We start from the raw sequence: 144,179 nt of genomic DNA, 5'->3' as shown, positions 1-144,179 counted from the left end.
GATGTACTCTAATGTGGTGGAGTCATTCAACGCTGGATCAAAGAGGCGCACCATCTACCGATGACAACCATGGTTGACTCAATAAGGTGAGCTTCCGTGTGTAATACTTTTTACTTCCCGTGTATTATACTTCATTTTTGTGTAAAATCATGCCATTTATGTGTATTACTTTTTATTACCAGTGTAATATCGTCTTTTTCTATGTATTATTCTCTGTTTGTATGTAAAAGCATGCAAGGTTTGTGTATTATACATATTTTTTGTGTAATATTGGGACATTTTCTGTGTAATCCTTTCTACACACATGGATTGTACTAAGTGAAAGTGTATATTCAGAGGTTCAAACTTATGAATATGATGGTTGATAGATGCGCACAATCAAGCAGGTGGGATACGCATCTTTGTTCGGAGATTCACAAAAATGTTGAACTGATTATTGAAGATAGTAGGATCTTGAGGATGGGCCGTTCAACTTTTGACACTTACAAAATAGTTGACAATCACAACAATGTTGTTAATCTATGAAACCGGAAGTGCTCTTGTAGAAAATAGGAAGTCCATTGCCTCCAGTGCAAGTATGCATGTGCGGCCATCATGCAAATAGATACGAATGTGCACAATTACGTGGTCGATTACTTCACAGTGGAATGGTACCACCGTGCATATGCTGAACCTATATACCTAATCCCTGACACTGACAAACCAAGTGACGAGCACTGAGAACTGCGAATCCGGCCCCCGATCACCAAAAAATGACCCGACCATCCAAGAAGGAAGAGAATCAAGTCACAAGGATTCGAAGTCTGCGAGTTACATTGTAGTCGGTGCCACAAAACTGGCCATAACCGTCGATTGTGTAATGCAGTCATAGCAGAATAAACTATTGAACTAATGTTTTTGTGTAATATGTGCATTCATAGGTTTTTGGGATGTTTAATATGATATATATATATATTTTTTGTTTAAATATGATATTCTAAAGAATGGTGCTACCGTCATAGGGTTTTTGTATGTAATGCTTATTTCTAAGGAATGCAACGAATGAAGGTAGAAAATAAGTATTGTCTCTGAGCGGTTTATTTTTTATTATGCATACTTACGGGTGTAATATATTAGGTTTATGTGTGTTATTAGTCATTTCTATGTATTATATTGGTGTCTTTGTGTATTATACGCTTTTGTTTTTGGTTTTCGTGTGACTTTACATTCGCGTGACTTTTCAAAATCCTAGAAACATTTGAAAAGTTTAACAGGACGAAAGTAAATCCAAAGAATTTAAAGTTTGACAGGACACAAGTATCATTGGGGTATGACAACATTAGACCGAACCTCCTTGGTGCGTTACATGACGTCGACTTCAACGACCGGCTTCCCTGCGTCTTCTTCGGCTTCCTTCGGTTGTTCAATCTCGGTGGTTCTAGTGTCCTCTATCCCTGCAGGTTTGCATCCACCTGGGCATGTGCTTCCACAGCATCAATCCATTTTTCGGTCTCTTAGACAATGTCACCGTTATTCCCCCCTCTCCCCCGTGAGTGCGGGTCGTCACCCTCTTGGTCATTCACTATCCGTTACAATGACTTTCTTTTGAATGTCATCCAGCAGTATCCGCGTGATGTATTGAAGCCGTAGGAATGGGACTTCCGCTAGCAGAACATCGAGTGCTTCATTGGCCAGGATTTGCTCCATAAAACACATAAGGAAGACAAATCAGTCTACACTGCAAGGTGCTTATTGCCGGCGGGAACGGACATGCATCATTGGTTGGTGCTTGAACAGGTTCGCTTCTGTGTTAACCTCAATGATGGACTCGAAGGGATCCTGCTACAACACGAGAAAAACATACGTTGTTAGCATAAATTTACCAATATTGTATATTAATCAGCCGAATTGTTATCTGCGAGGAATTGCTGTATGAATTTAACTTACCATTTTGATAGCGTCAGCATTGTATGTCGGCGATTGAAGGGAAGAGTAATGCATATGTGTATGCCTTGCAATGTCGAGGACAACCATATGGTAATGCCCATGAAGGACGATGGGCATAGGAATTAACTCCGTATTTTTGTGGCCGAAGATGACATCCTCCATTATGCACAGTGCCTGATGAGCGGCGTATTCTGACTTTCACATTGCAAGGGCCAATGACAAAGTGATAACGGCACGCCTCCTATGCACATTCGGATTTGTCAGCAACTCCTCAGGCAGCATTAGGACCAGGACGGTGACCACATCATCGGACACCTGTTCCATCTCTTCAAGCAGGACGAAGAGATTGTAATGGTTTGTGAACCCATACTCATCCCTCCATATGAAAGAACTGCAACATAAAGAAAAACACTAAGTTCAAACTTGATCTACATATATTACATAGGAAATAAAAACTATTACACATAAGTTACAAATATTACATATAAAACTATATAGTTTACACATGACGAAAATTTTATTACACAGAAATATATATCTTACACAGAAACAACATATCTAAATTATGTATGTAAAAAAAGAGGAAGTTACCTATCAACGCGTGTTTAGGTAGAGATCAAACTGGGATTTATATCTCAGTGTATGGCCGTGTTTCTGACTTATGCTCATACATTACTATGATCGCAAGTTATTCTTTGTCATCCTTTCTAACACTCTTTCCACCTGAAAGTGTCTCAAGGAGATTGTCAATGGTCTGTATGGCCGCGGGAATATGTCATCCGACTCCTCGGACGACTGTGCCAATAGGTGGCACGCTTGTGTGCGTGGTCATCGATAACCAGCCTCTCCTTGTGGCCGTTTTTTTACTGCACTGAGAGTATGTCGTCCGACTCCTTGGACGACTGTGCCCGAGGCGAGGCACACTTCTTGGGGGGCGCCCTCAGTGACCAGCTTCTCCTGAGGAGCGTTTTCCTTGGCGGGGGCTTCACTCGTGGTGCCCTTTTCGGTAGGGCCCTTTTTATTGGGACCTTTTTAGCGGGACTATCCTGAGGGCGCCGAGCGGGATTGCCCTTCAATCGCTTGTTCACCTTCTAATGCGGCTGCCGGCTCCTGCCCCTATACTTTTACTGGACCTTCTGTTGGCGCCGCATAATCTGGGTACTTGGCCTCAGTCGCCGCTGCAGGGGTTAACTCGTAGTGGACTTGTTGGCGTTGTGCTGGCCAACAGTTTTCCGCGTCGCCCTTTTAAAAGGCATACCCAATTGAGGACAAGTACAGGAAGGAGTTGGACGGACAACGTTTTTATGTTGGTTGACGTCTACATCTTCAACTGGTGCCGTTCACTCGTCGGGTTCATCCCGCCGAGCATCTTTAGCATCTTGCTTATCCTTATGGGCGCGTAGCACATCAAACTCGGCGAGTAGCCGGCGAAGTAAACCACACACACCATCATCACAGCTCGGAGCATCAGCGGCGAGAATTTTTTGGGAGATTAACTTCGCGGGAATGGTCCCCACCCCATTTTCTAATGGCTCGCAGGCATTTCTTCTTTGGATTTTCTTCTTCTTCTTCTTCCGCTATTAGGCCTGTTTTTTCTTTGTTGCTCTCCTTGGAGGGGAATGCCGTCGGGCCCTCTTTTTTGAGTTGCTCAATTGGGACGACTTCACATAAGTTTCCTTGGCATTTTCTGTTCCACGGCCAACAAGTGCAATTTCCGCATCATTGGCTGGGACAAGAGCAGAGGACTGTAAAGGAAGCACGAGATAAGATATTAGCCTAACATTATAGTACATTAAACATTGATATTACACAACGATATGATATTATATATGAAGCGAGTATATTATACAGGAATAGAGTATATTACACAAAACGGGAAATATCTTAAATAGAAAGTTAATATATTACACAGTAAACAAGAATATTACACAGTAATAACAACAACAAATTAGACAGACAGCTTGAACATTACACAGGATTAAAAGAAAAACTCACATCTTTTCCTTCCAGGTATTTTAAAAGCGGATCAATTGATGACGCCTTGATGAATGTAATCTCCCCGTAATACGGTATAAGGCGTGTCCGACCAACACATTGCTTCTTCACGCTTCCGGTCACTTCGTAGAACTAGATAAGGGGATTAAGCACCCTTTCAGGTATCCAGCACTGTGGTACTTCCCTTGACAGCCCAGTTGCACCCGTGCGACCATTTTAGGAAGATCATCCATCAGCCACATGTAGATGGCATGCACCCAGGTGTAGTTGCCGATAGTGTCCAGGTTGTCCGTATACCTGCCCACAAAGGTGGACACATTGAGGGAGTTGTTCGGGAACTAGACGGTGGTCATGAAGAACATGATGAGGAGCTTCACGAAAGTCTTCTCTGTTTCGGACTTCCCTCGAACAAGTCTGAACAGGTTATCCTTGATGGTATCACAATCCGGGTTGTGCATTTTGTTCAGGTAGGTATGCTCAAATTTAGATGAGACCCTTCCCCCCTCGTGCCTGAAGGAGACAATCTCTCCCACATAGGGGGCACCTATAATGATGGCGACGTCCTCAGGCCTGAACGGCTGCATGCTGTCACCAATCTTAAACCTTTCGGTTTGGCCATCATATATACAAAGCAACGTGTCCACCACCCCTCTTTCTTGGACCACGGCTACCAAGTCCATCATGTGCGCAAAAGGGGTTCGGCGAAGGATCCGCCAATGCGTATTGTTCATCACTTTTTTCAATCTCTCTATTGTCTCCACGACAGGGGCCAGATAACACCTAGCATTGACCAGAGTGGTAGTCATTCCTGTATTTAATTGAAATTACACAAAATGATCATATTTTACACAGCAAAAGAATATTTTACACGGGAGGAAATGTATATTACACAGAAAAATCCAAAAACACAAAATAATATACATGAAAGCATGAAACCCACACCGCCAAAAGTCAGATTCTATACATGAAATCCAAAACAAATACACACGAAAAGCACACGAAAGTCGGCTGACTTCTCCTTACCTTTTCGCTTGTGTTTTTGTTTGCACGAAGGCTCACGAGTTTGTGGGAAGCGGAGAGTGTGAAGAGAAGAACAAGCTCGTCGGCGAACGAACAAGGAGAAGACAGTCGTATACGCAAGAAGAAGAAAAGTTTCCACTGCGGCCACGCATATAAGTATAACACCAAGAATCGACTTGTCAGTTGAGTGTATTTTCACCATTTTTCAGCCTTTTGATTTTGGAACTTGAACAATTGACAAAGATGACATTTCCATGCCCAGTTAATAGCCCATTAACGCCCATTAGTGCCATCAGGATTTGATGGGAATTAATTTGAAAAAGAGGGACCTCTAAGGAATAAGCAAACTTCAAGGGATGTTTACGGTTTCTGCAAAATTTGGAGGGACTTATAGGTAATTACCTGTTAAGATTACTACTATCATATTCATGCATGAGATTTTATAGTAAGAATATATGGGTTAATATTTTTATTAGTAAAGGACTTAAACATCCTCAAAATTTCAAAGCCTCTAGTATTTTCCTACAAAACTCAATGATTTAATTTGAATTCAATGTTATTACATCTATAAGTTGTATAAATGGCATCATGTAATTTTAAATCCATATTTTTCATTCAATTGTGAATGATGATAGGAGCAATGTTGTGATTTGTGCCTTAATTATCATTGGATTGTGATTTGTGATTTTTTTTTTTATTGTGATTATATTTCTTTCCCTTGTAAACAAGTTAATGTATGGTTGTTTGGTTTAGCCGAGTTAACATTTGTTTTATCTAATTTGTTTCGGTTATTTTTTTATTTTAATTATAGTTTTAAAGTTTGGTATTAAAGAGATTATCATATCATATTTAATCTTGATGTAAGTAAGTCTCTGAGTTTTGGAGATATTCTAACTTGTAATTTGTTATTGAAATGTTTTTAGATAAATTTGTTTTTCTGTTTTCTACTTGTAATGCATGGAGAACATGGTGGCTCTATTTGATTAATTCGTTTTAATTTTTAAATAAAGTTTTTTCAAAAAAAGAAAAATAATAATTCTATTGATGTGTTTATAGTCTTATAAAATAGTTATTTGATCTAGTTTCCAAGTCGATCAAATTATATAAATGTAATTCTGAAATATATAAGTTAATATTATGAACTTCCAAAGAAAATTATATTTCTTATTTTTTTTATTGTTATCTATTTAGACTTGTGTTTTAACTTTTAAATGCGTTAATTTGACAAGAAAGTATAATGATATTTAGAGTCTTTATGGGTATATTTTACCTTCTATTTGGTCCGTTGGAACCTTTCAAAAAAAAAAAAATAGTCTATTTTGATTTACCATTTCACCAAAAAAGAATAATTAAAAATAAAAATAAAATGATTAAAATTTTTATAGCTTACCATTGTGATGTGTTGTCTACCTTTGATTAGAGAAGTAGGTTCTCCCTTGATTCCAAAGTTCTCTCTGTTTTGTCTGAGTGGTGATGTGGAAGGTAGTATGAATAATTGTGCATTATTGGCTTTTAGTTGTGATAGTTGAGTGGTAGTTTATACTTAAAAATAAAGAAGCATTTTTTTTTTTTAATTATTTGTGTTCATTAGTACAAAATTTGAAGTTTTAGCTCCATAATAGAGTTTTCTTCTACCAGTGACTTACTCAAAACTTTAGGATTTGTGTTCATCATCATTGTTGTTGTTATTATTATTGTTGTTTCTTTGTGTGTCACATGACTATGTTCCCTATTAATAGGCTAGCTTTATGAGAAAAATTAATTTTCATATGTTGTTATTTCAATTTGAATTGTGTCTTGATGACATGATTAATTTTATTATTTATTTTTTTGTGTTGTTATTTTAAATGATTATTTCGAATATTGTTATTTTTAATTAATTATTTTTTAATTAAAAATTGATTAGTATTTGTATTATATTTTAATCAAAGTGGTACTAGCTAATTAATGCTACCTTCATGTATTTTGCCAACTATCTTTAGATAATTGAAATAAGGACTATTTTCCATTATTAGGAGGGAAATGACTAATGTTATGTTGATTTTTACTCTATTTGTATAACAGACTTGTAGATGGGCTTAAATACATTTATCTTGAATTTTTGGTTAGAGTTGAGACATTTGTTGAATATGCTTGTCATCAACCAACATTTATGGATTGTGATAAAATAAGGTGTCCTTGTTGTAAATGTCAAAACCGAAGATATCTTTTAACTGATGAAGTCAAGTTGCATCTTACTAGGAATGGATTTGTCAAGGATTACTATCAATGGGTTTGCCATGGGGAACCTTTGGATATATCAAATCCTATGCAAGCACAGTGCAATTCATCTTTTACAGGAGAAGTGGAAGGATCAAACCTATATCACAACATGGTCATGGGTGCCATTGGTTCTAATTTTGACCCAAATTATGGTGAAAATGAGGAGGAAACACCAGATCCAAAAACTCAAAGATTATATGCTATACTTTATGGAGTTGATGAGCCATTGTGAGAAGGTTGTTCTAAGCACTCACAGTTGTCAACTATGACAAGATTATTAAATATCAAATTTGAGTTCCATATGTCAGAGAAGTGTTATAATGCAGTATTGCAATTAATGAATGAAGGCATTACCAACTGATAATAAATTGGTTGGTAGTTTTTATGAAACAAAGAAGTTTGCTATAGAGTTAGGTCTTCCATGTGAGAAAATCCATTGTTGTATTAATAGATACATTCTATACTGGGATAATGATATTGATAGAAGAAATTGCAAGTTTTGTGATCATCCTTGATATAAAAATAGACAAAGAGCATCTCCAAGAGGGAAAATTGATATACCATATCAAAACATGTACTATTTTCCTCTTACACCCAAACTACAAAGATTGTATGCTTCAGAAGTTACAGCTAAGCATATGAGATAGCACGATCAACATAATAAAAAAGATGGTGTTATGTGCCATCCATCTAATGTAGAGGCATGGAAACGTTTTGATCAAACAAATCCATCTTTTGCATTAGAGGCTCGAAATATAAGACAATGATAATGTATAGATGGATTTCAACCATTTGGGCAATCAGGTAAGCAATATTCATGCTGTCCTTTTATTGTAACACCATATAATTTGCCACCATGGATGTGTATGAAAGATGCTTACATGTTTTTGACTATTATTGTACCCGGCCCAAGAAATCCGAAACAAAAGTTAGATGTCTACTTGCAACCTTTGATAGCAGAATTGGATCTTTGGGATGTTGGTGTTCTCACATATGATGTTTCTAAAAAGCGTAATTTTCTTATGAGAGCTGCACTTATGTGGACCTTTAGTGGTTTTTCAGCTTATGCAATGTTGTCTGGGTGGAGTACAATGGGCAAAAAAGCTTGGTCATATTGTATGGATAAATCAAAAGCATTTAGCCTTTTGAATGGTGGAAAAGTTTCATGGTTTGATTGTCATCATCAATTTCTACCAGAACATCATACCTTCAGAAGAGATAAAAATGATTTCATGAAGAATAGAATTGAAGAGTCTCCACCTCCTCTGATATTTACTGGAAAACAAGTTTTAAAGCAAATAGACGATTTAAAATTGAAGAAAGTAACAGATCTTGGTGCTGAACAATGGAATGCTCTTATTTGCAAGTCATGTGGTTGGAACAAACGCAATATATTTTGGGATTTGCCATATTGGAGTATAGATCTCGTCCATCATAATCTTGATGTCATGTACATCGAGAAAAATGTTTTTGAAAATGTGTTTGATACAGTGATGGATATTGAAGGAAAAACAAAAGATAATGCAAAATCAATAGAGGATATAAAAATTTATTGCAAGTGTAAGGAGTTGGAGAAAAATGATTCAATGGGCAAATATCCCAAATCTTGTTATAGTTTGAGCACACAAGAAAAAAAGATTGTGTGTGATTGGGTGACAAAACTCAAGTTTCCAAATGGGTATGTCTCAAATATGGCAAGGTCTGTGGACATCCGCAAATATAAGCTTTTTGAGATGAAAAGTCATGATTGCCATGTGTTTATGCAACGGTTAACTCCAATTGCTTTTCGTGAAATATTGCTAGTGTCTATGTGGAAAGCATTAACAGAGTTGAGCTTGTTCTTTAAAGACCTTACACGCACTGTGATTAAAGAAGAAGATATGATTAGACTCCAAGAAAATATTCCTGTGATTTTGTGCAAGCTAGAATGAATATTTCCTCGTAGCCTTTTTTATTCTATGGAGAATCTTCCCATTCATTTCCCTTATGAAGCAAGTGTTGGGGGAACATGTTCAATATCATTGGATGTATCCTTTTGAAAGGTATGTGAAAGTTTATAATTTATAATTTTTATTTATGAAAATGTTAATTTATAAACTATTAATGATATTTAATTATAAGTTAGGTTCTTGCTGCAATTGAAGTTAAAAGTAACCAATAAAGCAAGAATTGAAGGTTTAATTTGCAATGCATACTTGGTTCAAGAAGTATCTACCTTTTGTTCTCATTATTTTGAGTCTCACATTAACACAAAATTAAGAAAAGTACCTCGTAATGTTGACGGAGGTGAGATGGAAACATGTGAAGGAAATATTTCTATATTTACTTATCCCAGTCGATCCTATAAGCGAAAAAAATCAAGATGGTTGACTGATGAGTATAATGATGCAGTAACTTATGACTTGTTAAATTGTGATGAGGTTCAAAATTATGTTAAGTAAGCTTCTTGGTAGTAATTCAATAAACATATAATTCTATTACACTAATTATTATTAATTAATATTTTTAATTTGAAGGATAGTTGTGGAAGAATTAAAGGTAAATGTGCCAAATATGATTAATGAGCAAGTTGATATTAAGCTTGAGACTGAATTTTCCAATTGGTTTCAATGTTATGTAAGTATTATTACTTATAATTCTTTTATCATTGTTTATGTTTTCGGGATATTGGTTTTATATTTTTTTAATAGGTACATGATCCAAACAATAATGTCACTAGTCAAATCATCAAGGATGTTGCTTTGTGGCCTTTAAAGAATGTGATCAATTATCCCATGTATTTTGTCAATGGGTTTAAATTCCATACAAGCGATTATAGTGTGGGAAAATCAACCATCAATAGTGGAGTGTGCATCAAAGGTTCTAATTACAGTGAGATATCAAGTGATTATTATGGTATTTTAAAAGAAATTATTGAATTAGAATATCCAACACTTCTAATTAAAAAAGTTGTCCTCGTCAAGTGTGAATCTTAGGGATGTAAGTGGGGCGGGGAATCCCCATTCCCGCGGGGCCCCGCCCCGATGAGGCGGGGATTCCTCGAAACTCCCCCCCGCGAGGCGGGGAGCGGGGAAAAATTCCTCCCCGCCTAGCGGGGCGGGGTGGGGGTGGGGAATGGTCCCCCCGCCCCGCTCCCCGGGGAGATTCCCCGAAAAAATATATTATATATTTTTATTATATTTATTAAAGATTATTTCAACATTAATATAATATTATATATATATATATAATCAATAAATATTTATTTGTTAATATTTTTAGTTATTAATAAGTTTTAGTATATATAACTTTCATATTTAATAGAAACTTAATTTAAAATAACTAAGTTTAAATATAATTGTAACAATAAATTTGAAATTAATGTTATTACTTGAATTTATTTCTATTAAGTTAATGTTATTTGTGAAAAAATTACTTGTTTATTTATGTATTTCTTTATTTTTGAAGATTCATGTTTATGGTCAACAATTCAAGCTATTTGTTCTACATTTGATGAAGTGGAGGATGAGAATGATGAGGTAAATATGATTTTTTATAAAATTTTATCTTTAATCTTGATATTATTTATAATCTTATTATATATTTACAATTTTGTTTATTATTGAAGGAGGAGTTATCATGTCAAGATGCTAGTGGTAGTGGAATTGGATTCTTAATATAAATGATTTGGAGAAAGAGGAAACAAATTGATGGAAGCATGAAATTATTGTGCTAGTTTTGCATTATGAATTTTATTTAATGGATTTGTAATTTTAATTTAATTTTAAAATTTATGTTATTTGTATTACTTAATTTGTACCTTAATGTTGTTGTTTCATCAAACATTATATTATGACTTGTTAGGAGAAATATTTTGTGTGAATTTTTATTTTATATATGATGCGTATGTTATAAAAAAAGCCTTTGGTTGAGAATTTTTATTTTATTTCATCATATATTATATTTTTTATTTTCAATTGTATATAGTATCTTTAGCATATGTGTAACATAAATGCATTAGAAATATTATAGTTATTTACAGAAAATTTTTATATCAATGTTTTGGGCCAGGCGGGGATTTCCCGTGGGGCGGGGATCCCCGTGGGGGAGTGAGCAGTGGAGATTTTTCCCCGCGGGGAATTTTAAACCGGGGAATCCCCGCCCCCGTAGAGAGCGGGGACGGGGACGGGGATCCCATTCCCCGCCCCGCCCCACTTCCATTCCTAAGTGTGATTGGTTTGATCCAACTCCAAATGTTGGGAAGAAAGTTCATAAGGACTACAATCTTGTTGATATTAACCATAAAAGAAGGTTTAACAGATATAAACCTTTCATTTTGGCGGAACAAGCATTTCAAGTATATTACGCACCTTATCCAAGTATGAAGCGTGACAAGGTTGACTGGTGGGCTGTGTGTAGAATTAAATCGAGAACAGTTATTGATATCCCTATAACTGATTTTCCATTCCAATAGAAGTATATTCGATTGATACGATTGATGATGCAATAATACCTTTAAATGATTCAAATGGTGCTTTTGTTGATGTAGATGATGGACATGATGATGTTGACTTAGAAGATGCAGTTGAACTTGATTGGCAAGAAACAAAAATGGAAGATGATGAAGATGATAACATGTCTATTGATAGTGAATAGTGTTATTTTAGTTCTAATGCACTGAATATAATTTGCTTTTAACCTTACATAGCATTTTCCAAGTCATGTTTTATTTTATCTACTGAATATAATTTGCTTTAAACCTTATGTAGTATTCTCTATGTCATGTTTTATTTTAATGTACCGAGTATAATTTGCTTTTAACTTTATGTAGCATTTTTAAAGTTTTTCTTTATGATATTATTATGCATTTGCAATGCTTTATTTGAATTTATTTATTATTGTTAGATTTATAATTTATATATGTCAATTTAGTCATTTTTGTAGACATGCCTAGAGGTAAAGGAAGGATAGGGTCATATAGAGGAGAAAGGTACTTTTGTGGGATGCACACTAATCCTACAAATGAAGAAAACTTAACAAATCCTCTAAATTCCATTCAGCTTAATGATATAGCAACTGAGACCCCTAATCCAGTAAATGCATCATGTGATATTGCAAACAATGACCCAAATCATACAATTTCAACTCCTACTATATCCCAAGCTAGTAATGATCCAGTTGATGCAACAACTAATGGAGGTAGACTTCGCATCGTGGTTGTGAATGGATTGTAAGTATTTTTTTTTAAAAGAATATGACTATATGTTATAGTATATGAATGCATTTACATGTTTATGATTATAACAGGTTAGAACCCTCTAGCAAATGTTCACATGTGATAACAAAGCTGTTCAAGCAAAAGGTGGATACTAATGGGTACATATGGAATACAATTTCACAAGCTACAAAAGATTTTTATTTTGAGGAGTTTAGCATATTTTTATTTTGAATTCAAGTTATTTATTTCATTACATTTTCATTATCGAATATCAACAAGTTTATTGTTTTTTAGAAGCATTGTGTGTGGGATTCTTTAGTGGAGGCGCAAGTGAAGGTGGCATGGGTTGTGAAAGCTTCACAACGATACAGTGATTTTTTGCGAGATATAAGAAATTCTGAAAAGAAACCAGAATACATGTCTGACGATGTTTGGAGACATTGGAAAGCCTCTTGGGATAAACCTGAATTTAAGATAAAATGAAAAAAAAAATTCAAATAATTGGAGGAGCATTGCATGGCCGTCATCTCATAATGGAGGGTTAGTATCCAATGTTGAACATTGCAAAAGACTTGTAAGTATAAATAGAATTTAATTGTATGATGAATGAATTTGTGTTGGTTGTAATATAAATAAAATTAACATGCATGTTATATGAGTTTGTGCTTGTTGTACTATAAAGTAAAGTGCTTTATTTTTATTTATGTCTAAACTTACATATGCTTTTATTGTTAAATAAATGATTATATATAGTCAAAATGTATATGTTGTTAATGTTATAAGCATCTTCATTAGGATGGATGTGTTCACACCATGAGTGGTTTTTTTTAAAAAAAATTTATACCACTAAAAAGCATGATGGACAAACCATGTTTACATATGTTTTTTTATTAATGTCTAAAATTTCATATGCTTTTATTGTTAACTAAATAATCATAGCTAAAGTGTATATTTTGTGTATATTATAGGCATCTTCATTAGGTTGTATGCCTGCACCACATGAGTTGTTTCTTTTTACTCATACTAAGAAGTATGATGGACAAACTTTTATTGATGAAAAGTCTAAATCACTCAATGTAAGTTTTTAAAGTCTTTTAAATCATCATGATTTTTTCATTTTACTTTTCATAGTTTATTTGTAATTATTTATTTATATATTTTATATTATGCATATTGGATAAAGTATTGAGCTTGAGAGCACCTCAAGCAATTTCTGGATCTAGAAATGACAATGCTCAACCAATAGATGAGGTCGCACTTTATTATGAGGCAGTTGGTGGTAAGAAAAAGAGAAGGGTGTATGGTCTTGGATCTCAAGCATCTTATTATTGTGGTGGTAATACAAATGCAAGCAAATCAAGTGCTAGCTCTTTTGAGTCACAAAATCAAGAGGAGCTTCAAAATGAGTTGGCAACTATGAAAAAGAAGATAGAGGCTCAAGATAATTTGATAGTTGATTTGAAAAGAACAATAGAGATGTTGTGTAATCACATTGGTATGCCTCCTCTACATGGAACACAAAATGCAAGTAACAATCAACCAGAGGAGTGTGAAGGCACAAGAGATGGAGATGGAGATGGTAGTGAAGATCTTGGACTTTTATAAATATTTGTACTTTAATTGCTATTTTATGTTTCTTGTCTAACTTTGGTTATTTTTTTGTATTGTTAATTGTTGTTGATGTCTTACATTCTTATGTAGTGGTATTGTTGATATCCTAAATACTTATGCATTGCTATATTTTATTTATAATATAATTTATAAAAATATTAGAGATTGCTATTTTTAAATAATATTTGAATTTGGGATTTAATGGATGTAGAATCAATTAATTGCTTATCGAATACCCAAGAACTTTTAAATTTTAACATTAGAATTACCTAGGCATCACATAGGGAATTTATATAATTCATAAAAGCGTTACCCAGGGATTACTCAGGAATTTTATATTATTAATAGAATATTTACCCAGGGTTTACAGAGAGATTTTATATTATTAAAGATATATTTACCTAATACTTACCCAGGGATGTTTCGTGGGGACATTTACCTAGAGGTTCCCTAGGGATTAATCCATGGGTAATTCTTGGTGTTTTATCAAATCCCATGAGTTAATTAGCTAGGGATATCAATTATATACCCAGAGATTGATCCGTGGGGTTTACAGAGTTATTTTATATTATTAAAGATATATTTACCTAATATTTACCCAGGGATGTTTCGTGGGGACATTTACCTAGAGGTTCCCTAGGGATTAATCCATAGGTAATTCTTGGTGTTTTATCAAATCCCATGAGTTAATTAGCTAGGGATATCAATTATATACCCAGAGATTGATCCGTGGGTAATTTACCTAGGGGTAAGAAATTTCATGTGTAATGTTTTACCCACGAGCAATTTAGCTAGGGCCTCAAATCCCTGGGTATTCCCTGGGTAAACAAATTTACCTAGGGATTTTTATAATGTTACCAACAGAATTGTCCGTGGGTAAATTATTACTTTCTTGTAGTGGATGTAGTATTCCACGTGTCCAAAGAGTCAAAGTCCTCCCATTTTGATTCTACATACTTAAGGTGCTTTACTGTACTACGTCAATCGCCTTATTACCTTCATGATTACCATTGTTATTCTACTACTGTTTATTCACATGAACCTAATACTTTCCAAGATACAGTGTCCAACTCTTGGGTAGCAAGCAATAGTTGAGAATAAAAGGCTTAAGAAAAGACACGTACTTAGGACTGGTTAATTTGCCTTTTGGTAAGTTAGTTATTAGCTACAAATAAGTTTACAAAATTAAAACCAAACAACCTTCGTTTTATTGAATGTTATAAAGCTCTGTTAATTGCCTGAAACCTGGGAGTATGACATTGATCATGAAGAAACTTTAGCTCCCAATGCTCGTATTACCTTTATTCATAACTTACCAGTAGTAGCCGTTGTTAGATTAAGTGACTCTTTCAAACGGATACCTTTCTCAAAGGAGATCTTACTAAAGGGATATACATTCAACCTCTATCTAGCTATGATCATCCTCTTAACAAGGTATGCCATCTTTACCAAGCCTTACGTGATCTTAACCAAAGCTAAGTTCAGTACTATTGCAACTCAATTTAGCTTTAGCTTTGGTTCTTGTAATCATATTCTCTTTATTCATCACTCTTTATATGGATCTATCTTTTCATTGCTTTATGTTGATGTCATGATTATAAATGGAAATAATCTTCAAGCCATCACTGAACTTAAGAACTATCTTAGCCAAAAACTCGAGATAAAAAATCTTGGTCGTCTCACTTATTACATTGGGCAAGAGGTTACCTCTAATGGTTCTAGCTATTTTCTCTCCCAAGTAAAAATATGCTGCAAATTTTCTATCTCAAACAAGGCTCACAAATGCCTGAGCTACTTCAATTCCTCTTGAGGCAAATCAGAAATTCAAGCCATTAGATAGTAAATCTTTGGATAATCCCACTCCTTATTGTTAGTTAGTTGGGAGTCTTACCTACCTCAAAATAACTTGTCCTAACATAGTTCATGTGGTACATGTAGTTAGTAATTAATTTATGGTTGCTCCTTAGAATGCTCACTATGCAATTGTACTTTACATGTTTTGCTATATGAAGGGAGCCCTATCTCATGGTCTCCATTACTCCTCTCATTCACCTATAGAACTAAGGGAATACTTTGATGCTGACTGGGTTGGTAATCCGATAGAGTGAAGATTCACCACAAGTAACCTTTTTTTTTCTGTATTCACTAATCTCATGTAGAAGCAAGAAATAAACTGTTGTTGCCAGATCCAACACTAAGGCTAAGTATTAAGCTCATGGTGACAACATCTTGTAGCTTGTGTGGTTGCAATGGCTACTTCAAGATCTTTGTGTTCCTTTTTTCGTATGCAATAACTCTCTTTTGCTACAATACTATGTTATTCAAATTGAACATAATGATATTTTCCATACACAAACCAAATATATAGAGATTTATTGTCACTTTATCCATTAGCACTTTCCTTGTAGGATCTTACATCTTAAGTTAACTTGTTTAACTGTTTAATTAGATTGCAAATATCTTCCGTAAGTCACATCCACCTAATCTCTTCCATGAGCTTACCTCCAAACTAAACATGTTTCCCATCTTGAGGTTTAAGGTTAAAATAAAATTATTCTTTTTATATTCTTTTTGTATACCTATAGGCATGGGCCTGGTAAGCATGGAGGGCCTTGTCTTTTAGCTGGAACCTCTCTTTCTTAAAAGCTCAAGCTTTTCAATAGTTTTAATTGAAATTTAAGATTGTATTCCTTAATGAGATTTAGCTTGTCTTCAGCTATTTTGATCTAGCTTGTTCTTAGCTCATATATATGTTACATAAGATGATAATAAAAATTAACTGGAACATGGCAAAAAGATCTTAATCTCCAAGCATTCAAGAAAATCAAGATGGAACTAGCATATAACTGACATCTTTTTATGACATGCTTGCAAATATTAAACTAAAAGAAGAGTAATAAAAGTAGTTGTTGAAATAGGCCAACTGAAAATACAAATGCATTTGTTAGCAACTTAGTCACAATCGGTTAATAACTTTGAGATACTTAACTAGTCAGCCAACCAGATCATATGCACTCAATAGGATTTTCTCACAAATATCAAAAAAGCATCATCACATCAACAAGATTAAGAACTTAATAGATGAACTCCATGTCTCGCATTGAGTTAGTGTAGTTCATAACTAGTTTCCAAAAATATTTATCATAGGATTTTAGAACAGTTCAAGACAATTAGGGTGACCACATATATATACATTTTCAAAAATGCCTAAAGTTAAAAAAAGAAGTTGGGACAGACTTGGAATGAATTCTATAACAATTATAAGTAAAAGGTCAAAATATCAAAATGATCCCTCTATTTTACGTTTTTCGCCCTTTTAGTCCCTCTAATATAAAATTCGCCTTTTTGGTCCCCGTATTTTCACATTTTTATTTTTATTTTGTCCCTCTAATTAACGGATATGCCCTTTTGGTCCTTCCAATTGATGAATTAGAAGGACTAAAAAGGATGAAAATGTGTAAATACGAAGACCAAAAGGGCGGATTTTACAACTAAAAGACGAAAAATGTGCAAATACAAGGACCAAAAAGGGCGGATTTTATATTAAAGGGACTAAAAGGGCGGAAAACAAAAAATAGAGGGACCATTTTGATATTTATACCTAAGTAAAACAAAATTATTACAAATAAATTCAACTTCTGGTTAATTAGTATAGACCATTAAAAATCCATAAGAAATGGGTCCATAATAATGCCATATAAAAATTGTATAAATGGGGCAGAGAAAGCCTAAAAGGAGTCACATTCTTGTTCAAATTCAACGAAGATTGAACCATGGGGATGGAAATTAAAGATTAGGGATTAAAAGGTTTGGGGCAGGATCAAATCTAATTTTTACTACCAACTACCTACTAAATAGCATAATTATGTATAGCTTCCTTGATTTTTTTGTTATTAATGGTGAAGGATATATATATATTTGAAGTGCAACAAGCACATATACTTAGATGCCGAATATAATTGAACCAAAAGCCATTTGGCATGGTGAAGAATTATTATTTTAATTATAATATTTAAAACAAATGAGTTTATCTTGAAAATGATTGATAAATATATATTTGTGATGAATAAAAAAGCTATGAATTTTGGGTCCTTTCACGTGGACGGTAACATTATATGTATATAACTTGACTTAGTTTTTAATTAAAATAATATATGTAAATGATCAATTTTTACAAAAAAAAATATAATCCTTATATAATATTATCAGTCATTACATTTAATCGTAAAAAAAACCCATAAAATGCAAGTAATATAGAGCTCGTGACAGTTTTCCACAACAACTATTTATATTACAAAAATGTATACTACTTCAATAAATTTATTTAAATTATTAAAATTAAATACTATACAAAAATCACTTCAAGACTTTCCCAATATTCACAATGACAATGATACATATACAACAAACCATTCCTGGTTAAATTATACAAGTATATTATTCCACTAAATTCGAATATCCCTCTTCTTCCTAAGAAAACAAATAAAATAAAATAAAATAAAAATACTAACAAATGAGCTTTTCTTCCTTTTAAAATTTGTCTTCTTGGTGATGTTCTAGCACCCACCTCACACTTATCTCCTTCCACAAAAACCCTCTCAACAAAAAGCACCTTTCCTTCCCCCACATACCCCACATCCACACCTTCTGTTAAACCTAGTCCCACGTACTCTTTCCCTCCACCACACTCTCTCTCCTCCTCCTCATCTTTTCATTCAATTATTTATTTATTTTCATAATAAATAACAAATAATAATAACAATAACAATAACAATTTTCCCTCCATCATCATCATCATCATCATCATCATCCCATGCAGTAGCTAGTACTCTTCCTTCCTCCAATTCCTTAATTTCTCCAACCTCTCCTCCAATGTCCAGCATCATAACTCCACGCTGCCACCTTCTCAAACCTCACCATGCTCTCTCCACCACCACCACCATTCCCAAGGTCTCCACTTCCGACCAATCCCTCCACTCCACTTGGTCTCACCGTTTCTGGCTCACCACCGGCTGCGCCACCTTCCTCACTCCCATCGCCAAATCCCTCACCATCTCCCTAACCTCTTCTTCTTCATTTGATCTTCTCCCACCTCTTTGCGCCTCCTTCCTTGCCTTCTCCATCGCCGACCTCGCCACCGGCTTCTACCACTGGTCCATCGACAACTACGGCTCCTCTTCCACCCCTCTCCTCGGCTCCCAAATCCAAGCTTTCCAAGGCCACCACAAACACCCCTCCACCATCACTCACCGCCACTTCGCCAACAACCTCCACGCCCTCGGCCGTGCCATCACCTTCACTGTCCTTCCTCTCCACCTTGCCGCCAGTGACAACCCCACTGCTCTTGCTTTCATTGGTGTTTGCTCCGGCTGCATCATGTTCAGCCAGCAGTTCCACGCCTGGGCTCATGAGAAGAAGAGCCGGCTTCCTCCGGTTGTGCTTGCCTTGCAGGATGCCGGCGTGTTGGTGTCTCGCTCAAAGCATGCCAAGCATCACCGCTCGCCGTACAGTAATAACTATTGCATTGTGAGTGGGATGTGGAATGAGGTGTTGGATGGGATGAAAGTGTTTGAGGTGCTGGAGATGGTGTTGTTCTTCAAGCTCGGTGTGAGGCCCAGGTCCTGGGTTGACCCAAGTATTGAATGGATGGAGGTAGAAGACGATGATAACATGGTGGTGATGGTGGACTGATTCATTTGTTTTTCTTTTCTTTTCTTTTATTTATTTTTTTTTTCTTTTGTTGTTGGTTTTTGGTGATGTTTTTAAAGTGGTGATTAGTGCTCTGTTCATGTAATTCTTGAAAAATTCCTCTTTGAGAGATAGGTAAAGTAATTGTGATATATATATATATATATATAAAAGTAGGCAATTTTTGTATGTTTTGAGATAATATTGTATGTAATGAAAATTATTGGTATAACTTGACTTTGAAAATTCGCATGGAAATAGATATTTATTGTGCAGATAAATAAATGTAATTAATTTTTTTAATTCTTAATATCATATTTAATATGAATGAGAACTTAAATATAAAAAAAATATTTAAATTTGTTTGTTGAAATGACCATATTTTACATCTGTTTCAATATTATGTATAGATGTGTAGATGTTTATTTTTATTTGTCCATATTAATTTTTAGGTGGGTGTTTTTAATATTATATTTTTTAAATTAATTATTTAATTTATTTAAGTTTGTAAGAAAAAAAAGTTGGTTAGGATGCATATATTGATATATATATATACACACACACACATACATATAAACATTGAATTCCACATTCCTTACTAAAATTTCTTATATATATATATATATATATACACACACATATATGGAAATTGAAAATTTTACATTCTAAATATTTAAAGTTTTATACAAAAGTGTATATGGTTCATCTTTATATAATGTTTTTAGAAATTTTAAGCTATAATTATTTATAAAAGTAATTATACATTATGAACATTATATACAACTATTTCTGCAATAGAGTAGTTGGGATTTCATTTCTCTCCCAATTAAAAGTTGAGGGTTCAATTTTATCATTCATATTTCAATTGTATATATATATATATATATATATACAACTACTTAAGTCTTTTTATGCCTATTATTTTTAATCTATTTTTTTGTTTTTACATATCATACTCAAAAAATAGCCAAATTATTTATCATAATTTCTTCCTGAATTTATTTTTAATTGCAATAAGTCTTTTTATTATAAGTCATATAATTCAACATTCTTCCTGAAATTTCATAGGAAATTGAAAATTTTACATCCTAAAAATTTAGAATTTTATACAGAACCATATAAGTTTTGAATATCTTGAGCTATTATTTTTTTATGAAATGATTTTTATATTTTGAATATATAGATACACCAACCTGACATACATATAAGTATAAACATTTCTGCGGCAAAAATTCTTTTTTATCTATTTAAAAATTGCAATATTTTTATTTTTATTTTTTATTTTTTTAGTATTTACAATGCTAACAATAACAAAATTACCATACTGATTTATTTTACTTACAACGGTCATTTTTAATTTAATTTAATTTAATTTAATATTTTTGAACAACTTTTGTTGACCTAATATGCTAAAATATTTTTTATACATATAATCTCTTTTTTAATGAATATAATTTATTTTAATAAATAAATGATGGATTTATATCAAAATAAAAAATATTTAATTTTTTAAATAAATTAGATAAATCATTGATTTAAAAAATATTTAATTCATCTTAATAAAACAGTTTTTGAGTTTTATTAAATATAAAAAATATTTTCATATTCTATATCTAATATATACTAATATGTATTAAAAAAAGATTTTATATAAACAAAATGGTAAAAAGAGTTAAAATATTATAACTCAACCAAAAAAAATTAAAAATAATTCCCAAAATAATAACTAAAAGAAAACTAGAACTAGAAAACAATTAATATTTGGAAAATGACAGGATCATTAATATTGTTATTTCTAAAATTTTTACATAATTATTATCTATAAGCAAACCTAATTCGCCACGTGTACCGACGGAAAACAGTTACATTTATTATTAACTTAATAGCTTTACTTCTCTTACACGTGACTGTGAGATCTCACTAGTATATTCCGTGATTGTTTTTGGTATCCCCTCGAAAAATGATAAAATTGTTTATACATTTCAATAAAAATAAGAGGAAATTATTTAATAGTCCATTAGAAGTTTGTTCTTTCTCTATAAATCCCTGCAAGCTTCCTATTTCCTTCAAGGTTCCTCTTTTATTGGATTTTCTTTTTTTTAGTCCAGATTTCCCGTTTCCCGAATGGTGTTAAATGGTGGCGGGGGGTGGTTAGTTGCCAGTGGAAATTACCAGAGTGCCCCCATGAGTGGAGAAACTTCTCCAGCCGCGTGAAATGATGAGAATGCCCTCCATCTTCTCGGTAATCGTCCACAGTTGGACGGTTGGATTTGTGAACTATTGGGATCCGTGAAACCCTTTCTCCAAGTACAACTATTCATCTTCTACATATCGTGGTGAAGCCGGTGGAGAACCTTTTTCCTGCAATCATTTTACTCGTGAGCATCATCTTTCATCTTCTCTGAATCCTTTGATCTCTCGTTCAAGACCACCTGTTGAAGAAGTTCTCTAAGGAAAATCTCAGCCGAGAGGTGAGAACACATACCTAGATCGTTCAAGCAGGATGACGATAATGCTATGTGTGGTGTTTGAATATTTATCTCCTTTGTTTACAGTTTGGATTTTATCTCCTTTATAGCATTGGTTCCTTTCTGTGTATAATACGGCATTTCATGATGTGTATTTGCTTAAGTTTCTCATTTACTTTGTCTATTATACTTTATATTATCTTCGCTTATTATGTAAAATAAGGTGTTCGTGTTTAAGATATTGATGTATTGTGTGTGTTTTCTTTTCACAACAGAAGATGTTGACGACACTTGTAAATACACGGTGTTATATTGCTCTTGTTGTGAAATGATCGCCGCATTGAAGAAAGAAATGAACAGGCGGCGTTGGGAGATACTCTGAGAAACGCCTTTTTGCTATTTGATGGATCTCCCACCTGTCATGCAGGAGAGAGGGGTGCTTGACGTGCTGCTGCAGGTGTATGATGATTGCGGCCAGCGTTTTAAGATAAAGAGAGCATGCTGCCATTTAGGGCAAAAGATGTGACACTCATTCTCGGGCTACACTGCGAAGGAGATATTGTATCGTTCAAGCACGAGAGGGTCCAATGTGAGTTTGAGCAGACATTTTTCAATAAAATGCATAACCATCACTGTGACGCAATTAAACACAACCTATTCAAGCTTGTGTGAAGGAAAGACGGTGAGGAGCTGACATTTGTGAAGCTTCTTAAGGACTCACTAGACTGTTATGCTTGGGCCCATGGTATTCATAGATGGCTGATGGGTGATCTCCCAATGACTGCCGCATGAGTACAACTGCGGTGCAAAGGAAACTACACTGCCACATGTTATTTAAAAAGGTGCGTCGTTGCCCTCATCATATGGTTTTACGAGATAATAGGCAGTGTGAAGAAACAACGTCTGCGAAGGACACCCCGAATAATGTGGTATGGGTAAAATAGTTACATCAAGGCGGCTTCAATCAATTGGTCCTTTGTTGAAGTCGCTTATATTTAAAAAAAAAAAAGTTTGTCATATACCTATGTACCATATTGATAAAATATGTGATATGAGTTTTTTCCTATGTATGATAATGGTGTTCTGTGTATAATATTATTTTTCTGTGTAAACCATTTTCATATGTATAACAATCTTTTTCTGTGTATAAAACTATTGGTGTGTATACAATAATGGTTTTGTGTGTATAATAGGGTCTTCGTGTGTATTTTTATGCTTTCCTCTGTATAATAAATCTTTCACGTGTATAATAAGACTTACCTGTGTAATATATGACCAGTTTTGCAGTTCTTTGAACTTGTTCCAACTAATGATGAGAAGAATAGATTGATTGGCGTTGCCAGGCGGGAGACCCACAAGCAATTGTTGAGAGGTCGTTCGAAGTGGGTGACAGAAAGAAAAGGGCTGGATAACGTTCCTCACCAAGCAGGCCTACTTAAAAAAATCAGGCTCCCCATGGAGACTTTTGGAAAACCAAGCCCAGAGCCGGCAAGAAAGCGATTATGGGAGGATTCCCCCAAGTCAACCCACCAAAATTCTCTCGCCTTCATTCACAGGGAGATAACGATGATGTGTGCAACTTATTACAGTGTGTGTTAGAGGAATTTCATGAATTGCGTGCTCATTTAGATTAGCGCAACGCTATGGATGAAAGGCGGCAGATGACCGTCTCAAGGTTACTGCCACCGGATTGTAACATCTAGCGGGAAGCAACGAATCGCTCTTCTCCTCCTTCGTCAAGTATAAGGGTAAAGTGAGTAGTGTGGTCTTGGAGAGGCTAGTCTGACCAAAGTTGGAAAATGTACACTTTAGAAATGCCCGCTGAGTTTCCTGATACCGACGGCACCTGAGATGAAATACCCTCTACTGTAACCCCGCAAAATGAAAATCCTATTCATGAGGCCTCGGCTCCTGCCTCTGTTGTAGTGACTTCCACCGCTGAAGGTGGTAAAGTTGAGACACCCCCAAGACACGTAATGTGTTGTACGACTAAGGCAAACATAACTGAAGTTGGCCTTACCAAACTATCTCTGGAAAAGCTTCCACCTAAGAAAGCCCTAGTGATGGCCCCAATAAGGAAGGCCCCACTGAAGAGAGCTCCGCCAAAGAAAGCTACACCCAAGAAAGCCACACCCAAGGGAGCACGAACTACGAGGACCTGTGGTCCAAAAAATGCCCCCATAAGAGAATGTTTGCAGTTGACTCCAGTTTAACTGATGTATTAGATACTAAAATGAAGGCCTTATAAGAAGTCAGCGTATTTGTAGAATCCCTCACCAAAGTGAAGAATGAAACACAGAAAACAACTCGTTTGCAATAGTGTCATACGAGCGTCCAACAAGAGCGAAGGTGTACCATGAGCTACAAGTGAAGAGCCCACCAGGTTTCCTACCACTAAAGAAGAACTTTGCAGGTTTCAAGAGGATGAACCAATTGGAACAAGTAGCCATTTCGCATTACTTGAACACCCGAGTTGACAGGTTAGTTATTCTCTTGTGAATCTTCTATACAAGAAATAACAATTATTAGCGTCTTGATATGTATCTTTCCCATTCATTTTTACCACTTGTGTTTAATGTCTGCTAGTCGTATAATATATGATAACTGTGTAATATACCTACTTTATGTGTATTGTACACCTTTTATGTGTAAACTATGCTATATCTGTGTAAGATATATTATACCGGTGTAAGATTAGAATACCTGTGTATACTATTTAACATATTACCGTTAACTACTACACAAGTATGAATAGTATTACACATTAACATTGGTATCTACACATATACGTCTAGTACTACACAGGAACAAATGGTTTTACACACTAACGTAAGAGTTTACACACAAACGTTTACTAATACACAGAAAAACACTCAACTGTAGATTTAATCTAATCTTATAGAATTGACCATGCTCATTATTAGTAGATGTCATGCCTCTTTGATCCAAGCATTGAAAGACTCTGTTATATTCGAGTACATCTCGCACCACCGAATACCCTTCAACAAATAATTAGATCAATGATCAACGTTGGACTTGTATAACAGCCAAGTGTGTGCATCGCCCGAAATAAACACAAGTTCACTGACTACATCGTCGAACTCTTTAGATGTGTATGGGTATGCAATTTTGACAATTATTGTTCAACATTGTTCTTTCAATGCTTTCTTAAGTCTGTCATTGGTTTTTATGAAGTTTGCCTCCAAATGGAGCTGACAATAACCATGCAGAGATGAGAGGAAGACTCTCGCAACTGGGTTCACAAGACCCTTGGACCAATCCGAGATGAATATAATAACTTCCTCGTAGTCGTCTTGACCGTACAATGCCTCCCCAAGAGTAGCAAGAAACTAAGTCCAATTCTCATCTGTTTTATTGTCAACAATAGTGAATGCTACATGGAAAATACCTTCATTGCCTTATTTGACGGTTGCACCTTACAGAATCCCACCGTACTTGCCAAGCACATGAGTTCTATCAACAAAAAATAATGGCCTGCACCTCCGCTTGAACCCCAACAAACAAGCCCAAAATGAGAAGAAAGCGCGTTTAAATCGCTTACTGTCATTCTCAATGATGACAACACTGTCAGGATTCATCTCAACTACTTTATCCGTATACTAGAGAAGCAAATCGTAGCTACTTCGTTACTATGAATGCCGGCTCTGGCAACCTCTTTCCCCATACAAGCACGCTTATATGGTAGGTGAACACCATGGTCTTGTAATACGTCTTTTTGTATGTCGACAGCGCTATACAATGGCTGTTCTTTGAGTTTCTGCATTACATAGTGAGACACACATTTTTTGCTTGCTTTAGGGTGCTCTGTTGTACCAATGTCTCCATCGCAAAATGTGTGTTGCTTGCATTGTCTTCACCCGGAAGGTGTCTACGCTTGCCTCCTTGGATGCATGCACACACCACTGGCAATCAGGAATAGCGCACTTGACGGTCACCAAAAGTTTATCGTTTTTTATAAATGTAAAGTCAAAATTTTGTCTAATGGGGTTACTGCAAAGGCAATCTTTAAACTGATTTGCATTGTTAAAGCATTGGCCTACTTTAAAGTCCATCTATCAAATGTTTGTGAAGATTGAGTAATACTGAGTGCCTCCGTGGAAGGATGTTGGGACAGAAAAGTCTCGACATTGACGTTCATGCTTGCTGAGAAGAAGTCCGTGCGTGACAATGCATCATACAGATAATATCACTAACAATGTTTACTACACATATTGATAATTATCAGGTTTTCATTGATTATAAACACCTGCATGGAATTTGAAATAACTCCAAAGGGTATCGGCTGTTACTACGGTCTTACTATAAAAGATGAGACGATGAAGAACCTAAGAAAGTTTTTTCCCACAACCTTTAGAAGATGGAGAATAAAAAATGAGACGATGATGAACCTGAGAAAATTCTTTCCACGGCCTCTAGAAGATAGAGAATAATAAGGAGGGCAATGAAGAATCAAAAGAGGACAAAAAATGGGGAAGCTTCAACAACAAGATGGAGAAGAAGTAGGAAAAAAAATGAAAAGGTTATGACATTTGAAGCTTCATTGGGATTTGGCCTTACTTTTCTTCAAAAGTAGATGTGACATGAAGAGAAAAATCTCTCTAACTCTTTGCTTTTTTGAGACAAGGGCATTCTTAACCGTTCACCATAACTTAACTGCCGGTTTTGACGGTAAAGATTGAAAGGAAATGAGTTGAATAAAAGAGGGATTAAATGAAATATTGGAAAGTCAAAGAGACTGAACGGGAAAAATGAAACTATCCAGAGACTAAAAAGTAATTTTATTAAAATAGAAAGTAAAAAATATTTTTTTTTTCTTCTCTCTATTTTTTCTAATAATATATAATAACTAATTATAAAAAATATAAATAAACATAATTTTTATGAGACTGTGTTGATAATTATCAAGTTTTACAAGGGGTTACATAAAAATATATCATACGTTAACACTCTCCCAAATCCTCTGCTTCTCTCTCTATTAACCATCTTCGTCTTCTTCCCACGTTGAATCCATGGCCACCAAGCTCCTCCTCCTTCCTCCGCTCCTTCTTCTCATCCTCCCAACCCTAATCCTCCTCAATGGCCCTTGGAAGGCTCCGTTTCGTCCCAGCGATCTTCTTCCCCTGCTCCCCAGACCGGTCTCTTGGACCATCCTCAGCTCCCTCCATAGCGCCGTCGATCTCCTTCCCACCTTCATTGGCGCCGCCACCTCCTCTCCCAACTCATCTCTCAACTGGAAAGGCGCTTGCTTTTATAACAACACCGCTTGGATGGTTTTCCACAACAAGAGCTCTTCCCCATTTGGCGGCGGCACTCTCCACATCAAGGTTATAATTTGATTTCAATCACAGAGTATTTGAAAATCTTGGGTTTTTAATTTTTTGCACAAATCACTCATGATGATCGATGGGGTTTGGGAATTTATGTGCTTATGGAATTTTGTTCGAATTATAATTCAAAATACCTTCTTTTTAATTTTCTAGTTTCAAAGATCTTGATTTTGGGCTTTATATGCACATTTGAATATGAGGAATGGTTCGCTTTCATTCACTATATCTGCAGAGGAACTTTATTTGCAAAGGTGCTACTTTTGTTTTTTGTTTTCCCACTGTGCTACCAACCATATCAGTTGAGCTTTTTGTTTGTTTGTTAATTAATCCATTTTCATTTTTGGATGATCTCTTTTTGTCTGAGTTATCCAAATAGAAGTTGTTTTCATCAATCTATTTTGCATAAATCTACTATTATTCGCATCTAAGTATAATTCACGAAAACTTTTTTTTTTTTCTTCTTATTTAATTTGTGCAGGCCAGCAAGGCTCATAGTTGGACTTGTATTGATTTGTACATTTTTGCGACTCCTTACCGTGTAACATGGGATTACTACTTTTTGGCTCGTGAACATACTTTGGATTTTAAAGAATGGGAAACTGAAGCAGAGCTAGAATATGTGAGTTCTACTTGCAGTTAGTTACAGAGATATAATTTTGTAATTAAACAATGATTTGAAATGGTTATTCTCAATTTAAAATTAGGTGAAACAAAATGGAGTTTCCATCTTTCTTATGAAGTCGGGAATGATTGGTACACTTCAAGCTTTGTGGGATGTTTTTCCATTATTCTCAAATAGTAGATGGGGTGAGAATTCAAATCTTGCTTTTCTCAAGAAGCATATGGGTGCAACGTTTGAGCAACGCCCGCAGCCATGGGTGTCAAATATCAATGTTGATGATATTCACTCTGGAGATTTCTTGGCTATATCCAAAATTCGTGGCCATTGGGGTGGTTTTGAGACTATCGAGAAGTGGGCAACTGGATCTTTTGCTGGTCATACTGCCGTTTGTTTGAAGGATTCTGAAGGAAAGCTTTGGGTTGGAGAGTCTGGACATGATAATGACAAGGTGAGGTGAAACCATTCCTTATTGGGTTATAACATCATGGGTGTACATAAGTTCAATATATTGATAGATTATGTTTATACCCATTAATTGAAATACATTCCTAAATGAGCTCCTGCTATCATCCGAATACATTCAATTCCATTGCTGCCAATATGTATATTAAGCCCCAATACTTCTTGGACTCATGTCGTCCTCCCTTTGTGGGGAATAGAGGAAGTGCCTCACCAACCTCTGGTTCATTTTATCTTCTTCTCAGACTTTTCTATGTTATAAAACTGTAATTTGTCATCAACATAGCTCGTTTCTTGATAATTTCATTTTGACTGCATAATCTCAGGTTATCCAGATTTCCAAATACCCTTAAAGCAAAATTTATGTTGGTAATTAAAGTTATGATGCTCATCACAAGGACAACTAGAACAAAGTAAATAAATAAGTGTCACATCTTATATTTTTAATCATTGTGCATTACCCAATTGTCACATCTTATATTTTTAATCATTGTGCATTACCCAATTAGTTTCTGATTGACAACTTTGATGTTATAGGGAGAAACTGTTATAGTTGTGTTACCATGGGAAGAATGGTGGGCCTTCGAGCTGGCACAAGATGATGCAGATCCTCATATTGCATTGCTTCCTTTGCACCCTGATATTCGGGCCAAACTTAATGTGACTGCAGCATGGGAGTATGTTAGAAGCATGTCAGGGAAACCTTATGGTTACCATAATATGATATTTAGTTGGATAGACACTATTCACGGGAACTACCCACCTCCTTTAGATGCTCATGTGGTATGAGTTTTTTTGTTTTGTTTTTTAGTTTTGTTTTTTAGTTTTGGTTTGCGTGTTTGTTTGGCATTTTTTTTAAGCAAATATGTGAATGTGCTGTTTCTCTTTAGTCTTTTCTCACTTTAATGCCTGTAAGTATTCTGACCATTTAGGGCCTGGATCTATATTGATCTATATATTTGATTTATGTCAAAATAATGCTATACCTTCAATACCTGCATGCCTGTTGAGCAAAGCTTTAAACTCGTTCAAGTTCTGTTGCCATGATAGATAGAGAATTATATGAATATGGTTGTGTGATTACTGTTAACCAATGGAAAATTAGATGGATGTAGGAATCATGCTAATAAAGGATATCTTATATCATCTAGATATAGGTGATACGTTGAACCTTTGGTTAGTTGCTAGGAACATCGACACCCTTTTATTAACAGAACTCATGATCTCCCACATTGTTATCTCCTTTCCTTTTCCATTTTTTGATGAGTTTAGTATATTTTCTACTAAGCAATTTCTTTCTTTTCATATATTCATTAGTTGGCTCGTCTAGGGCTACTTCTTGCAAACAATAACTCTTTATATTTTATTCAGATGCCAATAGCAAATGATTCAAATACATTTAGAAATTATCTTTAAATTTCCTTTTGAGAAACTTTTATTGCCCAGCAAAACTGGTACTTGCAGAAAGTTAGTCAGGCGCTTTCGGGTGGCACACTTGAAAAATCTTTCTTAATAATCCTTAATGAAAGTTAATTATCATCTTGCATATGGACTTAAAAAACTACCGAAGAACTGAAACTTGTTCACACTTACAGCCCTTAGAGGCAGCCCAGACTCTTCATAAATTTTCCAAATAAGCTTTCTTATATTTAAGAAATATAAGAGAAGCTCTGGTTGCATGCAAGGACGAAGTTGGTGCGCCCTCCAGTCTTGATTTATAAATATAATGGACCATGGTTAGGGGTTCAAGTTTGTTGAATTCACCGGCTATTGAGATGTAAGATGATCACATTGGCTATTGTTTGCTGAATTCTTAAATCAATGGACATATCTCATCATGTGTGTAATACACAACTTTAATAAATGAATTAAAAGGTAGTCCTTATAGTGGCCTGATGTACATATAATCCATATGCTGGTATGCTTGTGCATAGGGAGAGTTAGCTTTTTGTCGACTCAAATAGAACGATCAATATACACTACTTGTGTCAAAACATCTCATGTCACAGTAAACATGATGCAAGTTAAGGGATGGTTTTTAAATATGTGAGTTGTTCGATTCCTTGAAGTTGGATGTGCAATTCAGTCATACTGAGAGGGCCCTGATTGTTAGTCAGGTTTTATTTATTTTTAAATTTCTGTTCTTATAATTACTGATATTCTTATGGCCAGTAGACACCAAGAGTGAGATTTATATTAGTGCTTATTGTCAGGGGCCCATAATCCTGGATAACCCTGTAATTTTTCTTGGGTACACTACACCATAAGTTTCTTTAGCAACTGGGTTACTAGTGTCTATTGCCACTCCTTATATTTACCTAACCAGCACTTCAGGTAATTGAAGGAGGCGGTCCATGCTTTTAAAGTGGTTGTTCCCAGAATGGTTGGAGTGTGAATTTTATCAAAATCTATGAGCTACATTTGTGATACAATCTGCAGTGTTGGAGTCTGAATTCATTAAGCCTACACTCTTCTTTAGGCTCTCATCTTACTGGTGCAAATTTGATATTTACAGTTGCCCATTTTGTTGAGATCTCACAAGGTTTTGATGCTATGCAGGCTGCTTCAATCATGACTGTGTGGAGTAAGTTGCAGCCAAATTATACTGATTTGTGGAACGAAGCCTTGAACAAACGACTTGGTACCAAGGTCTGCTTGTAGGTTTTGGCAAATTTTTATTCTCAAGTTTCGATGCGTAAAAAATAACCTTTTCAAAAGTAGGCTATTTTCTTTGTATCATTTATTCTTGTAATAATAATTTTGAGCTCCAACTTTCTTTGGACATGCTTGAAGTTTAATGCAATAATGTAACGGATGATGAAAACCTCTAAATACTAAACAAGCGTAGGATAAAAAAAATACTATTAGGTGCTTTACTTCAAAATTATGCATCATCTTGAATCACAAATTATATTTGTTCTAGTTATCATGAAGACTTGAAGAACTTTTGTCTATGAAAGAACCTGTACATATTCTGTGTCACAAATATCTGGTTTTGCCTTAAGAAAACCTTCATTAGTAACAGATCCATGTAATTAATTTGTTTGATTTTTCTATAATAAGTTCACTGGAATGGACAACCTTAATAATTCAATGGCTATTTGCCTTCACTTTTTTACTTCAATTTTTCTCTTGTACATGGACATGTAATCAGTCATTTGCTTGGGATAATTTTAATCAAGTGAAAGAAATCCCTTGGGAGGCTCCTAAGGTGGACTAAATATTTTGAAGCTGATTCCTGTAAATTTTGACATCAAGTAGGACCATGGTTTGTCTTTTATTCCTCAATATGTCTTTTGATGACTCTTTTCCTTTGTATTATTTTCAGGGTCTTGATCTGCCTGAAATAATAGTTGAGGCTGAAAGGCGAGGTTCATCTTTTGATGAATTGCTGACAGTTCCTGAACAAGATGATTGGCTTTATGCTGATGGGAGATCAACCTCTTGTGTTGCCTACATTGTTGAAATGTATAAACAAGCTGGCTTATTCCATCCCATTACAGACTCCATTCAAGCTACAGAGTTCACTGTAAGCTTCTTTGAACTTGAACAAATCATTTCTTAAAAGACATTTTGGCAAAAATTTAGGTAGTGTGTTTGCTCTTCAACTACTGCAAATCCAGCATATCCAAATTTGTATGCATTCTTTATTGGTTATTGTAAATTAGGAAGTTTTGATAGAAAACTTAAAAGTCCTCATCCTGATTAGACTGTTTGCTATTTCTTTGTGTTCAGTGTCTTGTAAATATGGACAATGGAGAATAATTGTAGTTTATAAGTAACTTTAAAAGCACATAACAGAGGTAACTCTTGTAATATTTATCATTTCCATCTTGAGTAGACTGGTTTGATCTACTTAAATTTATTGAACAGCTGGTTTTCCTGTGTGGAACACAACATAAGCTACATAGATTGATTTATACATGTTAAAAGATATTAGCGCTAAATATTTCTTGTGTTCTGACTGAGAGTGTATTGTTAAAAAGCAGGAATGTTTCACACTCCAAGAGAAGATTAGCTTTTATGCCACAAAATAAAGAAAGGAAAACTTAGCACATGAATCCATCATTTATTTTTATGGAGCATTTCAATTTATAGGAAGATTTTACTTTTTAATTTTTCATCTATGAACCATGTAAATTTCTGATCTGAAAATCCTCCACGAATTCAAGACGATGCGATCATTTAAATTATTTTCGTGTATTGACAATATTGAACTTTCAGAATTCATTAAAATTCACCTGAAAGGCTAGGAACTAATCCAGTTGTTATTTGTTGTGTTATGTTAGTTTAGGTTTAGTATCTGTAGTATTTACCATCTGCTTTTCATGAAATTCCAGATAAAGGATGCTTATATCCTAAAGTTTTTCGAAGATAATTCAAGTCGATTACCTGAATGGTGCAACGAACACGACGATGTTAAGCTTCCTTTCTGTCAAATCACAGGAAAGTATAGGATGGAACTACCTGATTACAATACTATTGAGCCATATCCACACATGAATGAGAGATGTCCATCTCTGCCTCCGAAATATATCCGACCAGATGGTTGTTAAAAACCGTTTATTGTGTTCTTGAATACCAACTTGCTTCTTGTATTCATTCTTCAGATGATAGCATTGTTGTGCATGCCATCCAAGTTCCATGTGTTTATAAGAAATTGTCCAAAAATAGTATAATAATAAGAAGACTAGTGATGATTAGGAAAACATTGTGACAGTGGGATTTAGGCTTTGTACACAAAACTATACCATCTGTTGCATATGCAAAGTGGTTATTGTAGAACAAGATTTCCCTTTACCCCCTCTTTTTTTTTTAATGATTTTTTCTTTGGAAATTTGATGCTTGGTGATGAATTGTCTGGCCATTGAATCTGCTGAAGAACCTAAACGTATGACCAATTGTAAAACCATTGTAATTTAAATATTTCAGTTTTTCGGTGCTTGAGTTATCTAGAAAAAAGATTTTAAAGCAAACTGATTGATACTAACGACCAAGTAGTCTATTAGTAGTCGGATTTCATTACAACCATTCACAAATGATAAAAGTTCAAATCACAAATAAAAACACAAAAAGTATAAGTAGTAATTGTGTGTGAATAATTCCAGCATTCATGTGTATGCGCACTCCAACTCAACTTGCTCCACTTGTGCTCGCTCCTACATTTCTTTGTAGTCTAGGAGGAAAAAAAAACACAAAAAAAACTGGTTGACAGATTACCTTGGACACTACACATAAAACAAACATTTACAGAATTCTTTTAACATTATTATTTTTCATAAATCAATCCAACCGGACCTACTTCATGTCCAGATTAATAACCAATGAAAGTATCAGCATCTTAACATCCAATGTCTTTAAAGAACAGGGCTGCAGATACATAAAGAGACTAGACTACACAAAAATAGTAAAAAGAGTTCAATTACAGAGTATATTTCAAGAACAACATCAACAAGAGATGAATCACAGCAAACCTTAGTCGCTTGTGAATAGCTTCATAACATGCACAACATGCACATCAACAACCTTTCAAGAACCAAGAGCTAGTATTTCCTCAAAATAATAAAAAAAAAGAACAAAAAAGAAAAGAAGAGAAATGTAGTCACATGGGTTTCTAACCACCTATTCAACCTCTAAAGCTGAATCCTAGTCAATCCTGAAAGCTACTCTAATACAATATATATTGCATTCCCCATAGCATGCCTGTGAAGCCGCAAATATATGATCACCAAGAATGACCAACAAATTTTACATGGATTTCAACAGATGAATATCATTGACGCTTATCGATCTTCAGTCATCAGCGAATGGGATGATATTGCGCTGAGACTCTCTTTGGAGGCAGTTTGCGCAGTATGTATAGGACAAGTGCCGAAGGAAGGATCTCTGTCAGCTGTTTTTCAAGCATAGATATGAAATATTAAGAATATAGTAACAAGAATAATAGCTGATGGTTTATATAGAGTAGTGCAAATTACCATATAGTATCCAAGGTCCAAAATTGGGTGGTCTAAAACCTCAAGCGACGCAGCTTTATCAAATGCAGATAAACCCACCTGCAGTTATTTGTTGAAAATTGGACAGGTAAAAATATTGGAACAGATAATATAGCTGGAGAAGCAAATATTTCATTAACTGTTTTAGAACTATCAATTGTAAGGAGATCTTCAATGTTCTTCAGGCAAAACTCTAAACTACTGTGAAGAACAAAAAAAAAAGATGTTCATACATTTCACGCACCAAAGCCATTAATTCCCACACTGTAAATGTGTTTTGAAAATCTTGAAGCAGCCAAATCATGTCAAAAGGAACTCGAATCATCCACTTAGAATTTGTTGCTAGTTTTACAAATTTACCAATAGAAAATAAGATAATTGTTCTGAGACGGAAACAGAAGAACAAAAACTAGAGACTTTGGAATTGCCAGCCATTTCCAGAAGGTAGTGGATCTCGCTCCATCCAAACAAAGAAAGTTACAAGCCATAAATGCGGGGAAAAAAAAAGTTAGCTTGTTTGTAGATAAGACACTTTTAAACCATTTTGAAAATAATATGCATGATTAGCGTGAATTATGAGACTACTAATTATTTTAAAACATGATTGAAAAATACCTGACAGAAGCAAGCATAAATTTATCTCAAGATTAAATAATGAAATCATTAACGCTTACCACAAAACATCTTATAAGGAAGCAGGTGAAACATATTGCCGTAACTGATCCAACCTGTAATATAATCAGGAATTGACAGAATAGACAATGTCATTAAAATGATAGTTGGTGCTCATCAACTTGCAAGCTACATCTGGCATTATATTGAAAATAAAATGACTTTCGATGGACAAAAACGATCACAAGTATTAAAGAATCATAACAAGTAATATGATTGATAATGTATGATTGATAATGTAGGCTCTTAAAAAACTAATTGTAGCTGTGATGCTGATGAGTTCCATTTGTTTCCGAACAAGCCCTTGCCCGAAAATAATTTTAAGTTCCAGTTCAAATTTAATTGGTCGAAACTGCTTTGAAAATTTCAATCCATCTTTCTAATTGAAGTAATTGAATAACACTAAAACAAGGCCTAAAATAGAAAATTATAAATTGGAAAGTGATTCAAATTTGGACTGACATTCCAATAGAAATTTCTATGGTTTGATGTACCACTGAAGTCAAATGATTATATGACTATTCAACTTGAAGCTACCTGATTTTTAGCTTCCCGAGTTGGCTAGGCCTAAATTGGTTGTAAGCCAATGTGAACTACATCAGACACAGCTGGAATTCAAATTTGACCTAACATCCACCTTAAAACAAAAGTCAATTCATTAGAAAATATGAACCGCCAAAGTTTGGATCATCCTAACAATAGCGATGCCAGATATGATTATGTTCCATCCAGATCCCATCTTGGCATAATTATAATTTCAACTGAATTGAAGCAAAAATGATGTATATAACTGAAACCAAACCCAGAATCAATGAAAGGTCCTGCTCATAACCAACTCAAGCCTTGCCTCTTCAAATTAAGGCTAAACTCTGGATGATGTTCTCTTTACAGATCTGATTACATCATACATAGTTTGTATTTGATCTATCCAGAACCTTACCAAACCATAAATTTGTTGATTTTAAGAGTGTGCCAGCACCAAACGTAGGCCTTGCCCTTTTTCTAACTCTACCTAGATGCGTAGCATAAAATTGAGACATAACTTCAAGGCTCAGTGTATGTCCAATGGCACATCCCCTTTCCACTTAGAAACCTGAAAATTCACTCACGGTGTATCCTCAGGAGTACTTGAAATTCTTTTTGAAGTCTTGAGTGAATGGAAGAGTTCTCCAGCTATTCTTGCCAAACCTTATTCAAAAAGTAATTGTGCCACTAATTCTTACTGCAATCTGAATCTCTTATCTCAATCATGAGGCCTCATAAAGAAGGTTTGGGCTTCAGTACTTCAGGAGACAATAGAGTTGAGTTTTCCCAATGGTTTTACATAATATTTTCTATGAAAAGAGTCATATATGTTGCGTACTTAACTATGCACATGGATAAGATTGCACATGTCCATACCGTTATTATCATATTTACATAAAGCATAAGATATAATACAAATGGCATCTGCATATGGAATAAGTGCATATAACAAAAAAGCGAAATGAAAAAGGATGAAAATATAACAAAATATAAATGATTAAATTTTGACATCTGCTGGAATTTGTCAATGCTTGTCTTGCTGCCTAGGTTATTATTATCACTCCCACAAGAGTACTCTTTGGATATAACTTCAAAAACATTTATGGATTTTCAAATGACTAAAACTAGGTTGTCCATAAGCTTAGATTATTGAACAAAGATTTTATATACAAACAATCTCCTAAGCAAGCATATTTCCAGAAGTTCTAGAAAGCAAAAGATGGAGCTAATTTCAGTAAAATTTGTCATTGTTAATGAAACACAAATATCACAATTCAACAAAAAAGTTACTGATCAGTAAAAACATATGCACCTCATTAAGTTTCTTCCTTCTCCCTTTTGATTCTATAGGGAAGCGCCTCAGCATGAAAAATAGCCTGTGAATTAATTAGGGCCATCAAGAACTTCTTAAGCAAGATCAAGATGCAATGACACAAAGTAGAAATGCTAGAAAATACCTTCCTCCATATACCAAGAAACCGAGGGCAGCTAGAAAAGATACCACTGAAAAATGAAAAGGAAATGAGAAAGAGGCCTTGTAAGTCAGAACGAAACATGTCTATGAATTCAATAAAATGAATAATCATCATAGAGTTACCTGCAATAAAGACCTTTCCAATTGACTCAGAAACCTCATCATCATTTATCCATAAATAAACCCATATACAGACCTGATTCAAAAATGATGATAGTTATCTGAAGAAGCAAGTGGGTTATAGGAGTAAAAATGTAACCACTTCTAACTTTAACAACTCAACCATGCATAGTTTTCATTGTAAGTATATACTTCTCTATGAATAACTTTAACTATTATACAGCTCAAAAGGTACTTCTGACTTTAACAATTCAACCATGCAAATATACTTTTAATGAAGGCTTTATGAGAATGTTCGTACTATCTTCCAACTTCCAACTGTAAGATCACTTTCTATGTTGCATAAAGTTGCTTTTATGCAGCATTCTTCAATGATTAGCTGACTTAAAAGACAAACAAAAACACATGTCTAAGAAGTTGTATCATTCCCAATATATTTTAATTCAGTAATCTTAATGAAGACAACTTACTGTGTTAAATGCTAATATTTGCTTTGCTTACATCTTTATGAGTTATAACAAAACAATAATTGTGCATGTTACACTGTCATATAAAAAATTTATTCCCCACTTCATTAAAATAAAACATGACATTCAATTTGAAGCAATGTAGGTCATGAATTCGCTGGGTAGGTTTGTTTGCGTTATGCAGCAGGTCAAGCATTCGATATAAGTAGAAAATCTTGAACGTTTCGATTTACACTGCATTCTTTGTTTGGTTCATGTAAATCAAATCTGCATTGCCTACCTGATGCTAAGTTAGAAGATACTGACCCTATACAGTGGAGAGATTGAGATTCTTACACAGATACAAGTATTAATATTAATTATTTAATATATTTTATAATTTTAAAAATAATTTATTTAATTTAATTTAATCTTTAAATTAATTAAATGATTTAAATAAAGTATTTATTACATTTAATAATAATGAGAAACTTAAATAAACTAAGCCAAATAATAATAATAAGAAACTTAAATAATTTCAAAGCACTAACTCTAAATAATTAATTTTACTCTCCTATCTACTTTTTGACATTAACGTATTAATTAATTAATTAATTTAATGATAATTTTATTAAAATTAAAAATATATAAAATTCTTTTAATTTTTATATAAAAATATTTTAATTAAAATCAAATATAAATTGGTATATTTTAAATAACAAATTTAATAAAACATAAATAAGTATTAAGTTTAATTATGTTAACAATTGATTACCCCCAGTAAGTTTTCATTATCTCTTTAACGCAGAATTTGGAGGAGAAGAATGAGCTGATTTTTAACTCAAATATGAGGCCAGCATTTCAACTTACGCCAGGCCCATCAGTAAGTCAAATGCCGCAAAGTACACACAAACCATCAGAAAATCTCTTTACACGTAAAACCGGATTTCGACAAAGAAACCAAATGCACCTTTTACATGTAAAACCGCCACATTACGCTATCAGCAAGAAACTCAAAATGTTTTCAAAGGAACAAATTTATGGCTTGAACCATATTGAAGCCAAAATTTCTTAAACTAAGCAGTTCATATATGAAGACCATGACAAAAAGTTAAGGTAGACAAGGAGGATCAGTAAGCACCTGAATAACATAAATCACACAATTGACGGAGATGTATATGACCCTTAGCTTGTCTGTTGGAAGACTCCTCGCCTACCATTAAGAAAAGTTTAGTATGCTATATTATAAGCCTTTCAACTTTAATATAATAAAGAAAACCCGGAATGAATGTTCGAACTTGCCTGATGATATATCTCTGCCCAGAATAGGACCAGCAGTGTATATGTAGAGAAGAACAATAGTCCGGGAAAGTCCAATAGCAACAAGGTAAGCACCTGATTCGTACAGCAATTTCCAGTCAACAGCTCTGGTAAACCAATACTTAATTTGGGACAAGCTATTAAGGATATTAAATACTATTAATCAAAAATAGAAATTCCCCTGAAGGCTTCATTTATAAAAGCCAGGACTTCAATTAAATATGGAAGATATTCAGCATATACCAGTGTTTATGAAAGTTAATCCTTATCATCTAGAGGGTGTGTTAATCATATTTTTTCAATCGCATACGATCATCCATCTCCATTATTGACTGCTAATTGGCTCCTTCATTTTATTTACGATCTCCCTCTAATGCAAGTTGCTGGCAAGAATGCAACACTACAGAGTCAACAACAAGCTAGGACCATTTCTCCATATTGCTCCTTGCTTCCATGGCGCCTGCTGGATTTAGAATACAGCTGAAAGCCAACTTATTTTGTTGGGTAGAAAATGGTTGACAATGATAAATAGGTTTAATGATAAGAGTATCAAAATTTAAAGTAAAGAGCAGCATAAAATATCCTTATTTTCATTTAGATTAAACCCTTGTTCCTCCTCTGTTGGAGCTTAATCTTGAAGCATCTTGGGATTTGTTATTGGTCTCAGAATGAATAGTTAGAGACAAACACTTAACTGCTATTCTCGTATATGCAAAAATTCTTCGATTCTTCAACTATAATAGTAATTGATTTGTACTGTGCCAGGCATAGCCTCACCAAATGCTCTTCAACATTGAATACTTATCATAGAAAGCTAAGTTAAACCTAGGTTTGCAAGAGTCAAATGAATTTGGCACTAAATTCAAATATGTCAGGCCTAGCTCAAGTTAATACTGAGTTCAAATCAAGCGAAATGAGCTTGATTTAATAATGAATCAGAGACCACACTATCAGGTTCCATTAGGTTGAAAGATAGCATCGCATAATAAATCTCTTCTCTAGACCTTAACCAAATATGCAAAATCAGAAACCCAGTGTCTATGTAATTGTAGATAAAAACACAACAATCAATAAGGACATGGCTGATATCATATTCTATATGCTCTAGATACTTGAATTGAACTTCAACGAAATAAGTCCTGCTCAGGTTTGGTTCGGTTTGATTTCAAATTATGGATTTGACACATAGCTCTAATTCAAATTATTCGAATTTTAAACAAACCAGACTTGGAACAAAATACAATGTCAAAATTAAACAGTCTAGGAACTGCAATGCATGCTAATGCTCTACTTAAACCATTTAGTTGAAGGTTTGTGACACCTAAGCGTACATAAGCAAGAAATTACAGGCAATCAGGCTTTGAACCCCAATGCACCCTTCGATTAAGGCCATACATTTATAAAAAGTAGCTCCATGTTTATGGGACAGGAAAAAAATATATTAAGCATCATATTATAGACCACTTCGATTTGATTGGTTCTTTACATCTATATATCATAATCTAGAACAAGAATACAACCAGAATTACTAATCTCATTGGGTGAGTCTGGTCAAGGAATGCACTGAGCTATCGCTGGTTATCCCAGTCTCCAACAAAACAATCCAAGTCGGGTTAAGGCCATCCGACTGACTTTCTTAAACAAGATTTAATTGTTTAAATAAATATATCAGTAATTAATTTTTATTAAAAACGGTATAAAAAAACTTGTAATAACTTAGAAAAATAACTGTTTAGCATTAAAATATTTATTTTGATTATTATTGATGAAGTTCAAGTTGGTCAACTCCACATAAAAACTTTCCCTCAAGAACCTTTCAAATAACAAAACCCTAACCCCGTTATCAAAAGCCCCAACGAAAGACACCCAATTATATTTGCTCCCAATTGTTTAATCATGTAATCGTATACAATGTCCACCTATCATGTCCAGCTGAAAAAAATAACTAAAATAAATAAGCCTCAAGATCATTTTTCTTTCACTCAAGTCTCCCCTTTTCTCAAAGAGTATATTCTAGAATCTTAACAATAATTGGTTTAATAGAGCTTAGATTCATGCATTCCTTTAAAGGATAATTTCTGCAGTGGATTTTTGCCCTTTAGTAACCAAATCCCACATCAGCTGGCATGGAAAAATAATATGCAGACTTGTAATGCCGGTTCTACTTGATACATAAGCCTTGTATCCATATAGATTAATTTGTAGCAGGTGATCCATCAAAATATAAATTGCCAAAATAAAAGTATCGGTAGCACAAACATCCAAAACAATATCCATCTAAAACCAACTTACTTTTGACCTAAAAAGGAACACATGAGCATGAAATCCAAAAACAACAGCACGAGCTGCAAAAAAAAGATAGACAATCAGCAAGCATTGAACAAAGACAACAATAGAAGCAAGCAAGAATATGAAATCACCTCCATTAACAATGAAGTTCATAAGATGGAAAACCTTTTGGGTTGTCCAACCATATTCTGGAACTCGGAGTTGAATCCGGAAAAGTTGAATCTGCACTACATTAGGAAAGAGGAATTAAAAGAACAACAATATGTAAAGGAGAGGTCATAAACAAGCATTTATGGATGGATAATTAGCATTATCAAGAACAAACATGTGTTCAAATAAGAAATTTCTTACATGTTCCAGCTAAACAAATGTTTATAGTAGCAAAAAAGAGGTTTACCACAAGTTAAAATAGGGTGAGGTAAAACACATTAATCACTTCCAATAAATAATCTTCAAAACAAACTATACCAACTGTACATCTTGGATTTCACTCAGCAATTCTGGCCAGAAATGAGTTTCACTGTGAACATTAGTAAAGATATAATCTGTCCTAGCAGCCATAACTGGCATTTATGTGATGTATAACAGTATAACAGGAAGAAAATGACCAAGAGATTCTAGAAGAATGGACTGCTGAAGAAATATGCCAATTTTTTTTTGTTGATCTGCTACAGAAAATGATGTGACTTCCACCCAGCAATAATGTGAACCATAGACTACTTATCATCAATAGGAGAAAGCTCCAAGAATAAATTGATTTAGGCAAGAAGAAAGTAACAGTTTTTCAGCATGTAACCAAAGTAAACAAACTGGTGATGAAGACGAAATCTAGGAAGACTAAAGTAGATAAAACTAGATAGAAAACCTTTCAAGGTAGACCAATTCAATTTTGAATGAAATAAAAAAGGATGGTTTTCATAGTGTTTGACATAAAAAAAAAAGTAATAGAAGCAAATAAAGAACCAAATATGAAGTCTTCTTCCCATCTTTAAAATCCTATGCATCATTATCTTGATATAATAGATGATCTCCCCATAATATTTTCTTCTCATCCACTTTCTCCATGCCATTCATCCTCATTCTGCTACACCCTTTTAGTGATTTTGCATGGTTCACCACTTTATTTGAAGAGTCTATATAATTGGTGATAAGGAAATGGCTTTTGAAAGAAGACTTCATATGAATTCACAACTATGTTGTGTTCCTGTGATGGAAGACCAAGGATTCATAAACATTTCAGGAAAAAAGAATTGACTCCAATTCCTTCCAATCAGATGTGTGGGACTCAGTGAGGCAAGAATTTGCCCAAGTCCATAGCATGAGATCTCTTAAGTAGCTTCGTGGTTTTTCAACACAATTTTACCAACACCAAATTAAAGTATATACTATCTACCAGATCAACATAATCAAGATCGACAACAATAACTGGGTATGTCAAGATGTTTCATGCCCTGTATTTCCCAGTAAAACCATTATATATTAAATGTTCATGTAATTTCATTTACCTTTCAGAAGAGTGGTGACATTAGGGAGCATGAAGCAAAATCAAAACTGCATTCAAGATAAACTAGCTGGTCACAATTCTAGACATGCATACCTCTATCTCATCTAGACTTTTGTAAGGCATGGTAGAAGGTACAGAGGATAGACAATTTGCAACATCAAACAGTGTATTCAATACGATATGCTTAAGCCATTATTAACAATACAGAAACTGTTATGCAAAAACTGATGTAATTGATCCAACTAAAATCAGGTTTTCTTTATACGGTATTCTCATAGATACATTCAAATCATGATGCACTATAGAACAGTGAAGACAATGGTGGTATATAGAAGCTAGTATTCTCACCACATAAGACCATTTAGACACAGATTTCTCTATCCATAGAAAGGAAGAAATAATAATGAGCTGGTTGACTCATCTAGCTCTCAGTAAGGAAAGACACAGGCAATTTATGACAAAGATCCAACGAGAAACTTTTCAATTACGAGAAACTTTTCAATTACCAGAACCATCTGCTTTATCATTGCCAAGCAACTTGGTGTCCAGATATTGCCAAAATCCTTCATTTGTTTGTAGAAGAATTCAATCAAATCTACAACTTTCTTAGGCAATTGCTCATTACTAATACCAAATTTCCAATTACTAGAATGGTCTGCTTTATCATTGCCAAGAAACTTGGCTTCCAGATATTGGTAAAATCATCCATTTGCTTGTAAAAATTCAATCAGACCCGCAACTTTCTCAGGCATTTGCTCATTACTAAAACCAAATCCTTCCTATATAAATCCCAAGGCACCAAGTTTTTTTTTTAAATATTACCACATCATCAAACCAATTATAAATCATACCATCTCTCCACCTCATCTTTCCAAATGGGGATATCTGACAAAAATGTTCTTAGGAATATAACAAGAATCACAACACCGGGAAAAAGGCGAAGCCTAACCACAAAAAGTAAAAAAGCTATATACAACAATTACAAGTAAAATCCACAAAACTCTAAAAGCGGCATTCTTTCCACCAAATTCCAATACTGTACAAGCAAAAATAAAAACTTTACAGGATCCCACAAACCAGAACTAAAAAATAAAAATAAAATTTTCATAAAAAAGAGATAAAACACATAACCAGATCAAACATACAGCTAAGACAAAAAATCAAACAGCGAAAACACAAACAGAATGAAAAACAGGCAAAAGGGAGAGAGAGAGAGAGAGAGAGAGAGAGATAACCAGAGCAACGGCGGAGACGAGAGCATAAGCAGCACAGAGGAAGTAGAAGACGCCATCCTGCCATTGGCTGGACTCATTAATCTCATCCCACCAGCTCGTCGACGCCGCCGCCGCCGCCAGAGCCAACCCGGAGGCCATCTCCAGAGTCACCACCGATCTCATCCTTTATTCTCCACCTACCAGAGCGATCGAAGAGCACCAAAGTTGAATCTTTGCTATCAGGCTCCGATTCCCCAAACCCCAACCCTCCAGTCTTCTCTACGACAAACAAGAAAGAGAAAAGAGAAAAGAGAAAAGAGAAAAGAAGGATCGAAGACCAAGCTAAGGGAATCTGGGTGGAATCCACCGTTGAAATTTGCTTCGAGATTTGTGGTTCAGCCAGATGAGATGCTTTTCATGCCCGGTTGTTGGTTGGGATATCTTATTAATTACATATAAAATAATAATATAGAAATAAAAGAATAAATATTCCTATGCGACGTTGAACGCATAATTTAGGATTTTTTTTTAAAAAAAAAAGAAATTATTTATTAATGTGATGGTAGTATATTTTAGTAATTAATTAATAAATCTGATTTGAAAGGGATGTTCATGACCATTAAGATGATGTTTGCAAATTATTTTTAAAAAAAATAAATGTGGATAATTACTATCAATAATGTATACATGAGAAAATTGCTTGGATGTCCTATTACCTTTAATCATCGTATTTTCCGTTTAACTTTTGTTAAAATAATTTTAATTGACCGCTTGAAAAGGGGTACGTAAGTAAATAAAGATAAAGGAATATTGATTACATAAACAAAGGCCAAGCAAGAAAGAAAAACCCTAATTATCAGTATTATCAATGATTACACACTTCTGTAGGGACATGCAAGAAAAAAAAATAAAAATATAAATAACCCTAATTATTAATTGCTAACAAGAAAATTATTGAAATATCAAATATCTGCAATGCTTCACAAGAGAACCAAATAAACCATTACATATTATTATCTGGTCAAACATTCCATGAAGATGGTTGGCGGAATGAATTACAAGAAGTTGCACGATCAGAAATAGAGGTGGACACAAGCCATCCGGTAACCCGGTCCGGCCCGTACCTGGTACAAAATCGGCCCGTCAGGTCATTAACCCGGCGGGCTGGGTCAAAGAACTGTAATCGGCCCGTCATAGAGACGGGCCGGTTACAGGTTAGGCTTGCCCCAACCCGTGGCCCGGCTTAGAACCGGGTTGAAACCAGGTTCCCAACCCGCCGAGTAACCCGGCGGGTTGGGAGCCGTTGAAGCCCAAAGGCTATTACAACCGTTGAGCTTTTTTTTATTATTTTTTTTAAAATTCAAATTTAAAATTTTGAAAAAATCAGTTTTTTTTAAAAATTTTTGATAAAATTCTATATATACCCCTCATCCCCACATTATTTAGTTTTTACCAATTATCAATCTTTCTCAACTCTCTTACTCTCATGCTCTCTTAATCTCATTTTTTTTTCTCAACTCTCCTACATTCATTCTCTCTTAATCTCACTCTCTCAAGGCATATTATTTGGATTCTTGGAGTTTAATTATTTCAAGTGAACATTATCAAGGCTTAATATTACAAGTTGGAGTCTTGAAGACTTGAACTCATCTCCCCTGGTTGTGGAACCAGGGAATACCCTGGTTCCAACCTATTAAAACCTGACACATGTCCCCAATCACAATAGAAAAAATATAATAATATCACATGGGACATGTGTCAGAATATGATAAGCTGGAACTAGTGTATTCTTTGGTTCCAAAACAAGGTGAGAACTCTGGAGACTTGGAGTGGTGCAAATTTGGGTTACCTCTTAATTTTTTACATTTTGGAAGTCCCCAATTAAGAAGTTTGGTCATGATTTATTTATTTTTATGTTTAGTTATAGTTTTGCAGGCTTGTCTTATTTTAATCATGCAAGTGTTAGTTGTACTCTTGATATATTTATTTTAATTATTAGTTTAGACTTGTGATTTTTTTTTAAAAAAAATGCATGAAATTATTATTTGTAGTTTTGGTAGACTTTTTTTTTTATAAATATTTGGACGAAATTATTATTGTAGACATGAATAAAAGTATTAGTTGAAATTCTTGTTATTTAAGTTAATTATTAGTTTAGACTTGTGGTTTTTCAAAAAACTGCATGAAATTATTATTTGTAGTTTTTATAGAGTTGTTTTTTTTTTAATAATTGTATGAATTTATTTTTGTAGACTTGAACAAAATTATTAGTTGTATTCTTGATATTTATTTTTATTATTAGTTTAGACATGTGGTTTTTAAAAAAAAATGCATGAAATTATTATTTCTAGTTTTTGTAGGCTTGGTTATTTTTAATATTTGCATGAAATTATTTCTGTAGAGTTGAATGAAATTATTTTTTTGTATTTATGATATTTATTTTTATTATTAGTTTAGAGTTGTGGTTTTTTTTGAAAAATGCATGAAATTATTTATTGTGGACTTGAATGAAATTATTTTTAACTTGTGGGTTTTTAAAAAGTAGATGAAATTATTTTTGTAGACTTGAACAAAATTATTAGTTGTATTCTTGATATTTATTTTTATTATTATTTTAGACATGTGGTTTTTTTTAAAAAATGCAGGAAATTATTATTTCTAGTTTTTGTAGACTTGGTTTTTTTTAATATTTGCATGAAATTATTTTTGTAGAGTTGAATGAAATTATTTTTTTATATTTATGATATTTATTTTTATTATTAGTTTAGAGTTGTGGTTTTTTTGAAAAATGCATGAAATTATTTATTGTGGACTTGAATGAAACTATTTTTAATTTGTGGGTTTTTAAAAAGTACATCAAATTATTTTTTGTAGACTTGAACAAAATTATTAGTTGTATTCTTGATATTTATTTTTATTATTAGTTTAGACATGTGGTTTTTTAAAAAAAATGCATGAAATTATTATTTCTAGTTTTTGCAGACTTGGTTTTTTCTTTAATATTTGCATGAAATTATTTTTGTAGAGTTGAATGAAATTATTTTTTTTGTATTTACGATATTTATTTTTATTATTAGTTTAGAGTTTTGGTTTTTTTGAAAAATGCATGAAATTATTTTTTTTTTGTGGACTTGAATGAAATTGTTTTTAGCTTGTGGGTTTTTAAAAAGTACATGAAATTATTATTTGTAGTTTTCATAGAGTTGTTTTTTTTAATATGTTAAGTCTGATGACGTAGATTGGCATTATATGACAAGCCAAGTAGTGACATGGCATGAGGATGATGACGTGGCTAGAAATGACTCATCAAAGGAAAAGGTGACTAGGATGATGATGTGGCAAAGGATAATGTCATGAGATGTTATGAAGATCAAGGTTGAAGATTTTATTTAGTAGATATTCTTCTCAATACGATCATGTGATGATAAACTATTTTTGGAAAGTGCATCAAGGCTAAAGGATCTCTTCAAGAAATGTAAGTTTTCATTTAGGAATAATTATCTATCCTTGGTAAGATACGGGATGATAATTCATATATTTGATAGAACTTTTTTTTAGAAAGATCTATTTGAAGAGAGAGGAATATTCTATTATTGGCAAGATTTCAAGATCATGAAGATTGTATGAAGCTATTAGAAGATTCAAGTTAAACTTGGTGTGAAGCTATTTAAAGACACAAACTAAATAATGTAAAAACATGCCAAGGAGAATATCAAGACCATATTTAGCAACTCAATTTCAAGGAAGATCCAGGAGCTATCTATGGGCAAAACTATTCATGGAGACTGATCATGTGTGGAGATTGATTGAAGATTGCAAGAGATATGATTAGAGATTTGGAGATCCAAGCATAGATGATTGAAGATCATGCTTGAAAATATTGAAAACTAAACTTGGGTGAAGATGAGATCAAGTTTAGTAACAATATTTCATGTGCTAAGATCAATTGGGAAGACCAAACTTGGGCCAAGTTTGGAAAAAAGATCGGGAGATCTTCGGTGGCAATCTTTGGTGAGATGGTCGTGTGTGCCTTGGTGGGCACGTCCCTCGGGAGAGGGAGATCTGCTGAAGTGATGTGAGGAAGGAAGCAGCTGCAGGCAGGAGGAGCTTGGGTCGAGTCAACTGCTACGAGACGGACTGAAGGAACCGGGAGGTTGAAGGTCGCAGATTCGGGTGCATCTGGCTAGAACTCAGTCATGTTCAGTAAGGTGGGTCATGTTGCAACATCTAACTTTGGAAGGTGTCCAGCCGCGGAGAATTCTAAAAGAGGTAACTTTGTGGACGTCGATGCGTCTATATAAGAGATCCTGCTTGAAGATTTAGGATGAGCTAACCAGTGAGAGACTCTTCGGTGAGAGTTGAGTGTGTGGCCGTCGGGCAATCTTGAGAGGATATTCTTTGTATTGAGAGAGTGAGTGAGTGTTGTTCTCCTTGTTCTTATACCTCTTTTAGTGGATTGTTTCTCCGGGCCTGACCCCCCAGATGTAGGCAAGGTTGTGCCGAACTGGGTTACCAATTTGCTTGTCTCTTTTATCTTGCTTTGATTGTGTGTGAGTGTTTAATCTTTGGGTGAGTTTTTGAGTGAACTTAGCACATCACACCCCTCCCCCAACCCGGAACCATCATAATATTTTCATGAAATTATTTTTTTAGACTTGAACAAAATTATTAGTTGTATTCTTGATATTTATTTTTATTATTAGTTTAGTCTTATGGGTTTTTTTAAAAAATGCATGAAATTATTATTTCTAGCTTTTGTAGAGTTGTTTTTTTAAATATTTGTATCAAATTATTTTTGTAGACTTGAACAAAATTATTTGTTGTATTGTTGATATTTATTTTCATTATTAGTTTTAGACTTGTGTGTTTTTTTAATATTTGCATGAAATTATTATTTGTAATTTTTGTAGACTTGTTTTTTTAAATATTTGCATGAATTTTTTTTGGGAGAGTTGAATGAAATTATTAGTTGTATTCTTGATATTTATTTTTATTAATAGCTTAGACTTGTGGTTTTTTAAAAAAAATACATGAAATTATTAGTTGTAGTTTTTGTAGACTTGGTTTTTTTTTTATATATAAATATTTGCATGAAATTATTTGTTGTAGACTTGAATGAAATTATTTGTTGTATTATTGATATTTATTTTCATTATTAGTTTTAGACTTGTGCTTTTTTTAATATTTCCATGAAACTATTATTTGTAATTTTTGTAGATTTGGTTCTGTTTTGTGTATATATTTGCATGAAATTATTTGTTGTAGACTTGAATGAAATTATTTGTTGTATTGTTGATATTTATTTTCATTATTAGTTTTAGACTTGTGTTTTTTTTTAATATTTGCATGAAATTATTATTTGTAATTTTTGTAGACTTGTTTTTTTAAATATTTGCATGAATTCTTTTTTGGAGAGTTGATTGAAATTATTAGTTGTATTCTTGATATTTATTTTTATTATTAGTTTCGACTTGTGATTTTTTTAAAAAAATGCAAGAAATTATTATTTGTAGTTTTTGTAGACTTCATTTTTTTTTGTGTATATATTTGCATGAAATTACTTGTTGTAGACTTGAATGAAATTATTTGTTGCATTGTTGATATTTATTTTCATTATTAGTTTTAGACTTGTGTTTTTTTTAATATTTGCATGGAATTATTATTTATAATTTTTGTAGACTTGTTTTTTTAAATATTTGCATGAATTCTTTTTTTTGGAGAGTTGAATGAAATTATTAGTTGTATTCTTGATATTTATTTTTATTATTAGTTTCGACTTGTGGTTTTTTTAAAAAATACATGAAATTATTATTTGTAGTTTTTGTAGACTTGGTTTTTTTTTGTGTATATATTTGCATGAAATTATTTGTTGTAGACTTGAATGAAATTATTTGTTGTATTGTTGATATTTATTTTTCATTATTAGTTTTAGACTTGTGTTTTTTTAATATTTGCATGAAATTATTTGTTGTAGACTTGAATGAAATTAGTTGTTGTATTCTTGATATTTATTTTAATTATTAGTTTTAGACTTGTGTTTTTTTTAATATTTGCATGAAACTATTATTTGTAATTTTTTTGTAGACTTGGTGTAAATATTTGCATGAAAATTATTTGTTGTAAACTTGAATGAAATTATTTGTTGTATTCTTGATATTTATTTTTCATTATTAGTTTTTAGACTTGTGTTTTTTTTTAATATTTGCATGAAATTATTATTTGTAATTTTTGTAGACTTGTTTTTTTAATATATTTTGTTATTTTTTTTTTATTGTTTTTCTTAGATATTACAATATGGCTTCACGTGGTGGATGCTCTAGAGGAAAAAGTGTTGTTGGATCGGCTTCCACTACTACACCACCTACTCAAGAAAGCAATCCATTTCAGGATTTTGAGAGCCCAATGGAACAATCAATTCCGGTTGATGTACCCTCACAAATCGGACAAGCAAACAACTCCACGGAAATTGCCCTCAAAAATAACATTTTTAAAACTCATTTTACAAAATCGTATAATAATGTTGCTGTTGTAACACATGGTAAATGTAATTATTGTGGTTCGGAATTTAAGCATTGTAAGGGTGGAGGATATGGTACATTTAATAGACACTTGGAGAAGAAGCACCTGGACAAGCTTGGATATGCTTTATCACAGTCACAAATTAGATTCACTGTGGATGAAGGTATAGGTTCTTGATCATCTCTATTTACATTTTCGCAAGCAAAATACAGGGATAAAATTGTAGAGACAATTTCCGTCGAGCGCTTGCTGTTCAACTTCGCTGAACGGTGTCAAGTGCAAGAATGCATCAATGACACACTGCAACCGGGGTGCAAGAAGGTTTCATGGAGGATAATTCAAAAAATAATATTCAAACAATACAAGAATGGTAGGGAACAACTTTGTGAGTATTTTCGTACTTTTAACTCTTTAGTTTCCTTATGTTCCGATGTTTGGACCGATGTTTTTCATGAAAATTCTTTTATTTGTATTACAGCACATTGGGTTGATGACAAGTGGAATATCCAAAAGCGCGTTCTCTCTTTTAGGGTGTTCAACGAGTCTTATGCGGCCGATAATATTTATATACTTATTCGTGGAGTTATCGAAGAATTTGGTTTAATGTTTAAGATTTTTTCGATTTATTTTGATAATGCCTCCGTTAATACGGCCTCAATTAGACCTCTAGAAGATTTTTTGAGGCCTTCATGTGGTGGCAAATATTTTCATATAAGATGTGTTTGTAATGTTTTAAACTTATGTGTGCAAAGTGGTTTGGAAGAGCTTAAAGAATTTGTACTCCCTGTTAGGGAGGTCGTAGCTTATATGGGAAAAAGCATGACCCTTATGAAACAATGGGCTCGCTATTGTAAAGCACATAACATGAGGGTCAAAAAATTCCCTAAAGATGTCAAAACAAGATGGAACTTTACTTATCGGCTTTTTAGTGCAACATTTTCCCTATAGGACATTGTTGACTAAGTTTGTTAATGATTCGTTGGTTGGTTTTTGTTTATATGAGTATAACTGGGTAGTTTTTGCTCGTATTATTGGCTTGTTTCGGTTTTTAACACATATATTAATTTGTTTTCGTAAGTTTATTTTCCTACTTCCCATTTATTTTTATATGGTGTTGTTCACGTGGTTGAATAATTTTGAAAGTTTAGATTAGATCCACAATTGCTTAGTGCGTTGATCACTATGAAAATTAAAATGGTTGTTTTATTATAAAAAATATACCTTCTATTGCTTTAGTTGCATTTGTTCTTGATCCAAGGTAGAAGCTAGAAGGTTTGCAAGAATATTTGGAAGCATATTACAAATTCTTAGGATTCAATGGAGGACAAAATTCCCAACCGGTTGCCATGAGCTTGCCCATGAGTGACGTGGATACTCAAGATTCTGAACTGGACTCCGACAGCATTGTAGATGTTAATAAAATTGTTGTTGATGCTTAGAGTCAATTTGTTGAATTATACGATAGCTATTGTATTAGATATAGCCATATAGTTCCACAAGTTGCACGGGAGGCAGTAGGACAATCTAGCAATAGTGGAGGAGAATCATTCCGGCAGAGGCAAGCAAAGAAAAAACCAAGGGGATCACAATATACAGAGCTCGACTTGTATTTAAACACTACTTTCCGGTTCTCAGAAAAAATCAACACAGACATAACTTTCAATGTCTTCAACTGGTGGCAAGGTAATGAAAATCCGTACCCCATTCTCTCACTAATAGGAAAGGATATTTTTGCATGTCCTCTGTTTACAGTAGCTTGTGAGCAAACTTTTAGCGCAGGTGGGAACATGTTGGATACGACACGTTCGCAGTTGACCCCACAAAATATTGAAATTCAAGTTTGCACGGATGACTGAAAACGTGCTCAAGTTCGGCAACAAGAAGTGGAACAAGAAAGTCCAGATGCTAGTGATTTCTTCTATACAGATAACATGATGAACACACTTGGCTCGACAATAACAGCCATTGAGTCCGACTAAGATCTAGATGTTACTGATAAGGTAAGTGAGTGACCGGTTACACAAGTTAAGAGAACTACGTGGCCTTTGATTCTTCTCACACCCAGGAGGATACGTATGCAACTTGATTCGACACATAAACGAATTAAGTGCAAGTCATTTATTTTCAAATTTAGTGTAATTTAAAATTTTCTATATTTTCTGAATTTTTAGTAATTAATTATTATCCTTCCCCAACTCTTTATCTTAATCTCAATATTTCCCAACTCCTACTCTTATTCTCAGGTAATTTTTTTGGGTGGGTACTTAACTTTGCCCATGTTACAACTTGAGCACTTAATTTTAATTTGTAACTAAGTGAGCACATTACTTCAATTTCGTTTCAACGGGAGGGCACAAGAGTTATTCCAGCAAGGGTTTGCTGATGTGTCTGCCGGTTTGCTGACATGGACGATGCTTAACCACGTCAATTGCTCACGTGGTAAGTTCCACATAAGCAACTTATCCACGTGTCTTCCTTCAACGAACACGTAAGCGCCAGCTCAACAAAATTCCTATTTCTTCTTCTCTCCCCCAAGAGCTCTTCTCCCATTCTCATCCTCGACCCTAATTTCTCCAGATCCACCAGTGAGCTCCGGCCAGGGAAATCACTTCTCCATGACTGCATTTGCATACCAAGTGAACCAGAACATCCTCTGTTCGTGAATTTACATGTTCCGGCATCATCCAAATTAATCTTGTGCCCTTCACAAGTAAATGTTAATGATCTTATGGATGAAATATATCCACAAGTTCTGGAAGAACATATGCAAATGGTATGAATTCATTGTGGTAAATGTTTTTTGACATTTTCCATGCTTATTTGTTTTTTCTATATTTTGTTAGGTTGATAACCTAATTGAAACCCAATTCAATGTTGAAAATGAAGAACCTCAACAAATTCGAGTAGAACCTATGGAACTTATATCACAGGTAATATTACTATATTGTAACAACAACACACACACATTCATCTTGCCCAGGTGACTAACCTAATGTGATTTTCAATGATGTATGTTATCAATGCAGTTGAGAACGATCCCCATTATGCAAGTACTGCCTCTGAAAATATAATAAAGAGAACAAAAATTCAAACAAGAGGAGGAAAAAGAAAGGTCATGGCTGTAGTTGAGGCTCAAAAATTAAATCATGGTGAAAAGCAGAAAGTGCAAAATCCTGCAGAAAATGCAAAGAAGCAAAATCCAAGTAAAAAAAAAATCAGACAACCTCAGGAGTTGGAACCCAAAAAAGAAAAGGGTGGGTGCCATCAGGCACTGGTGGTGCTTCTGGTGCTGGAAAGGCAACGTGACATGATGCACTAACCCTTTTTTTTAACTGGTGTTGTTATCTATACAACAGGGTACTTAATTTTGTTCTGAAAACAAGGTATTTGGGATGTTGTGGCCAATTTTGATGCATACAATAGGGAACTTAATTTTGTTCTAAAACATGGTATTTAGGAGCATGTGACCATTTTTGATGCATGCAATAGGGTACTTAATTTTGTTCTATAAACAAGGTGAATCAATGAAATTCTCTAATGTATTTTTTGTACATCTACAACAATTAGTATGTCTGTATATCTGCAGGAATATTTTTTTGTATAAATGAAGGAATTTAATGTATCTGCAGCAATTTTGTGGCATTCTTTATCAGTTTAAATTTAATTGTCTGTACATGATTAACTTGAAATCATAAAAATTCTTTTATAAATAATGGTGGATTAAATTTCTGAAAGTATAAATTCTTTGCAACATTCTTCAAATACTATAATAAAATCATGGACGAAGCTTTACAAGAATAAACTCAAAGCTTCACTTCATAAATTCAATAATGAATTCAAAGTTCTACAGGAATAAAATCAGGGCTTCACAATAATTTGGATGATGCTGGAACATGTAAATTCATCTTGCATGACTTGTTTGCTTTCAAGGACATATTGGTCTGCTTGGTATCGTTGAGATTAGTTGCAGAGGAGTGGTATCCTTGATAAAATCTCACTGATGGATCTATAGAGCTTAGGGACGAGGGACTAGTTTCTTCGGCTACAATGCCACCTTCCCGAACAGAGGGTGTTATGGTTCACTAGGTGCGTAAGTGCAGTCACGGAGAAATGGTTTCCTTGGCCGGAGCTCACTGGTGGATCTGGAGAAATTAGGGCAGAGGATGAGAATGGGGGAAGAGCTCTCGGGGAGAGAAGAAGAAATAAGGATTTTGTCGAGCTGGCGCTTACGTGATCGTTGAAGGAGGACACGTGGATAAGTTGCTTACGTGGACTTACCACGCGAGCAGTTGACGTGGTTAAGCATCATCCATGTCAGCAAACCGGCGGACACATCAGCAAACCCTTGCCGGAATAGCTCTTGTGCCCTCCCGTTGAAATGAAATTGAAGTAATGTGCTCACTTAGTTACAAATTAAAATTAAGTGCTCAAGTTGTAACATGGGCAAAGTCAAGTACCCACCCAAAAAAATTACCTTTTTCTCTTTTAATTTCATTAATTCCCAACTTCAACTTGGAACATCTCTTATTATTTGGAAACTTTGGTCTTAATTAATTTATTTTTTTTCTAGAAAATTTTCTGAAATTTTTTCTTTCTTTTTGAATTTTCAGATTTTTTTCCTATTTTTTTTTTAATTTTTCAGTTTTTAATTTTTTTATCGGGTGGGCCAACCCGGCCTGGCCCGCCGGGTCAACATGGAAGCCGAGCCGGTTCTGGGCCCGGCTTCTTGTGACTCAGACCCGCCGGGTTAGACGGGCCAACCTGATCCGGCAAGTTTTACACCCCAACGGGGTTGGTGAACTGCAACCCAGCGGGTAGGGCCCGCCAGGCTGGTTAACCGGCCCGTGCCCACCACTAATCAGAAATAATAGAGCAAAATTCTTTTTTTTTAGGGTTAAGTGCATAGACTATATATATACTAGATTAAAGACCCGCGTTAACGCTGCGGGTTATATATATTAAAACAAAATATTGCAATAATAGTATGAATTTTGCAAACAAAAACATTGTTAATATTATTTTTAAAAATTATTTTCAGTATGGGAAGTATATTTATAAGATGGGAAGAATTCTAAAATATGTTACTGGAAATATTGAAGTATTATACATTAACACTTTATCATTTAAGAGAATTTGTCACAACTCATCCTCACATATATATTGATTTAAGAGCAATGTTTTGTTGAGATGGTATTATGCAAAGTCCTCATGCTCCTAATTTATTTTTGTTGCAACATGTTCATGATATGGGGAAATATTCATGTAATCATAATTTAAAATAATCAATAATAATCATTGAAATGGAACATTTAGTTAGAATTGGTTGATGAATGACATCAGTGAGTTATTTATATGTAATATTGAGTGATAATAAATGCAGTTTATATACTAACCTGGTAAACCAATAAAAGTATTTGAATGGCTAACTATCTCTGATTTTTTATGGTGTATGTCTATAACTGGTTTTACTTCTCTAATAGTAACACCAGTGATCTAAAAATCAAATGAGAAATGAACAATAAATTAAAAAATAGTATTATAGCGGTGTTCAATAATTTACTTATGTTTCAAGAAGAACAACTGAGAAAAGGAAAAAAAGAATAATGAAAGAAAAAAGGGGCAAATGAAAATTTTCAAGATAAATGACAATAACTAAACAGATGGAAACTAAACCAGTTCTTTGCCAAGATTTATAACAGCATTTTGGTAACTTTTTTTTCTTTCTTGCACTATTGCAAAAAAACACAGATTATTTTGAACTTGGATGCAGTGCTTCCTTTTTCTTCCTCCATTTTCTTTTTTAGTTTTTCTTTGGTTAGGTTAAAACACTGAAAATTTGAATGGATATCGCAAGTTACATGTGGAGAATACGGTTTAGCTTTATAGAGGATAAATCAATACCTGTGTGTTAATAAAGGTGTTAGTTTGTTGTGGGCTATGAATTATTTAAATAATTGAAACAACATAAAGTTACAGGAATGTCAGATTTTGTGAAATATTTAAAAAGACAAGCAAAATAATTAATTTCTAGAGCTTGACAAACATTATAGTAGTGAATTAAAAAATTTTGAACCTGATAAAATGAACATGTTGTTTTTATGCTTTAGTATTTTTTTATACTTAGGCATGTATTATGTTTAAGGTGATAAGATTAAAATTAAGCAAAGATAAACTATCATTATCATTTTAGCAAGGCATACAATATAAATATATATATAAACAAATGCAGATACGTATGGAAAGGTTTTCTTTTCTTGCTCACATGTTTTCAAATAAATAAATAAATATACTTAATCTTAATCTATATTAAATAAAAATTTATTGACAAATTTAAAATGTAATATATGATAAGCTAAGAGAATCTAGATATATATTTTGAAAGTTATTTCATTAGAATCTAAATAATAATAATGACCTCCCATCTTCAAAGATTAATTTCATAATTTAAATTACTATGAAATAATAAATGATTGACAAAAATCAACTTTAGTATATCATAAAATAATTTAAACTACCCCAACATTAACAACATACTTTAAAAATATATTAATACCAACTAATATTGAAATACTCGTAAAAAATAAACTTAATATATATTATCAAATAAGTAAATCTATTTATATTTTGAAAAGTTATTTTAAAAACATATTAATATCACAAATGAAAATTCAATTTGTATTTAAATAAAAAATTATTTATGGATGTATAGAAATTAACATAAGATAACAGATTATCATAAATAAACTTTGATAGAAAATTTTTGACATAACAAATTATTTACAGATTTTTAGAAAGTAAGATAACCTATCAAAACAATTATTTGGAAAACAATGAAGTAATTTCCCGTATACATCCTTTATGGCATAAATTATAATTTTAATATTATAAAACACTACATGTATTAATATATGTTATCATAATATTTATGCTTTACATAAAACACTACATGTCATCTAGCATTTAACGGTTTTTTTGTTTGGTTAATTCAAAATTAAATAGTATCAATTATGATTTTATGGATGAAAGCATTTAACAGTTTGAAAGTAAAATTGATTAAAATAGATATAGATAATAAAACAATAAAACTAAGGTAAAACACACACACACATGCCCTTTAATGAAATGGACAAATAGATTAATAAAATGAACATCAAATACAAATTGTAAGTATAAAATTTACCTAATTTTCTGAATCAGGGATTGCCTCAATCTGTCGATCTTAAGATTAAGTATGTGTATGTATGTTATAATGAAATGAGTTACAATGCAATGACAGCTTTATATAAGGGATGAAAGGTTTATTATTATTTTTTTTGTTTTACTTTATACAGCTATAAAAAGTCAAAAAAAAAAAAAATCACTGACACAAAACCTAATTTGTAACCATGTACAACAACTTAAAATGTCAACAATAGTGTAAATCTGCCATAAAATCACATCAAACATTTTAAAATTTTTTCCTTTTTCTTCACATGTCTAGACCACATGCATTTTATTTCAATTTTTTTCTCAAAATCTATACTTACATATCAGCAACCTCTTGGCAACTACAGTCATATGCAATTATTTGTCATATACATCCATTAATCACAATGGAATGTCCCACATCCTACATTCATTAGAGAAAAAGAGAATTCAGCATTGTTAAACCAATGATTTTGAAAAGTAACCATTGCAAGATAGACAAACATCTTAAGAAAACCAATTAAGATACAACTTGGTTTGGTCACAATTTTATTATGCCCTCAACTAAGTTCAATTTGATCTTCTTCAAACTAAACCACAATTTATTCAATTTCAAGTTACTTGTCCAACCTAAAATCAAATATGCAAAGGCTGTACTCCTAATTAAGACTCAAGTCATATGTTAAAATCATAATTGACCTAAGGAGGCTGAGAGACTACCTAACTAACATAATGGATACAATTTCTTGTGCCACTATGTATCATACTGATAGGCTTCAACAAAGCATCAACTTGGAAGAAATCTTTCATAGTTACTGAAATTCTCACAAGCACCAAAAACATTGCATCTATCAAGAGAAATTAAGAAACTGCAAATCATGGTACTGCCAACAAACAATATTTACATTCTCATGGTTTCAAGCCAAATAATGCAAAACAAGTGCATCACTTGATTTAATAATTTGTTTCACAGTAAATACATTGCTAAACCAGAAGCAATGTCAATAGAATCACACTCAAATACCAGATGCCCACAACATCCCATATGAGTGAAATATTCTGAACAAAAAAAAAAAAAAATCAAATCATAGACCCAAGAATCTAAATTTTATGTTCAATTTGAAGGACCTTGAACCACATTAAAACTTCATGAATCTCAATGGTCATACAAAGATATGACATTTCCATTCTTCTCCAGGAACATGAGTCAACTCTCGTACCTATTATTTTTCAGTCAATTCCCCAATCAACTAATTAAACCTAATACAATTAGTTAACTTATTGTTGGTCAATTAATATTTGTGGTTAAAGGAAACTCATCTTCTCTGTACTATAAACAATTTAGCCAGTTTACACAAATGGAGATGCAAGTTTCATAACATTAACTCAGGGGATAAGGGAAAAACACTGATATATCAATTAAAGAGAAAAGCAAGATCAACAACAACAACAACAACAACAACATCAGAGAAGATCAACAAAAGAATTGGGAGAAGCAATGGACCTAGTGATGGGCTTGGAGGGACCTCTCATGTCCACTTTGCAGCACCTCATGGACATCCCTGATGAGGTGGATAAGACCATGACTCCAGCGGACGTGAAGGAACTCCCTCGATCTTACGTCTTTGAGGTGGATATGCCTGGGATGAAGCCAGGGGAGAGCAAGGTCCAGGTTGAGGATGAGAACATGCTTATTGGTTGTCCCTTCCCTTCTTTGAGTTACTTTCCTTGCATCATTTCTTGAAACAAAAAATAATAATAATTTCAAAATCCTTACATTCCTTTAGGCCCAAATCAAATTGAGAATAGAACACAAACTGGAAACACAACAACCAAAATAAATAAAATAGATAGACAATTACTCTAGTAAGTAAGACTCAAGACTTGGATAATGATAGCAGCAATAGCAACAATTAAACAATGCAGATCTTCATCACCTAGATAGAACAGAGACACAGTGACAGCATAAAGGACGAGATCTATGCTGCCGGCTTCTCCCACTTGAGAGGTTTGACCACCTCCTAGGTGAAGTCTGGGTCATCCCTTCCAAAGTGGCCATAGGCTGCTGTCTTAAGGAACTTGCCATTGCCACCTCTCTTCAGGTCAAGGTTGATGGTGATCACCTTTGGCCTGAAGTCAAATATCTCCTTCACGATCTTGAGAATCTCTTTGTTGGGAATCTTGCCAGTGCCGTAGGTGTCAACAAACACTGAGAGAGGCTTGAGAGTGGTGACAGGGGAAGAAGAGGAGGAGCAGAGGCTTGAGAGCGGCCACAGGGGAAAAAGAGGAGCAGAAGCCAAAGATGGAGGCCATTGGAGAGAGGAAGTCAATAGGATTTTTGGAGATCTAGGGTTAGAAGAGCAACTATCAACCAATTAAAAAAATAATTTTTATTTACCAATAACAGCATGCCAAATGTCCACTCAAGGAAAACTTAAATGAATAGTAAAATTTGGGGATAAACTTAAGATGAAGTATATCTATGTGTGTATATATTAGCAAACAGCACGTTATTCTGCCTTCTCATTCATATATATAAATATATATTCTTTCATGACACTTGATAACTGAACCCTGAATTTCACATCAATGGATAAAAATAAATAAAATAATCTTATCAGAACAAAATTGAAGTACCTAAAATACTTACACTTGTCCACACTACAAAGACAACAGAAAACTGCACGGATAGAGAATGCCATTGGATTTTATCTTCCAGCAGATGACACTGACCAAACACTTTTCTTGTATCTTGTCTCTTGAAACCAAACCAGAGACATGAACATACCTTGCATTGAAGTAACTGACCATTTTTCATTTGTTCAATAGAAAATTCCCGATTCCCAGTTCCCGGCGCAAGGCCATTGGATGCTTGCCATGTAAGCTGTGATTTGGAGAGGAAAAAGTGGCGAAGGGAATGTTTGTCCAATCATTGAAATGTCCACAATGAAGTGGTAAACATTGAGTATTTTGTGTTTTGTTTGGCTGTGAACTGTTATCTCTGCAGTGAGTGTGGCCTATATCTTATATAGGTACTTCACTCCGTACCCGGCCCAAGATGCTATTGTTGTGGAAGCTACTAACCAACTGTAAACAAGAACAAGGAAAAACATTTCATTCAGTATTTCATAATTATACACATATTTGAGAAATCATTCAGATGGAGAAGTAAAATATATTCAGTTGTTCTATGGTAGAAGAACTGGCTTACATACATTCAACTAATTTAAAACTGTTGAATTCATGATAAGCACCAAATTTTCATGAGGAGCTAGGAAAGATAAGATCACAGTAGACAATTCTTCTCACTCACTCGTGTCTCCAATTTAATAAATGTGAACAAGAATGTGACAGTGGCCAAGTTCTCAAATAGGCCATTTATTGCAGAGAAACCCCAACATCCAACACCATGTATTTTTTCCGAGTGTTCTAAGTTAGTACCCCAAAAACCCTCGAGTACTTTACAAGCACCAAGAATTAGAAGTTTCTACATTCACTGGTATCAACTATTCCAATAACCAAAGCCCAAGGTTTTAAGAAGAATCCGTTAAGCAAAAAGTAGCCTGAAATTTAGTTTGTTCTCCTACTCACAGAATAATTTAATTTTGTGTAGAGGATATTTTGAAGACTGTACCAAACAAAAAGATGTACATATTATATACATATACATAGAGAGAGACTATAAGCTATCATGAATTTGCATAATGTGGGCAAGGCTGAGATTACCTCAGGTATGTTATGTACAATTGAGTTTCTGTCGTGCCGAATTCAGGCTGGAGAAGTGCTGCAGCAACTAAAAGTAATTGAAAGACAGTGTTGGCCTACAACAATGGTCAATCATAAACAAACAAGAAATTCAGAGACGTGCATGGAAACAAAAATGGTGAAACAACATTAATACAAAAGTAAAGAGACATACCTTGCTAATAAACAAAGGTTCAACCTTCTCCCTATGCGTTGCATCAAGGTTGACAAAATCAGACCAACTCTTCACCTACAATAACACTTCCAGGGTAAATAAAAGGTGATTTGGTAAGAATTAGCTCAGCCTTATTTTTTGTAGTAGATGCAGATCTCACCTTCCAACCTAAATTGGAAGCCCTTTTGTAAACTGCACCTCCAACAAGGGCAATATCTCTAAACAGAACAAGTCCAACAAGCCCAGCTTCAAAACCAACAAAGTAAGTCAGACAGTTTCCCCAGTGTGGGTGTAAACTATGATTCTCCACGTGCTATTACTTGCTTTCAGCCCTTTCCTTGCAGAAAAATGGTGGGATAATTTGCTAAAAGAAAGCGATTATTGCAGATAGACCACAAAAGAGAAAATCATCAAACATATGTTTTCAGTCACCTGTGTTCTGTAACAACCTTTCTGTCAAAAAAATTTATCCCAACGGTTGAAGTTGTCTTTCAAAGAGCATGGAAAATATGAATTTTGGAGAAACTTCTATAATTCAAGTTAAGTAGAAATATCAATTCACTAATCAAACAATCTATTTCATAAACTTAACTAATCTAATCTAAGGGTATAAAGTGCTATAATCAATACCTTCACTATAACTAGAAAGGCATGATTTCGTAATAATCAAGAATGTCTTAAAAGACAAAATACAGAAGCTTGGAAATTATTTTTTCCTGTCAACTTTTTAAAGTTCGAACAATAAAAAAGGGAAGATGTCAAACTCTTGGGAAAGTTTATATGTTCCATGAAGATTGTTGTAGCCATTAAGAGAAAAGGAAGAATATAAGAAAAAAATAGAACTAATTTAGTTTAGTGCTGTTGAGAAAAAGGAAACATATCAAGATAGGGGATTTGGTGCACAACACCCTATGTTTTCTAATTAGGAATTGCCATTTTAGAAATACAAGCCTCAAGTGAAAAGTGCATTTCATGGCATAAGTGAAATTCATAGCTAAAAAAACAGTCTCATGAAGTTAATCTTTTTTGAAACCCTTGGTGTATTTTGCCCTAGCTTATACTAAGGAAAGCTTTAAACTGAACCATACCAAGTTCCAAATCCTTAATTTTAACAGTGAACATTCGCAAATTAGGCAATCTTGCAGAGGCATACGTTTTGAGCTTAAACCAAGTTAGGATACAAATCTGCAACTTAATGTAATAGGGCAGCAAAAGCTCCCTTTACAAATCATAGTTGTGACATGGACTGAGCGGAACAGCCACATGACTGCATGAAAGGAATCAGTTAAGAATGAACCAAAACTTGCTTTATTGATTAATGAAACAAGAGCACCATTCTATCAAAAGACATATGGAAAGAAATCCCAAACAAGTCCACAAAAAATAAGAAAACAGAAATTGTGACAATAAGACCTTGTAAATGGCATAAAATACTTACGGTGTAGGAGGTCCACTTTCACCATGGCTAGAGCAACACAACCAATTAAAACCTGAAACCGCATGACAAAAGACTTCCATTATATAGCCAATAATACTCTAAGAATGACTAAAAGAGCCGAAAAGCACAAATATTTTAGATGCAGTTCAACCTTGTCTGCAAGGGGATCAAGGTATGATCCAAACACCGAGTTAATATTCATCTTTCTTGCAACAAATCCATCAAGCTAAAAGAAAGGCAAGGGAAGACAAATTAGCTTGATATATTTTATTGCCATTAAGTAATAGTACTTTACCCAGTCTGTTGCTCCAGAAATGGCCAAGCCACAAAATGCAGGAATATACCATTCATTAATAATCATCCTGCAATAAAGTTTATGTTCATTATTAATAATGTTATTCCTCAGTTCCAATGTTGATGATGAGATATAAGCTTTCTAACAACTCACATTTCCAAAACTGATAATCTACTTCAAATAACTTTTTCTATAATATTTAGAGGCGCATAAGATATTAAAATGTTATATTTCATACAAAATGTCAAACCATATATACTTCTTATCAGGATGGGTGAAAGCAATCGCATAGCTGAGCCTAGAAAAGGTACACATTTGTAATGTTGAATGGCTCTTTAAGAAGTCATTTAGTATCAATATATTTCTGTGAAATCTATTAAATATCCTACTAATAGAATATGGCATTCTTCTAAGTCACGTGAGGGATACAAACAGGAATAATGAGAGAAATATTAGACCTCAGGCCACAATTGATTACTGCACTGGCATAAAAAAGGACATGTATGCCCAGGGTAACAAATAAAGTTTCTACTTGGGAAAGTTAGCTTCCTAATAGAAATGGCAAGGCTATAAACTTCAAGCCTTTAGAGGCTCTGCCACTCCATGATTCTGTTTGCTTCAAGTACATACAGTCATCTGCTTTTATGGAGCCTTTCTTCAATTCATTCAACCAAATATCAAATCCATGTGATTTCGCCACTTTGCTGGCACTGTTGCACAGTAACTACTTATTAGTTATTAGAGTACAAGGAGATTAACCAACTGCTCTTTTACCTTTTCAGAAAGAATCAGACAAATGCTGCTCCAATCAGTGTAAAATAACTAATATCTGAAATGGTTTCAGGACATAAAGCACCAACCAAAATTTATCCTTTATAGAGGAATATCTCCATAATCAACAACTTGATGGAATCAAACCAACCAAGTTCAGACCATTACACACAACAATTTCAGAAAATATTCTAGTGAAAATATGATTGCTTTCTTATCCAAAAATCATGGCATATGACAAATGCAACACATAATGATAGATTTCGGTATCAATTTCCCAAATATGGCGAGCACAATGAATTTTGTATAGACTCTCCAATCGTCGCCACTAATTTGGTCTTTTACTACTGAACCACAATAGAATTCATAGATCATTGGCACTTAAGTTGTTTCAGTATAATGCTCTGGACCCATCAGCTAATCACTTCAATATAAGTAAAAAAGAACCCTATGATCCAAGAGAAATAGAAGTTAGAAGTTAAAAGTGTTACACTAAGTAACGGAGTACAATTCTTAGCTAAAACATGGAATTCATACATCAAAACTGGTACTGAACCCGCCAGATTATTTATCATAATCCAAACAATTCAATCTCCAAATTAGTATGATCAAGATAATGTGGAAAAGCAAGTAAAGAAGCTACACATACCACCCAATGAAAGGACCAGAAACCATCCTGCTGATGGAGATCAAATTTGGCAAATTTAATAACTTTTCTTTTCCCACAAGCCACGCAGTTCCATCTTCATTTCTCGGAATCTCTCTTCCCCAACCAATCACCTTCCCAAGATTCCCAACCGATGCAAACCCCAATCCGATCGGAAAATTCCTCACTCTCAGTAAATCCTTGGGGAAAACCACCTCGCTTCCTCTCAAATATAGCGGTGTTGCGGATTGCGAGAGCTTCCAGGCAGGCAGGCAAAGAAAGAGCGGTCCGGAGAAGGGGATACATCCGCGGAGAGGCGAGAAGGCGGAAGAGGGCGAGGTGAGACGGGGCGCTAAGGAGAAGGGGTTGGGGGCGGCGACGAAGGACTGTAAGGAATGTAATGGGCTGAGAGGAGGACATGGATGGGGGGAAGAGAAGTAGGTCGAAGATCCATTGAAGCGGATGAGGGACCTAGGGTTAGGGTTTCGACGGAGAAGGGAAATGAAGAACGCCATTGACGAGCATGATGCGAGGGAGACGACGAACTGGGTTTTGCCGAGGTTCTAACACTACGAAACTTTGGAGAAGCCTTTGGGACATTTTGGGCCGTCCATTTACCAGATCAAAGTCATCAGAATTTGTGCCGATCTTTTGATCCAATATCACGATATTATTATGTTATAATTATTTTAGAAGTTTTAATCCAGTAATATTAATATATAACTAAATTAAAGACCTGCTCTAACACTGGGGGTTGAATATATTTAAAACTGAATATTACAAAGATAATATTAATTTTGAGAAAAAAAACTATTGTTAATGTAATTTTTTAAAATCATTTTCAGTACTAGAGTTATATATGTAAGATGTGAAGGATTGTGAAATATATTATTGGAATATATTATCTGATTAAGTATTTTCTTAGGAAAAGATGGACTTGTGGTTTACTTATTTTTTATAAAAAATTATTTTTTTTAAATATATATTTCATATCATGGTCTGGTTATTTTATTTAGGAAATTAAATTTTGTAATTCATATATATAGGTTTTTTTTTTAAATATTGTATTTTTTTAAATTATTTATCAAAATAAGTACTTTTTAAATTACTTATCAAAATGTGCAAAAACTACCATGCATGTGTGAGAAAGGATTTTAATTAAAAAAATATAAGGACTTAAACGTAAAATTTATATTAAAAAACCATTGTAAATTTTAAATAAGGTTGTGAGAAAGGATTTTAATTAAAAAAATATAAGGACTAAAACATAAAATATTATATAAAAAACCATTGTAAATTTTAAATAGGTTGTGAGAAAAAATTTTAATTTTAAAAAATTATAAGGACTAAAACATAAAATATTATATAAAAAAACTATTGTAAAATTCAAATAGAGTTGTGAAAAATAAATTTAATTTAAAAAATTTATGAGGTTGTAAATGTAAAATATCATATATAAAACTATTATAAAATTAAAAAAAAATTAATAATAATTCATGTGCAAAAAAGTACCATGCAAATACCATGCATGGTACTTTTTGCTCATTTTGATAATTAATTTAAAAACTACTTATTTTAGAAAATAATTTAAAAAAATACAATATTTTTAAAAAAAATACATGAATAGTATATATACTATATATATATATACAATTATATAATTATTATATATATTATTTAATATATATAATAAACCATTCTCAATAATATAATTTATTTATTATATTATAATATATGTATTTAGTTCTATTAGAATAGTTTCTTATTATTTCTTAAATGTTAAATCATATACATATATATTGGATTGTTGGTTCGTGTATAATTCTTTTTTCTCAGCAATAATCTCAGTAATATGGAAATTAGTTAGCAAACACATTAAAATAAAAAATAAATTAAATAAACTGAAAATAAGAAAGAGAGTATTTGAGAAAGCAAGAGAAGGAAGTTTGGAACTTTGGGTTGGTTTTCCCATATATATATAAATTGGTATTCGTTTGTTCTTTCTTTTTGAGTTTTTTTAAAGATTATATATATTGGTTTTTGTTTAAATGAAGAAGATAAATTGAAAATGAGAAAGAGAGAGAGAGAGAGAGAGAGAGAGAGAGAGAGAGAGAGAGAGAGTGAGAAAGCAAGAGAGAAGAATGCTAGGGTTGGTTTTTCCCATATACATATTGGTATTTGTTTGTTTGTTTTTTATTTTTTATTTTTTGTTTTTTATTTTTCCCATATATATATATATATATAGTGGGGTGTTTGTTTCCGAATAATAATATAAATGCCCTTGGTGTTTTTTTTATTTATTTTTGGTTTTTTAAGGGTTTCGTAAAGTGACATACTATATATTTAGTATATATTATTATATATAATAGCAAATAATATAGTATTTTAAAAATATATTTGAAATGTACAATATGTAAAATAATAATAAATAATTTTCAAAATTGAAAAACCCGTATAATATATATTATAATATATATTATATTTTATATATTATAACCAAATCTGTATTGACAGGAAAGGACGTGGATGTTTTGTTTTTGTATGAATTTTTTTTAAAAAAACTAATTCATATTATTAATGTTATTATATTTTTTAAATTATTACAGAGTTGCATTCGCTTCACTGAGTATCACAATTTTTTTTAAAAAAAAGGGGAAAAAACCATTAAAGGTATATATATATATATATATTATTATTCACAGACAACCACCCCTATATATATTTATATATTTTTTTTTTAATATTAATTTCTTTTTTCCAAACAAACAAATACCAGTATATATATAGGAACCCCAACCCTGACAGCTTTCATTCTTTCTTTTCTTCTGTTTCTCTCTCTTATTTTAAGTTTCTTAATTTCGGGGGGTTTTTTTTTTGGTCTCTTTTAAATTGTTGACTTTGATTCCATGATAATATTTAAGAAAATTCAATGCTTTGTATGCTACAAATTTGGCTTTAGGTGTATTCTGTTTAATTTGTATTATTGAAATTAGACTGTTGAGGTGCAATACTTTGCTGCAATTCCAATTGATTTGTCATTGTAGAGTATATCTATTATTTTTTTCTAATTTTGAGAGAATGTCCAAAACAATATTTTGGATGGTTTGTAAAATGTATTTACTAATAGACTGTATTATTAAAAGAAATCTTATAAATTAAGTTTGTCCTTTAAACTCGCTCTTAAGAAAGACCCTTACAACCATAACAACTAACGGTCACTTTGTCCACATGTAAACTCTTCTCTCATTTCCAACCGAATTTCCCGGGAAACCAAACCCCAAAAATTGCATAAACTTACATCAAAATCCCAATTTAGCCTTCAATGCTCTGTCAAACACCTCAATCCAACAAGAAGAGGAATCCTTCCATCAAAATTAACAACAAATTGTTGTTCATACATGGATCATGCTCCTCCCTCCTTGAAATTCTTCTTCCTTTATGATTAGAAGTTGCCATCATCCTTAGATTTCTTTTGTTTTTTTAGTTGTGAAATTTTTAGTAATAAAGTGGGAGGGCAAAAGGTGATGGGCTTCTTTTGTTGTTGTTTTAATTCTGATGCAAAGGAGGAGAGGAGTTCAAGAAGAAGTGCAAAGGTTAGAAGGGAAGGGAAGACACTCCATTCTCTAATTCATAACATTTCCATTGAATCAGGTATCATTACTTTGTTATATTGATCTTCTTCTTCTTCTTCTTCTTCTTCTTCTTCTTCTTCTTCTTAAATGCATTATTTATGATTAATTAGTTTTCATAGGATTAAAACATATTTGATTTCAGTGGTTGTATGCGTTGTTGTTGGTTGAAGACAAGGTTTTTGTGATTTATTGATTCTTTATGGGAGATAGTTACAGATGAAATTAATTTTAGTATTTTTATTTTCTTTATTTAAATTTTAAGAGACCTTTGTGGTTGGATTGAATGTTTAATAACAGCTTCATTAGCTAAATTGAAGGTTTATGATTTATGCTCTAACTTAATGAGGGGGAAATTTACTGCTTATTAATTGTGATCTTTGATTACACATTTGGGAATGTTCTTGAATGTTTTGATCACAGTTTTTCCTATATATTTATACCTCTTTTATTCTCAATTGTAATTAGTAGAGAATTACTGCTTCTTTTGCTTGAATGAAATCTGAAGAGATACATAGTGTGACTTCTATAAATTTAATGTTCTATTACTAAAGAATGCAAGAATTATACATGTACAGCAAACCAGAGGCATAGAACAATAGCCGAAGAGATTCTGCAGATTGGCAGTGGCGATACAGCGACTCGGGTATTCACATTCAGTGAGTTGGAAGCTGCAACTGAAAACTTTGCAGATGAATGTTTGCTGGGAGAAGGAGGATTCGGAAGAGTGTACAAAGGACATCTGGAAGACTTAAATCAAGTAACTTGAAATTTTTATTCAATTGTGTTTCAGTGTTAAATCTCAACAAACATTAATCTTAGTATGAAATTTCGGTGTATTTCTGCAGGATATAGCTGTTAAGCAGTTAGACAGGAATGGATTACAAGGGAATAGAGAGTTCCTCGTCGAAGTACTCATGCTTAGCCTGTTACATCACCAAAATCTTGTCAATTTGCTTGGCTATTGTGCTGATGGCAATCAGAGAGTTCTAGTTTATGAGTACATGCCCTTGGGCTCTTTAGAGGATCATCTTCTCGGTATGACTATATAAAGTCAAAATCTAATATTGATACATATATTATAATATCTAAATATTTCTAATAGTATCAAGGAAATTATTTATGTATAACAGATCTACCGCCAAATAAGAAACCGTTAGATTGGAATACAAGAATGAGAATAGCTGAAGGTGCAGCAAAAGGACTAGAGTATTTACATGATGTAGCCAATCCACCGGTGATATATCGAGATTTCAAGGCATCTAATATACTTCTTGACAAAGGATTCAACCCGAAATTATCTGATTTTGGTTTAGCGAAGGTTGGTCCGGTCGGAGATAAGAGTCATGTGTCTACTAGAGTGATGGGCACTTATGGTTATTGTGCTCCGGAGTATGCACTCACTGGTCAGTTAACAACAATGTCGGATGTGTACAGTTTCGGAGTTGTGTTTTTGGAAATAATTACAGGGAGAAGAGCAATCGATACTGCAAGGTCATCAGGCGAGCAAAATCTTGTTGAATGGGTATGTTCTTGTGTTCATATCTATTGCATTGAATTATATGTTACTAAAACTAACATCAAAGATAAATTTAGTTACATGAATTTTATTTATGTATTTTTTTCGACAGTAAACACCATGATTGAGCACTGTTTCATATGGGGAAGTTGATGAACAAGTCTATGAAACATCAAACTAAGTTCTATGGAAAGACAATATTTATCATATTGTACTGTGATTTATATTCACTCTATACTGACACATAATACTATAAATGCAGGCAGAACCATTGTTCAAAGACAAGAAGAGATTTATAGAAATGGCTGATCCCCTACTAGAAGGAAACTACCCTGTAAAGGGTTTGTATCAAGCTCTTGCAGTTGCAGCAATGTGCCTGCAACAAGAAGCTAGCACTCGACCATTGATAGGCGATGTTGTTACCGCACTAGAATATCTTACTATTTCGCATAATAAATCCACACTCGGCATGGAAGAAAGCTTGCCGAGGAGTTTATCTTGTGCCAGTTCAGAAGAGAATGTCATCAATGAAACAAATGAAGAGAAAGATGCAATATCTTCTCAACAAATTGAAGAAGAAGAAGAAGAAGAAGAGTGTCATTTGTCTGAAAGTAAAGATGAAAAAGATGAAGTTAATCATCAAGGTGGTAGCATGGAACTAGAGCAGCAACATTCTGATAAAGTTCACAGTTGAGAAGTATGATGCTTTTTAGATGTTGTGATTCAAGAATTACAGTTATTATTGATACTATTGAATTAAAATGGAATGTTTTGTGCTTATATTTGTTCGACATTTTCGGCATTTGTCCATACTTCAAATGATTTAAAGCTTTTGAAAAATGTTAATTTTAGCCCATAAACTATGAGTGTCCAAGATGAACAAATTCATGCAATCATGTCCTACATGAGTATCTTTTTAACTTTGAAAAGATTGTTTAGGAGGTACTCCCTCCGTTCTTTTTTATCTGTCATAAACCCGTGTTTTTTTTATCAGTCATTTTTAAACATCAAGGAGTATTTATTATTTTTTTTTTAAATTACCCTAAAACTCTATTCAATTCTCTTTTTGAAATTTAATATAAGAGAGAAATATGAAGATATAAATTAAGGGTAATTTTGGAAAGATAACTAGTTTTTTTATTAAATTATGTGATATTTTTGTGAGATTCGATTATTCAGGACAGATAAAAAGGAACAAAGGGAGTAAAGGAGCAGAGGAGTAAAATTTAATGAAATTAGGAGGAGAGTGAGGAAAGTGATATAGACTAGTAAATAATTATAGTAGATTTATGGTAGTTCTTTGAAAAGTAACATTTTTACAATTTCAGGGGGTTATATGTAAAAAAGCCCAACCCCAAAACCTCAGCTTTTTCTCTCCTCTGGTTTCACTGAAGCCATTCCATTCCCTTCCCTTCATCCGCTGCGCCCTGGGGGGCCATGGCGGCCATGGCTATGCGCCTCCATCCCCTTCCTTTCATAAAGCCTAGCCCCATTCCTCCTCGCCGTGCCCTGCTTCTCAGGCCTCTTCTCCCTCCTTTGGCTCTCGCAATTCCTCGTCTCCGTTCTCCACTGGCGTCCAGGTTCCCTCGAGTGAATGCAGTGGATTCTGGTGCCGAGAATAGTGGAGGAGGAGAGGAGAAGGAGGACGAGCTGAGGGGGCGGAGCACGATGCCGGATAGATTTCGCTATCTTACTAAGGAGGTTCCTGATCGGCCTATTCGGTGGCCATGGTTTATCGGTATGAAAAAACTTGCTTTTTGCTATGAATGCGCTGGGGAAACTTGCTGAAGAAATTCGATTTGGAATCTGAGTCATAGTTTTTCCAATTTTTGCTGTTTCGTTTCAAATTGTCTTGAGTTGATGGTACGTGCTACATGGTCAAATTGAAAAACTTTGGATGCCTTGTTTGATTATTGAAAAGCTGCAGTTTGATGATTCTTTAGAATATATGAACTGGTGGCTTTTATAGTTTATAATGTCACAAATTAGGCTCTTGTTTGTTTCTTTATGCTAGGGCATAACTCAAGGATTCTTTTTTTTTCGGTCCATTTAGTTTGACTCTTAGGATCTATTTTTATCCTGTTTGGTATGAACACATTTAATGTTACTGAAAAAATGGTCTTTGATATAGTAATAAGTGTTTCTTAACAGAAACTTGACTGCCATGGGCAAATTTCTGCCTAAACCCAGTGCATTTCATGTGGAACCTGAGTTAGTTCACTCTAGAATGAATGATTCTGTTGTATCTTTATTGTCACATGATGCTTATCTATATGTAACATGTGTAAGTAAGACTTGACGAAACAGCCTAGACTACTATGGATGAAGCTGTGTGTATTTACCCTTCTCTATATACAATATTGAATGTAGTCTCGTGTGTTGCCTAGAGTTTTACTGTGGGAATACTGAAGATTAGTTCAAAGTTCAGATCATGATTTTGAGTAGCAGCCTGTGGTGTTTCAGTTATGCTTACTAAATTTGTGAAGCTCTTATTTTGGAAGGATTGATGGACTATTATGGATTATTGTGGTTGTCTGGTTGATATACTCCTAGAAGATTTTGACAACATTTTGGGTCCTAATATTGCATTTGAATCCTGCTATATTGTTAGTTTCTCTTTGATAACCAACAATTTTGTCATTTAGAAATTGAAACTTGATGTCTAATTAGTTCATTTATTATTTGAAACATCACTAATAGAAAATTTTGAGCCGCATGTGATTTGATTTTCATTAATCTCTAGCTAATTTTGAGCTCTTTGACATGTGCTCTCTTGTTTTACTGATAATACCAACTTTTCATGAGATGCAAGTTTCTCAGGCATCTCTTTTTGCTATTAATTTAAAATGCAAATATATATTTTTTCTTTTCAAGAACTCCAGGGAGAAAGTTAGTGGCATTCCCTGATAATGGGGCATGGATTGTACTTAGTTACTCTCTACCTCCTCCATTTATGGATGCTGATTCTGCCTTTACCAGAGAACAGCTTACTTCACCCTTTTGTGTAAATGATACTTTAACCCAAGTAAGCTACATTGGTGCTTCACCACTACTGGTGATTACAAAGAAAATAGCCCAAGTTGTAATTCTTAGTTCTCCCTTAAAGTAGCTGGGAGTAACATGTCACAATCTGCAGCAGTACACAAGAATTGTAGCGGGTAGCTTCTACAAGGTTATGTTCAAATTATATGGTCATATCAACCCTTTTTGTTCTTCAGCTTTTAAACTAACTTTTGTATATCAACATAATTTTCAATAATTTCTGAACTCCATGATCAGTATTCATTTTCTTTGAAATTGTGGTTCTAGTCCTTATATCAGTTGAGATTTTGCTATGCAATTATTAGCATTGGTAAGACACTTATTTTGCTCTTTTTCTTCTGCTTTGAAATGGTTTACAGCATTGGCATTTCTTGTTTACACTTGGCGTACTGTTCTTTGGGAGCTCTCAAACTGGAAGAAAGCAACTCTAGCCATCTTTCATTTTGTGGGGTACCCGTTCAAGCTTGTCTTCGCCTTCATATATCAGTTCATTGGCGGTCCAATCACAGGCCTCATAACATGCATCGAGTTCACCCTCTTTTTTATCCGCTCCACTTATCTAAACATAGTAGCATTCACTCCTGTTCCTGAGCTCACAAGAATAATCTTGTTCACATCAACAGTACTAGCCATTGCTGAAGCCACTGTTCCTGATTCTGTTGACAGCCAACCATACCTTCTCATGTTTTCAGGCTTGATCGGGGTTGGAGTTATCAAGGGCTTCGTTCCAGAATTTCTGTTTTTCTTGCTTCTCCCCTGTATGTTCTGTTACTCACGCTTTTTCAAGAAGAGAGATGATGTTTCAGCTGCTTTGCCATCAGTGGCAGTACTGACTGCAGTTGGAGAGCCATTGGTGAGATTCATAACTATTGCTTCCTATTTAACTCTCGCCGTCATTCAGCATTCTAGGTCTTCCAAAGAAAGTGTTACTGCAGAAATTACATCGACCAGAAGAAGGCCGCCGCTGCCACTTCTGCTTGCTGCACTTGCAATTGGAATCAACATTTCAGCCAAGTGGATACGACACCGACATTTGACCTGGATGATAGTGTAACTAAATACACAATTATATCTATTTGTCCCGAAGTCGTGATTTGAAATTAGGGTTTTTAAAGAATGATGTATGAGATGTTTATGTTTTAAAATTTCAAGTTTTCTGCTGATGTTTTTGTTTTGTGAATTGTGTGTTGTGATGGAAGCTGCTTCTCTATGGAGATGAAGTATTATGGTTTTAAATGTGCGCCCCTTGAAAAACTTGTAATTGCAAATATGACTTTGTAAAGTTTTTCCTTTTCATTTATATTTCCTAAAAAATTGAGATTAACATATATTCACGGTTCCCTTTAAAAGTTGACATGTTTAGTACACTAAATCACTGCAAAATTTTTTTGCCCATTATTAATAAAAATGAATAAACCATCAAAGAATATTGACAAGGTCACTATGCTGGATATTAGAATCATAAGGCATCACCTTTGGGTGCAAGTATCAAGGGCTCACACCAGCACTCTGCTTAAGTGTGCTCAGTTTATAAATATATTAATTATATGAATAAACATGTTCTTAAAATATAAAGAAATTCTATGAAGTTGTAATTCAAAACGGAGAAAATAAATAATGTAAAAGAATACATATATGGTCTTCACACACACACATATATATACACATACATATATACATATATACACACGAAATGTTAAATATTCAATTAAGTGGACGTGAGGGGTATGTCTATACAATATATATTCACACATAATAAGCTAATTGTATATGGGCATTTACATAAAACCCTTTCTCATATTTGCAATTTTTTATGCCAACTAAATAAATTAATTATATATATAAAAAAAAAGTACCGTGTAACTCCTAAATTAATAAAGAATTAAAAAAAAAAATTATATCAAGGCCAAAGGCCTTAGGTCTAGCAATACGAACCCCACTGCATAAGGTTTGGTTTACGGGACTTTCATTGACCATGTTCAAAACGTATTGAACGTAATGGTACCAAAAGGTCTCTGGTGTGGGAGCGGGCTTGCAACCTAATCCCCATACCGTCGAGTGAGAGCGCATGGCCGAATGATCAATTTCTAGTTGCGTGCACACCCCTGATTATATATGCACTTGTTGCATTTGTCAAAAAAAAAAAAAAATATTCAAAGTTTCAATTCAAAATGATTTATAAAACACCTATCATACATGAAATAATAAATACAAGGAAAAACAAAACATTTAAAAGGTTGCCCACTATTGTACTTTTTTGACACCTAATAACTCCATGCTATTTTCAAGGACTTTCTAATACATCACGAAGAACTAAAGAATCATGTGATGATCCTTCTTAACCAGCTAGAACAGAAGTGAAACGAAGGTCAAAATCTACAACTACCAAGAAGTTCTGCATTGGGAAGGTTTTCTTTCTTCAAATACAACTACTTCAAATGCTGCGACAGAAGTATGTATATATGCCCCATTTAGGGCCTCTATACAATCTTAGTAATAATATTGAATGTTATATGCCAAAATTAATCATTCCAAAAATATAATTATTTGAAATCTAACATAACAATATCTTGAAATAAGGATATCTTGTGCGTCTTCCTGTCATATGTGGTGGAATTTGAGTACTTTGTGGCAATACATACTCATGTTACAATTTACTAATTGCAAATAGTACGTGTTGAAGCATCTACTAACAGTCTCACCAGACTTCAAGAAACTATGTACAATAACACGGTTGCATTGGGTATGGATTATGGTGTGAAAACATTAATAAATGCTCCTTCACACTCATATGTATGGTATCTTTAGAAGCCCTTTTTCCACCTAGTATTAAACATAGTTGAAAAAATGACATCTTCATTCAAACCATGTTGATAGTAGTGGCATCATTCCCATCTATCAACCTAAACAAATATTTTCCCCTTATTTCTAACTTTATTTTTGATAGTTCTCTATGAATTCTACATCTTTGTTATGTACCATTAATAATATGATGTAGGCCACAACTAAAACTATTATTTGCATAAGGTATAGTTCATCATCTTCCTCAAATTGATCCATCTAATACAAGATTATTAAGAAATAAATTAGCTTTTAACATATAAAATGATATAAAAGCATTATAATCTTTGAGGTGAGAAAAAATAAATGGTTTTTGAGAATTAAAGTTGTTAGAGATAGGCTCTATGTTTGGCATCATTTGACACGTGTCAATGGTAACATAGCAAAGCGTGATGAGGTGGCAAATATGATGAGGTAGCATGATGATATGGCAAGAGATGACATGAATATATGAAGCTCTCTTTGGAGGAGCTATTTTAGCTAGACAATCAACTTGGAGGATCACTCTTGAAGTACAAGCAATGACCATATATAGACACATCTATATTTGGCTAGTGAATCAAGCTTGGGAGATCAACTTGGAGGCCAAGATTTCATTGAAACTATTTATGGGCAGAGCTAAATGAAGACAAAACTATATAAAGAGAAGATTGAAGACTAAGCTTGGATAATTAGAAGATCAATTTAGGTAACAAAGAAGAGTGTGAAGACCAAACTTGAATGAATGAAGGCCAAGTTTGGAAAGAAAGATTTGAAGATCCTTTGAAGATTATCTTCGGTATGATAGAGACGCATTGTGTGGGTGCGACCCTTGCAAGGGTATTGTTGATAAGGATGTGAGAAGGCGAGTTAATTTCTGGTAGATGGAGATCAGGAGGATTCAACTACATCGACTTAGACTTGGACACAGTCAGGAAGACTATAGGTGTCTACAGGTCGTGTTGCAACGGAAGCTATGACTCAGTCAAGGCCATCAGGTGGGCCGCATGGCATTGGGCAATCTAGAAAGGGTTCTTGTTTACCTTTGTGAGAATGAGTGTGAGAGTTATACTCACTTTTATTCCCCTATTTTAGTGGATTTTATCTCTTGGCTTGACCCCTAGATGTAGACAAGTGTTGTGCCGAACTGGATTATTAATTTCATGTGCATCTTTTCTCTTGGTTTGTGTGATTGTGTGAGTGTTTGCATAAGAGATTGAGTGAAATCTAACCCACACTACACCCACTGGAACTAACAAAAGTGAAGACCATATGCATGGTGTCATCATTAAAAATTACATAAGAAAAGCAATCATCTTGATAACAACGAAATATACTGGATATAATACACTATACAACAGACAAAGTTAAGGCATGTATAGAAGCAAACAATAAAAAGTAAATCTGCATTCATGATATATTTAAGACTTGTATAAGAGTAAACACTAAACAACAAACAAAGTTAAGGTTTAAGGCATTCATGTGAGTAATCCTAACTTCATCCTTTTTTTGTGGTATATTTATTTCTAGTTTAGGAGACACCAAACAACAAACAAAGTTAAGACATATACACAAGCAAACACTACACAATTTGTTTAAAAGATAATAATTCTAAGTACATGATCTACTTAATTACTATTTGATGATCTCATATTTCCCTCCAAATTTTTTTTTACTAGTTTCATTATAATTATAGTGATTTGTTTGCCCCCTTGAAAAAAATCTTAGCTCTGCCTCCACTTGCTGCCAACTACCATTTATGGCTTTTGAGTTCAACATAGTTAACTAGAGTTTAAAAGTGCACTAGCCATTAAAATTCTTTATAAGCTTCAAATTGTATAGCTAAATATATTCGCCTAAAATAGTTTTCCATCATTTTAGATCTACTCTCACCATTAAACTATGCTGACCAACCCACTAAAACATTGGAGCAAGTGTCTGAATTTCTTAGTACAAATTATGTCTTTAATATTGATAAGCAGCTATAAACTTACTAGTATAGTTCTACCGGTATAAATTATGCATATGTGATCCAAAGCTCTCTATGGAGCTACAATTTTAGCTTATATAAAATCAAGTTGTCAAGTTGTACCCATCTATGTTTACACTAATTATAGAAGCACTGATGTCTCCACCCATTAAAACTTTAAATGACTAGCATAATTAAAATTCCTTCCACATGCACTCTCAAAATTCTTACATGATCTCCTTTTCTGAAACATATTCAACAATTGTCAAACTTTAGTCTATAGAAACCGGCCAACATCCACACTTTCTCACCAGGTATTTAAACCAAGGGTCTGCATAATCTTACAGGACTCTTTAACATTTTGGATCACATTCAATAGCCACATAAAGCAATTGATCTATGTATCGTTTGGATAGAAAGTCTACAATAGTTAGGCATGCATGTGTGCACTACAATAAGAAACCATTGGGTATTCACTAATATACGGACTAGCCACCTTTGTGAGCTAGTTTCACATAATTACTATAAAAAAGCTACTAACTAAAATTGATATATATTTTTTTTTTTTAAACTAACAAAGAAAGGAAACATACCATAGAAGGCTTCAAACAAGCATTTCCAAGACCTGGTCATGAGAAGGTGGAGGTTTTTCAAGCACCTTAGAATCAAGTCAAAGCTTCATGGGAATTTAAAAAAGGTTCCCAAATAACACTTCATGAAAAAAAGATCGTTCGTCGGATCTGTTAAATGGCTAGAGATGAGAAGAAGCAAGGTGGCAAGGAGGTCATCTCACCCTCTCGGATGAACTCGTGAATCCCTTCTGTGTCAGTCATGTGAGGGATTTGAAATTCCAAATTTTGTTTTACAATCGTTTTGGCTGTAAAAATCAAAACCCCTTATCGATGGAATTTGAAAGATAAAATGAAATTAAAATCCTTTGAAAAAAATAAGGGATTTTTGAACTCATGATATTTAGAAATTCAGTGACATTGAAGTCCATTCAAACAAACACACCCCATATATCTACCTCAAATATCCCTCTTTAAATAAAGTTACTTTTTTTTTTATTTTGTTTTCTTCATCTAGTTTGTGAACACGTAGTGGCCAAGCCGATGAGCTTGGCGAGACTCACCTAATCATGTGTGAGCTCCCAATGATTGTGGGAACCCATGCAAGACTACAATTAGCTCTCCCCCTCCATCGGCCTTGGCAAACTCAAGCATGAGGACAAACAAATGCACCCTACCAATCTCAGCAAGTTTACACCAGGGTCCCGAGAAATTCTCTAAGGTAAAGAATCCTCACCAAAGAACTAGAAACTTGCTGAGCCCAGCCAAACTCGACCCTGCATCGAGGAGCTTCTTGAGACTGGCAAGGCTACCCCTAGCCCCAATCCCGGGGTATATCAAGCAAAGCGGGTTCGCTTCAGACCTTAGAACTCACCTAACCAACACTCAAGCTCAACCGTAATCAAAATGGTCCTTTTAGGGTCAAATTGAACTGATCACCCGTCTTAGCTAATCCCAATCCTCTAAGCTTGAGAAAAAAGAAAAAAAAAAAAAAGTGAAAAAGCAAAGAAGTAATTTTAGTAAGAATAATTAAATTTGAAAAACAATAAAGGATTAAAATGTTACAGACCAGGACGTTTTCGGTACATGAAGTCAAGTGAAACATCTACAGAGACTAAGGTCTTCTTTTTAAGACATATAAACATTCCCAAAGATTAATAAATAATTTACTCTTCTCAAATTTACAAATAAATCCCTGAAATCATCACATATATCCATTTCAAACAAAAATTACATATTAATCCCTGTCTCACGGATGAAAATGGATAAAGTCCGACCAATTATCACCATCCTCTCCATTCCATGTGTACCCACTGAGAAGAGAAGCCCTCGCTCTTCTCCCTCTCCATTGCTCCATTGCTCCATTGAAGAGAGAGAGAGAGAGAGAGAGAGAGAGAGAGAGAGAAGGGTTCGCAGTGGCAATGGCGTCCATCCCTTGCGGCTTCAATCTCCCAATCTCTTGGCGTGCGGTGAGTTCTTCTTCGAGCTCGGTGGAGACGCTGAGATCTCCATTCATCTCCGCCACGAGGAGGCTTGGATGGCTCCGCCCTTCTAGCTTGAGGTCCAAGCTAGGGCACGCCTCCTCCGGCTTCAGAGCCACCAGCTGGTTCAACTTCCGCAAGGACTCTGAGGGCGCCGGCATCTATGGCAGCCAATCTCGCGATGATTTCGACCGTGATGATGTCGAGCAGGTTAGGTTTTGTTTTCTCCATAATTTAGTGTTCTTTTTTTGTCCCCTTTTTTTTCAATTTGGGAATTTTGGATTGAATTTGAAGGATGGAATTAATGATGCACAACTCTAGTGTTTTTGTTTTGTTTAAATTTGTGGGTTTTTATGCAGACTTTGAACAAATCTATTCACATTACACTGTTATTATTTTTATTTTTTCTTTGGAAAAAAGAAAATTTTACTTATTTTTGGGAATTTTGGATTGAATTTATAGAATGGAATTAGTACTGCATAACTAGTCTAGTGTTTTTGTTTTGTTTTAATTTGTGAATTTTCATGTAGACTTTGAACAAACCTATTCACATTACACTTTTTTTTTTCCTTTGGAAAAAGAAAATTTTACTTATTTATTGGATTGAATGCTACCAAACTGGAATGGAAGAAGAACATGTTTTTCTATGGATGGGCAAAAGTGTTCTATCACTGTTTGTGCATGTTAATTCATCAAGTGAAATTTTTGGGAATTTAGATGTAGTAGAGTGATTAAGTCCCACATCAATTAATATGGCAAGTGGGGATATTAATGGATTTGCATGTATAACTTAGGTTTACCCTTCTGTTAGCTTACATTTTTGGGTAAAATATGGGCTGGTAAATAATATGTCCGGCTTACATTGATATCAATATCAACTCAGGCTGGAATCTGGATCGAATCCAAATAATATGCTTGGTTGCCTTTTATGTTCATAATTCTTGATAGCTTGCCGCAGGTGTGATTGGATAGAGAACAAATTATGATTAAGAGCTAAACTCCACTTTTTTTATGTCTTAATTCTAGAATAAGCTGCCAAATAACAATTTGAAGTTAAAGAATGTTTGGATTAATACACTGTAAAACGTTGTTTCATGGTTTCATTTATCTAACCAAAATCTTACAGTTGACAAGTAGAGTAAGTGACACCTTCTTACATCTCTAACACCAAATTGAAATAAATGTACAATGAAATAACTTGAGAATAATTTTGAATAGAATCCCAAAATTTACAGTACTCTGGGATTAAATAAATGGTTGCCAAACACTGCCTTAAGCTTATTCTGGAATAAGGCATCACTACCAGGGAAATACTAGTTTATTATCGAAACAAGAACCACAAATAAGCTGAATAATAACTCATTCCTCCTTGATCCCAATCCTCCTCATGGTTGATTTGTGCTATGGAAATCATCAAGGCTATTATAGCAGGTGTAATTAAGAACAAAAGTTACCGCAAATATAGTATGCTGCCATATTATTCATGGTTGAATGTAACATGTGCATCTTTTTTGCAAAGAAGGAATGGAATTTCACAGTTTGCTGCAAATTAGAAAACAGTAAATCTGTCACTAGAATTATATGTTTGTCAAGTTTTCCAGATGAAAATTTCTCTTTAAAATGACCTTCAAAGAAAAATCAGGTGTAACATTCACCAGAAACAACCTTTTTTTTTATTTAGAAATTTATTGTTTTTCATTGTTTAGATACCTAAGAGTGCTTAATTTTGCTTTACAGTATTTTAATTACATGGGAATGCTAGCGGTTGAAGGCTCATACGATAAGATGGAGATTCTTCTAAATCAAAACATTCATCCCGTAGATATCCTGTTGATGATGGCCTCATCCGAAGGTGATAAACCGAAAATTGAGGAACTCTTAAGGGCTGGTGCCAATTATGATGTTAAGGATAGCGATGGAAGGACAGCCTTGGATAGGGCAGCAAGTGATGAGATCAAGGAATTCATTCTCGGGTTTTCTGTCAAGAATGCATGATTCATGGTTTTGTTAATTTAGCCCGCTTTTTTTTTTGTGCTTAATTATTAGCTTGTCTGTATCAATAAGTATTGCTCATTTAGAATGTAGATCAGTATTTTTATGTTCTTATTTCAAGTGCCAAAACCTGTTATTTTATGTGTAGATTCTGGGTTTTGATATTTTGAGCAGCTGAAGTGGTTTGTTTGATCTGTTTGTAGTTATGGTTGGAGAACTAATGTTTCTTAAAGCCTGAAATTGTCAGCATGTTAGCTCCAAAGTCCTGATGAGGAAATTCATATTTCATTGCTTGGTTTGCCATTTATTTTGTTTTACCTTAAACCTAATGATTTCTGACTCAAGTGAAGAGTTTTAGCATAACTAATAGTCTCGCATTAATGTAATTTATTTGGGCTATGTAATATATCTGCTACACCACATAGGAGTTTTTATTTTTTTAAATTAGTCTTCATTAAATAGCCTTCTCAAAAATTGAGATTATTCCAGATATGCAACCACATGAATGTATATACAAACAAAAAGGAAAACCCTAATCACAGTAATTTCCCAAATTAATAGGCTTATGCTTATTTAAAATTGATACAAATAATTAATGGAAAATAATGTCACAAGTAATGCATGCCAAAAAATCCAAGGAGTTAGATCGAATGTAGTTCAAATAATTCAAGATGATTCCATATTTTTCAATTAATAATATCTAAATATTTAAGTATGAAATTATCCTTGAGGATGCAACACCAATAAAATACTAGCAACATACATTGTGAAACATGACTCCACAAACGAACTATATTTCTTTATTCTATTTGGGTAAAGAATACGTCATCATTAATTTTTAAGTTAATCAATGTCCTACTTATTTCATCTATTTACTATTATTTATATTATTTTCATTTTGCGTCAATTTATAAAAATAAAACAATACAATTTCCTGTTGTCAGAAATATAAGTCAAATGATAAGAAAGTGCAATAACAAAGATATAATTTTCAAATTTTTAAAAATGCAAAATGTAAAAATATTACATATAAAGTTGTTTAACAATCCAACAAATCAAATTTTCATAAAAGAATCAATAAATTGCAAAACAAAAATAAAGGACAATCCAACAAATCAAATTTTCATAAATAATAGTTTTTTTTTTTAAATTAAAACAGCAACAAAGAATCAATAAATTGCAAAACACAAATAAAGGACAAACTATTGATAATAAATAAATAGTTTCAAACTTTCCCCCTACAACACAGATTCAAGGTTAAAAAGGAAGATGAAGAAGAGATTGTTCAGTTAATTTAACTGGACTATTTAACTAGATATTTTACATTAATATTGTGTTCTGCTTTCATGCCATGTATATGAGTGCTACAAAATCATATATTTATTATTCTCATGAAAGTGTGACTTAAACTAATGTTTAGAAGGGTAAACTTCCAATTTCTCAAACAGATTTGGTCCATTGAGTAAATGACTAAAACAAAAGGAATAACGAAAATAGACAAAAGCTGAAATCAACAACAGGTGTGGGTGAACAGCATACTGAATTTTCTTCCATTTTCATTTATTTTCCATCCAATTAAACAAATTAACAAAAACTTGCTACACTGCATGGTAACATCAGCAGAAAGACGAAAAAAAGTTTGTTTACCACTAGTCTAGAAGTCCACCACTTAAATTTTATTTCCACCAAACATGGACATCAGGAAAAATCTAACCTCAAATCACATCAAGAGGATTGTAAAATAACATCCTTGCTCAAACCAAGAGGTCATTTGCATTTCCTTTTTTTTTTTTTAAATAATAAACAGCATATCAAAAACAGGATATCTATTTCATTATCATGAACACTATCACTGTATAAATTCTCTGACTGCACAAAAATCTGACAATAAAAAATAAAAGGGGTGGTATTCTTGTTGTCCATATTGTAAAAGGAGCTAAAATCAAGCAAAGCTCTTATAGATCAGAAGATACAAAGAATCAAATACATAAAATGAAAAGCAATTTAAAAGCCAAAAGATCTTAGTAAAATCATCAGGCAAAACAACTAATGGAAGAACAAAGTGTGTACCTTCTGATGGTAAACGCCACTTAGCAAAACTTCCACTGGTAAGACAAGAAATCCATTGAGAACAATGCAAATTCCTTGGTGAATCAAAAGTTGGCACAGCATAAGATTATTGAGATGAACTTGTATCAGACAGTGATGATCCGATCTGAAGCATGAGAGGATACACCGCACTGTACTCCTTATCTCCTCTAGTCCTAACTTGCATCACATAGTCATCAAGAGTAGCTTTAATTCCTTTCCAGATCTGATCCTCGCCTTGTGAGTCAAGCCACAAGGAATACTGAAGAGGTGTGAGCTTGTTCCTTTGAAGTGGTGATTGCAACTCATCAGGACCCCGAGAATAAAGGTGGTGAAGAATCACACTTGGTGGCAGATCTTGAATGAGTGGAGATCCTCCAAGTTGAGATGTTTCCAAGAATATAACAGGTCGGAAAGCACGAAGTGCTCGGTATGGTGCACCAAGCTGCTCAACAGGAAATAAATTCTGGCCAACAGCAAGCTCCAACTCAGCCATGTCCCTTGCCATCCTCAGCTTGCCAGACTCTGAAAGTGGCCTAACAAGAGAGGCATGCCGAATGAAGAAAATCAAGACCCGAGAAGCCATTCTCTGAACTAGTCTTGTGCATATGGTCTCTGACCGAGAAGCAGATGAGGGCAAAAGCTTAGACAGGAATTCAGTTCTGAAGTGAACTGTAAATTTTTGAAACTCCTCCATGTAAACAGATGCATTATTGTCAACTGCAGAATCCATTCCATGGGTTCCAAAGTCCTGGTCATGGATTTGTAAAATACAAGCCTCAAGGCGATCAAGCATAGCTTGGAAAAGGGAAGTCACCGAGTCACAGGCAACTCCATAGATGACACCAAGAGAAGGAGATAGGATTTCAGCTGCTACTGGTGGTAGAGATATAATTGCACTAGATATGCGTGCATGAATTTCTTGAAGGTGTTGGCACAGCGCAAAGTTCTTAAGTTGAGATGGAGTAGCAGGACCTGTGACTTGACGAGCTTCAGGACCAGTGGATATCTACAATAGAAGCATAGGCTTGTTGATAAGACAATCGATAGAAAAGAATTTCCACTAAAACCAATACAAGAATTGTGAAAATTGTCAGCGTAGAGAGTTGCTTTCAAAGTTATGCACCAATAGCTTAAAAAGATTAACTGATGGCATACGTGAAACACTCTAAATATTGCCAAAGACTTGGCCACCAAATCAGGATCAAAATTGAAGGCAAGGACAAGGTAGCAACCATTACTACTATGACAATTGTGAAAATAATTTAAAGAAGTCTACCTGGTATTCAGCTCTTTCAGCTAGCAAAATCAAGACTTTGCCAATTTCACGTAAGACGAGAAGCATCAAATGCCCATGCAGTTTAACAGCCTCGATTTCCTCCTGTATGCGCAATATAACTCTTGAAATCTGATCTTTAGAAGGGATACTTCCCCTGCCAGAGACAGTAAATATGGAATTAACATAATCTGATAGACGACTTAAGCAGGCTCCCAGAAAGGCTGTCTGAAACATATCAATGGCCATAACCAATTGATCTTTCCCTTCAGGGGTCAGGGCCGGAAGAACCCCTTTTACTTCAGTATCACGTGAAATCCTTTCAAGAAGATTCTCTACCGTAGAGAAGAGCTTCGGGTATCCATGAGTAAAAATCTCCTTAACAAAGCTTGACGTAGTGAAGGCGGCTTTCATTTGGCTAGCAAAAGATTTCACAAGTGCCTCCCAGACGCGATCAGTGAGCAGTGGATCACCTTCCTACAGTATAACTTTGATCTTTAATGGAAGAAAGATACAAAATTGGTAAACAAATCCATATACAAGTACCAATGCGGCAATGCCAATCAAAATCTATAAACTTAGAGCAATTAGAAAAATATACAAAGTTATATTAAATATAGATTCAAAATTCATCGAAAACCTTAGCACCATAGTGAAGACATGAGAAATTCACATATGCCTCCCAGAGACAATCAATCAACAGTGGATCACCTCACCGCACAAGACCTTTCATTTTTCATGAAAGAAAGATGCAAGATTGGCAAACAAATCCATAGACGTACCAACACAACTGATATCTAAAAGCTTGGTGCACTTAGAATGATATATGAAGTTATATAAAGTCTACAGCTTTCAAATTCATCTAGTATCTTAACACAATATGCACGCATGAAAGTCTCAATAAAATAAAGCAAACTACTACCAAGAAGAGGAACTGGTAACGCACCTGCCAGACTTCATGAAGGAACAAGACCTGCGTGAATGGCACCCTCTTCTTTGATAGAACAGTCTGAAGCTGCCAAACTGCAGTGACAACCTTGTGCAACTCATCCATGCACCTTCCCATCCTCTCCCAAAGTGCCTCTCCGGCCCTCCTCCGGCCGCCTATCTGTGGCGTTCCGCTCCTCTGAATGCCACCCGGGCCCCCAATCCCAGCTGATGATGCTGCAGATATAGCTTTCATATCAAGCGCCGCACCAACACTCTTCACCCCAATTCCTTTGTACTTGTTCAACAGGGCATCCACCGTAGGACCTAGCTCACCGAGGTTGAAGAATACCTGGAGCCCGCACCAGATATCGTTCTGGTTGCCTTCATCCATCCCCTTCTCAACAGCTCTCATGGCCTCGGAGCGGAGTTGATCACCGGTCTCCAAGAGCCACTTCATCTCGGCCTCGACGGCGGAGATGCCTTCGAGGCCCCGCTCGTCGTAGAGCTGGCAGATCTCGTGGTGCAGCTCGGCGGCCTTGGCCGGGTCGCGGCGGTCGGAGGGGAGGGAGAGGAGGGATCGGAGGCGGGAGGATAGGCGAAGGAGGCGGGCCGAGTGGTGGAGGAGGTCGGCGGCAGAGTGAAGGTTGGAGAGCTGGAGGGCATGGTGGCGGGCCTGGCGAAGGGGGGAGGCGAGGTCGAGGCGGGCACGGTGAAGGGAAGCGTGGAGGGCCTGGAGTGAGGCTCGGAGGGAGGAAAGCGAAGAGGAGGAGGAGCGAAGGGAGGAGAGGGAGGAGAGGAGGGCGGGGTGGCGAGAAAGGACCTCGGATCGGAGATGGCGCTGGAGGAGGCGGATGGCTTCGTGAAGAGACTCGGCGCGAGCAGCCGCGGATCCGGAGCTGAGAGCCTGGGAGGAGAAGCGAGCGGAGTCAAAATCCGGAGAGAGGAAGGCGGAGAAGATGGGATCGGAGGCGAAGGCGTCGAGAGGGGAGGAGGAGGACGATGAGATCGGAGGAATCGGGGCGGGGTCTTTGAAGGTGGCGAGCTTCTGAAGCGGAGAAGAAGGGAGGATCCGGGGAGACGCCATTGATGGTGAGCTTCAGATCTCCAAGCGCGAGACTCAGAGAGGAAATGAAAAACTGAAAAGGATATTTGTAAATCTGAAACTTTTAAGGGGTTTAGCTGCAAATATAATATATATATATATATACGAAAATTCATTTCTTAAGCAATTATCTCAATGGACTAAAATAAAAAGAAATTACTACAAGTAAAAAAACATTATTAATTTAGGCTTACATTAAAATACCCTCCATCATGTACAAAATAGATGATGAGAATATTAAAATTTCAACTAAAGTACAATTTAATACATTGCGTAACTGTTTTTTTATTTTTATTTTTTTATTTCTAACCACTCATTGTTTTTATAACAAAAATAGACAAGCATATGCATACTGGTGAAATTACTACCTTGTGAAGTTACTATCTTACACATCCATATTTTCAATAAAAATATAAACACTAAAAAAAAAAAAAAACTCAGTTTTATTGACCATCAACTTTGTTAATTTTGTGAAAAAAGGTATTTTTCCTAACCTTCGGTTATGATAGGAAAAAAGAGTGCCATCTTATTTGTTAAGAATTAGATAACGATTTCATGAAACCTGCCTCTACTGTCAAATTCGCTTTCAAAAACATAAAGAGCGTAAAATTTTTTTTTATAAATTTATCAAACTTAAAAAGGGCTTTCTAGTCTGGAACACAAGAGAACTTCATGATATATAAGAAACTTTAACAAAAAAAAAACACACACACACACACACACACAACAAAAATACACATTGTGATCTTAATTTACAATTGCTGTGGAATTTCTTCTACCAAATAAATCCTGAGAAGCATTGCCTCAAATTTTAGTTATAAAATACAAAGAGTTTAATGGAAAAAATTAGTTCATCAGTTACATGCACATAAATCTAAAATAGGATGAACAACAAACAGAGTCCTAAATCCTATTTCTTTTTCCCAGCCTTTCCTTCCTTTCTCCTCACCACTTCATCTGCGTATCTAACACCCTTCCCTTTGTATGGCTCAGGGGGCCTCCACTTTCTGATCGAAGCAGCAAACTCGCCGATCGAGCACTTATCATATCCACTTACTACAATTTTAGTATTCTCTTCAACCTTAACTTTTAATCCATCTGGGATGGCCATTCGAACTGGATGGGAGAAACCAAGATTTAAAACCAAGTTATTGCCTTCTAACACGGCACGATATCCAACCCCTACCATCTGAAGTCTCTTCTCAAAACCTTTTGAAACTCCAACAACCATGTTGTCAGTTAGGGTTCTGCATCCAAGTGAATCGATGTGAGCCAAAGGGAACATATAAGCATCATGTTTTTCTGAAAAAATTAAATCAAACTGGACTTTAAGAATAATGTATTCAGCCAGAGCAAATAATCTGCCTGCTGAAAGTACACTCAAAGAGAATAATGAAAGTGGCTTCTATCTAACTTGATATTTAAATAAATGATAAGCAAGAGATCATTATACCATTTTCTTTCGGTTGACAGACAAATGTATTGGACCATTTACCTTGGGGTAACAATAATGCAGCTTTTAACACACTGACAGTTTCTTGTCCCCAACACCAACCAAACAAGATCTCTATAATAAGGATGACTTATTAATAAGATCAGTGGCAGAATCCTTACACAAGGTGGTTATATGGGTAGTACACAAGAAAGTCTCAGGAATTATGTGGATCGCAAGGATAACAGCCCCGAACCATGCAGAAACATTGAAGTATACATCATGGCCTAAACTGGTCCTAATATGAGTCACCTGTTTCATATTGGGCTTATTTTTAAGCTGATAAACTTGGCTTGCTACATGCATGATAACATAATTTGCAGCTCTTCAGAATTTCACATAATTCTCTGGTTGCAAACACATCTTATATTCAAACCAAATAGGTCAAATTTGAGAATACAAGTTACTTATTGTTGTCGTTCATATAGTGAAAACAACTCTGACTAGCAAAAACTTTTAGAACCTCTGCAGCATAACAAATGGATTACCTTAACCACTTGGCCTAGAACTTCAGACAGTTTTGACTTTTGAGTTTTTCTTTTTGCATAGTTGTATATACACGAGCATGTACAAGGGCAAAAAAAAAAAGAGCAAATACAACACATTCAATTCAAAGATAAGATAATTGCAATAAAGGAAATTGGATTGAGAACTCTTACTTGAATGACAAATTGAATTCTTTTAAAGCAGAAAAATCATATAGTAAAGACTAAAGATAATGACCAGATAGCTACCACAAATTACATTCTTTCAAGAGTTCACCTGAAAAGTCCATGCATCTGATTGACTCTTCTGGTATCCAAAGCTTTTGAGACCCTCAGCAATCCAGAATCCTCTCTATCTACTTTCACTTCGCGTGGATATGTCCTTGAAAGCTCCCCCAAAGGACCTTTAACCTTCAAATCCTGGCCCTCCAACATAATAGTCACATTCGATGGCACTTCAATGGGCTGCTTCCCAATCCTAGACTCCTTGCACTCCACTGGCTTCTTCCAAAAACCAACTCTACTTGTTGAACTGCTTGGAATGCGAATCCCACGCATTTCACCAAGAAAACCAGATTTCAAGTTGCTGCAATATAAAAAATAGAAATCCAATAATGAATTAAGTTAGTATCAATATCAAAACTAGTGAATTGAACCCTAGCCTCCTCAATGATGCATAACAAAACTATCATTACTGTTTTCTTGGATTAAGCCTTAGCAAACAACAGGAGAACATGTTTTTATAATATAGCACAAGATAGGTTGAATGGCTTGCATTTCACCAGGAAAACCAGACTTCATATAGCTGCAATATCAAAAGTAGAAATCCAACAATGAAGTACAAGTTAAGCCGAAACAAAAATTATTGGACAAAAAACCTGCATTCATCAAGGGTTAAGCCCAAACAATTAATGGCATAGTTTTTCTAATCAAAGTTGAATAACTTTCTAGAAAAACAACTTGCTCTAATCAACTAACCCTCACTCACTCTCGTGGACAAAATTCAATAAAAAAACAACAAATTTCCTCACATTCACAACTTGCTTTATCAATTTAAAAAAAAAAAGAAAAAGAAAAAACTATCTGCTTGATCTTCTTTTCATCTTTTTTGCAGAATAAATCAGCAATAGAGTTACTTTGCTAAACAAAATCAAGCAAACTCAAAAGAAAAAGCAGCAAACAGGAAACAAGCCAAGGTCCATCTTTCACTGCCAAATCCTCAATATTTCCAGCACCTAATGAACATTTAAAAATCCACATCAAGAGAAGGAAAACCCTAACAAATAGCAACAATGAAACAAAATTCTCACTAACCAAAAGCATGCATTCATTCTATCCAAGTGGAAATCAAAACACAAAGAAAAATTGCAACAATAAGCCTTATTTATCCACTGAAATCCAAAAAACCTAAGAGAAATCCACAGACCAAGATCTTAACAAGCATAGAACAAACAACTCCCAAATGTATATAGCATATGAACGCAAAGAGAAGAAGGAGAGTCCACGAATGGCTTACCAAGAAGGGATTGAAGCGGAGAGCGACGCCATGGCTTCGCTTTAGCTTCACAGCTCTGCTGGCCTGATCGAATGCCTTCTCTCTTATCCTTCCCTTCGCTATCCGCAATGGGCCTGCCTTCACTCCACTCTTGATGTTATTTTACATGCTGCCCCCTTGACAATGTCAAAATTTCTCAGTCCCCCCTTGGCTTTGCAAAAAGAGTAATTTGAACTCAGAAGTGCTTAACTTATAAAAAAACACTTTTCTGTTTTCCAAAACTAATCCAAACAAGCCCTAATGCTACTCATTCCTACCCAATTTCCTAAATTGTTAAATCGAATGAGATGGCAGCATATGTGGCGTCAACATCAACATATATTCTATATCCTAGTCAGCCAAGTTTAAAAAATAAAAATAAAACAAGATAAACTCTCCCGAAATGAAGCCCAGCCCAATATTAGCTCTTCTCTCATGGTCGCCGGCACGTCACACCCTATCGCCGTCGTTGTCTCCCCCTCTGAGCATATGCCTCCCAATGACAATCTAGTGCCTTTTCTCTCCTACTCCTTTGGCCTCTCTTCGTTGTGATTTTTTGAGCTTCATCTATTATGGGTGGAAGAGAAATATAAGTCTGATAAACTAAAGATAGTGGCGCCATATGCCATGGCAATGCAACAATACATCAGGGAGGTGGCTCTGGAGGAGAGTGTGGACCCCACCATGTTATTATAATTTTAAATAACATGTTATACCTTATCCTTAGCATCTTTTTAAAAAAAAAAACGGTTTTAAAATTTTTATTTTGTTAATTCAAATTCCAGCCACGTCCCGCAAGCCTCTCGCTTTGATGACCACGCCTTGGGTTAAGAAAGAAGCACTTATAACCATTACCCTACCTCTGGTTTCATGATCCTATATGCATTAAGGAAGAGAGGAGTTTCTTCGTTCGTAGCATTGGATTTTTCTCCACAAATTTATTCTAAGGAAAGGAATCACATGTGTCATATGTGTATGCTCTGCATTTTTGCTATTAAATTCGTAGTTATATCTCTTAGGTTTAGGGTGGTATGGGTTGTAATTCATTAGATACGATCTAGTTGTTCTTGATCCATGCCTTGTGTGATTGTCTCTACTTGTGTACCATGTTGGATTAAGGCTAGCTAGCTGAAGCTTGTGGTCATCTGCATAAAATTTTCTCTCAAACTTATCTAGGGCAATTTGATATTTTTTGGGTAGATAGAGAGAGGTTAAATTGCTAATCTTGCATAGCTTTTAATATCATCTCTTCATTTCTATGTTCAGAGCATTGTATATTATTTCTGATTATCAAACATTGACTAGCACAATTATACCAAATCCATGTTCTCTTCAAGTAGGGTTAGTGAGTACTTTGGGGTTTCCAATTTGAGAGGATATTATTTATATCTCTACAGTGAAAGGAGTAGGCACTTTTGGGCTTAGTTTTGTTCAACATCTCGGTGCTTTAATTGTATGCCTTAATGGTGATATTTTTGTTGTTTAAACATGTGTCTTATTTTTACTTTGAATGATACTCCAAGCCTTCGTATATTCTTAAATAATTGGTGAGCCTTAAGTGTAGCCTTTTCAAACTTGATCTCATTTATGAATGTTGTTAGTTCTTTTGAATGTTTGGGCTTAATAGGTGGGGCCGGTTCTTCATGGCTGAATAGTCTGTTGCTGGTGATTTTTTAAAGGTGGCATCTATTTATTGTTACATTGACCTAGTTAGAGTGTTATTGTTATGTTAGAAAATTCCTGGCAAGCATTCTGCATATTTAAATTGACATGGTTTATAGATAGTTGAATATTAGAGAAATATTGAAAATTTGGAATCTATTTTATGATCATATGAACTATCTCAAAGCTTTGAACTTAGTGTTCGAGTCGGGTTTTTACGAATTTGGTTTCAAATTGGATTTGGGAAAATCAGTGAGCATCAGGTAAGTAAACCACATATAAACCTATATATATGTATATATAAAAATTCTGGTTATCGGTAATGATTTACATAATTATTTAATTATTTTGGGTTTTAATGTTTAAACCATTTGTGATATAATATTTAAATGTTTTGGGGTTTTAAATAATATTCCTTTCATTCATTTCAGAACTTATAGATTTTTATCTATTTAATTGTTTATTTAATCATTTGATTCTACTACTTTACGTAATTTCGGATTGTATGTTCCCTTATTGATTACTTATATTTTAATTATTGTTTTTACATGCTTGATTAAATTCTAATTATTCTTGTCACATATTAGCATTAATTGGAATTATTTTCATTAGAAAAACTGGATCACCGAATTTCACTATTTCTGGTTGACAATTATTTTCGACCCGACATATTTTGATACAGTAACTTGTAATCCCCAAGCTAACTTGCGATAACTCTGTCATTGGGGGTTAAACATTGACCATGTCGATATGAACTCTGACTCTGATAAGTAACTATAGTTTGGCATTGTTCCGTTGGTGAAGAATAATAGCCTCTGATAATCTTACTCGGGTCACCGAGGATAAATAAATGAATTCTGAAAAATCTGACTCGGGTCACCGAGTTTAAATATATGAATTCTGATGTTTTGTTTTCAGTATTAGTTATTTAGGTGACATATATACTTGTTTATTTGGAAAATTATATTTGTTTGAAATATTCTGAATTTTGGGTTTTATTTCTAATATTTATTGTCTTACCGTTATCCTTAAGCTTGTTTTTTAAAGTTTTGAGTTATGTGATCCCGATATTTTTCTTTTTAGTGGGTGCTTACTGGCTATCAAGCTCATAAATGTTGTTTCCTCCTTTTTAGATCAAGAGTAAGTGTGTGGTGGACAGCTTAGCGGGGCCGTCAAGTGAACACTAGTTGGTTATCATGTAAATAGTTCTTCTGTCTGTGAACCTGGAACTTGTTATTTGTTTAAAGCTTTGACTCTTGCACTTTTAGTTTTCCGCTGATCATAGTTGTAAACCTGGTTAATATACCCCTTGAATTCTTTTGCTTTTGTGAAGTTGGTACTTTGTTATACTTTATGTTTGTGAGACAAATATTGAGGCATTGCCTACCCACTTGGTCTCTACCTTGTGGGTATTCACCCGTTTGTCGACGCATTAAGTCCGATGAGCCGGGTTCGGGGCATGACAAATCTAAGTGGTATCAAAGATCTCAATTAATTTTGATCCTAGTATTTCGAACAAAACCTTCTGATTTAGAACGTTAAGGGGATCTGACTTTAGTTTAGCATGAATATCCTTATAAGCTAGTTAATTTGACACTCTTTTTTTTTGTTTAACTCCAATTGGGTATACCTCGCAGAATACCGCCTCGTAGAGTTGCTAGCAGAAGTGTTCCCAAATTGCTTGGACATGCATCTGCTGCCAGGGAAGTCCCCGCTGAAGAGGCTAGGGAAGCTCCTGTTGAAGGGAGGACGAATACAGCGGGTAACCATGAAGTTATAATGTTCTCCTCTGGCTACAGCGCCAAAGGAGAAAACCGTGATGGAATTCAAGAGATCCAGTCCACCATTGTTCGAAGGCACTAGTAATCCTGATGAAGTGGAAATTTGGGTAAAGGAAATGGAGAAGGCATTCACAGTGATTAAGTATATAGAAGAAGAAAAGCTTAGGTTTGGGGTGTACATGCTCAAGGGCCCGACGAACTACTGGTACCAAGGAGAGCTTCATATTCATCAGGGGCAAGAGTTTGAATCGTGGGAGAAATTGAGGGAAGCCCTCTTTTGCAAGTACTTCACTCGAGACAAGATGGTTCAGTTTGAGAGAAAATTTATTAATTTGACTCAGGGAAGTATGACTGTTGATGAGTGTGAAATGAAGTTCGACCTACTTTCCAGGTATGCTTCAAAGTTAATAGATGATGATCAGAGGAGGCTCGACGCATTGAGGGAGGCTTACCCGGCACATATTTGTAGGGGGTTGGCCGCCTAATACACTTGACCAGTTATGCAAAGGTTGTGAGTCATTCCAATTCCTTGGACACTGTATGGGATGACACTAGAGATCAGAATAGAAAGTTTCAGAAAAAAGGGATAGAAGCTTTGATAATCAGAAGACTCGTCAGTCTGGAAGTGGAGAAGCCTAGGTTAGAGGTGGGACAAGATGCATCTCAGATTGTTAACTGTCCACTAGCACAGTGATCTCGAGGGTTGACACATGTTCCTTCCCGTTCTAGCTAGAGATGTGCTACTTGTGGAGGTGCACATGCGACCGCAGATTGTAGACGTACAACTGGAGCTTGTTTTAGGTGTGTAGTTTGGATCATTGTATTGTCGAGTATCCACAACAGTCTTCTAAAGCACAGAGGACATCTAGTGTGCAGGATTCGAGATATGTGTCAGCACCTAAGCCTCAAGTATCTTCAGGTCCACATGTCGGAAAGCAGGTAGCTAGTGAGTAACCGACTTCCTCGACTCTGCAGAAGGCAGGAAGGCTGAAGACCCAAGGGCGTGTTTATGCGATGACTCAGGAGGATGCACACGCCTCTAATGCAGTGGTGTCAAGTACCTTATCAGTTTATTCTGCATATGCTTGCGCATTATTTGATTCTGGAGCTATGTATTCTTTATCTTGTCTGTATTTATTCATAAGCATGCATTGCATGTTATAACTGTGGATTATGATTTGTGTGCTGCCACCCTTTTGGGAGTTGATGTTGTTCTTGATAGAGCTTGTGAGAATTGCCCTATTATTATTGTCGGTCATGAGTTGCTAGCTCATCTGCATGTTATGAGCATGAGTGATTATGATATTATTTTGGGAATGGATTTTCTGTTTGCTTTCCATGTTGTAGTTAATTGGCATACAAAAAGGGTAGTCTTTAAAATCCCTGAAGGAGCAGAGTTCACCCTTCATGGGAGTGAGTCCGCATCACCACCTCGTGTAATTTCCACCTAACAAGCTCGGAAATTACTCTTAGATGGATGCTCGGGATTTCTTGCAATAGTGGTTGAAGAAAAACTAGAAGGGCCAATGTTACAGGATATTCCTGTGGTCAGCGAGTTTTCTGATGTTTTTTCTAAAGATCTCCCTGGTATGCCTTCAGATAGAGAAGTGGAGTTTGTTATTGATTTAGTTCCGGGAACCAGCCCCATCTCTAAAGCTCCTTACATGAAAGCACCTGCTGAACTAAAGGAGCTAAAAAAGTAACTTGAGGAATTTTTGGAGAAGGGCTTTATCTGGACCAGTGTTTCTCCTTGGGGTGCTCCAGTGTTATTTGTGAATAAAAAAGATGGCACGTTACAATTGTGCATCGACTACCGAGAGTTGAACAAAGTGACAATGAAGAACAGATATCCATTACCATGGATTGATGATCTTTTTGATCAGTTGCAAGGCTCTCAGATATTTTCGAAGATTGATCTTCGATCAGAATACCACCAGTTGAAGATTAAGCCAGAAGATGCTTCTAAATCTACATTTTGCACTCGTTATGGGCATTATGAGTTTCTTGTGATGCCTTTCAGGTTAACGAATGCTCCGGCAACTTTTATGGATTTGATGAATCGAAACTTTTATTCTTTTTTGGATAGGTTCGTGGTGGTATTTATTGATGATATTCTGGTGTATTCAAAGAGCTAAGAAGAGCATGAACAACATTTAAGGAATGTACTAGGCATCTTGAGAGAGAAGAAATTGTTTGCAAAATTCTCTAACTGTGAATTCTGGTTGGATATGGTAGATTTCCTTGGTCATGTAATAACCAAGGATAGGATTTTTGTTGATCCCTAGAAGATTGAGGCATTGGTTGAGTGGAAAAGGCCTACCAGTGTGACAAAGATTCACAGTTTTCTGGGGCTAGCTAGTTATTTTAGACGGTTTACGGAAGGATTTTCAATGTTAGTGGCACCATTGGCTAGCTGGTGCGCTTTGTTCTACAAGTTGGCATTCTTTTTTATTTGGAAGATGGTACTGTATTGAATTTTTAGCATTCAAAAATAAGGTATGATGACCTGCTTATCTTTCTCTGTTTTCATGAGTATTTCTCTAAGATTGTTAAGTTCTATGGCTTCATTTGTCAATAATGCTGCATTGTTAGAATTGCTAGAATGAGGAGAGAAAAGTGAAGTGATTGTTCTTTTGTGTTTGAAAGAATGCATGCTAGAATTTTCAGTTCTTGAAGTTTCCTCTATTTTCATATAATCCAATCTTGAACATAGTCTAAGTGCTTCCTTGGTTTTGTGTGTAATATGAAATCGAAGATAAGTACTACTTGCAGTGTGCCTCTAGGATTGAGTTGTTTGGCATTCTGTAATACTGTATGAATTGGTAGTATTTATGCATAGCTTGGATATCTGATTATGTTAGTTATACAAGAAATAGTTTTAACTTGAAACCATGGGATGAGTGATTAATGGAGTGAAGTTCTGTGTAGAATTTTTTGAAGAAAAGAATTGAGGTTGTTCTGTTGCATCGAAAAGAATGCATTGCTAGAATTTTCTGCTCGTTGTTTTTTCCTCTATTTTCAGTCAATCCGATTGCAAGCATATCCTACAAGTTTCCTCAGTTTTATGTTCAATATGAACAGAAGATAAACTCTACTTTGTCATTGTGTGAATAAATAATTGATTGATTGTATTAATTGATAACTTATAGCTAGACCACTTATGTAATTGAATTTGAGCTCTGAATTTTGGAAATGATAATACAGTTTAATTTGGTGTTAATTGTTATAGGTTACTACTAATATGCATATGCATGTTTGATCTAGAGAAAAGACAATATTCCTGACTTGTTTCTTTCTCCTATATTAGTTCAAACATTTGTGATTCTAATACATAATTTAATTATCAACCTATTAAATCATGTTGGTATCCTCTACCATTTGTTCTGATTCGGCTATTTGGTATTCCAGCAACTTGATTGGTTGTTATTAATTCGCTGATGTCTTTCTTCATGTTTGGGCTTTTGATTGCATAGCTGAAGAAGCGTGTCATTCTTCATGCAAACAAATTGAATCTCGTAATGGAAAATGAGAAGCTAAAATCACATCTTCAAGGGATGCAATGTAGAGTAATGAAGCTGGATAAAGTTTGCCAAAAAATGCAGACACATCTGACACAAGCCAAGAAAACAAATTTATCCAGTTCTTCAACTATAGGAAGATCATTCCCAAGACTTTGTTCATGAAGTTTTTTGCAAATTATTTCACACATAATGTTGTACAACAATTGGAAATGCGTGTATTTGTGTGAGAATTAAAGTTGAATGTGAAAAAAAGAAGAAGAAAAGATCGTAATTCATCTTCCCTTGTTGTCTATGTTGGTTGGTTCCTAGGATCACTAAATAAAAAACAAGGAAATATCTTCAAAACTTGTTCTATGCATTGATATCTGTTGTACATTCACATAAACCCAAAAACAAAACAATGACTCACTTGGATAACCTTGATGAAGAATCTACAAATCACATAAACCCTAAAAAATGGGGCAAATTCTTACCCTAAAACAATTAATCAAAGTACTACGTTGACAATAATCCACATCAAAAACATTCAAATCAAACTCAGAGACTGAATTCAATCACTCACACAACATTAAATTTGTAAAAAAAAAATTAAACAATAAAATTCATTCCCAACAAACCACAAGAAATCAAGACACAATCACAACATCTACAATGAAATAGAACTCCAAATCCCAATTCCAACATCAGCAATCCCAAAACTCCAACTTGTAAATCAAATCAATGTATATCAACAATCCCAAAACTTGGAATGTATCCTTCAAATGTTCATCCACTGCACACAAAAAAAGAGAAAAAAATCAGACCTTGATCCATGAGATATAATTCTACCCAAAGATATAATTCTCCTAAATACTACCCAAAGATATAATTCTCTTGTTGGTGAACATAAAGGAAATTAAACACAACAAAACCCACACTACATCTCAAGCTTAACAACTCTTCAAAACAAAATCCACACTACATGTCAAGCTTAAACATTACAATAAGTTCTTTAAACTTTCCTCCACTACTTCAGATGTGGATATAATATAACAATACATGATTAAGTACCTCTTGTCAAATTAAAAGAAGGGTATTATACAACTAAATCACATATCATGATATCATGTAGGGTTCCTTTTTAGTTACCTGCAACGAAGTATAAATGCCTAGATTTTGCAAAATGAATCTATCAACATGAATATTCAATATGCTTGGAAGAGTATTCGAAATCACCTAAGGGGCAAAATTTTAATTATATTGTATTAAAAAATTATGCAAAATACCATAACCAATATAAATGTTAAATAACAAACATTACCACATTTTCTTAAGTATAAAGTTGAACATGAGTGCCATTTGGAGTTTGTGCATATCCCTTTGTTTGCTTTTTTTTTCTGAAAAATTAAAATTTACATTAGAGCCAAGAAATTATTACACAAGTGAAAAAATTTAATGTAAAATATGGCTACCTTTCTCTTATTTCTTGTGATAATTTTCTCAACTTTTGACTTCTTTCTTTTTTATGGTGGTCGGCCATTACTCTGCACTTTTAAAGGAGTTAGAATTTTTGTAGTTGAAGAGGTTGTTTAGTGTTGGTTATGATTTTCTTCCCACAAAATCGGTAGTATAAGTTGCTCTGAATGACTCTCCCAAGAAATTATATTATCCATCAGCTTCTCTATCGCCCAATCAACACATTTCATTAAAAAATTATATCTCCAAATGGATTGTATTCCAATTTTAACAGCTTTAGAAAAATGAGCACATAAGCTTACAAGTTTTTGTGTTATCATAGAAATTCATCAGATAAGTATGCATACACTTTATATCCTTTCTCCAACGGGGTAAAATATATTGAGATGAAATGTCTTTTACATTCCTCTTGATAAAAGCCTTACATATATGCCTGCAAATAATTCCTCTAAACTCAAATATACGGCATGAGCACTTGGTGTCAAGTTCAATTTCATTATGGTATACAATGAATATAACTTCTTTTCTAAATTTGCCTTCTTTTTCTCTGAAAATGTCTATACCTGGAATGTAGATATTGGCCCATTTGAATTGACAAGTGCAAGATCACAATATAGCATTCCTCTCAATTCATATTGAAACAACTTGAAAATTTCATTTGTATAAGCTTCTTGTAATTGCCTCTCAAAATAACAATCTGCTAACATTGGAAAGCATGTGTTAAAAGAAGCAAAATCAGCCTTGTTTTTCTCTTCAATCTTACTTTTCAATGCATTGTCATATTGCTCCACAAATTGTTTTAATGATGTTATAGGGCCAACGTAGCCATCAAATAAAGCATTTATGCTTTCACTTCTTTGAGTGGTAGACATTTCTGCCCAAAAAACTCCTTTGACATAAACTGGAGCCCAGCGTTGTCGATTTTGATATAAAAAAATCAACAATTCATTTTTTTCAATATTGTAGTCTTTTATCATCTTTAGCCAAATGTCTTCGAATTCTTGTGTATCCACTGCCTCATAAACAATGCTCTTTAAAATCTTCTTTATTGCCTTGTACTCATTGAATCCTCCAAGCTTCTCAAGAACCTTCTTCATTATATACTAGAGACAAAGCTGGTGATGAGAATTCGGAAAAACAATCTTAATCGCACCTTGAATTGCCATGCATTGATCTGTAATTATTGCTTTTGGGGCCATACCAGACATACATTCTAACCATGTCTTAAATAGCCAAATATAAGTCATCATATTTTTCTTTAATAACAAACCACATCCAAATAATATTGTTTGTCTATGATGGTTTACACTAACAGAAGAAGAAAAAGGCATGTCATACTTATTTATTAAGTAGTGTTAAATGATACCACATCACCAAAAGCCTCGTAAGCTACTTTGGACCTTACATCTGCCCAAAAAAACATTTCTCAAATGACCTTCCTCATCCATATCAATCATATAAAAAAATTTGAATTTCTTTGGTGCATACGAGAGAAATAATTCCCAAGTGCTTCAGCGTCCCCAACTCCAAGCCTAAGCTGCCTTGCTTTTGCAATATAGTTCCTGCAGTCCTTCTCAGTGTATGTTAAGTTCTCATAACAGTCACTTTCAATAGCTAAAGAATGAAAATTCTTGCTCAAGCCTATACCCACTTAATCATTTAAATCAAGCCTCATTTTCACATATCCCTCCATTTTTTTTTATTACACTTTTGAAAATGAGATTTATGTCGACTAAGTGCATGGTTATGCTCCAAATTGACACAGGATATAATACATCACCCATCATTACTGATTATAACATTGATCTTGGCTTGACAATTCGTTTTGGTGGATAGCCTTGGGTTGAAAGTATTTTTGGGGGTGGATATCCTTTTGCCATCTCTTACACATGAAAATGTGTGATACTTCAATTTTTCATCTTCCCCCAACACTACAAGAGTTAAGATTTTTAGTGACAACGTTTTTGTGTCACCTGGTTATTATAGCACAAATATTAGGTTTTTTGTGTCAAAAAAGTAATATACACTATTGTTTAACTTAATTGTGATAACTTATGTTTTTGTCACTATTATAGTGGTAATTATGACAATTTAGTATATGTCACAATTATATTGTTACTATTAATATACTTACAATGGCGAAATTTCTTTTGTGTCCAATGTTCGTTACTAAAAGCATACAAGATTTTATGTCAAAATTTTTTTGATGAGAATGATGTGAAATTGTGACAAAAAATATTGTCGTCACTATAATTTTTTTATTAATTGTGACGAAAGTGTTCTCCTTAGTGCCCACTAAATATTGCTACAAAAATTAAATTTTTTAATCATGTTATTGGGTTTTTTATACTAAAAAAGTTAATTGACATAATAGTTTGAATTAGTTATGACATCTAATTATTTTGTCACTATTACAATTTCAATTGTAATAATTTAGTATCCATCACAATTATACAAAAATAATTAAAATACGTAGTATATATATAGTTATCAAATTATATTGTTAATAAAATATTAATAAGTATATCTTTTCCTACCCAATTTCAAAGGTTATGTATAGATTTTTTAAGTAATTATAGATAAAATTTAAAAAAGTTTTTAAAATTAAAATTTAACATGATTTTATCAAACAAAATTATTATTTATAAATTCTTCAAAATAACCTATTAGATATTAAAATTTTTTGTTCTATTACACCAAAATATTAACCTATTAAAACATTTAAAAGTAACTATGCCCAAATACTAAATCATCATCATCACATTGGTGTACACCCGGTATCTACAATGCGAAGAAGAATATTTCATATATATACATATATATTCATCAATCATTTACCAAATAAACAACTATTTTTCGCATAAAAATACCAAAGTATCCAAAATATATTTAAAAAAGGTAAAAATATAGGCCTGACTTTCTCCAATCTAGTTTTAATATACCATATAAGAATTATGACATTTTGAATTTTTTTCCTATAACACTCAATCATTTTGTCACAAATATGAAATTTTTGTGATAAAAAAATTAATTAACACTATTATTTAAGTTAATTGTGATGATTTTTTTTATCACTAAAACTATTATAATTGTGATGATTTAGGATCTCTCACAATTACGTTATTACCATTAATATATATATATAGTGTCGTAAATAATATTTTCATTTGTTGTGGCAAAAGTGTTCTTCGCCACTGGTCATTTTATTTTATTTTTGTGTTCACATTTTTTGTCACAAAAAATTAAAATATTAATGTCCACTAAATGTTGTCAAAAAAAACCCTAAAGTATGTTTAACATAATTTAGGATCAAATTCGATATGTGTGTCTATATATATAAACGTTTTTTAAAAGAAAAAGTTTTCAAATTTTAAAAATATTTGTAAAAATATGAGATAATAATCGATGTAAAAAAAATACTCTCCAAATTTATTGTTTTGCAAGTTGTAATTGCTTACCCAATATTCAAAATTGATATTTTAAGGGATAGAAAACAACCTTTTAATTTAGTTTATACCTAGGATTTAAAGTATAATAGAAAAATTTTAAAAATTAAAATTAAATGGAGATTTATCAAATCTCACAAAGCAAAATCTAGATAATATAATTTTTTTCAAAAAAATTAAAATTTTAAAAGATATATATCCTCAATTAACTTAGCATATAAAAAGAGTGAAGTCTTGAGCAATTATGTGCATATAGAGATAGATGGCAACGATTCTGCTTCATTTGATTTGGAGAATTAAAATGACTCAACTAACTCTAAATGTAAATGTACAAGTTATTGATGGTCACAAGATTTGCTTATTTTTCTTTTTATAAATTCTTTTGCTTAGTTTATGCAATGGATAAGAAATAATTATTTTTTTGCTTTATCTTTTTTAATCTTCAAAGTTAGGTTTATTAATTTTCTTTTTCAAAGATGACTGTTTATTAGTGTTTTCTTTTTCGATAATTTGAATCTTAGGATCAAGTACATCATAGGAATATGTTATTTAGATTTTGATTATGTGATTTTTTTTCTTTTTTTTCCCCTTTTTTTTGTGATGCTTTTTTATCTATTGAAAATCACAAAAGCCAAATGCAACATGGAACTTGTCTCTGTTGAGAAGAAATAACAGCATGAAAGTTGTAATTAAATTGGAATTTTTTAATTTTTAAAATCATTTCATTATATTCTTATTTTTTTCCCTAATGTGTAGAATAAGTATCAAGGAAATGGTATAACATGAAAAGCAAAAAGTTGAGGCAAAAAGAAAAAACAAAAAGATTCAAATGCATAAATGAGTACTTTATCTTGAAATTTAGGATAATTTTATAATATTTTTTTTAAAAGGATAATTTTATAATTTTATTTTGGATATTAAAATTTCCAATTTTATATATTCAAAATTTAAATTTTGTATATTTTGATGATATTTATTTATTTATTTTTCATATAATATTAAATACTTTATTTTCTTGTATGACAATATTTTTGCTACTAAAAATTTGTCTTCACAAAGTATTTAAAATATAACTTTATATCTATTACAAATAATTTATTATATTAGTGACAAAATTACAGTAACATAATTTTTATTTTAGTGACAATATTATTTTTAAATTAATAATTTTTTTGTGACAACAATAAACACATGGCAATATCTCAAAATAATATTAGTGACCAAGTATTGGTCACCAATAAAAATATTACTATTGATGAAAATATTTTGTCACTATTGTATTTTCTGTGTTAACAATATTGTCACGATAAAATAGATTATTGTGATGGCTTCTTCGTCACAATTTAGCATTTTTCATGTGTCATCAAAATTGACACAACAGAACAAATTATTGTGAGCACTTTATTCGTTACAATTAAAAAAATTTTGTGTCAACAAAACCGGCATAAATAAATAATGTTATTGTAGCCATATAGCTTTGTCACAAATATTAAATTTGTTAGTGTTGTGAAATTGGTCACAAAAATATGGAGTAATTGTGACCATTTTTCTAAAATGGTCACTCTTGTATTAGCATCGGAGGTATTTGTGACGGGAGGTGACGACCAGTGGCGGAGCTAGAAATCATAAACAAGGGGGACAAATGAAACTTAATAAATAAAAGTTCAACTATAATCAAAATTAATAATCATTTTTTAAATAAGTCTTTTACATAAACAAGTACTACAAATCATCAGCAAAACAAATTCACAATTATCCCTCCAAGTTTTAATATTTTGAAAATAATGAATGATTGTTTCATTATATATCAATATAATAAAAGATATTTTCCTTGATGTATGTCACTAAGCAACAATTGATCACTAATTCTATTACGTAATTGAGTTTTCACAATCTTCATTGTAGAGAAAAACCTCTCCACAAATGCAGTTAAAATTGGTAAAATTAGAAATAAATTTAAGACATTAAATAAATACATAAATAAATAAAAATTAAATAAATTTAATTTCTAATCAAACAGAAGTTACAGCTTCATCATTGGATAAGATGAGATTAGTCTCCTTTTATTTTTAGTTAATAAAAAGCCAAGGGGGTCAATTGTAAAATAGATGTGGGTAATTAGGACATCAATTAATTAAATTAATATTAAATTAACTTATTCTTAAATTATAAGGGGCAATTGCCCCTCTTCTCCACCACGTGGCTCTGCCACTGGTGACGACTTCTAAAATTTGCTACTATTACTAATTGTGACTAAAATTGTCGCTTTTAGTGATAACTTTTGTTATCACTAAAAATACAATTTGTTGTAGTGCGATCTTATGCTTCATTTTGTAATGCCAAAACCTTCTTGCCGAGCAAACTCAATGTAGAGATTGTAAACTTCTTCTTCGAAAGTAAGTATCATTCCTGTCTTTGGAACAACTTTTCCATGTAGTAAATCCTCCAGACTAGAAGATCCAGCTCTGTCCTATTTTTGCTCAGTTCAGAAGACACATGTTCAAACTCCACCATATTGTTCTTGATTTAGAATTATATTGATTATATATATATATATATATAATAAGTGTAATATAATTAAATATACTATCATAACTTTATTGTTCCATAACTTTCAACCAAAACGATGTCAAGTGCTTGCATATGCTTTCTTAAAGACTACAAAACTTTGAAGAAACATTTCCTTAAAATAAGCACACATATTTTACAAGAATTTAGATTTACTTAAAGGGTGAAGCTGAAAAAGTAGTTAATGAAATGGAGGTTAAAAAGATCCAAAAACATCCCCATCAAAGTTTTTATTTTCTTGCCTACTTCATTCAAATAAAATAGAAGAACATGGTTCCATAAACCAAAGATCAATCCAAGTAACATATACAGTACCAAATCCTCAAAAATAACACAAACAATCAACAATCCTTATATCACTCAAAATCTCATTCAATGTGAAAACAAAGATACAACAATGACCTAATAACTTCTAATGGACAAAAGGAAACCATTAAGAAAATCACTAGTTCTCTAATATTAAAGGGTATTAATTGTTTTTAATCAACACCAAGTGTGCAAATTAGACCCAATTGAAGCTCAAGAGCAGTACTTCTTCCTCTAGGACAAGAAGAATAAAAGATTAATTAAATTTGGAGATAAAAGGTAAGATGTTTTTCCTCGGTGTCTACTAGGAACTAGAGGGTTAAATGAATTCAATGAGATGACTCAGAAACGGTGAGAGGGAGAGTTGGGACAGGATGACAACACCGTGAGCCGGGACAGGATGGCGAGAGGAGGAGCCGAGACAACGACGTTAGGTGGGCGTGAGCCGAGACGGCAACGACGTATGGGCATTTCGGCGTGAGTCAGAATGGCAATGGCATGAGGGAGACCAGGACCATGATGGCGACAACAACGGTGACGATGTGAGTCGGAATGGCGATGGTAAACACAAGAAGGGCAGACAGGCCCACGACCGTGAGAGAGGAGCTAAAGGGAGCTAATCTCGGGCTATTTGTAGACTTTTTGTTATTTTTATTATTATTATTTTTTAATTCGGCTGACTAGGAAATAGAATATATGATGCCATCTCATTCGGTTTAACAATTCAGGAAGTTTGGTAGGAACGAATAGCATTACTCTTGCAAAAAGGCACCTGTAAGCTTAAGATTCAGAGGAAATTATATATAAGGACCCTTGTACCATTTCCAATATCCCTAACATTCCTTCCATTTGGTCTCCTTAAATTCTTGGAATTTAAATAAATTATCTTTAGACTACTTTTCACCCTACAGAGATGTTATATATATATATATATATATTAAATTTCTCATTAAATTACTTTTTCTTAAACCAACAATCAAGTACTCTATTAGTAGTCGAGTCTCCATTAAAACTCTTCACAAGTGGTGAGAGTTCGAATCATGAGTGAATACACATTTATGGGAGTATGAGTAGTAATTGTGTATGGGTGGTCCAACGCCCAAATGTGCATGGACCCGCCCCCATTTGCTCCGCCGAGACTTATGCACGTCCTTACCTTTCTTAGCGGCCTAGCAGCTCAAATTTATATATATATATATATATATTCTTAATATATATTTATATATAAGAAAGGAATAAACATGATGGAAATATATTACTTCTCTTTAGGAAATATGAGTATTTTTGAAAAATAAAATAAAATTGATGTTATGATGAGGCAATGTGTTTTTTCTTGTTTTAATTGAAATTATCATAAATTTCTGGAAGTAGTTGTGAAATTCAAGTGAGGTCTATCAAAATTCAAAATAATCTTTATAAAAAAATTGCATATATATATATATATAATATTTATGCTAACTCAACAACAAAAATGATAATGGATAGGTTTAAGGAAAAAAAATTACATTCTACCTGTTTCATGAGCTCGAATAATTGGGCTTTAAGTTTAAAAGCAAAAGAAAATAAATAAAAGTTTAATCCCCTAATTAATTCCTCTAACTTGGTCAACATGCCCTTTTACTCCCTCTATTCTAATTTGGCCTCTAGAAGTCCCTTTATTTTTTGGATTGAGAAATCTTAGTCCACAATATTAAAAATTACTAATATGACTTTTTCCAGGTCAAAATATGAGTAAACAAACATAAAAAAAAACCTAAAAGTTGTTAAGTGAAAGAGAGAGAGAGAGAGAGAGAGAGAGAGAGATCGGAACCACCAGCGATGCCTAATACCACGAATAGTTGCCATGTCATCATCATGCTCGTGCTCTCTCGTCTCCACTATCCATCCCTCATCGGATGGTGGACAACGTCGGCTCCTCCACGAGTCCCTCTTCCCCAATAATTGGACTGCACCACCCCCACCATTGGCTGCTGACTCCAGGAACAAACGTCATGCTGCTCTCCCGCGACTCCACTCCGACAACTTCTTCCCCAATCCCTCGCCAAACCCAGCCTCCTTCCAAAACCCCATTGCGCCCAACGTCTCTGCCTCCTCTCACCCCATTGCTCACCATTCCCTTACCTCCAAGGTCTCCGTAGGCGTCTTCATTGAAATCACAACATTAGCCTTAGTATTGGTCTCGGGGTTCTTCCTCCATCGCCGCAAGGGGCCAAGCCCGCTCCCCCCACCCCCCCGGTGTTATAGATGAAGCTCATCAAGGGGAATGTTGATCAACAGAGAAACAAGAGGTTTATTGCTGCACCGGAGTTTTTGTACTACTATAGTTCATTTCCCCTGATATTTCTAGAGAGTTACTATTGTACCCTATCCTGATTTTTGACCTCGGGCCTTCTTTGATTTTTGTGCATGCATTAGCGGTAAAATCATCATTTAGCACTAGTGGCATCCTTGCATGTTTGCATAGTAGCTTTTGTGTGAAAACTAAGCAAAAACTGGAGGTAATTCCGTCATTTGGAACTATTTTCTTTTATTCTTTTATTAGAAGGGCATTTTGGTGTTTTCCTTTTTTTTCTAAAAAAAAAAAGGTGAGAAGATAAAAAGTAACGTGGCTGCTGCTCTTTCTCTCATCCTTCCTTTCTTTTTTTTTGTTTTCATTCTTTCTTTCATTTCGATTGAGCACCAACCTTGAAAAAAAATTTCTCCTGCGAGCGTTTCCGGAGAATCAAAGCTTCTATTCTCTTCCTCTCATCCTCCTGAGCTTAGGAAGGCTTCGATCCAAGGTTTTTTTTGTATTTTCCTCGTATTTAATCATTTTTAAAAATCTTGGAAAACCTAGAAATACCCCATGGATTGGGTTATTTTTAGGCTCAAATCGAAGCCAGTTTCGTGGTTATTCATTTGTGTGAATACTTGTGAGAAAAATTCTTGATTTGATATTGTACATCGACAGATCGTTGTATAAGGGCAGGTTTACAGTAGAAATTTTCTGGGCACTGTAGCAATCCCGAGGTTACTGTAGCATCGAAAAACTTTGACCTTTTCTTGTATTTCTGGTCCAAATTGAAGTCTTTCTTATTTGAAAATCATTGCAACTAGGTTTACTCCAATTTGACGATGCTCGGGTCCAAAATGACGTCATTTTCCCCTAAAAACCCTAGAGTTACATGCTCGACATGTAACATTGCATTTGCGCATGCATTTTAGTTTCCATTCTTGTGTTCATTGGTTCTTGGATTCCCTGCTTGTTTGTAGGTGGCAAAGCATCTTCGAAAGGGAAGGGAATTGCCGACCAATGAGCACGTCTCAAGACGAGATGACTGGTTTTGTGAGTGGTTTAATTCATAATTACATAGATTTAATAATAGTATTATAGTATTTCTTTATGTGTTTCAAAATGTAAACTTGATGACAAATCATATTTCATTTGATATATATATATAGATACTTTGAGCATGAACTTATTTGGAATGGTTGATTCTAGTATACTTATACATATTTATTTTGAAAGAAGCATGTTTACATGTATATGTATTTATATACAAATGGAATATGGTTTGATGTGCATTTTCATATTCAAACATCGCATGGTGGATTTCTTGAGTTGGAATTGGAAAGAATTACATTGTGGCTTTTGGTTTTGATGGTGACTACGGACTTTAGTCCGACACTGCAGTGGAGGTTCCACGGTCCGGCCTAATGGGAGGCGACGTGGTCAACCCTGAGTTTACCCTGGTCAAGAGGTGCATGGAGCTATTGACAGGGGGTTCTTCTATGTGAGAATCCCAGGGTCACCACACAGGGATCTCAGTAGCCAACACCAAGGAAGGCAGAATTTTGAATTTTAAAAGTTTTAAAACACCTTGGTGGTTTCATAGCTAGTTGCAGCCATGATTAGCTTGGGAATAGTTTGAGGTCAACATGTATTTTGAGCTGTGCTCAATGTGTTGGAAAATGTTACTTACTTGTACTATTTATAAATCATTGTGTTAACTGTTAATCTATTGAACACTTGGAGATACCTTTTTTTATATTATTATCATGGTAATTACTATTTGAAATGCTTTATTACTCTGTTATACCTATGTTGTCACCACTCACTGGGTAATATCTGTTCCTCACCACTCTCCTTTCTTCTTTCTCAGACCACGATGTTGGACTGGGTTGTGATGGGTAGGCAATAGACTGACTTATCTATTCCTCTTGTCTAGGTTAGTTGCAATATGCATGTAAACTTTATGGATCCAATAGACTTAACTTTTGTGTAATGTTCCTGTATCTGTATTTTCTGGTTGTATTTGGAACCATGGCCGGTTCTGATGTGGATATTGTCTCCTTTTTTTAATAAGTTGTGTTAGCAGTTTTTTTTTAGCCTTATGGTGACTAGGAGGTGAGATGATGTAGGGTCCACTCCTTGTTGTCATGGAGATTGCCAAGTGCCTGGCTAGGGACGAGGCGTGACAGTTACATGGTCAAGTACATGGCCGTATACACGCTTCATGTAATTCATTTATCATTCATTCCACAGAAAATGTTAAAATGATTGTTTTACAACGTGCACTCCCCACACCGAACAAAACACTACAAAACACACTTAGAATGAAGGACAAAACTAAAGAAAAGTCCTTAGCATCACAAATAACATCAAGTGTCAATAATATTTAGAAGTTTAAACATTTTCTAACATAAAATTCAGGGAATTCAAGTTTTATAGAGAAGTCATTCTTTAATCATGAAAGTTCAATTCAAATGTGTCCATCAAAGACAAATTTGTAATCAATTTGCATCAGGAAATATAGATATATAAATACATATAAATATAAGTATACATTTAATCATAAAGTTCATCATGTGTAATACAATTACTGGTAGGATATTAATCCGGGTAAAACCATCGCAAACATCATTTGGAAACATACGAAAGCAATATGGTAACATAAACATGATAATACAAGTAATTGAATTCATTAGGAAGCTAATAGTCTTATGTATCACAATATTATCCCACTCACAAACTTAAGAAGTCGGGGTCCTCCACTGCCTCCTTGCCTTTAGCCGAAGCTTAACAACCTAAGACCCCACCAACACAATGCAAAGAACTCAATATAATAAAAGAATGATTGAAAATAAGGTACTGTACAAGAATGCACTTCTAACCCAAAAATGCAACATAAGTCCAATCGAGGCTCCGATAGGGCTCAACCTCGAGCCTAAATAATTCCTATGAATTTCCTTAGGAGGGATCTCTATTCTAGGCGAAGAAAACAATGGAAGTGAAGTGAACTCCTCGGTGCTACAATAATTCTATAGTGACTTGAGATTTCAAGCATGAAGGTTACTCAAGATTTCAACATAATACAAAAGGATAATACAACAACCAGATTCCTCACACCAAACAAGAAGACAATGCAAGAGTGAAGGTTCAAAAATTATTATTCACCACAAAATCCTAGATCTGTCTACAAAGATGATGAAAACATGGAGAAACAAGGAGAAAGATTATGGCTTACCTTGGCAAACTCTAAGGGGAAGAAGAAGAAACCAAGGAGACTTCATTTCGGATGGAGGGTGAAAAGATTCGGGCCTTGATATTCAACCAAAGAGGAGGGATCTTTGAGGATAAAAAGAGGAACAAATGAGAAGAAAGAAAGATAAAAGAGGTTAGGGTTTAAAAATAACAAAAATACCCTTGTGACACAAGAAAAAAATGGTGTAGGAAAACTTCAAATAGGTTGTACTATTTCGTACAGCCTGTGCCGATCTTAGTCTTGAAAAAAGACTTGCAGCTAAGAATGGCCCAGCTTGTGTTGTTTCACACAAGCCATGTTGATTCTTACATGCTATACCATTTTGCACAGCCTGTGCGGATCTCAGCTCAACAAAATGCTTAAGACTGGGACTCGCACAGGCTATGTTGTTTTGCACAGCATGTGCGGATTTCAGTCTTGACAAAAGCTTTTGGGCTAGAATTAGCACAGGTTATACTGATTCATACAGGTTGTGTGGTTTCACATAGGTTGTGCGCATTTCAGTTTTAACAAAAGCTTGTAGGCTAGAATTGGCACAAGCTGTGCCATTTCACATAGGGTGCTTGAATTTTAGCCAAACAAAAAATTTTAAGACTGGAGATGGCACATGTTGTGCCAATTCACCTATTTCAAAGACTATTCTACAATCGAGAACTTTCAGACCAAACAAAACCCTACTGAGCACACCCAAAGTAGGGAATAAAACTAAAGAAAAGTTCTAAGTATTACAATTGCTTTTCTCATCTATCTTATTTTCTCATTTAGTTTCCTTTTGGATCTGTTTGGTGAAATTAAGTATTCTCGATGATTATTCATAAATGATGATGATGCCTATGGTATTGGTGAGCAAAAAATATTGATTATAGCTGATATTAATGCTAATGTGAGCCTGCAGTTTGTGACTAGATGGAACCTTATAATCTTATTGTTGGTATAATAGAAGTTTTAAGTAGTTTACACATTTACGGTCGCCTAGCTTTTCTTCCCAATATGAGAGGGTTTTCATGCTAAAATTGGGTCTAGCAGTTATGGATTATTATGCGTAGGTTTTATGCAGTTGTTGTTCATTCAGTTGCTTGGATATATTAATATTTTACTTATGATCGCATTTTAATGCATAAAAGGATAAAATTTGTAATTGTTTGATAGTTTATCTCAACAAAAACATAGTGCTTATTAACATGTTGGTCCAAGTGATAGATATTTTGGTCATTTGAGTAAGTGGTTTTAAATTCTCCTTTGAGGATAACAAAAGGTAAACAAAAACAATGCTTTAAAACAATATATATATATATATATATATGCATTGATGTTGGTTGAATGTCAGATGTAGCAAAATGTTCTATTTGATAAGATTATACTTTTTTTCAAGATGTCCTTAGCTTTTCCAAAATCTAAAGACCTTTGATTGGGGTGAGGTTTTTCGATCGCACACTTGCCCGTGTTGTGCGGCCGGTATGCTGCCCGCACACTCTTCAGCCAACAAAGGTATTGTTAAAAATTTTCTGTTCACAGGCACTGTTCACCATACTGTATCAAATCACTGTTCATGTGCTGGCTCATGCAGCCACAAATCGCCCGCAAACTTCACTGCTGATCTTGTGCGGCCCGTATGCTGCCAGCATACTCTACAAACAACCTTGTAGAGAGGCTTCAAATGTCTTCCCAAGTCTTCTACAACCCTCAATGTTTCAAAAACAAGCATAAAACACTACCAAACCCCTCAATTCTTGTTAGAATGAGATGAACAAATATACAACAATGCAAGAATACAATTCTAGTGTGATTACCCTACGAATCGAGAAAAAAACTACGGAACTCCTTAGAGACTCTTAAACATGCATCCACTATGTCAACAACGGGTTACAATGGTCCTCTCAGCTAACTAGAGGTTTACATGCATGAGGGCAACAACATTCATAGAGAGGGTTTTATATGACATTACCACCATCATCATCACCAAGGTTGGATAACAAACAACAAATAGAGGTAAAGGAAGGATCAAACCTAATCAGTTGGTAGGGCTTCTTGTAAAGAATCTCCTCCCGGAGTTTGAGTGAGATCCGGTGATGTTTGGCCGTCCGATCTCCTTGCCCTAGCTCCCTCTCTTCCCTTTCTCCCTTTCTTTCTTTTTGATTCTTGGTGGTAGCGCTCTCTCTCTCTCTCTCTCTCTCTCTCACTTCATCACATGCTGCACACACACCCACACACATATACAAAAAATGACTCATTCTCATTCACAGAAGAATGAGAGAATTTCACTCTGTGAAATTACCTTCATGCCCTCCACTTTGTCATTATTGACATAGCTTTGTGTTTTTTTTTTTTATGTTAACTTGGGCCTTGAAGCCCAACCATTATTACATCCACCCACCAAATGGGCTGGACACAACAGATAGTAGTCATTAGATTATGATATAATGGTTGTTATTTGTATGGGTGATCTAAAAGCTACTGTTAGTTTTATGCTTGAACACTTCAAGAGGTGTTAAGTATTATTAGGCATCATTTGATACTATGCATAAATAAACAATTATCATTAGATACAAATTTAATAGTTACTACAGGACATCTCCAAATATAAAATCTAAAGGCATCTGTAAATAACATGGCCTTATTTAGCCAGCCATACCGGGAAGCAATATATTTAACTTTTATAAAGTTATTTAAAAAACTTCTATAAATAATGTGTTCTAAAATCGGAAAACACTCCAAAGATCATGTGGTTGTTAAATGCTCTCACAGCCAAAGAAATGGTGGAATTTATGAAGAACTATGAATAGCCGCGGAATCATGCATGCCCTCCTCCATACCTACAAATCTTTTTCCTCCAGATGTTTTTAATTGTTTTATATATGTATGTCTAAAAACTTTTTTATTGTTCAACCTGCCCTTTTTAAATTTTTTTCAGAAGTAATATTAAAATTAAAATAGGCTAGTTAAATGTACACTTTTGATTTTTTTTTATCTTTTACTATATGAATAAATCACGGTGGCACAAAAAGCTCATTCAGTAATAATACGGCAGAGTTTAATAATTTCAATACTCGTCTAACTAGCTACACTAATGATACATCTACAAGTCATCTTAATAAAAAAATTTGCACACATAAGTGCTAATTTAAATCCCTCACATATATTACACGTGCTTTCACCTAAAGTAAAACATACACATAAAATTAATTTTTCATATACGCTTCCAGAGAATCGACCTCAGGACTCATCTCATGCATTTAGAAACCTTAATGCCATTTTTTTCTTTTGATACATACCATTTTTATGTTAAACTATTGAAAATCTAATAATAAAGAAATTATTAATATCATTATTGGTACTTCTAATAAGTCATGCTTATTTTTGTTTTTTTATTCTTTGATGCTCCAATTTTATTAATATATATATATATATATATATGCAGAGCCTGTTAAATGCAATTAAAAGTAGTGTTTATTTTTGTATTTTATTCTTCGTGGCTCCAATTTATTAGTACATGCAGAGCCCGTTAAATGTAATTAGAAGAAGTGTTTTAGTTTTGTTTTTTATTCTTTGATGCTCCAATTTATTAGTGTATGCAGAGCGTGTTAAATGCAAAGGCTCTCACCATGAATGCATGCGGCAGTGAGATGTCTGTCTCATCGAGAGGCTTACGTGAAGACTCTTGCAGTGCAGTAATGTAACACATTTACTTCCACTCGCAGTACAGCGTGGGGGATCGAGTAATTAAATAAATTGGCATATATTTTCATTGACCTTGCCCACCACCTTCTTCATTAATACTTCCATTTTCATCCTCAAAATTAAATTATATATATATTTTTCCAACAACTTGATTGGCTATAATTCAATTGGCGTATAAATACTTCAACTTTCCAGAAATAGTACTCCTGTAAACATCTCACCAACCTCGTTTTATGAAATAATCAATTCAAGTCTTTTATTATAAATGTGAACATTTTATTGAAATGACATCCACTGTAAAAGTAAAAATAAAAATAAAAATAAAATAAAACAATTAAAAGAAAAATAAAACCACAGAAACACCAACAACAACACCACTCAAAATATACATAAAAGAAAATCAATGATAATAATTAAAAAAAAAACAAATTATTCAAAGTAAAAATTTCTTTTTCCCCAACGTAAACACAATCAATTAATGAACACGTTAACACACTAAATCAATCAATCAAGCTCTCTCAATGGCGACAGCCTTGAGAGGCTCTTTCATCACCACAGTGAAAGCAAACGTCTCCTTCATGTCCGGCTTCTCTCCGGCGACCGGAACCCACCGGAACTCCCTCACCATCCTCGCCAGCAACAACTGCACATGCAACATACCTAAGCTCGCCGCCGGGCAAATCCTCCTCCCAACTCCAAACGGCATCATATGAACTCCTCTAGTCCCAGTCACATCAACCTCCCACCCTTCTCCTCCTTCCAAGAACCTCTCCGGCCACCACTCACCGGGATCCGTCCACGCCGTCGGGTCCTCCGTCACCCACGCCGTATAAAACTCCACGTTCACCCCTGCCGGAATTCTATACCCTCCTAACTCCGTCTCCCTCGTCGGCGCATGAGACAGCACGAAATGGCTCGGCGGATGGCGTCTCAACGTCTCCTTCACCACTGCAACCAAGTACTTCAATCCCTCCACATCACTCTCCGTGATCTCCTTCTCTTTATCATATCCAACCATGGATACAACCTCTTTATACACTCTCTCCTGCGCTTCTTGATCGAGAACCAAATGAGCCATAGCCCATTCCAGCGCTGTCGCGCTGGTGTCAGTTCCGGCACTCATCACCTCCGAGCACAGCGTCACCAACTCGTCCTCTCCGAGCTTTCCACGTCCTGGTGGTTCTAGAGTAAACAATGAGTCTATGTACGCTTCTCCCACACCACTCACCATCTCAAACATGGATGGTGAGTTTGGTGATCCGTTGGATTCCACGAAGGCTTTGCGAGCTCGAACCAGTGGGAGCAAACAATTCATCTGGCGTTTCCTTAGATCTTTGGCTTGTTTGAGTTGACTCCGGAACAATGGGGTCAACGCTGGGAGGAAGTCTGGGAGTTTCAAGGTGGTCATCAGCATGACGTCTTTGAGCACGGCTTCGATCTCTTTGACGAGATCTTCAGAGACTTTAGCGCCGAAGCAAACGCAGACCAAGATACTGCAAATGGTGAGACGGCAGTTGCTCATCATGTGGATGAACCCCTGAGTGTTTTGCTCGGAGTGGAGACGGTTCAAGTGGTTGGTAATGGCCCAGTTGCGGATCCAAGAGAATGAACGGACACGGGAAGGGGAGACAAGTTCTCCGACGAAGTTACGGCGGAGAGCTCGCCAGAGAGGGCCGTACTCGGCGGAGTTGACAGTGCACTTGCCGGAGCTGAAGAGGAGGCGAGTGGGAGAGTCAGCAGGGCGGCTGGCGAACAATGGGCCCTTTTGGACGAGGGCTTGGTGGATGAGTTCGGAGCTGGTGACGATGATGAGAGTGCGTTGGCCCATGTGCATGGTGAAGATGGGGCCGTATTTGGTGCGGAGATCACGGACGATGTACATGAAAGGACGGCGTTGGAGGAGGACTTGGAAGAGGTTGCCAACGATGGGCCAGCCGGGAGGGCCAGGAGGGAGGTTGGCGGAGGAGTTGGGCTTGGAGCAGTGGCGCCACCATAAGGTGGTGAGAATGGGGATGGACAGAAGGAGAAGCAAGTCTAAGAGATCCATTGATTAAGAGAAGCTAAGTATGGTATGGTGCAGTAGTGCTGAGTGCAGTGAAGGAGAATGGGGGAGATGTATATGTATATATATATATATAGAGAGAGAGAGAGAGTGGGATGAGTATGCTGGCCAACTGATAACAGTAGAGAATGAATGCGGAATTAAGTAGGGGGGAAATGGGGGATTGATGGAGATGAAGCCAAGTTAGGGGATAAGAGTGGACTTGGAGAAGGGTTTGTGGTCGTGGTCGTGGTGGTGGTGGTGGTGGTGGTGGTGGTTGGTGGGTGTTGGCGGTGGAGAGTAGCCAGTACCTATGTAGTAGACCACTAGTGGTTCTTTGGGCAGTGTGTGTGTCTATTATTTATTATTTTTTTTTTTTCACAAGTAATTGTTGCGTGAGTGAATTTGCATGGCTCTTCAATTAAAGAAGTACCTTATTTTTTACTGTTTACACTGTGACAAAATTATGTTTTACAAGTGTTAGAGACTTAGAGTTAGGATTCAGAATGTTTGGATGTTTGTTTATATGTATACAGTGCTGAATATATATGAATATAATAGTATGGTGCATAAAATAAGAAATTTCCGTGGTTCTGGAACAGGGAAGACGACTTCATTCATGCGAGAGTCAAATGTCATCGAAATATTTTTTTTAAAAAAAAATTAATTTTTAATTATAAAATTTCATATTTACCCTTGATTGGTGTATATGTGAGGAATAGCAATGGAGGTGGGGCGGGGCGGGGCGGGGCGGAGAATGGGATCCCCTGTCTCCATCCCTCGTTTCTCCACGGGGCGAATTCGGTTAAAAATTCACTGCGGAAAAAAATCCTCCCAGCTCACTTCATGAGATTCCATCCCACGGGAATCCCCGCCCGCCCAAAAACATTAATATAAAAAAATTTTTCTATAAATAACTATAGTATTTTTTTAATGACGTTTATATTACAGCATCTAAAGATGCTTATATACTGATTGAAAAATAAAAAAATATAATGTATGATGAAAAAAATTTTTGAGACAAATGGATATTTGAATAAAAAAATATAATGCTTTATATGTAGCAACACATGGAAATTTGAATAAAAAAATCTAGACAAATTACAATTACCTAATTATCCAATTCATTTAAATTAAATAAATAATTAGTTTTTTTATGAATATTAAAAAAATTTGAAAAATTAGAAGTTTGAATTTTAATTTTGTAGATATATTATATAATAATTTTATTAAAAATAATTTAAGATTTTTATTAAATAAATATGTTTTAATGAAATATATAAATTTAAATAGTTAATAAGTTGTATGAAATAATTGTGAGTTCCATAATAATAACTAAAAATATTAACAAATAAATATTTATTGATTATATATATATAATATTATGTTAATGTTGAAATAATCTTTAATAAATATATTAAAAATATATAATATATTATTTTGGGGAATCCCCGCGGAAAGCGGTGCGGGGATCCCCGTGGGGAACGGGGATTCCCCGCCCCACCCCATTCCTAGTGAGAAAGGGTGTGTGTGGAAAATGTTGTGAGTTTTCATGTAATTATGAATTGTGAGTAGATTTATTGGGATAAAATAAATAAAGAAGATTTACACCAAATTACTATCTGATATGCCAAAATGGGTGGGTATATATATGTTTTTTGTGGAGTCTGTTCCTGAGAAAATCATTAGTTAACGACCTTGTAATCTATTGACATTATATTTTTGAGTAAGATGATCATGTGCTCACCGATGAGATGAATTTAAATCTCAACTCATGCAGCATAAGAAAACACCCCAAATATGCCTTGTTGTAAAAAAAGAAGTCATTATAATGAGATATAAAATCAAATTCTTATCATAGATTTTTATTTTATAAACCAAAATGGGTGGGTATATATCTAGATGTAGTTTTAGTTTTTTATGTTGCATTTACGGGGATGACATATTAGAGAATCTTTATATCATGGTATAATTAAATATAAAATCAAATATTGTTACTCATCTTTGTATCAATGTTTAATTAGATAATGATTGCATTATAATGTTCTCAAATATTGTTATGCATCTCTATCTCAATGTTTAATTGGATTATGCATCTCTAGCTCTATCACATTATATTGTTCTCAATCTATTAATTTATTCCAAAACATGATTGGAAGTAAAAAATGAAAATCATAAAATAAAAGAAAGCTTTATTATATTAAAACTTTGACCTTGTTTGTAAGGAAGTCACGTGTAATTCTTTGTGAGGGGAAAAAGTCATCAAATTATTTTATTATCTAAATTTAATCAAATGTTTGAGTTGTAAAATTATAAATTTACCCTTCATCAGTATGTTTGTAAAAATGGGTATTACGTGAAAGACCCTTTAATCTTTTTTTTTATATTTGTAACTTGTAATTAGAGTTACTAGAATAAGATAAATAGAGAAAAGTTACATCATATTAGAATGAAATACAGGATCAATTATTGTTATGTATCTCTATCTAATATACCATATGGGTTTATATATAAATGTTTGTTTCTTTATGTCACATTTATTGGGATGAAGTATTAGAGAAGTTCTACATTTAAGTTATAATGAGATATAACATCAATTCTTGTTATGCATCTCTTTCATGATGCTTAGACAAAGACAACACTTTACGATGTTGCTCAATCTAGAAATTTATTTTCCAAAAAACTGATTGAAAGTTTTTTTTTTGGGACAAACCAAACCCTTAATACAGGTGGAAGAGAGTTGAAATTTCGATTTTGAGAAAAATCAACTATCACTTTCCTATTGTAGAGGTGATAATTTTTTTGACAAGTGCCCCCATTTAAAAAGAAGAAGTTAAGGACATGCATAGCCTTGAAGCAAGCTCAACGCAAAAGACTTGGTGCCAATAGGCAAAAAATCTATTGGCAAATGTGATTATATTATTTTTAAATGTTATTTTTAAAATAATATTTAAGAGTTTGATAAAAGTATTATTATTTTTTAATGTTTTTAACATGATATTGAAAGCTTTCAAAGAAAATATACTTCCAACTCTCAATCAGAATCAGTGGAACCAAAAAAACTTTTTTTGGGTTGGGGCGCTAAAGACCAAGTCTAAAAAAATAATTTTTCATCCAACAAAAAAACAACTATTTCTAATGTAAAAATACTATGATAATATAATTTTTTTAATCAACTATTTATGCACACTTGAACTAGAACTCGTCCGATGCTAGGGGTCGGACTTGCAAGGCATGTGACTAAGAGGGTCGTTTGTTTAGAAGTAGATGTAAGTAGGTGTGATGTAAAAAGTTTTACATGTGAAAATTGTTTTTTGGTGTTTGGTTTGATGTAAAAGTAACTTTTACCTATAAAGCTTTTTACACTAGACCCTCATTTTACAGTATTTTAACTCACAGCAAAAGTTGTTATGAGTTGAAATATTGTAACTTTGTTTGAAGTAACATCACCACTCCCATTGGAATACTCTAAAAGCAAGCAATTTCCACCTTCAAACCTCACCATCAGGTGATATTGTCCAGCACAGGCGACACCCTCCACTACCGGTGACGAGAAGGTGGATAGATTTCTCTCTCTCTCTCTCTCTCTCTCTCTCTCTCTCTCTCTATCTATCTATCTATTAGTGAAGCCTGCAAACTTCGACGGGATCTCCCTTTCTCTCACTCTCTCTCCATCGACTTTTTGTAAAATAATTATACATTTGGGGATCAACTTTTTTGCCTTCTCTTTTCTTGCTTTCCATTCATTGCAAGATGAATTCAAGCACAGAGATAGTATTCTTTTGAATGTTGATGTGTGACTTCAGTTTTATCCTAGATCCTGAATTTAGTCAATTAAGCCTTGCAGATTCCAATCTATTCCTTATTTCAGTGTAAGAGTAAACTTATCATATAGAAAGAGATTGGAACAATTTTATCTTTTTATGAACTTGTTGAGATACATTTGCAACGACTAAAAAAAAGGGTAAATGAATAAAATGTTGAAGAATAAAGTTTTTAAGTCTTATGATTTAGAAAAGAAATGAGTGACATTTAGAGTTGATGTGTAAATGTTTTTATTTTTGACACGTTTGACAAGGTTTAGTTACTTACCAATCTAACTGTAGCTTTTGTTTTGTTTAAATTGCAAACCAGCAAAATGTGCATTTTTTTTTTTAGGTTTTTTTAATCTTCAATGAAAATTTTCAGCATATCCATGTATAGACAGATGATATAAGTTCACTATTTTTTTCTTTCTCGCTTTAATAGAATCCACTGAAGGTTGCATAGATTCAAAAAAAGCATGAGTCGCTCATGTTAGCTTTTTGGATAGATTAAATTCACTTGTTCACATACCATGTGTAGCTTGTACTAAATGGTTAACATAAATCTTTAAGACATGCTGATACATCAAATTTTTTTAAAAAAACAATTGGTTTTGCTTTTTATTGTCTTTGAAGACCATGGAAAAAGCAGATAGTTATCGAAATTTCAATCTAAAGTTAACTCCAATTTGCGCAAAATGATGACTTTCAATATACTCCCTTTCTTATTTAAATAAAATCACAATGAGTATACAATTCACAATAACTTGATATAAAATACAACATGGTAAAGCATCACATGTGACGAAAACTGGCACAAGTTTAAAGCCTTGTCTCTAACTTTGTGAGATAATTTGAACTATATCTATAGTTTCTATGATGAGCAACAAAAACTATGACTCAACTCAGGTTGTTTCTTATGAATTTCATAGGTTTCACATTTTTTTCTCAAAGCTCATCTTTCTTTACCTAATCAATAGTCAAAGGACCATGTTGGTCTTCGATGTTGACCTTTTCATTGATGAAGTTGACCAAGTCTAAAAATAATTTTCATCCAACAAAAACAACTATTTCTAATGTAAAATACTATGATAATATAATTTTTAATCAACTATTTATGCACACTTGAACTAGAGCTGTCGTCAGTGCTAGGGTCGGACTTGCAAGGCATGTGACTAAGGGGCTGTTTGTTTAGAAGTAGATGTAAGTAGGTGTGATGTAAAAAGTTTTACATGTGAAAGTTGTTTTTTGGTGTTTGGTTTGATGTAAAAGTAACTTTTACCTATAAAGCTTTTTACACTAGACCCTCATTTTACAGTATTTTAACTCACAGCAAAAGTTGTTATGAGTTGAAATATTGTAACTTTGTTTGAAGTAACATCACCACTCCCATTGGAATACTCTAAAAGCAAGCAATTTCCACCTTCAAACCTCACCATCAGGTGATATTGTCCAGCACAGGCGACACCCTCCACTACCGGTGACGAGAAGGTGGATAGATTTCTCTCTCTCTCTCTCTCTCTCTCTCTATCTATCTATCTATCTATTAGTGAAGCCTGCAAACTTCGACGGGATCTCCCTTTCTCTCACTCTCTCTCCATCGACTTTTTGTAAAATAATTATACATTTGGGGATCAACTTTTTTGCCTTCTCTTTTCTTGCTTTCCATTCATTGCAAGATGAATTCAAGCACAGAGATAGTATTCCTTTGAATGTTGATGTGTGACTTCAGTTTTATCCTAGATCCTGAATTTAGTCAATTAAGCCTTGCAGATTCCAATCTATTCCTTATTTCAGTGTAAGAGTAAACTTATCATATAGAAAGAGATTGGAACAATTTTATCTTTTTATGAACTTGTTGAGAAACATTTGCAACGACTAAAAAAAAGGGTAAATGAATAAAATGTTGAAGAATAAAGTTTTTAAGTCTTATGATTTAGAAAAGAAATGAGTGACATTTAGAGTTGATGTGTAAATGTTTTTATTTTTGACACGTTTGACAAGGTTTAGTTACTTACCAATCTAACTGTAGCTTTTGTTTTGTTTAAATTGCAAACCAGCAAAATGTGCATTTTTTTTTTAGGTTTTTTTAATCTTCAATGAAAATTTTCAGCATATCCATGTATAGACAGATGATATAAGTTCACTATTTTTCTTTCTGTTTAATAGAATCCACTGAAGGTTGCATAGATTCAAAAAGCATGAGTCGCTCATGTTAGCTTTTTGGATAGATTAAATTCACTTGTTCACATACCATGTGTAGCTTGTACTAAATGGTTAACATAAATCTTTAAGACATGCTGATACATCAAATTTTTTTTAAAAAAAACAATTGGTTTGCTTTTATTGTCTTTGAAGACCATGGAAAACAGATAGTTATCAGAAATTTCAATCTAAAGTTAACTCCAATTTGCGGCAAAATGATGACTTTCAATATACTCCCTTTCTTATTTAAATAAAATCACAATGAGTATACAATTCACAATAACTTGATATAAAATACAACATGGTAAAGCATCACATGTGACGAAAACTGGCACAAGTTTAAAGCCTTGTCTCTAACTTTGTGAGATAATTTGAACTATATCTATAGTTTCTATGATGAGCAACAAAAACTATGACTCAACTCAGGTTGTTTCTTATGAATTTCATAGGTTTCACATTTTTTTCTCAAAGCTCATCTTTCTTTACCTAATCAATAGTCAAAGGACCATGTTGGTCTTCGATGTTGACCTTTTCATTGATGAAGTTGACCATTTCTTTCAAGCTTTATTTTTTCGAAAGCTTGATCTGCAAAGAAGCCAACAATTTTGTTTCAGAAAAAAATATTGAGTTATAAAAGGACAAATAAAACTAAAAAAGTGTGTTTGTTTATCTGCAATTAAAAGCAATTTGAAATGAATAAGTTCTTGTTATTTCTTCCCATTAGCTGTCAATTCACCAAAATAAAGTCATATACCTCAAGCTTTGGATTTTCATTCAAAGAAGCATCATTTTTTTATATCTTCAGATGATATAAGTTCATTGTTTTCTTTCAGTTTAATACAATCCATTGAAGGTTGCATAGATTTCAAAAAGCTTAAGCAAAGAAGACAAATATAAGCATTTTAGGTATTTCAATTTTGTTTTGATAGGATTGTTTTATTTAACCATTGTTTCCTAAATTCAACCATTGTTTTATTTAACCATTTTAGGTTCAGTTATCATTGTTTCCTTAATTCAACCATGATAGTTATGTGGGGCTTATTATATATATATATAATGGATGTGGGCCTGTTCAAAGCCAAAATTAGTGGAAACCAACTATATATATGGCGGATGTAAAGCAATTGACATTGTGAATGAGTCACACATGATGACAAGTCAAACATTATTACACTACATGACATCCTTGTTAGCTCAACACGATACATTGAGGCATACAATCAAATATTAGCTCAACACGTTGCTTTGAGAACATCATCAAACTATTTTCCCCTGCTTTTGGAACCTGCAAGTAGGTAGTGACATGAAATACATAAGAAAACTTTGATATTATTAACAATTGATATGCATGGTAAACCATACTGTGTTTTTAACATTTAATTGACATTGATAATGAATTACGTGATCATTACATCTTTTACTTCTTTGTTTCTCTGATATTTTTATACGTTATTTATTTATTTATTTTTACTTGTCTTACATATTGACTACCACAACATGATTTATAGATGGATACAAATTTTCAAGATAAATATGCTACAGTTGCCTCCGCTGTGTTTGTTAATATTTTAGTTTTAACGTGGTATGGAGGAAGAAGACTTAATTTGCCATGGGAGCCTTACTACAATAGAGATGAACAATCCACAAATTATATTTCAAGAATTATAGATAGCTCTAATGCGGCTAGTATATCAATGCTAAGAATGAGACGAGCATCATTTTTTGGACTATGTGATATATTAAAAATGAAAGGATTATTATCTAGCACTTTACATGTAAATGTTGAAGAGCAAATGGCAGTGTTCCTTCACGTTGTTGGACATAATGTGAGAAATAGAGTCGTTGGAATGGATTTTTTACGATCGGGAGAAACTGTTAGCCGATATTTCCACCATGTGTTGCATGCTATTAGAGAACTTCATAGTGAGTTAATCGTACCACCTAACATAGCTACTAGAGCACAAGATTCAAGATTCATGCCATATTTTAAGGTAAAAAAAAAAATACAATTAATTATAATTACATTGGACAAAAGAATTGCTACACCTACTAATTTTTTGTTACCAATTAGGATTGTATTGGAGCACTTGATGGCACACATATTCATGCCTTTGTTCCTAATGATATTGTGGCACATTTTCGGGGGATAAAACCTTATGCCACTCAAAATGTATTAGCTACATTTAATTTTGAATTATGATTTACATATGTGCTAGCCAGTTGGGAGGGCTCAGTTCATGATGCATTTGTCCTTCGGAATGCCTTTGAAAGAGAAGACGGGCTTATAGTGCCTAAAGATATCATACCATTCTATAAAAATTAAAATATTTAACCTATTACAATTATGTAATAACTTGTAACTTTTTTGTTATAGGGAAATATTACCTTGTTGATGCCGGGTATTCCACATGACTTGGTTTTATATCACTTTTTCGTGGTGTCTAATACCATCTTAAAGAATGTAGTGCATATTCTCCATCAAATAGCAAAGAATTGTTTAACTATAGACATTCTTCTTTGCGTATGTCGGTGGAACAAGCCTTTGGAGCGTTGAAAAATTGTTTCAAGATCTTGACGTCTAGGCCATTTTTCCTTTTGAAATACAAATATATATTTGTGATCACATGTTGCATTCTACATAATTATATTCTACAAGGAGGTAGTGACATGTACGTACCAAACCTTCAAGAGTCGGAACCTAATCCAAATGTGCGTGAAAAATAAGAACACAATCCCAAGTCTGTGAAGAAACAAGAGAATGATTAGCAATACGAGAAGCAATCATGAATGACATGTGGAATACAAAATAAACATACAAGTAAGTCATAAGTTGTGATTAACAATTAATAGTTCATATTACATTTTGCACATTAACCCTAATTGTAGAATGTAATATTTATTATACAGGCGCACCCTGGAGAGGAGATTTATATCAATAAACCAATACAAGATTATGATGAAATGGCTATTGTATGTGAAAATGATCAAGCAACGGGGTCTTTTGCAAGAACGGGTGCTCAAAGCTCTAGGACCCTAGATGCACGCATTGATCAACCACTAACATCACTGGTAATTGATCTTGGTAACCAACCCCAAGGATTTGATGATTTTGATGACTTTGCACCAAGTGAAACTCCTCTTAATGGCACACCTATAACCGCCACTTCCATAGCCAAAAAAGGTAAAAAAAACGAGTGAAGCATGCTAACCCGGATGAAGAAAATCATACGATATGTAAAGTTTGAACTAGGAAGAATTGCAAATGCATTAGAGGCGAACAAGAACAAATTTATTAGTAAAGAATTGCTTGATGAAATCCTGACATTGAGTGCTTACTATAGTGAATACAACCTTGGACCAATATATAGCTATTTGCTCCAAAATCTCCCTTTAGCAAATGGATTTATGAATAAAACCCATTCTCTTTGGTGCATTTGGATGGATGACTTTCTTGATCGTTGGAGGGATGATTACCGAGCATGACTTTAATGGATGACTTTATTTAAATTGGACAAATATCGTATTATGCTTTGTTTGTTGTTTAGACAATATCATGTGGCATTGTATTTTGTCATTTGGACAAGTTATATTGTATTTTATTTTATTGTTTGCACAAATGTATTGTTGTATTTTAGTTTGTTGTTGAGACAAGTATTATATCATGTTGTTTTTTATTTTGTTGTTCATGAGACAAGTACCATGTTGTGTTTTTATTTGTTGTATGGATGGGTGTCATGTTGTATTTTATTTTGTTGGTGAGACAAACATTGTATTGTCTTTTATTACATTGTTTGGTATGTTCTATTTTTTTTACTTTGATGGATTTTAGATGATGTAATTTTAAACAATATTTTTTTTTTATGGATTTTTAATGTTCTTATGTTTTGGATGTGTGTTAGGTGTTGCCGTATACAAAAAAATGTGGTTAATATTAATGTTGAATGCTATATTCGAATGAATTGTAATGGTCTTAAATATATATATATATATATATATTTGACAAATTGGTGACAAAAGCCTTTTTATTATTTATTTTTTTACATTATGCTTGAGAGGTTTCGAACTCGAGACCTCTCAAACACAAGCAATGGTCTTATATTTTGATTTAAATATTTTGTAATGTAAGTTTAGGTAAAAAAATATTATTTGTTAATTAAATATAATGCTAATTTTTTTAAATAAATAATTATTAATATTTTTACATCAAATAAATAATGTATTTAAGTTAATTAATTATTTTAACTAAAATTAGTTTGTATGACAATTATTAAATAATTAGTAATAAAAACTAATGGAGGTAATCTCACCATACCAGAAACATGGTGATCATACCTTTCACATTACATCAAACCAAACACATGAAAAGTAAATACAGCATTGTTACTTACATCAAACTAAACAACAATGATGTAAGTAGAAATACCCAGGTTGTTAAACCCTGACCGACCCGGCCGGTTCAACTGGAAAAACCGGGAACCGGCTATGAGGCCGATCCAGTCATACCTATTAACTCGCCTGTGAAGAAAACCGGCCAAAAGTCGGGTGATCCTGCCGGTTGACCCGGAAACCGGTGAACCCGGCCGGTTAACGGGCTGGAAAAAACAATTTTTAAGGAAAAAAAAACAAAAAAACAGGCAAGGAGAAGACAAGAGAGACTCAAAGAGGGTGGTTGTGTGAGAGAGAGAGGAAGCCAGGGAGAAGAGAGAGGGGCTGAGAGAGAGGAAGTGGAGAAGACCAAAGAGAGGGGCGGCTGAGAGAGAGAAACTTAGGGAAAGCTGGCGGCTAAGAGACGAAATGTTATTATTTTTATTATTTATGTTTTTTGTGAATTTCAATGTAACCCTAAAAGAGATGTATTTTTTTTAAATGTTTTATATTTTTTAAAAACCAATGATAAATGATAGTATATAATAAAACTAAAATTTTAAATATTAAAATTATCTTTTAGATATTTTTAAAATAAAAAATATATATAATTTAAATTTTAAATCTCATATTAATTAATTGTGTTTTTTAATTATTAAAATATAAGTTATATTGTTTTTTTATCATTATTCATTATTATTATAAAATTTTTAATATTTTATTATTGACCCCGGTTCGACCCGGTTGAACCCATTGACCCCTGATCCCTGGACTTGGTCGGATCTGACAACCTTGAGAAATACAGGATTTTCACTTATACCATAAGTCCACTTATATATAATTTAACTTACTGCCAACCAAACAACCCTTAAAAGGGGGAAGCTGCATACTGAGATTTGGGGGTTTTTGAACTTTCTTTCAAGCTTCTCATTAAAAGGCTTGAGTTTTGAATAAATGGTTGAGATTTATCTTCAAAACTAACATAAATCTAATGTTCATTTCAATTGTTAATTTCAATACAAATTAATGATGACTTGTTCAGATTGAAATGTTCTATCAACCATTGATTTTATTTAAACATTACTAATGAATGATCCAGATTGAAAGGTTCTATAAACAATTGATTTTATTTAAATATTAAAGATGAATGGTCAAGATTGAAAGGTCCTATCAACCATCAATTTCATGTAAACAATGATGGATGGTCTAGATTAAATGGAAGGCTCTAGGGTTTGGTTTTATTAAATGAGATAGCCGCCGCCAGTCTTCTTCTCCGGTTGCAATGATCTGTGTCTCCGATCTCCTCATGACGAGGGTGCGTCTCCGATCTCTTCTACTTACAAGCCACCTCAAATTGATTTTTCCCCCAAAGGGGCTTTTCTATTAAACAAACTCTACAAAACTTCTCATATAAACATCGCAAAGGGCGACTTTACCAGCGCCAAGGGGTTGAAGATCCCTCTAGTACCACATTTCCGCCATTAACTGCCATAGTGATGAATTGTGGAATAGTGTTATCTTATCTCTGGTTGAAAAATATAATAACTAGAACAACAATTATAATATATAACTCCAGTAATATTAAAATAAATTTACATAATCATAATAGAACTCCACCCATGCTCATGTATTAGAATAAAAATGGAAAGAAAATTTTGGATCTGGAAACATACATGTAGCATTCTTTTCTCTCCATACTAAACTCATTGGAATATATTAAAAAAGAAAAAGAAAAGAAAATTCATGATCCACATAGGAGATAATAACAAATTAAAATAAATAAAAATGTTTAGTTCCGCCGGTGTGGTTTGTGGTTTAGAGAACACTCAAACACTCATAGAAAACTCACACAAACCAAACAAAAAAGGAGACACAAAATTGGTAACCTAGTTCGGCGTCCACTCGCTTACGTCTGGGGGCCAAGCTTGGAGATAAATAATCCACTAAAAAAAGGTGAAAATACATGAGTACAAACACATTGTCACTCACACTCACAAATAAAGATCACTACCCTCTCTAACTTGTCTAGTGTTCGCACAATCTCTTACTCAAGTGTCACACCCAATCTCAGAGCAAGGCAGCTTATAAAGATGCCTCAACGCCCCAAAGATAGCCCATACCTCTTTTAGAATTTCTGCGGCTACTAACTTTAGAACCTTTCAAAATTCTGACTTGATTGCTGACTTGACTAAGTTATGGTTTTATTGCGAAGTGACCTCAAAACCCATCAACCTCCCGGTCATGCTTAGTCCAAGTCGATGCAGCCAGGTCTCCAGATCCCAACAACCGACAACTAGTCTACCTTCTCAATTCCTCACTATGCAGTCCCCTCGCAAGGGGCGCATGGCTTTGTGCGTCTTCATGAAACTATCCAAACTTGATCTTCAATTTACCCAAGTTTGGCCTTTAAATCTTCCCAAGAATAGGTCTTCAAGCAATTTTGCAATCATACGAACAATAGGCATGTCTCCAAGCATACCCTTAATAATCTTCAATCATACTCATCAAGGTTCTTTAAATCATACCTTCAATAAGCCTTCAATCATACCATTGATAGGTATTTCTTTAGTTAAGCTCCATCCATATTTAGTCTCCAATCAAATCTCTCTAAATATAGTCTTGATATGATCTTGCCTTTCCACGTCACCTTGACTTGGTGTCAAATTATGCCAATTAAAGTGCTTTTACACTAACAATCTCCCCTTTTGACATAATTTGACACAACTGCTTCTCCTCTCATAGTGACTCCTGTTACAACTTCCAGTTACAATATTAACTGAGATACAGACTAGACTAATACTGTTACAACTTAAAGTTACAACATTAATTGGAGTACATAAAACAGGACTTACATAAGTACATCTTCTTAGTTGCTTATAGAGTACTGAAACATTTTACATACTACAACTAGTGAGACAAACACGATTAAGCATAAGGAACTGACGAACATAAAATTTGTCCAAAAGAACAATAAGTCTAAAAATGATAAAGAAAAAACAGATAAACAGTCTGGTGTAGCAAGTTTCTCCCCCTTTGTAACAAAATTGATGCCAAAGTCTTCACTGGTTGTTGTAAGTCTTGTTATAACTGCTTCTACAACTCCCCCTATCTTCAAGGCTCTTGGTCATCAGCTCCCCCTGTCTTCGTGACTCGTGGCTATCAACTCCTCCTGCCTATTTCTCAAGAGCTTCGAGGTGAGATAGATTCTTCTGCTTCTGCCTAGCAATGATGAATAATTCTGCAGAAAGTGAGCTTACCTTCTCTCCAAGTCTTTAATTTGCTCCTTCAAAAGCTTTTCAAATTCTTCTTCGACCAACAAACATGCCTTTTTAGCATCTTCGACTATTGGTGGTGGTGGTGACATTCTTCCTACAGGTAAATTAATTTTCTTACCTGGGGTAAACAGTTTTTGAGAAATCTTTAGCTTCTCTACTGTTGTGATTGATTCTTCCTTCATGGGTTATACCCCATGTTGCAACAGATACTGCGATAACAGAGCAGGATACCCAAGTGATGTTGAGGAGCTTATACAATCAGCTCTTTCACAATGTTCTGGAAGATTAGTCTTCCCAGATTAAACTTCTTCCCAATCACAACAGCAAACCGTAAAAGTGCCAACTCCTTCAATATGCTTGAATTATGTGGAGTGGGTAGCCAGTTGAGAATACCAAATCTAAACAACACATTATACTTAGCTGTGAGTAAGGAGGCTGACAGTCTTAATTCTACTTCCCATGACTCAGTTCTTCTTCCTACGATTTCTTTTAAAACATCCTCATTCAGCTCAAGCCCTTCTTCATAGTTTCCTTTCACTTCAGATTTAAAATCCAGAAATCTGTTCAGACTGGTTGGAGTGAAAGGAATCCACTTTCCTAGAATGTATACTTTGGAGATCCCTTTACTGTAGAACTCATGAACTAGAGACAAACTATAGCTTTGAGCAAAAGTTGCTGACTTGTATAGGCTTCTTCCTTTGAGCAATTCAGACAACCCATACTTCTTAAAAGCTACTTCATCAATCACTCTTTCAGCAATAACTCCTCTACCATCAATTGTCTTGAACATTTTCTTGGAAGCCTTATTAGGAAATTTATCTTCATCTCTGAGTTTAGAAGCTTGACTTTCTATCTTATTTTTGCCCTTTCCAGAGGTTGATGACTTTCTCTCCCCCTGTTTTACAGCTTTAGTCTTTTTTATTTTTGGCCTTAGGGAAACTTCAACTTTCGGATCAGAGAAAGACTTTCTCTTGGACTTCTTTGTAGCCTTCTTCTTCTGGGAAATATTTTCAGACACTGTCTTCCTTTTCCCAAGGTTGTCAGACCCGGATCGGCCTAGCCGGTTCAACCGGAAAAACCGGGAACCGGCCATGTGGCCGGCTCGGGTTTACCCCATTGAACCGGGTATGAAAAAACCCGGTGTTAACTCGGTGACCCTGGCGGTTCAACCGGGAACCGGTTGACCCGGCCGGGTCAATCTAGTCATAATGTTTAAATTTTTTTTTACAATATTTAATAATTTATTATTATTTTTTCATTAAAAACCACAAAATCGTGTATATTTATTAATATTAATTTATAATTTATAATCAATAAATAGAATTACAATATATATATATATCATAAACATACCAACAAAAATTAACATTTTAAAATAAAATCTATTAATATGTTATGTATATACTTTCTAAAATTTAAATTTATTAAGAAAATAAAACAATAAATGAGTGTAATTTTATTATAAAATATAAAAATAAAGTATTCTAATTAAATAAAAAATATAACAAAATTTAAAACAAAATAAAAATAAAAACTCAATTGAGATATAAGAATGTAGTAAATTAAATTTCTTATTTATTTTAACAAAATCAACCAATACACAAACAAATAAATAAATAATGCCGAGAGAAGTTCGATAATTATATATTAATATATTAAATTTGTAAATATTTAAAAAAATATAAAACTAAATGACATAATTAGAAAACACTACTGTATATAAGGTCATTTATCAATTTAAATATCAAATTTGAGTAGTTTTTTATATTATAATTATAGTTTTAATATTATATTTGTTAATTATTAATTATTATAATATTTTTTTTATATTTTATTGTTGACCCCGGTTCAACCTCGGTTCGATCCGGTCGAACCCATTGACCCCTGACCCTTGGGCTTAGCTGGGTCATTGCCCGGGCGGGGTCTGACAACCTTGCCTTTTCCAATAATCTTGGAAAGACAATTTTGGAGAGGAATATTATCAGAGCTATGTGAACTGTCTGATGTTGCAGCAAGTGTTATAACTGGTGTTACGACATGTCTTGATTCTTTAAATACATCTGCATGTCTATAAATATCTCACAGAACTTCACTTAATATGGCAGCAGCCTTTTCTTCACATCATGTGGAAATACCTCTAAGGGTGTGTTTGTTTGGGTGTATTTGGTTTTACATGTAAAATCAAATACTTTACTTTATGAAATTCATTGTTTGTTTGAGTGTATTTGCAAATCTTGATGTAATTGAGATTACATCACAATAGCTTTTTTGGTGTATTTGGTTTTACGCCCAAATTGGGCGTAAAACCAAATCCTGTGAGTTGAAAACCAATGTATATATATAAATACATGCATACATACACATACATGTACACATACATATACATTTATATATTTATATAAACATATACAGGTACTTTTACACATATACATATACATACTCATATACATATATGTATATATACATATACTTATACATACATACATATATACATACATATGTATTCATATACGTATATATACACATACATATATATATATACTCATATACATATTTTTACACATATACATATATATCCATATATGTATATGTATATATGCACATACATATATGTATACATATATTTATACATATGCATATACTTGTATACATATATGTATATGTATATACATATACTTATACAGCTATATATATACTTATATATGTATATGTATATACATATACATGTACTTATACCGATATATATCTATATACATATATACACACACATATACATGTACTTATACAAATATATATATACTCATATACATATATGTATATATACACACACACATATATATATATATGTATATTTATACATATATATACTCATATACATATATACATATATGCATATATACACACATACACATGCATTTTCCAATTACAGATTTACAAATCCTTTCAAACAAACATAAAATTTTATAATACAGTAATTTCAGTTACATCTAACCAAACACAAGATTTGATTGCACTGTATTTTGAAAACCAAGTATTTCTAATTACATTGTAATTAGAAATCCACTGCATTTAGAATTACATCCAACCAAACGCCCCCTAAATGAACTCTCTTAACTCTCAAGAGCTTTTTCAACATCAATTGGAGCGGATTATTCTCTGTGATCCTTTGGTACATCTTTTCCTACAGCTTGTTTATCATCTAAACTCACTTCCATTGCTTCTGCTGTTGGAACAACCTTTTCATCTTCCTCAGACCTTTGATCAATGTAAGCACCTATAAATGACTTTCGCACCCATCTGAGAAGATCATTTAGGGCATCAATGCCTGTGGATACACCCTTTGAAGATGTACCTGCTTCAACTTCTGCTTTATAAGATGTACTAGCATCTTGAGGAGCAGAGTAAGAAATGATTGCTTTTGAAAGATCTTCAGGTTATTCTCCTACTGACGGGCTTCCACCAGTGTTGGTTTTTTCCAGCTTTTCTTCCTCTTCAACCTCAGTCGCAATCTTTTCTGGGGTCATACAAGCAAGGTGGGCAATCGTTTTGGTTCTCATATTTTTCTTGAATTTGTCCTTCTTTGAGAGAGATAGCAATTTCTTCTAAGAGAGACTCCTTCCTTTTAAAAAAATTTGGGAATAAATTAGAATTTAGGGTTTTTAATGAGCCGCCCCTATCTATAATTAGTTACAACTTCCTTGGCAACCTTTCATGTTTTAAAAAAAAAAACTTCTCAAAAAAAAATTTCCCTCTCTATTTTTAAAATTCTTTTTTTTAAATCTTCAAAAGATATCAAGAGATTTTTACCCATTGAGGTGTTTTACTTGTTGACTTACCATGTCCTCTATCAATATATTGCTAGTTGTAACATGGTGTTGCAATCCTCTGATTCTTCATCATTTCTGCCATCTTCTAATCTAAACTGGAGCACTCTACATCTTTTCTATGCACTTCATCTTTTGGATCCACAGCTTCTTGATCACAATAGTCTTTTCTCTGACTTTCCTTTTGATGATTATCTGTTCATGTCCAACCACTCTTCCACTCTTCAAATCTTGTTTCAATTTGTTGCACTTGGGTCTTATGTGGGCAGTCTCTCCACAATGAAAGCATGTAGGCACTTCTCTTTTGTGCTCTTCCCTAGCTTTGACTTGCTTGTCTTTTTGTTGAGCAGTTGACTTGAAAAAAATAATTCCTCAATTTTTTTGTCTTGACACTTGAAGTTTTACCAACATACCCAATACCTTGTCAGGCTTTACTTGGTCTTCCGACTAATAGGAATTCATCAAGTTTGGCTTTACCTTTGTTCATAGAATCTAAAATCTTCTCAGCATAGTTCAACTTTCCTTTGCATTCACCTAACTCTTCTTCCAAGCGTTGTTTTGCAAGATCATCTCATTAAATTTGGTCATCATGAGTTTATAATCCATGAAAAGATCTTTTTTAGTTACCTCATCATACTCACTATCAGCTTCATCAGAAGTTGTAACTGATATTGCAACATATTCTGCAACAGGCTTAGATTTGTTAAAGTCTACTACTCCATTCATCACAGCTAGGAAAGAGGTATGATGGTTGCTCAGATTTTCTTCATCTTCTTCCTCCATGCTACCATCTAAATCATCACTCCATCTGGCATTGAGTAACTTTTCTTTCAGGGGCGGCTCAAGGGTAAAGCCAATTAAGCAACCGCTTTAGGCCCCCGAAAATTGGGGACATCATCTAAGTTTAAATCAATATAGTTTTTAAAATCTTATCACTATGGTTATAATAATAACTATGTACTGGGTAAATAATAACTTTAAAATTTAATTTGTGGCCTCATTATTAACTTTAAATTTTTAAAATTTTTAAAATATTATCCTTGAAATCATAATAATTATTTGTTGTATAATTAATTAATATTTAAACCTTTTTATTTAATACTGCACCAATTTCAAATATTCCATTAACTAGCTTTTTCAAAATAAAAACTAATAAATTAAGTTCTTAATTTTTTTTTTACTTTAATGTATAATTAATTATGTTTTTCTCCCAACAACAAATCTATTTCCACAAAAAATAAATGTAGCTTCAATACATAATTCATTCTCTTCTTATCCCAACAAACAAATCTAGTTCAAAAAAATGTAGCTTCAATATTTTTTTTAATAATTTTTTTATTAACTAATTAGGGTCAGTTTTATGCTTGGGCTTTAGGCCTTTATAAGCCTTGAGCCACCCATGTTTCCTTTCTTCTTAAGAGTGTTAGCACACTCGGCTTGATAATATCCAAAGCCACCGCATTCTCTACACTTGATCTTCTTTTGATGATCTTCAGCTTCTTTCTTTTCTTCACTAAGATGATCTTTCCTATAAAATTTCTTGTCTTCTGTCTTGTGTTTTTTTATCATGTTGTACAGCTTTTTTGACAGCAAAACAATTTCACTCTCCTTCGTATTCATCTTCAGTTACAACAGCCTATTGTAACTCCTTCGGCCTAGTTGCTTCTACCTTCAAAGCCAAATCTTCCATTTTTCTTTCAGGATTGAGATTCATCTCATATGCTTGTAAAGACCCCATCAACTCGTCAAGTCTCATGGTTGTGATATCTCTTGCCTCTTCTATTGCGGAAACTTTTCCATCAAACCTTCTTGGAAGAGATCTAAGTGTCTTCCGTATTAGCTTTTTATTTGAGTACTTCTTACTGAGTTGAAAAGCTTGATTTGTAATGTCCATCAACTTGGTTTTGAATATGGCTATCGTCTCATCTTCTCCCATCCTGAGATTCTCGAACATAGTTGTCAGCATTTGAAGTTTAGAGGTTCTTACCAAGTTTGTATCTTCATGGATAGTTTGAAGAATCTCCCAAGCTTCTTTGGCGCACTCGCAAGTTGCAACATATTTAAACTGGTTTTCATCAACCTCTCTAAAGATTGCATTGAGCCTTCTCATTGGCATTAGCTTTACATATATCTTCGACATTCTAGTTACTTCTTTTCTTCAGGGTCTCATTTTTATCTTCATCAACTTGAATTAGAGAAGACCAACCTTCTTCCATGGCTATCTATGCACTCTCATCAATTGATTTGATGAAAACCTTCATATGTGTCTTCCAATATGGATAATTGGATCCACTAATCAATGGTAGTCGTGTGACGGAGGCTCCTTCCCTTCTAGCCATTAATAAAACTTACTAGGACCTCGTTGACTTTAAAACCAAAGCGGACACAGCGACCCCACTTTGATATCACTTGTTAGTTTCGCTGGTGTGGTTTGTGGTTTAGAGAACACTCAAACACTCTTAGAAAACTCACACAAACCAAACAAAAAATGAGACACACGAAATTGGTAACCTAGTTCGGCATCTACTTACCTACTTCTGGGGAGTCAAGCCCAGAGATAAATAATCCACTAAAAGAGGTGAAAGTACATGAGTACAAACACATTATCACTCACATTAATAAATAAAGATCACTACCTTCTCTAGATTGTCTAGTGTCCTCACAATCTCTTACTCAAGTGTCACACCCAACCTCAGAGCAAGATAGCTTATATAGATACCTCAATGTCCCAAAAATAGCCCATACCTCTTTTAAAATCTCCGTGGCTACTAACTTTAGAACCTTTCAAAATTAGCTGTTGCAACTCCTGTTGAAACTCAACTTGCAACATGGTCTTGGCTACTGACTTGACTAAGTTATGGTTTCATTACGAAATGCCTCAAGACCCATCAACCTCCCGGTCATACTTAGTCTGAGTCGATGCAGCCAGATCTCCCGATCCTGACTATAGGCAACTAGCTTATCTCCTCAATTCCTCACCACGCAGTCTCCTCGCAAAGGGCGCACGACTTTGTGTGTCTTCATGAAACTATCCAAACTTGATCTTCACTTTACCCAAGTTTGGCCTTCAAATCTTCCCAAGAATAGATCTGTAATCAATTATGCAATCATACCAACAATAGGCATATCTCCAATCATACACTTAATAAACTTCAATCATTCTCATTAAGGTTCTTCAAATCATACCTTCAATAGCCTTTAATCATACCATTGATATGTATTTCTTCAATTAAGCTCCATCCATATTTATTCTCCAAATCAAACCTCTCTAACTATGGTCTTGATGTGATCTTGCCTTCAAGTTGTAACATATACCGAAAATAGCTCCACCAAGATCTCCAAGATATTTGCCTCCAATCCAAGACTCCTTGCCAAGTCACTTTGACTTGGGGTCAAATTATGCCAATTAAAGTGCTTTTGCACTAACAAAATTATTATAATGAGTCCTCTTATTCTTGAAACATTTGATTGTTTATTGTGTAGAATTTTTATTTTCTAGTAATACTATTATCTACATATAAAAATTTAAATAACAATATTACTAAACATAAATTCACCAAATATATATTTAAATATCAAATTTATTTATTTATTTTCCCTATATATATTTTAGGGAAAATTACTGTTCACCCCTCGTAATTTTCAAAACTTCCCAAAAACCCCCTCCTACTTTTACACACCCCGGACAGCCCTTCCGTTAGTGTTTAACTTCCATTTTACCCCCTACCGTTCACTTCAAATGGGTCCATGTTGTGAAATCCCATTTTTGCCCTTGAAAATGGTGGGAAAAAAAGCGCCAAATCACATCATGTCCAACCTTTTCAAGGGTTTTCTGCTTGGTTTCTGATAGACAATGCCTAGAAGTTACATTATATCTTGTTCTTCTCCTCATTTCTCCTCATTTGGTTTGTTCGACTTCAGTTCTGCCGGTTTCGTAATACGGTAAGAATCTCTTCATTGCTATCAGTTTGACCATTCTACGGGTGTTTATTATGGCAGCTCATTTGTGGTAGTCTGGGTAAAGTTTATCATACCTGAAATATATAAATCGGTTTTTCCAACAGAAAATGAAGTTGATTTCCATCGGATTGGTCAAGTGCACTCCATCTTCAAATGAGCTGTAGTCGATTTTCTTGTCGAGACAGAGCATGTGCCATTGTCGAGACATACTGAAAACGAGTTCATTTCGTTGTAAAGTTCTTCTCGTTTATGGTTATCTATTTGTATATTTTAAATATTGTTTAACTATTTGCTATTATCTGTTTAAATATATTACCAATATGTTTAATAATTGTCATCTCCGTTTAACTTTATCTTTACTTGTTTAACTATTCATATTAACGTGTAAATTCTCAAAGTCTCTGCGTAAAATATTGATATTTTTCGTTTGAACTGAAGTGTTGGCAGGTGGCAGGTGGCAAGGTTATGGTATCCCGTTCATAAGAATTAATGACGGCATTAATTCTTGTGCATGGTAACATAAATATCCGAACATCCGTTCGTTGTCATCAGTCAATCTCGGTCCACTGTGCGTTTCACTTTTTTCTTGGATATGAAGCGTCAACCTGCTTGTGGACTTCACACCATAAATGACAAGGAAGAACCCTTGCCATGGACAACCACTCCTCGTCGTCCTCATCATCCTCCTCTTCCTCCTCCTCATCTGTTTCCTGTGTATGATATTCGTTGGAGTCAGACGAAAATTCGAAGATCAACTCTATCTGGAAGGATGTCTCGTGATCCTTCTCATCTTGAGAATCAATCAGCCGTAATCATGCAACAAGTTAAACTATCTTTTCTTGCCCAAGTCAAAATTCTCGCATAATTGCCTGAATGCAGAGGATTCTCCAACGGTGGATGACGGGCAAGCAATTAAGCGGGCATTTCGACTTGGGTAAGAAAAGAAAGTTTTCGCTTATTGCGTGATTGCGGAGGATTCTCTAGAGGAGGGAGATCAGGAAACATCCTTTAAGAAGGAGTTGATATTTATCACTTGAGACTTTTTGTTACCATTTAAGAACCTTATGTCAGTGTACAAATATTACTTTCTGTGTTTAACTATCAGGATCTTTGCTTAAGTCAGACCATGACACATTGATTAATAGATGTTTTCATGAATGTGTTTGCTTAACCTTTTTTAATGTGTTTTGTTCTACATTGTCCAGGTTCAAGTTGATGCACATGTTATGCAACCGCCGTGAGCATTCGAATGTACAGACACTTGTTTCATTCTACGAGGGTCGAGTCGCGAGTGTCCAAGGTCCGAGAAGTCGTTGTAAATGTTGTAAATGTTGTAAATGTTTTATTTTAAATGAAACAAGCTTATTTGAATGTGAACTTATGATATTTAATCAGATTCTCCATTGTAAACGTTTAAATATTTTAAACAAACAAACCTATTTGAGTGTCTCCTTGTGATAACTTGTGAAATTTAAATAGATACATAGTAAAAAAACAATTTGAGAAACAAAAGAACGGCATTGTAAACAATACAAAAAAAGTTAAACAATAATCGATTTACTCTTTAAACAATGACAACGGTGTTTAAGCAAATACATAAAAATGTTTAAACAGTGACCCACGAGGTACCCATCTTCAATGCGATGTCGTTGAAAGCATTCAATTTAAACAATAACATATATTTTAAAATAGTTAAATCACTATATATAAACGGTTTACATATTATTTACATGATATAGACTTTAGTTAAACAGGTAACGGTTATTTTAAACACTATATGTATCTGTTTAAACATAAAAAGCTTGACGTTTAAACAGAGACTCATGTTGAGGTGAGAACTTTCATTCGAGCGATGACAATATGTCTTCATCGCGACAGTGACATATATTTCCATTTTTGCCCTTGGGATGGAGGGAAAAATACCGCCCAATCACATCACGTCTAGTCTAATCTCTATGCATACAACTGTGCACTTTTTTTGTTTGCCTATCTGACTGTTGTTTGTTGTTTACATCTTCTTCTTCTTCTTTGTCTTCTTTTTGTTCTTCATTTCATTTGGTTTGTACGATTTGGTTTTCGGCCGATATATTATGGAGAATTTTTGTGGTATTGCTAGATTCAACGGGGAGGGAAGAGTGCTAATGTTCATGGCTCAGACTTCTTGGGAGTTGGTGTTAGCTGAGATATGTGAGCGATGGGGTCTCGAAGTTTCCCTTGTTAGGGTGAAGTTTATCACACCAGATGGATATAAAATGGTTTGTCCAATAGAAAACGATGTTGACTTCCAGCGGATGTGTCACGTGCACTCCATCTTCAAATGCGCTGTAGTTGATCTTGTTGTCGAGACAGATAATGTGCCATTGCCGAATCCTAATGAAAACGAGTTTTACTCGTTGTAAGTTCCTTCTCTTTTATTTGATCCAGTTGTATGGGTTCATTATTGTTTAAATATGTCAGTCACTGGTTAACATCTTGTACTAATCGTTTACGTTATTTGGTAACTGCTTAAGTATTTAATTTAACGTTTAAATATTGGCATTATCACTTAAACATTATATTCTTCGCTTAACATGTTGATCTTTTCATTTGACTGAAGTGTTGGCAGGAATTCAGATTCTGCGAGTGCTCCCATTCAACCCTATGGTGACCCTGACGGTGTGGGATGTCTTCCTTCCTCGTCAGATCATTCTAAAGTGCTGTCGTTGGATATTGGACAACGTTTTGACGGTGTTGAACATTTCAAGGACGTACTTCGAAATCATGCAATCAAACGGAATTTTGACTTCAAATTCATAAAGAACGAAAAACATCGGGTGACTGTGGAATGCGCTGCCGATGGTTATCGTTGGCGCCATCATGCATCAAAAGAGTATAATAAAAATATTTTCAGAATGAAGATAATCGACATGTCACACACTTGCAGTGGTGGCATAGGTTCGGCGTCACATCCGAAAGCGTCCAAAAAATGGGTAAGCGCACGAGTGATTCAGAAGCTCAAGGACCGGCCCTTGTACAAGGCCATCGACATTCAGAAAGACATGTTGCGGGAACATGGTGTGCACATACCATACAAGCAGGCTTGGTTGGGGAAAGAGCATGCCCGGGTGGTCCTCGACGGCAGTGACATCTCCAGCTATGACTGTTTGCTTTGGTATGTGGATAAGGTCGCTGAGACAAATCCCGGCAGCGTTACGATCGTGGAAAAAGACGGTGATCGTTTTAAACGTGCATTCTTTTCTTTCAGCACGTGTATTATGGGATTCAAGAAGGCTTGCAGGCCGCTGCTATTTCTCGATGGTACCCTCCTCCTTGGAAAATATCGGGGTACACTACTGGGTGCCACAGGGAAAGATGGAAACAATGGTTTATTCCACGTCGCCTTCGGTATAGTCGATAACGAGACCGATGCCAATTGGACTTGGTTCATATCTAAGTTAGGCGATGCTTTATACGAGGAAGGAGATTATCATGAGATAATTACCTTCGTGTCGGACAGGTCCAAGGGCCTTGTGAACGCAATTGCGAGAGTCTTCCCTTCTTCGCCATATGCATACTGTCTTCGATATTTGGAGGCCAATTTTATGAAAGCCAATGTCAGACTTGGGAAGGCATTGAGGGAGGAGTGCTGGTCTATATGTTTCCGCATTGCGTGGGCATCCACGGCCAAAGATTTCGATGATACCGTGAATGAACTGCAGGTCACATCACCCGAAGCTCATCACTAGTTGATTAATAAATCGGATATGGCACATTGGTCGAATTATCTGTTCAGAGGTGATCGTTGGGGTGAGATATATTCAAATGTTGCGGAGTCGTTCAATGCTTGGATCAAAGAAGCTCGTCATTTACCGGTGACGAAAATGGTTGACTCCATAAGGTCTGCGAATGTTGATTTACACTTAACATTTAGTGTTACCCTTTAAAAATTTTCCATCTTTGTTTAATTAGACTTGTCTGACTTGAAATATTAATCCTTTCGTTTAACTATTTACAATAATGTTTAAACATGTTTACGAATTATTTAACCATCACTGTTTTTGTTTAACCTTATTTGCCAGGTTCAAGTTGATGCGCATGTTATGTAACCGGCGTGAGCAAGCGAACAAATGGGAGACCTACTTATGCCCAGACATACATTCGAAGGTAGAGATAATTGTTGAGGATAGCCGAAATCTTCGTGTTGGTCATTGTGTCGATGATCGTTACGAAGTGATCGACCAGTGCAGCAACTCAGTAGATCTTGCCATCAGAACTTGTTCATGTCGAAAGTGGCAAGTTTATGGTATCCCTTGTAATGCAAACAGACACCAACGTTCATCGATTTATTAGCGACTACTTCACCGTCGACAATTACAAACTGGCGTATAAGGAAGCTATATTCCCCATGCCCAACGATGACAGGTCTTCAGACGGAAATCGTGAGCTTCGTTTGCGACCGCTTGTGATGAGAAGGCAGCCTGGGCGTCCTAGACGAAAGAGGATCGAGTCGCAAGCGTTTGATGTCCGCGAGTTACATTACAGCCGCTGCCATGGATCCGGTCACAATCGTAGATCTTGTAATGAAACTATCGCCGACTAGGCATTGTAAATAGCTGACTTCTAAAGAGAAATAATCTGAATTAACTGGAAATTTTTCATATTTAAACTCTTATTCTTTACAGTGTTATCAGTTATTTAAACAGAGACAGTGTTATGTTAAACAGAGAAACTGTAATTTTAAATGTTTGAAACTGATATTTCAACGATAGATGGTAAAGTTAAACAATTAAACTGAAATGTAAACAATGACACTGTAAATTAAACAATGAAATGAAACTGAATGGAATTTAACATGCTTTACAATTGAAAACAAACAAAATTTACATTGACATATACGAGTCAGGTTCTTCGAAAATGAAAACAATGAATTGAATTTGTCCTGGTTTACATTGGAAAACAAAATTGACATTAACATATACAAGTCCTGTTCTGCGAAAACAAAATTTAACCCGCTTCGGACGACCCCCCTTTCTCATGGACGCTGGTTGCCCTCCCCTCCTTAAGTATGCGGGTAACATACTTTAATCTCAGGTAAGCAACGTCTGTCTGCGGTAGCCGTAGCTTCTCACCCCAAATTAATTGCTCGATAAACTGCATGACATAGACGGCGCAATCGACGCTTCTTTGTTTTTGTCGTAGGGTTTCCATGTCGTAAACGAGTGGGTACTTTGCGGTCGCCGACTCGCCAAACTGCATATCGACAACCGTGTCGAATAGATTCCGCTGTTGAGATATGCAAGTTGAGATTAAGATACCGATTAAATAACAAACACTATCAATCGGACATAATTAAAGAACTTACCATGTCCAGCGCATCTTTTTCGTACCCCGTGCATGAATAATAATGCCTGTATTCTTGTTTGTCATTGTCAAGGACGACGATATGGAAGTGGCCATTCATTATTATCGGGAGGATGACAATTTGAACTTCATGTAAGCTGCGCACAGCATCTCCGATCATAGCCATAGTTGTTTCATGTGCGTCATCCTGCTTTGACATAAACAGCGCCAGCGGTCTTGTGATGGAGGCACGCTTCTTGTAGGGATATGGCACTTTGCTCAGCGACTTTTGTATTATGCATACAAAAGCGTCCATCACATCATCTGTGACCATCTCCTTACCCTCAAGCAGAGTGTATAATTTGTCCCGTGTGGTGCTGACAGCGTCATTCTTCCACTCAACAGTGCTGAGATTAAACGATAACAGATATAATTAGACCATATTCTAAATATTTAAATGATATTATCAATGTTCAAATGATATTATAAATAATTAAACATTAAGTAGATAAATTAAATGATAACATATAAACATTTAAACACTATCACAAAAAAGTTAAACACTATCATAAAAACTTTAAACACTAT

The 144,179-nt window shown here is 34.3% G+C and overlaps 11 protein-coding genes across 16 annotated transcripts; 5 read left to right on the top strand and 6 right to left on the bottom strand.

Moving 5' to 3' along the window:
• Positions 1–18,468: 18,468 nt before the first annotated feature.
• On the top strand, positions 18,469–19,753 carry LOC120250217 (fatty acid desaturase 4, chloroplastic-like). Its single transcript, XM_039259010.1, has one exon. The coding sequence runs from the start codon at positions 18,884–18,886 to the stop codon at positions 19,700–19,702; it is 819 nt and encodes a 272-aa protein (XP_039114944.1). The 5' UTR covers positions 18,469–18,883; the 3' UTR covers positions 19,703–19,753.
• A 7,407-nt stretch (positions 19,754–27,160) lies between these two features.
• LOC120250481 lies at positions 27,161–33,384 on the top strand. The gene is made up of 7 exons (XM_039259305.1): positions 27,161–27,512; positions 27,994–28,134; positions 28,220–28,585; positions 29,134–29,379; positions 31,156–31,245; positions 31,925–32,125; positions 32,937–33,384. The coding sequence occupies exons 1-7, from the start codon at positions 27,198–27,200 to the stop codon at positions 33,150–33,152; spliced, it is 1,575 nt and encodes a 524-aa protein (XP_039115239.1). The 5' UTR covers positions 27,161–27,197; the 3' UTR covers positions 33,153–33,384.
• Positions 33,385–33,985: 601 nt separating this feature from the next.
• On the bottom strand, positions 33,986–44,468 carry LOC120249530 (tobamovirus multiplication protein 1). The gene is made up of 11 exons (XM_039258070.1): positions 44,178–44,468; positions 41,570–41,660; positions 41,442–41,494; positions 39,132–39,224; positions 38,971–39,042; positions 37,387–37,459; positions 37,247–37,292; positions 37,102–37,165; positions 35,267–35,320; positions 34,575–34,652; positions 33,986–34,489 (listed from the first exon to the last, which is right to left on the bottom strand). The coding sequence occupies exons 1-11, from the start codon at positions 44,337–44,339 to the stop codon at positions 34,397–34,399; spliced, it is 879 nt and encodes a 292-aa protein (XP_039114004.1). The 5' UTR covers positions 44,340–44,468; the 3' UTR covers positions 33,986–34,396.
• A 13,797-nt stretch (positions 44,469–58,265) lies between these two features.
• On the bottom strand, positions 58,266–65,527 carry LOC120249893 (CDP-diacylglycerol--glycerol-3-phosphate 3-phosphatidyltransferase 1, chloroplastic). 4 transcript variants are annotated; one of them, XM_039258591.1, is made up of 10 exons: positions 64,933–65,521; positions 63,513–63,579; positions 63,369–63,443; positions 63,218–63,269; positions 61,940–62,025; positions 61,780–61,854; positions 61,587–61,681; positions 59,798–60,947; positions 59,365–59,599; positions 58,266–58,284 (listed from the first exon to the last, which is right to left on the bottom strand). In XM_039258591.1, the coding sequence occupies exons 1-8, from the start codon at positions 65,442–65,444 to the stop codon at positions 60,878–60,880; spliced, it is 1,032 nt and encodes a 343-aa protein (XP_039114525.1). In that variant the 5' UTR covers positions 65,445–65,521; the 3' UTR covers positions 58,266–58,284; positions 59,365–59,599; positions 59,798–60,877. The 4 variants fall into 4 exon arrangements, with proteins under 4 accessions (XP_039114525.1, XP_039114526.1, XP_039114528.1 ...); XM_039258592.1 differs by having other exon boundaries at positions 60,511–60,947; XM_039258594.1 differs by lacking the exons at positions 58,266–58,284; positions 59,365–59,599; positions 59,798–60,947; positions 61,587–61,681; positions 61,780–61,854 and adding exons at positions 62,212–62,307; positions 62,961–63,046 and having other exon boundaries at positions 61,961–62,025; positions 64,933–65,527.
• A 2,926-nt stretch (positions 65,528–68,453) lies between these two features.
• Positions 68,454–70,771, top strand: LOC120283998 (probable serine/threonine-protein kinase PBL23). The gene is made up of 5 exons (XM_039290825.1): positions 68,454–68,580; positions 69,137–69,318; positions 69,407–69,596; positions 69,692–70,083; positions 70,340–70,771. Exons 1-5 carry the CDS (start codon positions 68,454–68,456, stop codon positions 70,769–70,771), a joined length of 1,323 nt encoding a protein of 440 aa, XP_039146759.1.
• Positions 70,772–71,461: 690 nt separating this feature from the next.
• On the top strand, positions 71,462–74,282 carry LOC120283287. Its single transcript, XM_039289929.1, has 2 exons — positions 71,462–71,815; positions 73,479–74,282. Exons 1-2 carry the CDS (start codon positions 71,515–71,517, stop codon positions 74,171–74,173), a joined length of 996 nt encoding a protein of 331 aa, XP_039145863.1. The 5' UTR covers positions 71,462–71,514; the 3' UTR covers positions 74,174–74,282.
• Positions 74,283–79,747: 5,465 nt separating this feature from the next.
• LOC120249407 (protein LHCP TRANSLOCATION DEFECT) lies at positions 79,748–82,199 on the top strand. The gene is made up of 2 exons (XM_039257897.1): positions 79,748–80,168; positions 81,696–82,199. Exons 1-2 carry the CDS (start codon positions 79,899–79,901, stop codon positions 81,951–81,953), a joined length of 528 nt encoding a protein of 175 aa, XP_039113831.1. The 5' UTR covers positions 79,748–79,898; the 3' UTR covers positions 81,954–82,199.
• Positions 80,999–87,390, bottom strand: LOC120249406 (conserved oligomeric Golgi complex subunit 5). 3 transcript variants are annotated; one of them, XR_005532834.1, is made up of 4 exons: positions 86,261–87,390; positions 85,318–85,791; positions 84,021–85,047; positions 80,999–81,500 (listed from the first exon to the last, which is right to left on the bottom strand). XR_005532834.1 is itself a non-coding variant. In XM_039257896.1 (3 exons), the coding sequence occupies exons 1-3, from the start codon at positions 87,326–87,328 to the stop codon at positions 84,127–84,129; spliced, it is 2,463 nt and encodes an 820-aa protein (XP_039113830.1). In that variant the 5' UTR covers positions 87,329–87,390; the 3' UTR covers positions 83,873–84,126. The 3 variants fall into 3 exon arrangements, 1 of the variants encoding a protein (XP_039113830.1); XR_005532835.1 differs by having other exon boundaries at positions 80,999–81,359; XM_039257896.1 differs by lacking the exon at positions 80,999–81,500 and having other exon boundaries at positions 83,873–85,047.
• Positions 87,391–88,129: 739 nt separating this feature from the next.
• Positions 88,130–90,975, bottom strand: LOC120283506 (50S ribosomal protein L6, chloroplastic). Its single transcript, XM_039290203.1, has 3 exons — positions 90,840–90,975; positions 89,601–89,909; positions 88,130–88,593 (listed from the first exon to the last, which is right to left on the bottom strand). The coding sequence occupies exons 1-3, from the start codon at positions 90,869–90,871 to the stop codon at positions 88,257–88,259; spliced, it is 678 nt and encodes a 225-aa protein (XP_039146137.1). The 5' UTR covers positions 90,872–90,975; the 3' UTR covers positions 88,130–88,256.
• Positions 90,976–115,063: 24,088 nt separating this feature from the next.
• LOC120283581 (cytochrome P450 77A3) lies at positions 115,064–117,019 on the bottom strand. Its single transcript, XM_039290289.1, has 2 exons — positions 115,195–117,019; positions 115,064–115,101 (listed from the first exon to the last, which is right to left on the bottom strand). The coding sequence occupies exon 1, from the start codon at positions 116,844–116,846 to the stop codon at positions 115,308–115,310; it is 1,539 nt and encodes a 512-aa protein (XP_039146223.1). The 5' UTR covers positions 116,847–117,019; the 3' UTR covers positions 115,064–115,101; positions 115,195–115,307.
• A 13,719-nt stretch (positions 117,020–130,738) lies between these two features.
• On the bottom strand, positions 130,739–131,581 carry LOC120283997. Its single transcript, XM_039290824.1, has one exon. It carries the CDS (start codon positions 131,579–131,581, stop codon positions 130,739–130,741), a length of 843 nt encoding a protein of 280 aa, XP_039146758.1.
• Positions 131,582–144,179: the final 12,598 nt, after the last annotated feature.

Source organism: Dioscorea cayenensis, chromosome 19, assembly GCF_009730915.1.
Source record: "Dioscorea cayenensis subsp. rotundata cultivar TDr96_F1 chromosome 19, TDr96_F1_v2_PseudoChromosome.rev07_lg8_w22 25.fasta, whole genome shotgun sequence".
NCBI lineage: Eukaryota > Viridiplantae > Streptophyta > Magnoliopsida > Dioscoreales > Dioscoreaceae > Dioscorea > Dioscorea cayenensis.
This window is presented reverse-complemented; position numbering and strand designations above follow the sequence as displayed.

Coding starts and splice junctions, on each gene's coding strand:
- LOC120250217 (XM_039259010.1), top strand. CDS start 18,884: ATGTCCAGCATCATAACTCCACGCTGCCACCTTCTCAAACCTCACCAT.
- LOC120250481 (XM_039259305.1), top strand. CDS start 27,198: ATGGCCACCAAGCTCCTCCTCCTTCCTCCGCTCCTTCTTCTCATCCTC. Junction 28,135..28,219: donor CTGAAGCAGAGCTAGAATAT/GTGAGTTCTACT, acceptor ATTTAAAATTAG/GTGAAACAAAATGGAGTTTC. Junction 29,380..31,155: donor CTCCTTTAGATGCTCATGTG/GTATGAGTTTTT, acceptor GATGCTATGCAG/GCTGCTTCAATCATGACTGT.
- LOC120249530 (XM_039258070.1), bottom strand. CDS start 44,339: ATGAGATCGGTGGTGACTCTGGAGATGGCCTCCGGGTTGGCTCTGGCG. Junction 41,661..44,177: donor TCGTCTCCGCCGTTGCTCTG/GTTATCTCTCTC, acceptor AATGTAGTGCAG/ATTCAACTTTTCCGGATTCA. Junction 37,166..37,246: donor TTCTTGGTATATGGAGGAAG/GTATTTTCTAGC, acceptor ATTAATTCACAG/GCTATTTTTCATGCTGAGGC.
- LOC120249893 (XM_039258591.1), bottom strand. CDS start 65,444: ATGGCGTTCTTCATTTCCCTTCTCCGTCGAAACCCTAACCCTAGGTCC. Junction 61,855..61,939: donor CTTCCAATTTAGGTTGGAAG/GTGAGATCTGCA, acceptor GTGTTATTGTAG/GTGAAGAGTTGGTCTGATTT. Junction 60,948..61,586: donor TTGTACATAACATACCTGAG/GTAATCTCAGCC, acceptor TCTTGTTTACAG/TTGGTTAGTAGCTTCCACAA.
- LOC120283998 (XM_039290825.1), top strand. CDS start 68,454: ATGGGCTTCTTTTGTTGTTGTTTTAATTCTGATGCAAAGGAGGAGAGG. Junction 69,319..69,406: donor ATCTGGAAGACTTAAATCAA/GTAACTTGAAAT, acceptor GTATTTCTGCAG/GATATAGCTGTTAAGCAGTT. Junction 70,084..70,339: donor AGCAAAATCTTGTTGAATGG/GTATGTTCTTGT, acceptor CTATAAATGCAG/GCAGAACCATTGTTCAAAGA.
- LOC120283287 (XM_039289929.1), top strand. CDS start 71,515: ATGGCGGCCATGGCTATGCGCCTCCATCCCCTTCCTTTCATAAAGCCT. Junction 71,816..73,478: donor TCGGTGGCCATGGTTTATCG/GTATGAAAAAAC, acceptor AATGGTTTACAG/CATTGGCATTTCTTGTTTAC.
- LOC120249407 (XM_039257897.1), top strand. CDS start 79,899: ATGGCGTCCATCCCTTGCGGCTTCAATCTCCCAATCTCTTGGCGTGCG. Junction 80,169..81,695: donor ACCGTGATGATGTCGAGCAG/GTTAGGTTTTGT, acceptor TTTGCTTTACAG/TATTTTAATTACATGGGAAT.
- LOC120249406 (XM_039257896.1), bottom strand. CDS start 87,328: ATGGCGTCTCCCCGGATCCTCCCTTCTTCTCCGCTTCAGAAGCTCGCC. Junction 85,792..86,260: donor TCCTTCATGAAGTCTGGCAG/GTGCGTTACCAG, acceptor GTTATACTGTAG/GAAGGTGATCCACTGCTCAC. Junction 85,048..85,317: donor CTGAAAGAGCTGAATACCAG/GTAGACTTCTTT, acceptor CTTCTATTGTAG/ATATCCACTGGTCCTGAAGC.
- LOC120283506 (XM_039290203.1), bottom strand. CDS start 90,871: ATGGCGTCGCTCTCCGCTTCAATCCCTTCTTG. Junction 89,910..90,839: donor TCCGCTTCAATCCCTTCTTG/GTAAGCCATTCG, acceptor TTTATATTGCAG/CAACTTGAAATCTGGTTTTC. Junction 88,594..89,600: donor CAGATGCATGGACTTTTCAG/GTGAACTCTTGA, acceptor ACTTGGATGCAG/AACCCTAACTGACAACATGG.
- LOC120283581 (XM_039290289.1), bottom strand. CDS start 116,846: ATGGATCTCTTAGACTTGCTTCTCCTTCTGTCCATCCCCATTCTCACC.
- LOC120283997 (XM_039290824.1), bottom strand. CDS start 131,581: ATGGCCGGTTCCCGGTTTTTCCGGTTGAACCGGCTAGGCCGATCCGGG.